This window comes from Grus americana, chromosome 1 (genome assembly GCF_028858705.1).
Source record: "Grus americana isolate bGruAme1 chromosome 1, bGruAme1.mat, whole genome shotgun sequence".
Classification (NCBI taxonomy): Eukaryota; Metazoa; Chordata; class Aves; order Gruiformes; family Gruidae; genus Grus; species Grus americana.
Genome location: NC_072852.1, coordinates 158,475,543 through 158,594,661, shown reverse-complemented (window position 1 = coordinate 158,594,661; position 119,119 = coordinate 158,475,543). Strand labels below are relative to the sequence as shown.

Genomic DNA, 119,119 nt, shown 5'->3' with positions numbered 1-119,119 from the left:
GCAGGCACGTTCCCGCTGTCATATTTATTGCATTTGTCATCGGGGGTTAAGGTAGTTCAGACTGGTGCTGCTGTTAAAGTTCTGTCCGAAGCTTTGGTGCTGGGACTGATGCTGAACGTAGTTTATTTTTTAAATCAAATCAGAGGGACTGGCTTATTCTATATTGTGTCTCTTGCATAAGCAACTAAAAAGGATGGCAGCTGTAGGGGCAGGGTTAGAACTTATTTACAAATCATGTAGGTATGGCTTTGTTTCTTGTTTGTAAGTGATACAGGAACCAACACTGATACTCTGAAATGTAGCTGCTGTTGACATATATTTACTATATAATTTCTATAAATGCTTCTTGTGCTACAGCCTATGTCCAAGCATTTCTTGTTTAACATTGAAAATGAGTGTTGCCTGGAGGTATAGCCCCATGGAATTAAAATTTCTCCAAACTTCTGTGAATAGGCAGGCTGGGGGGAGTACAGCAGCTCAGTTCTATGTGTGAAAGGGTGATTTTCAGTTATTAATGCAACATCCGATTCCACAAAGCTGTGTGTGCTGGTTTTGGCTGGAATCGAGGTAATTGTCTTCAGAGTAGCTAGTACAGGGCCGTGTTTTGGATTTGTGCTGAAAACAGTGTTGGTAGCACAGGGATGCTGGAACAAGAAGGGAGGAGTCGTCTTTTGTTTTACTACTTTGTTAACAGCAAGGAGGTAATAAATGGTCAGGTTTACACTGTCCCGTGGGGAGCTGTGCTACTGACTATTTTCCTAAAAGCTAACGGGAAATGAAGAAAATAGTGCGGTGACAATAACGTAGAATTATTCAAGATAGTGAAAACAAAAATAAGCTGGGGAGTTCCAAAAGGATCCCTGACACGTTATGAGAGGTGATAATATGATAAATGAAATTTGGTGCTGACAAGTACAATATAATACGCAGGGACAGCCTCTCACTCGGTATCACCTAGGAAAGAGATCTTAGTGGCACCAGAGACAGCTATTTAAAAATACCTTTGCAAACCATAGCAGTAATCAAAAACATAAAGGCACTGTTGCGTTTTTATAAGAAGAAAAAAAAACCCAAACCCAAAACAATGAGAAATGAACATTGTTTTTCCACTGTAGGAATTCAGAGCTTGTCTCACACGTTCAGTGTGTGACTCAAGTCTTTGATTAAAACGTTCAGGGGCTCGGGGGTCCTGGGTGGCCTGATGAATGACTGGTGAAGAATGGCAGACTCCCAGTTCTAGAGCAGATTCGCCTCATCCTTATCGCTGGAGGCATCTGCTGGACTTTTCTGGATGTGGAAAGCGTGTTTGCATTCTCCAAATCACAGGGACTCCTTAGCTGCTGTAAGCAGCCGGCTAAATGTCTACAGCATGGTGTTGACAGGGCCTGTGCTGTTTGCTGAAGTACAAACAACTGCAAGGTGAAATTTGTTCCAGGTTAGCATCTTCAGTGTTTGGGGTTCTTTTTTTCCTATTCCTATGGCTGTGGGATGAATCCCCAGCTTAAAGTCACTAATACCCAAAGGTAATACTGGTGGCCCGCCTGATTAGCGGCAGCTGAAGGTGTAGAGCAACACAAAATATGACCCTCAAACCAAACCTGCTGTTTTCATTGTTTTTAGCATGAGAAATCCTTTCTGCATGGTTCAGGCCTTCTTTTGCTCACCTAGCTGAGCAGACTCAGGGATGACGACTCAACCACCTCCCTGGACAGCCTGTTCCAATGCTTGACAAGAGCATTCTTTTTTTTTTTTTCTTTAATTGATTTCATGTTGTGTGTTAAGTTAATCAGGCTTAACCTTATTTCCATGTACAATGTGATGACACGCAGCTCAAGGGAGCACAGCAGAGTGTTGCCAGATAAGTAATTATTTAAAATTGTGCTACCACGTAAGGGATCTTCACATTCAGGAGTATGGAAGAATGAAGAAATGCTCCAAGATTTTATGCTGGGAAGAGGGGGATGCTGCGCCCACCTTGCCAGCAGCTCCTGACTGCCGTTAGCCGCGTGTCGTGTATTTAATGCCTGCTCCATCCTCCCCTGGCCGTGCAAGCGCTGCAGCTCCGTAGCAGAGCTGTCGGAGAAACCAGTGCTGCGTCGCTGGGGCTCACTGCAAGAACCAAGATGGTGAGGAACAGGGCTATAAATTGAGTGTTTATTTCCATCATCTAACCGTCCTCTGTGACTTAAGCTGCTCTGAATTAGGCTAAAGAGCCCTGTCTATGTGAGAACAGATGTGTTCCGTACTCTGTGTCCATGCGAGTGATCTGTTGAGCAAGGGCTCTGCCTCGCATTGCAGGAAAAGCAAGGGGACAGATGAGTCAAAATTTGGCTTTGGGAGGAGTGTTATTTAAGCACATGCTGTGTAATACCAGAAGTAACAGGGGGTTTTTCCTAGTAATTTCTATGTTGTTGAGGTTTTTGTCCAGCTTCTGTATGTGTCTCCTACACATACAGAAAACGTTAGGGCAAAGGCCCCTTACATAAATGCACACAGGTCATTCAGATTCCATGCACTTTGCATGAGGGGTACAACTGCAGAGGGGGGGGAAGAGGGAGGCACAACATCTGGCACAGCTGGATGAAAAAGTGCGTTTGACTGCGTGAAGTCATGGGTGAACCAGATCCTTTGCCCTCGTATTCACATCCTGACAGCAGAGGTGATACAACACACCGGTGGGTTTTTTTGCAGCTGATTAACTCCTGTTTCGCTAGAAAGCCACATGCTTCTGCTCCCCTCAGCAATGAGTTTTGGGGATGTCTTCAAGCCTTCCATAGTTAATTTTTCTAAATCTGAATCTGTTTGCCTTCAAGGGATTTAGTTTGAATTTCCTCGTTAATCTTAGTTCTCCTCGGTGTTTGGACAGCACTGTTTTTAACAGGGACAGGTCTTTCCCTTGGTGCCACCTCTTTCTCATCTGCTTATTCACCTCGCCTCTTTGGAGATCCGCTGCTCCGTGGGGAAAGGGGTTATTAAAGCTGAACTTTCATCTGAACTCTCTCAAAGCTTGGGAAGAATTTTACCTCTTCGCTAAGCAGCCCGCTGCCCTGCCGCGGGTGTTGTCTTACCTCCCCTGGTCCCTCTGCCATTTCTCAGCCAGTTGCTCAGAGAAGGACTCGATGCCATCTGCTATTTTTTCCTTATGGCAAGGAAAAAGATCTTGAACTAATTCCACAGGGCTTTTTATAGAGCAAAGACTGTGATGGTCTTAATGTACCAAGCTGGAAATTTTACAGCAGGGCTGCCTTTACTCGATCTGTTTGGGGCTGGTTACTATACACACAAATCAGGGACCAACTTTAAGCGCCCGTGTTAAGGATGAGCACGGTGCTCTCAGTGCCACAGCTTTGGTCAACTGCAGTTACCACCATACACAGGTAGAACTGGCAGGGCTTTTTTAACAGACTTTTTTTTTTTTTTTCTTGGGGGACACTTAGCTATCCCCCCTGCTGTAATAATATTTGCCTAGGATTAAATTCTGCTGAAGGCAGGGAGAGTTTTGTTGTAAGAGATGATTAAATGGCTGAATAACAAGAACGCAGGATCTGATTAATGGCATCCCATTAAGAAGAGTCTCCTTGCTTCTCTTCCACTTGTGAAAAATCTGGTGTTTCTCTAGAAAGAAGATAAAAATGGACTTAGTCATTTCAAATGAATGACTAATGGAGTGGCTCACACCACATTTACAACTAAGCAATTAGTTTTGCAACGGAAATTATTTAGAAATTAGTCTTTGCAGACTATTATCAGAAGTAACTTGACCGTATTAAAAAGCATCGTATGGAAGAGCCTCTCTTGACTTGGCAGCCAGCTTTTCTCCCCCTTTTCCCCCTTCTTTTCTTTCTTTTGTTTTTTCACTTTCCATTTATAGAATGAGTTTGGGTGCAAAAGGGATAGTTTAAAGCCTCCAGTTTCACTTGGATTTAATCAACATCTCCGTGCTGCAGTATGCAATATGTTTGAAAGCTCAGCAGGCTTGTCTATAGCAAGAACTGCAGAATTTAATCCTGAGTCACTACTCATATTTATTTTTAAAAAACATCTACTAAGCTCCTACATCTATCATCGCATCTTTGTAACTGCTTTGCAGAGCTATAAATGGGCTGTAAATTCAGTACCAACTTACCTGCTGTACCTAGCTGTGCACCTGCTTCACAGGCAAACTTGTGCTGGCTGTCTCTTAAGTAGGAATAGGCTGCTGACTTTGCTCTCTAAAAGGATTGCAGTCTGGATATTTAAGAAACAGCTTTCTTCCCCTAACAATCAGAAGTCACCATGAAGCCCCTCCTAGCTCACTAAAGCTGGCAATGTACCTGTCGTGATTTCTTTAGAACACCAAAACCAGTTCCTGGGTTTGGTCTGCAGAAGCACAAACCTGGCTGTGCTGCCTTTGGGGGGTATAAAGCAAAGTTTGACTGTTTGAAGGGAGAGGTTTTGGCATTTTTTGTTTTTTATTAGAGGGACACGTGAATCTTGGCATGTTTCCTCAGCTTCACTTACCGTATCGGTGTGTTTTGTGGAGGTGAGAGGCGAGAAGTCCCAGGAGCTCGGCTCCAGGGAGGTAGTCGGTCTTGGCAAACCTTTTGTTGTCCTGCTGCCTCTGCAGTCATGCAGTGTGCGTGTAATATGTTAGGAATGGCCCAGAGAAAGCAGAATTACGTTATCTGGAAAGTACCAGTAATACTTAAAGCTATGAAAGATTTGCCTGGCAGCTTTTGTAAGGCTTTCAGAAAAGATATTTTGGGATGACTATTACAGCATGGTTAAAAGTATTTCCTGCCAGCACCACCAAAAAGACAAGGGGTCGCTTCGTGCGTTTTAAGGCAGTGATGGACCCCACAAATCCTCCACTGGCCGCACCCCTCCGAGGATGTGGTCCCAGCCGGAGAGCCGGGCTGTGTCAGTATTTGAGCCTACTTGGGCAAAAAAAGACAATTACTTTTAAAAGTTGTTTACAGACCATGGTTGCAGCATTGCAGCACAGACCGAAGCTCAGAGGAGGGGTGGCCGAGCTCTGCAGGAAATGATCATCAAGTGAAATGTGTGTCACGAGTAACAGTATCCCGCCACAGAGCACGGGCTAATCCAGCACTACTGCCGTAGCAATCCCGGGCAATTACAACTGGTGTTATAAACCTGGTTTTGTGTCACTTATCCTCTCCTCTGCCCCTGAGCTCCAACCTGCCTGTCCGCCAGCTTCTCGTCGTTGGCAGGCGCTCTGCCTTTCTGCTGCCACGGGCTTGGGGGGCGCAGAGTGATGCTCACGCCCACGTGAATGGAGGTGACCGGCTCTCGTGTCACTGCTCTGAGTGATACGTCTCTGCGGGGAAATTATTATTCACGTATTTCCACACGAACACTGTGCCATTGTACGTTGTGTGGATGCTTTTATGTTATTTCTCCTTCTGGTCAAATACTGAAATGTATTGCTAAGATTGCAAGGAGCTCTCTCCAGCTGTTTGCTCTGGAAAGAGTTATTGTGGATGCTACATAGTAAATGCTTTCCTATGCAGTTACCCATGCACGGGTTATGAAATTCAATTAGAAGAGTGATAGACTTATTTTGGTTTTAATTATCACCCGTTCTGCAATGCAGCTCTTGCAAAGAAAGCGGTTAATGGTAGTGCCATGTGAGCTGAGCGGTTTTTCCCTGCAACAACTACCAGCTACAAAGACTTTGAAAATAAGCAAATAAGAACTGAGCTTTGCAGTATTAGATTTGTCTACAATATCAAGTCTTCTTTAGCCCACATCCTTGCTCTAACATTTCAGAGACTCCAGACAGTCACCTCGGTTCAGTCGGTAGCAGCTCAATCTTCAGCAAAGTCTGTCTTAAACAGGATCTAGCCAAAAGGAAGACACGGGAGCAGAGACAAGAAACATTGTCTACTCTGAACGAGACTTCTTGTACTTAATATGGCTCAACTTTTTGCAAAACGGGTAATTGTAACTCGCATAACTCTGTGTGGTAACACTGGCTGTTAAATACATTATTTCTGTAATATCAATTACTGTGGGTGTATCCAGTGCCTGTGTGAGTTAGGGCAGCTGTACCCTCCTAGACCGCAGTCTCCTACTGTTCCCATGCCAAGCGAGACGTTTGTAGGCGTCTGGGACATCGCTGATTTATCGCTCGGATTTGAACACGGTCGGTGCTGGACCCTACACGTCCCCATCGGCAAAGCTCCTCCATTGCTGGAAGCCGAGGCTGCCTCCTGCATCTGCAGGTTTCGGGAGGCGGCGAGCAGCCTGGTGTGTCCGCCCGTAGCTGATGGACGTTAATTCTCACCCAGCTGTTGGCCCTCCTGCCGTGCGCCCGCGGAGGTATCTATTGCAAAGGCGCTTACGGCATTCTTTATTTTTTTTTTTTCAGTCCTTGCTGACCAGATCCTGTGCTGTCACGCAGGCACTGGGGAGGACGCGAGGGTGTTCACAGCTTGCTGATTCTGTGCCAGGTTTGCAGGTTGGTGACAGGAGTCGCTGTTTGTGTCCCCTCCCCGCGGCAGGGCCTGTCTTCAGGCATTCCTTGGTAACTCAGTGGCTGGAGGAACTGGGTGCTCTTCAGAGACCAGCCCCACTGGCCTCCGGGCAAGGCATGGTGCTCTCGCTTCTTACACCTGTGTTTAGGTGCCACCAACAAACAAATTCAATGTATTAACGCTGTGAGCAGACTCATCCCGCTGGAAGTCCAGTGCATACTGAAGATGGGTAGTTGGGTGTTGGAGAGAGCTGGGAGCCCCAGGGGATGAGGATGGTCCGGGCTCGTGCCTGGGGCTCTGGAAGCATCTGTACCCTTACGCCATCCGTGTGTAAACCCTTCTCTCCCCATCTCCTTTCTACAACCTGAAGGGGAAAGGGAGCCCTTTACAAGTATCTCACTATAGCTATAAAAAGTTTCTGAAACACCAAATGAAGGATTTTTTTATTATTATTTATTTTCTAAGGGAGTTGCTACTACTTTCTCCCCCAGCCAGTGGTAACTGTGAACTGGTTCAACCGAATCAAGTACCAGGCAAAAGACAATTTACTGTCCCAGAAAGCATGCGCACATGCAGGGTATTTCTGTGCTTTTAGTCTCTGGGTTTGCACTAAAACTGTTCTTTTTTTAAAAAAATATGCTTCTGAATTTTCATGCCAGGGAATCCCTTGGCTTATAGATGGTGAGTTGAGCTTGAAAGCTGACTAAGGGGGAGCAGAATTTATCCCCTCAAGTTATCTGATTATTTTAGTGAGAGAGAAGATAAGTTTGCATTTATCCGCAAATACAAAAATGCTCTGGATGTTTACTGTTAATTGAAAGCTTCCATTTTTGAAACAGCTGGGATGGGGTTTGTGGATCTCAAATAACAGGTTGACCCAAGCCCGTCTGAGTTCGGGTGTCGTCTTTGCTCCCCTGCATCGCGCCCATGGCTGTGTCTGGAGCTGACAATGGAAACCTTTCATCATCTTGGCACCCAGGTTTCCTTTTATCCCTGCTACTCCTCGCCTGACACGAAAGGGCAACGTGGCATTAGGGGTTTGTTGGAAAGGAGTTTGTTATCCTTACACCTGCTCGCTGAGATAAAATAAGAGATGGGAACGACATGAATTGCTGTCTCACCACGGAAAGACATGCTCACAAGCAAGAGTATCTAAGAGTAGTTACATGCAAAGACAATTCTGTGTATACGCCAAATGAATCTCTTGACTCAAAAAGTCAGAGAAGACACCCTAAACAAATACATTAGGACATTCACTCGCTCCTCCTGTGCCTGGGGATTATCCCCATTAATTTCTTTAGTTTAGCCCCCTCTTTCATGGCTCCATTGCCTGTAAGATTCCTCTTGCTGTCTGCTGTCCTTACGCCTTTACTACTGTGCACAGAGGTGAAAGTTTGTTCTCACCCAAAAAGGCGGCAGACAAAGCCTGCGTACTCCAATGACAGAGTCTGAATAATTCAGATAAAATTTCAGTGCACATGGTGCCACTCTGCAAAGTCTATGCTGACACCAAAAATGAATTTCAAACCACTGAATATTGAAGTAAAATTCACAAATCTCTTCTGCAGATATGGGGTTGGCAGTAAAAATACAAAAAACCTAGCAATGCAGCTCTAACTAATAAGAAAGTGCTGGGAGATCTGTGATTGGTGCTGTTAGCGTCAGAGGGCACAGCTCGCATTATTTTGCTAGGGTCACCAGGTCAGAGAACTGTAGGGTAAAAAATGGGAATTTCAGCGTCAGCCTCCAATACACTTTTCAAGCCAGAAAGCAGTACGTAGCACAAAGTCATCGTGGCGTGAATCAGTGCTGCCCTTGCAAGCCGGCAGTGAAGCTGCCACGGCCAGCAGACGTGACAAAAGTCTTGTGAACAACATCAGTGCAGACTTTGGCTCACCCCTTCCCAGAGAGGTCAGAGCACCCCTGGCACTGACCATACTGACAGCGTCCTCCCGGACATCTTCAAGACGCTATGGGCAGGATGTGGTGGCCTAAATACAGGTGCCCAAAGCCCTCTGAGATACCTCCGTGTGTCCACAGTAATTGCATGGGGCTGATGGAGAAGACCCTCACCCTCCTGCAGCAGCAGCTGGAGTCCAGGTAGGGTACCCAGGATTGTAGTAGACACCTGTATTTAGGCCACTTAATCCTGCTGGGGAGAGGAGATTCGATTCCAGGTGAGAGCACCTCAATACAGGCATCGACATGGGAGTTCAGTTCACTCCTATCCACAGAGAGATATTCTGTATAATTGATGAATCTAGAACTAATCAGTCTGTCTAAAAACAGGATTCAGTTGCCTAAAAGCAGGTGTCTAATGCTATTTTAGGTGGTGTGGAGTATCCCGGTTGGCATCCTGTTGCTGCACCAAAAAGAACATGGGCTTTCTCCGTCTTGTGTCATGTCTGCCAGCCCTATGCAGGTGTCTCATCTGCCCCGGAGTATCAAATGGCGCGAGGAGCCACCGTTAAGGGAACTGAAGACCATCCTTGCTGGTAGGGCATCTGAATCATCCTCCAGGCTCCTTTGACTGCATCAACCAGATCTCTGATGGCTATAGTAGGAGCCAAGATAGTAAATTCTAAGAGAAGATGTAAGCCTGACTCCCCACAATAAATACCTTACTGACAAAATCAGAAGACTTGGACCACTGAAAGCCCCTTTTTACCCGCAGTTCAATGATTTATGGGTGTAACTGTCTCTGTATCACCCTTCTCTTACCTCCCAAAAGAGCAGTCCAGCTCACAGGCTGATGGTTACTTTGAAGTCAGTTTTTCACAGTCCCTCCTGTTGTAGCGGTGCCTACCCCTGGCGTGAAGAGGCTTGAGCATCCCCTATTGCCAACGGAAGGGTGCCACAGCCCGCGTTCAACCAGGCAGTCGGCAGCAAAGTATGATGTAAGGTGTGGGGTAGACTTAAACTTAGGTTTTCCACTTGCAAGGTGAAATAGAAGGGAAAGTGTCCCTTTGGGAAATCCACGCAGTCTCGTGCTTGGACAACAGCGCTTGGATTTGACTAATTGTAACTATGGCCAGCAGCTAACGAGATGGAGATTTTACCATGGAAACGGAGCTTCAGGGTAGATTTCACCAGAGCCAAGCGGCAGCTTAGGGTGGAATTCACGGGATATACATTTTGGATTTAGCTGCCCAAGTGGGGCTTATGATTGCCATTTATGATTTAGATTTTTTCTGTCTGTGTCAACCCTTGGGAGAGATAACAGATAAAATGGGATGGAAAGTATGTCCTCTCAGTCAGTAAGTTGAAAAGGATTCTCTTCCCAATGGCAAAACATTCTCTTTCCTCCAATCTTCTCTTCTTGGAGAAGATACCTAGGTAAACTTAAAAAGATTTGAGCGCTACAGAAAAATCAGCATAATAAATATAATTGTCTTTAATTTTGACTACTAGCTAGTAGCTGTACTTGTCATCCATGTAATAGTCTAAGCATCATGTAGCATAATTTCCTAAGAAGTCTCAGGAAATTGAGTTGCAATTGCTTGTAGAAGGCCATTCTTCCAGCCCAAGGCAGGAGCGGCTACACCTAAACCATTCCAGGCAGATGTTTGTTTGCTCTTCAAGACCACCAGAGACGCAGTCTTCATTTTACTGAGGTCTGCAAGGAGCAGCGGATCGCAGATGCAGGGCCTGGGTGCAAGGGTGCGAGCAGGCTTGCACAGTTTGTTTTTGTACAGCCTCTGGTTGAAGCTCCAGGTCAGATCATCACTCAGCCGTAGCAATTAAGGACATTCCAAACCCCATTAAATCCAATAAGATTAAATTGAAAAATCTATGTAAGCACTTTGCTGAATGACAACTGCAAATGTGTTTGAGCGTGAGCTGGGATTACTTGCCACCTTACCCTATCACTTGGTGCCTTGCTAGACTGAGATTTACATGGCAAGAAGTCGCTCCAACCCCTTATGAACCAACAAGCTTCACAGGGAACAGTAAGTGCTAAATGTCCCGAGTTAAACTGTGCTGCTTAGCGAGACTACAGGGAAAACTCTCATTTAAACAGAACAAATAGCATAGGTAGACAGATACACTCCCCCCCCTGCTAAATTTCAAAGCTATTTCTGAACTGAAAAGTGTGTATTTCACCCACTGGTGCAGACATCTATGCTGACAGGCGACCACATGGAAGGAAACTTTGCTTTGGCATGTTTGTTGTTGGGTTGTTTGGGTTTTTTTTTTTCCAAGCTGCATCAGTCTGAAGACCGGACAAGAATGTATTCACTCCTCAAACCTGGAATGAGCTATATCCAGCAAAGTTTTATAGACTCAGAATTATCTCCAGCATCTGTGCAGGAAACATGAGAAAGGACATTCTCTCTCTGTGGCTTAAGATGTTGCTAATGAGGGTAAGGTTGCCTCCACTCCCCCTTGTCAGCTCCCCTGTGTGTGCACGCTCAAGCTATTCCATCACTCCAAGCCCTCCCCTTCAACACCGAACTGCTCGGGGCTCTTTTCTAAAGGCCTCATCTAACGAGTCTCATGTGCTCTAGTACACTTGAAAATCCAAGAAGCCTTGGCTAAGAGCATTCTCTACGGCATCTGCCACTCTTCTTCTGTAGAAAGCCATATCTCTGGTTTGTGCGTTGTCTGACGAGAAAAACATTTCTCTGCTGCTCAACTGATGGGAGGATTTGGGACCAGTTTAATCATTGCTTTAGTTCTTGACGATAAAATGCGTCTTCAAAAAGCAGTGCTGGTGTGACTATTTCGAGTATTGTAGCACAGCTCTTTTCAGTCAGCTGCTAACTGGGACAGCAATAACCAAAGCCACTGGAGTCAGCTGGAAGTAGCCAAAGCAGCATGAAATCCCTTGAAAAAGAAAATAGTGCTTTCAATTTTATTAAATGATTGACAAAACAAACATAGCCTCAGTTGAGGGGGACAATTTCTGCAAATGTACTACTTAATTGCAGTGTTTTAAAGGTTTACTTCTGCACTTTTAATTTAACATCTGGCTGTGCCACTCTCAATAGAAGACGACCCGCTTCTACGCTTAGAAGCTCTTTTAATAAGGATTTTTGATTTGTTGGTTTTAAATTACAGCTCACAAAACGTCAACACTCTTACCTGCTAGTGAGAAATATGTAATAAACAACAGAGCAAAAACCATGCATACAGCTAAGCTTGTTGTGTGTAATATTTATCTTTTTGTGTAAATTCACCAGTGAGTAATAGTGACCTAGCATTGAGGAGAATGCCTCCCCAATGTTTACTAATCGCTCTTCCTAACAGTAACAGATATCCTGCATGGTCCACCAAATTGTAAGTCAATCTTCAGGTTCAGTGCAAGGCAATATCCTGAAAGAAAAATGACTTTGGCAGTTTGTGATCAGCAACTTGAATTACAGCCTTGGTACTCTGAGCATCGCACCGTTTCATTTAAGAAGCATGACCACATGTTTGCAAAGGGAGGAATGGTTTTTTATTTCATTGCAGAAGCCGAGTTAGAAATCATAAAGATAGCATGATGGCAACAGCCTGCCTCATCCAGAGGAGGAAAAATCAGAAACTAACTGTGAAGTATAAGAGGGAAATAATGATATAAAATATACGTATAATGTTTTATATAATAGATATAATACTAATTATAACATTGGGCTGATGATTGTTTAAGGAGAGAGCTCCTGTGCTTGTTCCATTGCTCCGATCTCTGAATATAAATGCGATATTAATTTCTCTCCATTGTGAGTACCAATTCTTAATAATTTATGGGAAACTTTTAAACAACTGGTGTCCCCCATCTCCAGAAAGGTCCCTTTGATGTAACTTGGGCTCTGCAGCATTGCTGAAAGGTGGGACAGGAGAGAAGAAAAAGACTTGCCTCGCTTTGCCTCCCTGTTGGTGATATGAAGGACGAGGCTATGACCCTGCTGCCAGAGCTGACCTGGGCTGAGCACGTGGGGTTATAAATCAGGAAAAAGCATTTAGGAAATCCTTCCTCCGTCACCCCTCGGCAAGGTTGGGCAGAGGGACACCTGGACGGGGTTTGAGCCAGCCAACACAAACCTGGTGAGGTGTGCCAGGTGAGGAGCTGCCCGAGCGCAGAAGGGGGAGAGGTCAGCTTTCCTGGTCCTGGTCTCCCGCCATGACACCTAGAGCCAGACAAGATATTTCTGACTTGCTGTCTTCAAGGCCTAATTAGCTCAGGCTTAGTTTCAAATGAGCCATGAGACCCTCCTGAGTCAAGCATCACGATGCCCATCACTCGATCCTAGGTCTGACCTACTCAACCCTCCAAGGGGACAGCCTGCACGGGCACCTGAGCTGGTTCCCAGCAGGTCGAGGGGCTCTCCAGGAGTTGGGCCGCCAGCAAGCCAGGGCTCACGGGGAGCTTGGCAGCGTAGCGCCCACCTGCTCGCCCACCTCCACGTCAAGCAGCAGGCCCCTCCATGCAGCCAGATGGTGGCTATCGGCCACTGCAAGCACGGAGGCTCCAACCTGCCAAGAGTCCTGCAGCTGACTCGTTTAAATCAATTAAACGGAGTACTCGTGTACAGGCAACGAAGCCTGTGGGTTTTCAGTGCTTGTCCTCTGCAGGCGTGCTGCAGCTGCCCCTTCTCCAGCTGGATTCAGGCGTATCTGGATCCGGTGCATTCACATTGTACATGGACAGCAATAGAGATAGTGAGAAGCCATCTCTCTTGCACATTTTTTTTCCCCATCCTCCTGCCTACCCTGCTGTGTTTCCAGGACACTCCTCATTTCTTGGCTAGAAAAGTCCACTGGCACAGTTTTACAGGAGCACAAACTCCTTTCACAGAAATAGGAGCTTTTCTAATCTTGTCCTCGCCCTGCTTTAAAGACATTTAAAATGCATTTAGCCCTCTCACCAGGTGCATAATTGTGGTTATTACAGCATTTCTAGTTTAAGAGGACAGTGAGTAACTCAGGCTGTCTTTTCTGCTGGGCTGCTGGACCATGGAGAGAAGCAGTCATACCACCTCAGCCAAGCACCAGGACTATGGATTCCCTATGGAAAGGGAACTGTGGTTCCCTGATGGAAAGCCATGACTAAGAACTAGTCAAAATGTAATTTAAACACACCTAAGAAGTGCCCAAGTGCACTACTTACTGCATCTACTATGTAACATGGCCTCAGCAGACCAGGGACCCTGGCCCTGCCAAGCTAGGTACCTAAGCAATCGCAGTATTTATTTCCACCTTTCCACTGTCAGTTACTTTCTCTTACTGACTCAAGTAGCACTGAGTTTTCCAGAGGGGGGAACCGTGTCTGTTTGCCTGTAAAGCACTCAGCATAGTGATCTTTCCATGGCCTGGTGTCCTTTCATCCCACACAGTTGCAGATGTCCAATCTGGACAGGTATTTCACCTCCTCCTTCAGACACAGGGAAGGAGAATAGGGAGGTGATGAATCTTTGAATTACGGACTTTAATATACACGCCCTGTGATATCTCTGATTCAAAGCCACCTAGTGCAATGGGACACGTTTGTGCTGGAATGGAAACACAATCCTGTTAGAATAAAGTCCACTATACAAACTAGGGCTCCTAATTCACTAAGCCAGCACCCCAAATTCTAATTTGATAAAGTTCACAGTGGCACAGAGGTGGCCTATCACCCAGGCATGGGTAGCTCTAAGCATCAAGTAATGCATGGCATGCTCAAGTTATGGATGTGCTTAAGAGCTTATGTTTGACCTCGGTCCCCAGCAGCAAAGTCCTTTGGATCTGATGTGGATGTGATGTAGCTGTAAGCAATGCTTTCTTCAGATAAATATGGCCTGGAAAGCAGCTCTTTAATAAGATGCATTTAGGGGTTTTCATATTTAAGATTACTTATTTTAAAAGAAAGAGCCTGGAAGTGTTTGTTTATTTCTGTCAGCAGGTGCAACTCTTCACAAGTAATTATTCTGCTATCCTGGAGCTTCCAGCCTCCCTTGGCAACTTTTCCTAAAATCCTTTCACTTTACTGTATAGAAGGATCCTGAAAGTGTTGGGAATAATCTGTTCCCTAATTTCAGTACATTTAGGATGTATAACCCTCCTGGAATAGCCCTGCTATGCCGGTCAATGCTCCTGACTATGCATACACCTAAGAGAAATTAAGTTTACGTTGAAATATGTGTGTATCCACATGTGTGTACAGGAACTCTACGCGTATACACGCATACATACATTTCTTTAAAAAAAGACCGCACAAAACCTTTGGCATCCACCTATTTAAAAACACACGGTGAGCTTTCTGAACCCAGGTGAGCACGTCTCACTTCCAGCACCCCCGAACACATCTGGATCTTTAACTCTGCAGCTGGATCCCTTCGGCACCAGCAAATAGACTGAAGCTGGACACCTGACACGGCCAGGCACCGTCAGGCCAGCGGTCCCCTCATTCTGCTCCCCACACCTCTGAGGAAAGAGGAAATACCCTGGCATGGTCCTTCCCCGGGAAAGTGAAACCTGAAGTCAGAAGCACGCGTTACAGCCCTGCCATTGCCTCAACTACCGACCCGCCGGGATGGTGCCAGAGCGTTGCCTCTGATATCTGTCATAGTGTCAGAGGTGTTAGCATACAATTACAGGAAAAAATGAGCTCTGTGACTAAGGGAAAAACTGGTGCTGCCTTTCCATTGTCCTGGGAAATTTTCATTGCTGGGAGAGGGGGGGGGTTTGTCAAGTATGAAATAAATAAAATCACTGTGAGATGTGCTTGCATTAAATTGAAAACAAGGGGTTCTTTTAATGTGTAGATATTTTTCTAAAGTACAAGGGACATTATACGCAGACAGATTTTGCTAATGTATGAGAATGGGGAAATTAAACTGCTTAGCACTATCAAAACCTAAAGTTATCTTGATCAACGTCTGACACTATGTGTCAGAAATGCAATTTACTTCATTTTTATTCTGTTCATTTTATATGTCCATTGGCATGGTTTTTTATGCTTGCTGTTTTCAGGGTCCGTGGCGAGCTGCCGTGTGGGTTAAAAAGGCTGATGCAAAGAACGGCACCAGACATTACCCTCTGCGCATCAGTATTCAGGATCCCCCTGCCTCTCTGGGATTAGGTTACTGGTGAGCAACAAGGCCTTCATGGTCAAAAATACCGTGGGGACAGTCCACTTCCCAACTTTCCATAATAAGCAGCAATGAAATAAAGTCTGCAACGTGGGCATAGCTCTCTTCGCTCCCTCACACAGCTTTGGGGCGTCTCTGCCTCGGCGAGCAGCGGTTCCTTCCCTCGCTGCAGGAGGAACTGGGAGATGCTCTGTCTCGAGAGCGTCCCGTGTGCCATGCAAGGGTGACGGAGGCCGTGCTGTCCCTTTGCAGCTACAGCGAGGAGACAGAGAAGTGCCGCTTGTGGGGTCAGGCTGCTGCCTCTGCTCCCTCCTGCTTCTGTCACCCCATGGGTGCAGAAAACAGAGCGGGCAGGAAACTAACCCTACAGCGGCAAAACAGGGAATAATTTTCTCTAGCTTTTTGCCCATTCAGTTCCCTGAATGCAGCAAGACTTTCTGCAGGAGCATCGCGAAGCAACTCACTGAAGGTTGATACAGGAGAGAGGGGGAGGAGGGCCTGGCAGACATTGACAGGGGAAGGAGCGAAGTTAAAGGGAGTATAACCTCGCGTGTCCACCTTCCAATGGGACGTGGACATCTTGTCTCAGAGCAGGGGCTGAACCACATGCTTCTGACTTCTGACAGTCAGGAGAAAATGGAAAGACGACAACCCTTCAAAGACTTGCTTCAGCAGCTCACCCCCAGGAGGGTGCAGGCAGAGCATCCTCTCTCCAGTGACTGAAACGAAGACACAACCAGCCATCACCTCTTCCCCCACAGCCCATCCCGGGGGCGTCTAGGCACACCAGGGCTGCCTCCTGCCACCAAGAAGTTTGTCACCTCTCCTGATCGACTGGTAACGGCACGTTGGCCTGATGAGGACAAGATGGTGGTGCTCACTTGCCCAGAAAAGGAGAGTCCATCCAGGGAACAGGAGCTGTGGGGCACAATTCAGTCGGGCTTTTGCAGGTTGCTCTCCGGTGCCTGGGGGAGGACACCTGGGCATAGCCGTGATGGAGGTCACCTCACGCTTTTGGCAAGCTCTGCCACAACCACTCCCAGCACTGCTTTCCTTACCCTTCCTGCAGGCACCCAGCAATTTATTGATCATATTCTGGCATCACTTCGAAGCCTACCATTCTGCTAGGCCATGCAGCCTGAAATTACTGTTTGGGACATGGTGACAGTAGGGTGGGGGGCTCCTCCAGAGCCAGACCTTGCAAGCAGATTGGTAAGAGGGTCCTGAGAAGAGCTTTGTGCTACACCCAGACCACTCCTGTCTCAAATATGGCCTCAGACACAGTTTTGTATCAGCAGAGCGATGCTACCGACCTAGAAGTGGTTTTGACAAGCTTATCTGAAATGAGGGCACTCCAGACATACCTCAGGATGTTTTCACAGCACTGCTGCTCTTTCCCTTCTGGCAGGTGTTTTGATGGGGATTTCTGCCATCCGGGGAATATCTGAAGAGGAATTATCTCAAAGGAGCAGCTGACTGGCAAGGGATCCAGCCGCCCTCAAAGCTGTCATGTGAGATTTTTCACAGGATGCCAGAGAGGGCACCGAAATCAGCAAGATCACAGATTTTCCAGGCATGGATTCCCAGTCACCCTACCTGTAACTATTAACACAAGCATTACTTCACAGTAAACGAACTCTACCCGCTCCCCTTGCAGAGACGTGGCACAAGGCTCCTGCAACATGTAATACTATTTAAGTTCTCAAAATAGGGCTTTAACGAGGCTTAAATGCTGAGTTTGTGCTACACCTTCCAGAGGGAAGTTCACTTTACCCTGCAGGCCAAATATTCATAAACTTGAAAGCAACTCTGGTAGAAGTTAAAAAAAAAAGTGCTGTTTTACATGTACATGAGTATATCTGCATATTTTTGTGGGTATTTCCATGTGCTGGTATCTGAAAATGAACCCCATGAAGTTTCTGGCCAAAGATTAAATGGCATAAATATAAACATGAGAAGAGCTGGGATTTTTTTCTGCTATATTTTATTGTGTCTGCAATAAGCACAACATTAGCCCTGCAAATGAAGAATGGGAAGCTCCACGACTGTGAAAGTAGCAAGTCTCCTTCTGTAACCACAGTACCCTGGGCAGAAAGCATTACCGATGATCCCTGTGGTCCCTTGAGGCTCTAACCAGTCCTCACGGCTTGAAAAATCCTTTTATCAATTGCTTGCAGGTTAGTCAAAAGACCTGCTGTCATATAAATGGTGTAATAAACGTATATGTATCTTCCAAAGATGCAGTCTTATTTTTACAGCTGCTTTGGGACTGGGAAAAGTAAAGTGGGAAATGGAAGACCTTTTTTATTAATATTTCTGTCATCCTCTTCCCTTGCTCTCCTCAGCAGTTTCTCACCATCTCTAAGGTGCAGAAGGAGGAAGCCTACGCTTATTACGCTCCTGCAGTTCTGACAGGAACTCAGTCGGCTCCAGGAGGACCACGTACTCCAGCACACAGAGCCAGCAATAGGCCATCCATCTGGATGAACACCTAAGTTGCAACATGTATTAGCTTTACCAGCATGGCTACTGCTTTGGTGGCTTCCGTGCTCCTGCTGCTGAACCAATATCTCGAGGTATGTGCAGGTACAAGCGTAGGCCATGCTGCCTGCAGTTAGTACAAGAGACTGTTAGCACAAGTAACACATGACTAAACCTTCCTCAAGTTGATAACAAAAAAAAAAAAAAAAAAGCAATGGCCACTGGAAGATTTAAGGCTCCCTAAGAAGAACAGGAAGAAAGAAAGAAGGAAAGCTGAGGAGAGTGTCCTTGGAAAGGTAAAGAAAGGGATGTAACTACTGGAGGAGAAAAAACAACACTTGATGAATTTGAGATTATTATCAGCCTCAAACAATAAACTAGAAAACTTGTAAAAGGTGGCCAGAGCAAGAACCCATAAACACAGGACCTTAAAGGAGTACATCTTCATGAAACCATGAAGTGTCTGTCTTCAGGTTCCCTGGAGTCTCTGGATGTTTGGCCAGGGGCTGGTGATGAGACCTCTCGCAAGCTCTGCAAGTCACCACTCGGTTTCACACAGTTACACGAGTATCCAGTAGAGCTGGCTGTCAGAAGAGACACTCGGCTGCTGTTTGACTGCCAGCTATCCAGTTTCACCTCCTTGGTAACAAACTACTTTGGCCCATCAGTTTCCTTGGGACGTATCTGAGGGATGACTATGTGACATTTCTGACCACTCTGCTACCCTGAAATGTGGAGGTGGGTCTGCAAGAGTCAAAGAATGGTAGAGTTGTAGAAACCAAACTCTCCTCTACAATCCTCCACTGAACAAAGCCAGAAAGAGGACAAGAGAGAAGGACAGACTGAGGTCAGTCCAGGAAAAAGAAGGCCCCAAAATGGCATGTGACATCCTCCAACATCTTCTTGATGGATTCACATGTAGTTACCTGAGAGCCCTGCTCGGTCTCCAGTCAGCACAATCTGCTCAGGCCAAGCCACTTGGGGTGCCCACAAACTGCCAGTCTGCAGAAAATTTGCCTGTCCTGTGAAAAGAAAGGAGAAATGTTCTTGGCAGTAGTTGAATAAACAGTATGAAACTGTAAGTGGAGTTCAGTATTAATTATTATGAGACAGTATTCAGTATTACACAGGCAAGCCCCGGGACTGGGACTTTGCACATAAATACTTTGTCATATGAACATTAAAATAAACATGCACTAACCTGCACGGCGTGAGCAAATAGAAAACAAGAAATTTGTTTCAGAAGAAGGTATGTGGTTGGTTGCACACTTCCCCTAGGCAGGGGGTGAGAGGACAAACATTTGATGCTAATGATATTCTTTAAGTATAAGCTGACTGGGAACGAGAGGGCTGAAGGGACTAAACAGCTTGTCTGCTGTGTTTGTACTGGCAGAGCCTCTTCCTTCCCCCGTTTGGGGCTGTGTCAATGCAAACACAATGACTGCTGACATAATGTGGTCTTAAAAGTTCTCAACAGCTACCACAGCAAATGTCATAGGATGTTGCACTGGCAGGGACAGGACTAGATGACACAGCTGGCTTCCGATTCTCTGATTTGTATACTCCTAGGAAAATGCCCTGCGCTTACAAGGTATTAACTGCAGTGACATCAAAGCATCTACTGAGATACATTTCTGCTGCATCTCCTTCTGTGGGATCCCTCTAATATATATTGAAAGAAAGATTTTAAGAATTTTAATAGATTGATGCAGTAATGCAAAATTGATGCAAAACCATTATTTTCTACCAAGTCTTATTTGACAAATCAACTGACCAATCTCACCAATCAACTGAACTGACCTCCTTCTTTGCTAATACAAATTCAGACCTGACTTCTGGTTTAGACAGGGTACAGACCACATGAGGGCCTATAACCTCAGCCCAGCATTTAGACAAGGCCAAGAGCTCAAAGCGAACTGAGCATCCAAGAGGATGACAAGTTAATAAACACAGTTGGCTACCTAAGGCTGATTTGGCCACTGTACAACAATGGGGTAAATCTGATCTTGATCCAAACTGAGGGCTGATGTATCTCCCTTAATCTGGAAGTGATTCATTTTCTTAAGGGTCAAAATTCTAAACTCACTGCCCAGAAACCCTCCAGTTATTCTGTCTGGGAAAAAAACCCAACCAACCAGCAATCCATAAAACCAAACCAAAAAAACCCACCCCAAAACCCACAGGGAGCAAATATTCCCTTTGGAGCATGTAAAATTGGAGGACTGAAAGCAGCAATTAAACCACAAAACAAATAGCACCATAAATTCCGTCCTGCAGATGATCTTTCCCTAGGTCTCCTTTTCACCACCCCTTTCATTAGCTCTGCCCCTGTCCATCATGCTATAAAGCCCAAGGCCAAAACCTCGCCGCGTGCCCCAGTGCAAGCTGGCATAGGCGCAGTGCAGTTTGCCAAGCCTGCCTCCTTCTGACTTTATCACCAACTCGCCTCTTGACTCCAGGGACGGTGTGCCTGATGTCATTGCTCAGACATCCTCAGCCTGATTTGCTGCCATTGGCAAAGACCTATGAATTCCCCATGGAAACAAGTCCTCCAACTTCTGAGTATAATGTTACTATCCTTAGAGTTTTCCCAGAAGGCTAAAGTGCAATGAGCTTCTTTTTTTTCTGCTGTTTTTCAGCTAATGGGATTAATTGCAGAATGGACATGTGAGAGACCTCTGATCTTAGATCCAGTCTCCAAAGGAAATGATTGGGCTTCGCTTGTTGAAGTAACCAGGCGATCAAGGCAAGGCTCCATGTCCCAAAGTTCAAAGGTTAAAACTGGGATGACCAGTCCCACATAAATAAAAGTCGTGTGATGCTACAGGACCTTTGAAGTACTCACTGTGGATGAAGTCCTGTGCTTCACCTTTCTCCTAAACTTATTCGTGTCATATAACCTATTGATTTACAAATGCTGAGGAAAAGAAGTGCCAAACATGTCTGGGGCTAAAAGCTGTCATGTGGACTCCAGTAATTTGTTGCCCCTGTAGCATCTTGCAGAAGATTTTTCCACTTGGCACTAACCAAAGACTGGGTTGTAAAAGGAAAGCAGATTTTGTGATGTGGAACTCATAACTTCAAGTGGAGGTCAGGATACCTCACATGGTTAACTTCATATAGCAAGAAGCTCAGAGAAGGTCAGGAGACATTTAATGGTGTATCAGAGAAGCTCTTATGAGGCTCAGCTTTATTTAAAATCTGGATTTTAATGAGCCACATGTACAATGTAAATGTTATTACCTGCACCATTCCCAGATCTTCTCTTCCAGCCTATCAAAGTCTTTGCAATGGCTGTAAGAGCCATTCCTGTGCAATTTTATAACAGCTTTGATCCATTAATTTCAGCTGAGTTCCAGCTGACTGACCTCAGCATGAGAAAAAAAAAAAAAGCATAGTGTGACCAGGTCTTTCAGACTTACTCAAAGAGCATTCTTCATTTGGTCAACATATGTTGTGGTTTAACCCCAGCCAGCAGCTCAGCCCCACGCATCTGCTCCCTCACTCCCCCCTGGTTGGATGGGGGAGGGAACTGGAAAGGTAGAAGGGGGAAAACCTGTGGGCTGAGATAAAGGCAGTTTAATAGGGAAAGCAAAAGCCGCACACGCAGGCAAAGCAAAACAAGGAATTCATTCTCCGCCTCCCATGGGCAGGCAGGGGTTCAGCCATCTCCAGGAAAGCAGGGCTCCATCATGTGCAACGGTTGCTTGGGAAGACAAATGCCATCACTCCGAACATCCCCCTCTTCTTTCTTCTTTCCCCAGCTTTATATGCTGAGCATGACATCATATGGTATGGAATATCCCTTTGGTCAGTTGGGGTCAGCTGTCCCGGCTGTGTCCCCTCCCAACTCTTTGTGCACCCCCAGCCTCCTCGCTGGTGGGGTGGTGTGAGGAGCAGAAAAGGCCTTGGCTCTGTGTAAGCACTGCTCAGCAGTAACGAAAACATCCCTGAGTTATCAACACTGTTTTCAGCACAAATCCAAAACATAGCCCCATAGTAACAACTCTGAAGAAACTCTATCCCAGCCAAAACCAGTACAATATATAATAATCAATTTTCTATGCATCTCTTTCATAAATTTGCAACCAAAACTACAGAGCACAAACAGGTGGGGTAGAGATCACGGACACCATACTAAACCATTGCTTTTCAGGTAGCTGTAAAAGACGGAAAGCACACTTGTAAGAACTGAGGTGACAGCACAGTTGATCGGGATTGGAAGCTCCTGAACAACATTGTTTCTGGCTGACCTTTCCTAGGGAGGGAGATTGCAGAAAAGAGAGTGAATGTAGGACAGCTGAGAGGGAAACAATATAGGATACAGAAGGTAGGGAGCTTCTGCTCAGTTGAGACAGTATGGATACAAGGACTCAGGGAAATGGTAAGGGAAAGGCTTTTCAGCTAGTGATGCGGCTGGGAAAACAGGGGGGCTGTAAGGCAGGACATCGTCTCTCTACAGTTAATTTCTCCTGTGCTCAGAAGAGCAGGTCTTGTAAAGAAAGATTCACGCCAAAGATACTTGACTCCAAGACAAGTATCATCTCTCCAGATAGGCTCAGATTGGTTTTAGATAAGGCACTAAATGCAAGGCTTCAAGAATACACACTTGCTTGGATTACCAAGTGCAGCAAGATGCAAACTCCTGAAAGCACTGATGAATGGAGCACATGCACTGATGATGTCACTAGGTTGCTGAGCATTGAGCGTAGCTTTGCATGACACCAGAAGGACTTAAAGTAGCCAGCAATAGCCATGTAAACATTTCCCCACCTAAGACTCATGGAGCACAGTTAAGCGATGCCTGAACTGTCCTTTGGGCACGCCGTGAGCTAGAAGACATCTCTAAGCAGTACCAGGACTTTCACAGATTTTGCTGGGCCATAGCCACATCTGTCAATCAGTTTTTAGATATTTACAGATTTGTTTCCTTGCTTGCTAACACTTTTAGAGAGTGTGTGTGTATGTTTATATTCAAAAGTATACAGTTGGTAGCAAACCAGATCCTGTTATATATGGCAATTTATGACAATGTGCAAGTTAAAAGAAGAAAATAAGGAGAAGCCAATAATTAAACCTTTCAGTTTAACTTCAGTTCCTAGGCACTATTAAAGCAAATACAGTCTTCAGTACACTGAAATCTTCTGAAAGACAAACAGTGTCCAGAATGGATTCGCTAAGTTGTGTCAAACCAAACTATTTTTCCTCCTACACCCAGTGTAGCAGATTTTGTGAACAACAGATGTTGACTTTAATAAACTTTGCCACTGCTTCTTTTTATCAGAGAACCATAATATTAAACTTCCAACAGCACACATGCAAAGCCAGAAAACACTTCTCAGTGACATAATATTCTATTGAAACAGAAGAGTAAATCAAGGAGAGTTCCATGCGCTCCTTTCTGCAACTCACTATGTTTAGAAATATCTTGGATCACAGAGTAGATAATGTACTTCTTAAATGTACAGGTAATGTGAGGCTGAGAGGGATTGCTGGAATGCTTTGGAGAACGGGGCTAGGAGGCAAACGTCTCCATAAATGAAAGAAATGACCTGGAGGAATGATCACTGAAGAAAGTATGACAGACATCTGCAGAGCCTCAGGGTTACTCTGCAGTCACCCATGCTCTGACAATTTCTGGATAAACAAAGGGCTTCATCTTCTAATTTACATGAATCTGTGTGAGTTAAAGCTAAAGAGAGGCGCAATGTAATTTTCTGCATCTTAGAAGGAATCAATTTCTTAATGGAAGTGAAAATGGCCTAGGAGCTTGCAACAAGATGCAAAATGTACCAAGTTCTCATATTTAGAGGCTGTAACACAGTGTTTGTAATTATAAATAGCAATAATCTCCAGATAAGTAACTCACTTGGATGACTGATGACACTACTGCAGAGGGCATCAGTTTTTTGGACTGAGAATCAAATGTTAAGGAGTCTCAGATCTTAACACAATGTTCAGAATAAAGGTAATGCTAGCAGCGGCAATAACATTCTTTACCATCCCTAACCATGCTGATCTTCTGAAGAAGCAACAGATAGAAACAGAGTGAAACTTCAGAGTGAAAACATACATGGAATTGAGTTCAGCATTCAGAGATTGTACAAACATGCCAAAGCTATTAATTCTTCCTTTGCGGCAGTGGGAGCAGAAAGGTTTGTTCCACTGGATCCTGGCCAGGTTAGTTCACCATCAGCCAAGGGGAGAGAATAGCCAGAGCGACCTCCTGCCAGCAGTCCCCAGTGCAGTCCCAGCATGCGAATGAATTGTAACAGCTGCCACTGCAGAACAAAGCGGTTGCATTTATCAAGAACAATGAAGGAATACAAAATCCCTAACAAAGACCCTGAGAAATGCATAGCATCCAAATGTTGCCATCCAGAAGTACGAGTTATGATGACACCTTCCTTAATTAAAGTAAGGACCTTCCATTTAGCACCACAATTACAAAGCCAGAAATGTTCCCAAAGAGTCTCGTGCAGTTCAACAGGGAAAGTTTTTATGCAATGCATATTTGTTACCTGACGTTATCCACACTCACAGAGTTTGTGACCAACATAACACTACAAAAAACACCAGTCCCCTGTACATGTCATAGTTTCACAAAAATCAGTATCTAACAAATATGCATTACAGTAAGCATGTTACTGATATATCACGGTATGAATGGGCTAATTAGTGACGAATGGACGCAACGAGAAAGCTGAGATCACATGAAAAACTAGAATAATAAAACAATTACATTGTTATCAATGTCAAATGAACAAATTGTCTAATGAACAAATTGCCTAATAAATACATTTTATCAGTATGAAGTACAGAATTACCACTAATACAAATGGTTTCAGTTTGGTTTGGGTAATTCACCTTCTGACTAGCCTAAGGTCCCAAGGGACGTTAGAGCCAAGACAGTTTCTGACCTCACTGGTGGGCAATATCCACATCTGCAGAATGTGAGCATCTCGCTTGCTCTTTCATCCTTCCCAGAGAAAGTCATCCAATGCAAACAGCTGAGTCCTCCAGCCCATCACAAAAAAATGGGGACTTAGGCATGCCACGCTAAAATCCTGTATTTTTCTGTACGTTATAGTGGTTCTGCTTATCATCTGCTCGTCATTTCCTCCTCCACAGAGGACCTCAAAATCTTTTCAGACCCTCAAGAACTATGATACAGTAGTTAAAATTAGTCAGTGTTATGGATATCACTACTTTTTAACTCAAGAAATAATACTGGCTAATCAAACAACAGTTTGCTGATCACTTTCAGAAAATTAGTAAAGGTGCTCTTGATACCTGTACAGACAGCACATGCATGTGTTGCTGTGCATCCGCATCCTCAGGAAAAGAAAAAATTAAGGAACTTGGCCAAAAGTTAAGTTTCTAATTCAGAGTGAGAGTTGAACTTTTTAAACATCTCTAGCCTAAAACAAACAAAATATCTGGATGATCTTTTATTAAGAAGTTTGAGAAAAGAAAAAAATGGTCTGTTTCTGATCCCCACATGCCCCTCAGCCTTTAGTTATTTCGCACTGAAATACAGAAAAAAAAAATTATTTTACAGTTTTAGAATTATTTTTATACATTCTTCTAAACAAATCTATTCCGACACAAGATTAGTAGGAAAGGTCATCTCTGTTGTTCCTACTGCGTATAAATCTAAGTCGCTGGTATGAAAAGCTGTATTTATAATCCAAGGAAAAGAATCCAAGGGATTGTCTGATGCGCTACTGAAAGTTAACAGGTCCCAAGTTTAGATTGGGGATAATGTCATTCTTTGATAAACAGCCACAGTTTCTTCAAACCCAGCTGTCTTTGGCATATCAAATCTGTCAGAGGTGTTTACAGTAGTGTATAGGTTATTATAACACACAACATATATTCTCATTGAGACATGCCAAATCACATACCTTTCACAATTTTCATACTTGATGACAAATTTAGATTATTATGCACCATATATTGTTTTCATAATAAACTTCTATTTCCAGGAGTGATGTCAGATTAAAGTTATAAAATGATACCATGCATCTAAGAAACCATGTTTTCTTAGATGTTTAATTAAAAATATTAATTCAGAAGCTCAGAAAAGATTTATAATCAGCATTTTCAAAGGTGGGAGCTTAGACTCTTAATTCATATTTAAGCATGTAAAAAAAAGCATTATGATTTTCAATGACTGCTGGCAGTGAATACTTCTGGATTTCAGAAGAGTTACTCAGCACACTTGAAAATCAATCAGAATCTACTTAAATGTCCCCCTAAAACCACAGAAACCTGATTTTGAGTAGCTAGGTGTAAGAGCTGCCTTATGTTGCAAAATTAAAAAGCAATTCCTTCACATTTAAATTAACAGATTTCATTACATAGCCAGATATTCATAAAAAGAGAATTTATCCATCATAAAATATATAGCCATGAGTTGGAATCTAATATACCTATCTAAATTTCCTAGCCTTTGACATATTAGCAATACTTGGGCCACTATAAAGGACCCTTATATTCCAGAAGGAACGCTATCGCAGAAAAAGTGTGGCAAAAATAGACTAGTCCAACCCTATTCCCATGGACCAGAAGATTAAAGAATGAGAGTCTCTCCTTCCTCCGCACATTCACATGTTCATTTGCATTGCTCAGGACTTTACCGGGTATTAGCTAGCCTACCTCAAATGCTGTGCTTATGCAGACAAGAGTTTTAAGTATTGAAATGAGATTTGGGCTAAGAAATTGAACAGAGAAAATAGGAAGTAAACTGGTAGCAGCTTGCTGTATGCAGAAAGCATAAGAAAATAGTTTTCCAGTGTAAGGGGTTACACCTGGATGGATTTAATATGATACATGTTCTACAAGGCCTGCTCTGGAAACAGCATGTGAATAACCAAAAGCAGGAGAAATACAGCAGGTGGACTGAAAAGGGAGGAAAAATAGAGAGAATGCAAAAATCAGACCAAGAAAGATGCAAACCAACACCAAAAATATAAACTATACCAGAGCACGTAAGCATCCATTAAGTACAGGAAAGAAAGCAATGAAGAAAATAAAACCCCAGGAAATTAATACAAAGATTTCCTTAACTCTCCTTCTTTCTCGCATTCCTTTGTTCTAAATTGAGGTTGAAGTTTAGGTTGAAACTGTAACTGCTTCAGGATTAACAAATCTTCTCAGTCCCCTTTTACTAAAGGCTTAATTGGTGTTAAGTAATAATTGGAATACTGTGATCTCTACCCAAGATAAATTAACCTGGCATTATTCTGAAGCATTTTTCTTTCCCTTGCTCTGCTGGGCTCCCCGAACGTGAGCTATGGCTCAAGGAGCCGCTACCTCAACACCGTCTGCAGTTCAGCTCCCAGTGAAAGGCGTACAACTCACGCAGGCTGCGCTGGTGCCTTTCACTCAGCTTTATGCTTCTGCATCTCACTTTAGCTTGACATTTTTTAGGCAAGGTAACCTAAAAGCTCCGTCTTTTTCAGCTTGATTACTTCTGTCAATCAGTAATTGACAGTTTCAGCTGATCTCCTCCACTTCTATCCTTAACACTTACATTTTACGATAATAACGCCCAGGCCAGCAAACTGCCTGTGAGATTGGCAGTGCTCGGACTTAAGGGGTGGTCACTGATAGCAGCTACATTGAGCTGCCCTGCCGGGTTCACTTCTCAGAGAGACGGAATATTTGGATCCCAGCATTTGACAACATCCAGACAGCTGAATAATGGTGAGAAACTTGGAGCAGAAGCCAGAGCACGCTTATTTTCCAGCAGGTGAACATGTGGAAAAAGAAAGTTCCACTTGGTGATGGCATCTTCCATCAACTAATATAAAATCCTAATTTACATGAGTTTTATACACTGATAATGGAAGAAAATATGTTCTCTGACTAAATACCTTGCCAAACAGGATTGTTTACATATCTGTGAAATACCCAATATATAAATACCGCAAGCATTGTTGTAGAATATTGGTGCTGTCTTCTCTCACACAGTTTAAAGCTGTGTTTCGAACACACTGTTGAACACACTAGTATTTTTATTGTACAATAAAGCCCAGCCCAGGGGACAGCTGTATGTTGGTACAGAAAACACGAGCCATGCAGTCAGCCTCTCCTGTTTGTGACCACCACGCAGACCCAGCGTGCCGACAGCTGCCATAAAAATCGCCTGATGTCACTCTGGACACCCAACTCATAGCAAAGACCGTATCTCTACTTCTTGAAGTCGGTGAGAATCTTATTTTCAAGCAATCGCTACACAATCATCTTTAATTCTTCTGAATTATCACTAGCATTCTGTATTTTCCACGTGTGGATGAGTAAAAATGATGGCAAGCAACATGAACTCTCCAAACCACATAACTGACCTAAATTCAGCAACTAAATAACCATCGTTGTTTAAATTCTCCCTCTAGTCACTACAATATTAAAATATGCTTCTTCTCGACGGACCAAGAGTTTTTAAAAAACACAGCTACTGGTGGCTGACGCCCACAGACGTGCACTCAACCCCATAACCTGGTCATTCAGCCGCTGCCGACCCCCCCAGGCACCGAGCGCTGCCGGCCGCGAAACAAGAGCCCCCGTTTCTCTCCAGGCCTAGTCCGGGGACGCCTCCTCCCGCCGCCTCCCCACACGCCTCAACCCAGTCCCCGTTCAAAATTCCCTCCAGCGCAGCCCCCGCCTGCAGCCAACACCTGCTGCTGCTGCTGCTGCTGGTGCCCCCGGCCAGGCCGGCAGCGCACCCCGCCACGTAGCTGCCGCCAGCCTCCCCCTCCGCCATTATCCCCCTCCACAGCACTCGCGCGGGCCGGCTACCTAGCCCCGCCCCGAAGGGTGAGGGGCGGGGCCTTGCACACCTGTGGGCCAATCAAGCACCGCGCCAGCCCCCCCTCCCCCGGTGAAGCTCTCTCGAGGGCAGGGCGGTAATAGAGAGAAGGGTTGTCATTCGCGTGACGTCACGGGCGCGGGGCCGGGAGCGGTATGAGCGGGCCAGCAGAGGTATGGCCGCCGTCGTCATCACTCCTCCCGGCGCGGGGCCCGCCGGGGGAGAGCTGAAATCAGCTGCCCCTTCACCCGTGGGGGAGGCCGGCGGTTAAGGGCGTCTCACAGGTCGAGAGGAGCGCTGCTCTCCTCGGCCGCAGCCTGGCGAGGGGTTCGTGAGGCCCTGAGCCCTTGGGGAGCCCCGCGGCTCGGCCGGCCCCGGGCTGCTCTGGGGAGGCCGCGCTCCTTGGTCTGGCCCGGTAGCTGCGGCTGACGGCGGAGCGGCCGCCTGTGGGGGACCGTGTGCCTGTTTTGCCGTCCGATACGTTCAGTCCTGCAGCCTGCGGCAACTGCCGTTCCTTTCTGAGGAGCCTCCAGAGCTGGGGAAGGGGGGTGGGTGTGCTGCCGCCTCGGCCTTCCCGGGAGAGGTGTAAACGCGGCTGTAGGCCACCTGAGCCCTGCTTTCAGAAGCTGCAGCACGTACAGGGGCACATGTGCTGTCCGGTCCCCTGTCGTTCAGCTCAACACCAGCTGGTCCGGCGTCTCATTCAGCTCCTCCGGATGTCTGTCGCGACCGGAGGCCCTCTGCCAGCCTGAAGCTGGCTTTGTCCGAACCTCTGCTGTCTCTCTTCTGTCCTTGGGGAAGGTTCAGTCTTGGCCTGTATGCAGGCTGCCGCTCCGCTGAGTGGTTACTGCTGACTGACTTGGAAACCTTCCCTGGGCTGTGTCTTCTTGTCTTATACTTCTGTGCTTTAGGCTGCTGTTTGGAGAGTGCCTTGCTTGTCTTTAGAATGTGAATTATACAAATACATGAAATATGTATCTTGTGACATCTGCCATCAGTTATTATTGAACACTTAATGGAAAAAGTAATTCCTGTGGTGTTTTCCTTATAGTCGTGTGTAATGTCTAAAACTGGTGTATTCAAATCCATTTTTTGTAATACTCTGTTTTGGTCTTTTCCCTGTGTAATGAAGCTTGTGCACGGAGCTACAGGATTAAATAGTTGCTGCCAGCATGGAGTTCTCTTAATCCTATATACTCCATATGGCTTTACAGACCCAAAGGAATTTAGTTGTAATAAATATTTAGGGGCTTCTGTAATTATTAAATAATGTCTGTGAGACATGGGAGATAAAAGTACTTTTTCTGCTGTATGAAACTGTAATTATGGAAGAGTTCATATTTCCCTTTTATTTTTGGGTCTTACAGAAGAGCTATTTTTCTTACTGTGGAAGACTTAATATTCAAGTCAGTTATGGCAGTTAGCTCTTGAATAGCTAGGTAGAGATATATAGAGAACGTGTTTCAGATTATGCCTTGAAGCATCCTTTGAAGTTAGGAATGCTTCATTTTCTAATGGAGAAAATAAGGAGTTGAGTGATAAGGTGACTTGCCCATTATTGCATGGAAAATCTTTGAGCCAGAAGTAGAGTTACTCATTTAGTACTCTTGAAGAGAAGGAATAAAGGTGGACTTACAATTTTGGTTTCTTTCTTAATTTGATTTTTCTTCATCATAATGTGTAGACTGGGAACATGCTTTTTTTTTTTTCTTCTTTTTAATTACATTAGCTTTTGTTTCATTTCTAGGTTAAAGTGAAAATACCTTTTGGAAACAAATACCTTGATGCTATCTTTTCTGTCCCAGAGAAGAAATCAACATATGGAGTGATTCTTACCCATGGAGCTGGAGGAGATATGAATTTCCCTCACTTAATGTCTTTGGCAGCCTATCTTGCATCCCATGGAGTTCTGTGCCTACGGTTTACTTGTAAAGGCCTTAACATTGCTTATAGGACTAAGGCCTTCAAAACAGTTGTGGTAAGAAGTGACCAAATTCTGCCAAAGCTTAGATCCATGGGTGTTGCCTTCTGGGTTTTTTGGAGTATGACCAGACATTAGTCAAGCAACAGTGGGAAAATTAGAAGTGACGGTTAGCTAAATGGAGCACTGTCTGTGAACAGAAACAGCAGGAGCAAGTTTTGTATGGGCAATAGCTGGAACAGCTCCAGCAAGTGTGTGGGTTTGAGTTCAGGGAGAGAAAGAAAAGCTTGAGAAAAGGATGTAAGAAAGCAAGAGTGTTTTGTGGGAAAACTTAGAGCTTGAAAAAATGAAAGTATGTAGCATGGAAACCAGAGGTAGGTGTTCTGGGAGGGCGTGGTGAAGGGAGAGGGATTAAGGGACACAGCTTTGGGAGCAGTTTTGACAGGAAAGAAGCTGACCTGGGAATTGTGTTGGGTCTCTGAGTGTTGGCAGCTGGGAGAACAAGACTTTGGGAAAAGAGTAGGGGACTCTGGGTCGCAGAAAGAGTTGAAGCAAAAGAGATTGGGAGTAGCATATGAGCACCTTGGAACCTAAATAATCTTTGATTTCAAAATCAGTTTAAACTGTTATATGCATGTGCTTATCTCTTTCTGCTGCTGCTATGTTATTTAAGATGTTCTTATGTACCTAAGTTTTGTTACAATGAGCAAATTTTTGTTATAATAGCATCAGCTTAGAGTATCTTCCTGCTCTGGATTGCATAGGAAAGAGTGGAAATTTTCTTCTGATTATCTAGCTACTTTTACTGGGGCATGGGAAGGTAGCTTGAGTGCTTTGCATTGAGCATCAGACATTTTTATTGGGGAATTAAGTCTAGTTCTTAAGGAATTAATTTGTATGATGTCTTTGTGATTATTTGTATATTAATTTGATGTTAGACTTTGCTAGCTTTAATGTGAATCTGTTCTCCATTCTTTTTTGAAGAAACATAATGTTGTTAGCGAGTTTATATTAATATGCTGCTGTGTGAAGGTAATTTAAAGGCCTCTGCTAAGATAGTATCTGATTAGTTATCTCCTAAAACCTGAAACAATTGTTGCTGAATTTTATCTTTTCTGTCAGACATAACTGATTGTGTCTTAAACTTTTTGTTAGAAATACATGACCTCAGTGAAGGGCATTTTTGTTAATTTATTTTGCATTTTGATGGGCTAAGAGCGTGCATGCAGTCTGTTACTATAACTAAGTTGATGCACAGTCATCATTTATGTTTTGGTAACTTGATACGACATCTGATATTTTAGACTTATTGAGAGCTAATGTGAAGTTGCTTATGTTTATTCTATTATTGCTGCAAAATGTTATGAAATCATTTGTGTGAAAAAACAAGACAGGAATTTCTGTGTATCTGTTTGTTGTTTAATCTGCAGTGCTGAAAGAGCTTCCCATTTTGTATTTAGTAGCTAAAATCCCCAGCCTCTCAGCTGTCTTAATTCTGAGTTGTAATATTTATCTTATTTCTTTAGGAATTCTTAAAGCTTTCTGATGATTATAAACTTTCCGGCGTCTTCCTTGCAGGTATTGCTTTAGTGTCTATAATTTTCTCTCTTGTACTGCTTCTCACCATAGCAATCTGCAATTACTCCATTTTTGAAGTCTGTCCCACTTTGGTAAGAAGTGAATGAACAGATGCAGGTGACAGGTTTCAGTTTGAGGCGGGCACTAAAATCTTGCTAACTTGGGAACAAGCTCCCTTTAGTCAGTATTGCCTAGGGAGAGCGATTCAGCTGTCTGCTGGGAGAACCTCCTTTACAAAGAGATTACAAATGTTCTCTAATCCTCATTAATTGATTAGAAGTTCATTGGGTGCCAAGCCCACTTATAGATCTGCGTTTGGGGTGTTGTAACCAGGAGCTGAAAGCTCCCAGCCCTGTAGCCGGTCGCTGTGCAGGGCGGGTGTGCAGCTGGCTGTCTTGCAGCACTGCTTTTCCGGTCGCAAATGGCAATGTCCAGCCTGCATCTTTCACTGCCTTCTCTTGATAGCGTGGCTGTCTAGACCTGTTCGCCCTCCTCGTGATGCCACAGATCTCACTCCAGAAGGAGGAGGGAAAGAACAATAGATCATGTTTTTCAGATACGTTGGGAGAAAATTCCCTTGTTGCTTGGAAGTCACAGGGCATGAGTTCTCTGATAATCCATGTGTACTTTTTAACTGTGGGTCTTGAAGAATTCCAGTTACTGGTAAATGGAAAACCATTTTGCCAAAGCAGGTTTTGGTAGATAAAACCTCGTGGCAGATAGAATATCAGTTATATTATGTGAAAAAGGGAAGTAGGTGGGTGTGATTAGGAATAACTTCATACGGGAAACCCTGAATGGTCTCTGACTAAGTGAAACCAAATCTGCGCTGGTGCAACTTAATCCCACTGGAATCAGCCACTTTAACACTCAATTACAGAGCATTGTCAGCTCATATGCATCCTCTTTGAGGAGATATTTTGATACCCCTGTGCTGTTACTGATGGACCTTGCGCTACAAGTTCACACTTTATTTTTTTTCCCCCCTTCTACTTTTACTTTTAGGCTGAAGTTTGAGGTATGCATAAACACTTGCTGGATTTGTTTTGGGAGTAAGGCACAGAAAACTTTGTTTTTAATTTGAGCAAATTAAGGTTACGTGAGAAAAATGAAAGATTTTTCTCGTGTAAAAATACACGATATGAGATAATAGCGTTGCTATCTGGAATTTCAAGGGTCTGGAGCAAAGGACCTGTCCCTCTCCCTGTCCCCTGGATGGGCTGTTGTTCCTTCCAGTATTGCAAAAGATCCCTCTCCATTTATGTTTTTTTAATTGTTCCCCCCTTCTTTTTCAAATGAGGATGCAAAACCATAATGTAACTAGTCAAGTATTTTAGCAGAAAATGTTGAAATTAGAATTAATATTTTTCAAGGAGTAGATGAATAGAAGCATCCCTAGCATCTTGTACTACTGGTATGCTGAAATACACTTAGTTGGATTGTTTTTAGGAGTTGTGTACTCAAACAGAATGTAGATGAGGTAACAGCAGATATGCTTTTTTTCCTTTATTTTAACATGGGAGAAAGGCCGTTCCATGGGCTCACGTGCCGCTGCCTCTGTGATACGTCATCTTAGCCAGGAGGATGATGATGAAGACTTTGTTCAAGGTCTAGTATGTTTATCTTACCCATTGCATCGACCAAAACTTCAGTCCAAGCTCCGGGATGAAGATTTATTATTCATCAGGTGTCCAGTGCTGTTTGTCTCAGGATCAGCAGATGAGATGTGTGAAAAAGTGAGTAAATCCTTGTAAAGCCTGCTATGAAGGGGCAGTAGGGAGGAATAGGAATGAGCCTGAGTGATGTCTATACTGGTATACACAGCTGTGACTTCGATTAACAGCTTTCTCTAAATATACGTACCTTCTGAAGGAGGCCTTGGGTAGGAAAGGTCATTGGCCATAAGGAAACCTGGGGGTGCTTTTTTTTTTTGCTGCTTAAAACTTCTGGATCGTACTTGATCATCCACTTTAGCACACTCATCTTTGGGCCACTAATATACTGCTAATTTGAACTTTTTGTCTTTTTGGTAGGATAAGATTGTACAAATTAGAAGTGGCCTATGGAAGGAGCGATTTATTTGCTATCCTGTTTTAACCATTTCAGGTTACAAAACGTAAACACCGTGCTACCAATACACATTCATCGTGTTTTCATGACAAATTCTCGCAAAGCAGTTCTACCCACAAGTCAGACTTCGGTGGTAGAAAGCGTTATTTGTTAAAGAGGAGGTGCGCAGAGATCAAGAATATAGTGTTTTTCTGCCTTGTTTTCTTGCAAATAGGTGCCTGTTCTTGAACAGTTCAGCTTGAATTTGGAACTGTGTGCAATTGGCATTTTCCATGCTTGGACATAGTTTCTAAGGAGTCATAATGCTTTTGTGAGGAGCTGTCACCAAAATAAGTCAGGTTAGCAGCCAGCAGATCCTTGGAGTGCCGTTTTAGTGGGGAAATCTTAAGATTTTCTGAGCTGGTTCTTACATGGGTTTGCTGAGAAAGTTGAACAGAGTCAAAGCCAGTCTCTAGGGAATTATATCGCTACTGTGCCACTTGAGACAAATCTGATGTAAGAAGTTTTGTCATTTTATTGCTAGTACTACCCTCTGGCAGTAAAAGTGGATTCCTTCGTCCTTCACTTCATGGGGAAGGAGCCTGCACAGGGTTGCGACCTTTACAGTTTTTTGAGTTTTAATTTTCTTCTATTCTGTGTTTGAGTGAGGGCTAACCTTTGAGTTACTTCTGTTACTGAACACAGTATCATCACATCTTTTCTGTCAACATTTTTTTAATGTGCAGGCAGATCCATTTTGTTTTTAAGAATTGTCTGTGATGTGTCGCACAAGCAAAGCGAGAGACATCTATGAGTTGCACGTTTGTAGCAGCTGATTCTCTAACTTTTTTCATTCTTTTTTCCATAGCAACTGCTAGAAGGTGTGGCAAGCAAAATGAAAGCCCCTAAAAAAATCCATTGGATTGATAAAGCAAACCACGGGATGGTAGTCAAAGGACGAACAACGGATGATGTCATGGAAGAAATAAATGCACAAGTTTTGTCTTGGCTTAGAGAGAATATTGAACTGGAGCACAAATGATTTGCAGTATTTAAGCAGTGTCTTTGTTTAGCTTTTTGTAAATGCAGCAAATGAGTTTGTTATTTCTGAGAGATGTATTTTTTAAAACAGATGTTTTCAGAGGTCTAAGTGTAAATGGAAATAAAACATTTTTGTGTGAATGAAAAAATAAAGTTTTCAAAGGAAAGAAAATTTCCCAAATATTTCATACTGTGGCAGCATTGTTTTCTGTGTTTCTATGCAAATAACTGTATACAATGCTCAGTGCTCTGCATTAACAAGTAGATGCTTTTGACTGATACTTGAAGTAAAGTATCTGGAAAGAAATCTATTTTGACAGCAAATATTTAGATGCGTTTCATTTCCGAGTGTATTACTGATGCTATACTTGTTTGAAATTAAAACCTACTGCTTTGTAGAACTCTGTGAGCTGGGCAGCGTGGGCTGTATGGCTCCGTCCTCGTGCTGTATCCTGCCACTCTAGTGTGATTCAAAACCTGTGACGCAGGTAGAGAATCCCTCCTTGTGTACAACGTCACTACTCTAAGGAGCCAGGTTCGGGGCCTGTGTGGGGAGGAGGAGGTAACACAGGCAAAGAATGCGGGTCAGTTTTGAGAAGTCACCTTCCAGCAACTTCCCTTGCGTAAGGACTGGTCACGGAGGCCCGTTGGGGAGATGGGCAGGGAAGACTATTAAATAAAAACGGACAAAAGACAAATCATGTTTGTACAGGTGGAGGAGCTCCTGGAGGAGGTAGCAGTTATGCTGTGTTGCATAAGGGTGCTGTCAGTCAGGAGGGCTCTGAAGAGGCAGTGGGGGTCTGCACCTTCTTACCCATTAGCAGAAGGAACTCCAGTCTTCAGCTGAGCTCTGACATTGCAGAGTAGACGAAAAACTGTGTGTGCTTGTGGCTGCAGCCTTCCCCGTTGTGGGCTGTGAGCAACCTGTTGGTATAACCACAGGTCATAGTGATGTGTTAATTGCTTTCAGCCAAGTCATCAGCAAGTACCAGCTGAATGATGACCCCAGGATGAAATGGCTGCCTGTCCTGAGAGAAGCATTTTGGTGTTGTCTCCTGTGATGGCGGCCTCAATTCCACGGCCAAGAGTTCCCCAAAACCTGCTCCAGTCATTCAGCATCTTAAGGCTGCTGCAGTGCGGCCTGTTGAATGTGAACAGGCAGCTTCAGCTGGAGGTTGTTTTTGGGGGTAGCTGTTGTGTGTGACGCGGCAGAGCTGCTTAAATGTGTGCCTGGCCAGCCCTGGTGAGCCGAGAGGATTTCTATGATGTTTTGGCCAGGTGCCTTTGTTTTGGTGCTGTACTGTATACAAAAAAAAAAAATCTATTCAAGACTGTAGGTTAGTATAATTAAAGTGCAAAATATTGCTTACCACATGATCAAACAGACCATTCCTTTGTTTGGCTTTTACTGTAGTAAAAATAATAGGCAGGTGAAAGTTAAAAATGTTAATGGGATACAATATTCTTCTGTTGTTTCTCACAAGATGCCACAAGACTGATTTCCCAGCAGTAATGTTAAATGAGCATAGCACACACCTAAATGTTTGTGAAGAAAATAGCTATATGGATTTCAAATTGGCTGTGTTACAGGAGAAATCCTCACTTAGGACTGGAAACGTATGTGCTAACTTTGGAATTTGATGAATTTAGACTTGACTTTAAGATGATGTTGATATGCTCAAAAGTAACAGTTGAATTACTTAGTATCAGCTTAAGGCAGATATTTTAAAAATAGACTAGACTTGAAATAGTCACTGTAGTCACTGCTCAGTGCTACTGAATTCTTTTCATGTTGCCAAAGAGACTTGAGTTTCACAGACAAAGCATCTGTGAAAAATTGTATGGAACTTTAAACTTTTATCTAACATTACTAAAGTGTCCAATAGCACTGTGCTTTTCCTTCAGGTTAAAAAGATACATTATAAATCCCATGCCACTGTCTTTGAGAATACTGATTCTCCCAGAAGGAATAAAGTTATGGTTTGAAAAAGATGATGGATAGCTGCATGGGATGGGGGGGTTGATTTACGATTCTTATCTGCCCTTTTTTGCATAACACACTTGTGAGTAGACTCAGCAGAATGAGTAAAAAAGTACTTGTATTTCCAAGGTATTTCAGGACAGTAACACATGACTGATACAAACATGGTTTTTATTAAAAAAAATTATAAAAATGTATTTGAACAAAGTTCTGCAACCACTGCATGATAAAAACGGGTTGCTTGGTTGTCTTCCATATGTAGAGCATGATACAGTAAACTTCATAATATCCACTGACATTACCCATTGCCATTTTAATGCAACTTTTTCTTCTTTCCTTAAGACGACAGTCTGAATGTAGGTAAATATTCAAAAAATTATTTTCTTTCTTCCTTTCTGTCAGAGTTCATCTTTGGCCTGTAGTCAAGAAAGAAGAAACATTTTTCAGTTAATTGGAAACTCAATTTTCAACTGCCTAGGCCTGCAAATACATTAAGAAATGTTTCTGAGTTCGACAGGCGTTAATGGTCTGGTAACTGATACTACAGGCTACTGAGCAGCGGCTGATCCAATTTGGTCAAATAAGAACCGGAGACATCCGGCACTTTACGTTTACGGCTGCGTGTACCGTACCTTTTTTCTGTGGCAAGTACATGGAAAAAGGTCATCATCAGGCTGCTGCACCTTCTCCATCCCCTCTCTGATTTTTGGCTCGCTCACTTGCAAACTGGCGTATTCCTAGTTTTAGAAAAAGGAAAGTTTCGTTAATTCATAAACTTGTTAGATTGTATATCTGGTTGTAAATACTGCATCAACTCAGCGGAGTAATTCTGTAAAAACTCGAGCTGCACAATCTGTTACTCCATACAGTGTCACAGACAGGGTAAGCAGATACATGACAGCAGACAGGAGCCCCGTCGGGTGCCTCACTGGAGTTTCGATACCTCGGTGCTAATGCACAGATATTTTCAGCTGTGGTTCACAGGGTGTACGTCTGATGTGGAATTCTTTGATCATTGTGGGCAACGTATTCTTGCAGATTAGACCAAGATTTATGGGATCCCATGGCTCCTCTCAAACCGCCAGCGTAGTCTTAAGGGGTTTCGTAGGAAGTAACTGCATGCAGTGTTTGTAAACCAACTGAAATTCTTAATTGCTGCTGCTGCTGGCTTTGTGGCTTCAAGTACTGGACTGGCCAATTTCCAGCAACTCTGTTGCCCTGAATTCTTTCTGTGGGATTTCTACTTTTTGTGGTACTAGCTGTTAAAAATATACTAACCTGGAAGAGTTTGAAATAGTAACAAAAAATGTGATCTCCCATGAGATTGTTTCTTGCAAATTCTTGTCCAGATTTTGCAATATTTTTTGCCTGTCAAAGAAAATAAAAAGTTGTGGGTTTTTTAAATTAAAAAAAAAAAGTAGTTATTTCAGTATTGATTCTGGAGTTAAGTATAGTGTTGACAGTTTAGGATAACTTCTTTATTGTTATTTAAGCTTTCTTAATTTTAAAAGTAAAGCATTCTTATGAAAATACTCTTAATTTTTCCAAAGTTCAATATAATGTCAAATTAAGGGCAATATTAGGTATTTTTTAAAAAGTGTTTTTCTTATTTGTAGAGTCGATGATTTTTAAGTCCTTCTAATAGATTTTTTTCGTTTTAAAGAAATACACTTTGCTCTCTCTACTTCGTCTAGAACCATTGCCGAGTCCTTCTAAATCTGTATTTACCTCTTCATCGTGCTCTTTTGCCCACTGGAGTTTTTCTAGTAGATCACTCAGGTCACTTTTAAACGGAATATAATGTTTCCATGGCTGCAGCTCATTATAAAAATGCTCATAGTAGATGGAGTCTTGCTTTAGCACCACACTGTTTCCTGCTAGTAGATAAGGCAATCTGTATGCTGCCACTGTGCCATCAATATTAATTTGATATTTATACTGGAAAGAAAATGACCGTAAGTTATTAACGAATGGGAGATCCAAGTAGCTTTGTTAGGTTGTACTATTCTGAGGGCACCAGTGTGACTGACTTGCCGATACTGAGAAATGTAGGACTGGCTAGGCAAGCGTCAGTGTTTAAGTAGCTTTTAGTATTTAGTTTGGAATTCATCACAGTGCAGGGTACACAGAGATGCCCTCTTCATCAATTAAGTTCTCCGGAAATTCTTAGACGCTCATCCTCGGATGTGAGGGTAGATGTGCCACTTCATCCACCGATTTTCCCACTATGTTAGTTATGTTAGTAGTCCTGATCGCTGAATCAGGAAAAAGAAATAAAAAGTAACTTGGAGTTATATAGATTACACAAGGTTCTACAGAACCTTTAGATGTAAATAAAACATTATCGTCCTCAGCGTAAGAGCTACATAGCAGTTCATCCCACTGGAGGGATGCCTATTCATGCTTGTTACTGGTGTTGCGCTGAAAAACTAAGAATCACTTTATTACCGATAATATATATGAAGTTATTTGATAATTTGAAACACCAAGAACTTAGTTCTATGAAAAATGGTTAGTGGCTTACCTTAAAAAAATCAAAAAATGAAATGTGCTTAACAATGGGGCCATAGAGGCTTTCATCATGTTTAAAAAAAAAAAAGTTTGTGAAAGCAGCATCTATGATCTCTGGGTATTTTCTGCTCAGTTTTACAAGTTCAAGCCTCTCTTTGCGGCTGTCACGTCCTCTCCAGAATGCTGTGGTATTCTTGTCTTCCCATGATGGGCCAGTATTTGCTTGAACTGACATCATATCCAGACTGACTCTGGAGGAGAAAGAAGTGATTTAGTAGTGAAGCCTACTGGAAATTTTTTTAAGTGCAATTACTTAAAAGAGTTTACAGTACCAGTAAGCAAATCCCAAGGATGAAGGTAAGTCATGAGGACACCCATGTATGTATTGTATCAGTATTTTTGCAGCGATAAAAATAGATAAGGAATGTCAAGTTCCCAGGCCTGTGGCAAGACAGCATCAGTTCAACATAGCGTGTAGAAGGAATACCTGTCAGCTGTCGTGGAAAAGAGTGGCTAAAAGTGGATATAGTTGCCAGACAGATGAAGGCGATATGGGGTAATGCAATAGCAGATAATGGTGATGAGGCAGTCATGATAGTCCAAAGCCAGGTTTTTATGTAACTAGTTAAGTCAACATATTTCACTTCTTTTGCTAAATTAAAACACATAAAATGGGTATGTGTGTGTGTGTGTGTGTGAAACAAAGCAAACAAACGAAATACCTACCCTCGAAACATTCCCTCTAAGTGCTGTTTTCAGTGACTTGACCATGTTTAGATTACTTCTGATTTTTGAAATAAAACAGTGAAGTATTTTAATAAATGTCATATAAATGTTATATAATACATAACTTGGTTAATTCTAAGTTATTGATCACACAATTAGTGCCTACCTATAGGGTGCCAATATCTCATGAATAAACAAAGAATATACCAGTTAATACACTGTTAATACAAGTATCTTTTTGGAAGATCATTCACTGTGAATTTTGTGAAAATTTTAAGCAATTTCTTACCGTCCCATAGTTTCCAAAACTGAGTCTGTTAAGTCATATGTTGGCATGACAATGTCTTTTGACTCACTGGACCCACACCATGAGAAGATGGGGTGCAGGTTCTGTGGGGATTTCTTTTTCTCCAGAGGCCAGTCCCCCAAATTAACAAAAAATTCTACATCTGGCATTTTCACCTAAAGAGAAGCAAAGTAGGTGCAAATACATTTTAATAGAAAGCAATATTCTTCTGCTGGCGTCTCGCATTTTGAGAACAACCTCGCTAAGGCAAAAAATAGCCAGGTCTCTAATATACTCAATATACCTGTAACAAATAGTTTAGAAACACGTTAGAAGTACTCAGACCACAGAGTAAAGCCTACAAGATAATTTTTTAATTTTTTTTTAAGATTTGTAGAAAGTCACATAAATTCTCTTTTTTTTTTTAAGGGATAGGAACATCCCAGTTCAGAGGATGGTTTCTTGTTATACTTTACATGACTGGCACCACAATCTTTGTACCAAGCTAACACTGGAATCCAGTAAGCGATCATGTAGTTCCAAGGGAAGTTGAACCACCTTGTTGATTGTATGGAAAATCGCTGTTGGGTGGTACATTAGTGTTCTGTCTCATCGGTGAACTGGTTTGCCCTGTGTCTGCACGACGGCTCAATCCAACAGAAGAGAAGTAACAGAAATGAACAGCCATGATGGAAAGACCACGTTTAGTCAGCACCAGGGTTAATTATTAAGGATAATATCTTCAATTATTTAAAAGAGTTGGTAGTATGGAACCATATCTGAAATCACTGTCGCAGCCAAAGAGCAAGCAAAATACTGCTGGTGGCCAAGAAACATTATAACAACAGGAGAGGGGCATAATTTTGCTGCTATATGAAACTTTGATGGACCCCCATCTTGAGCGCTGTGCATGGTTCTGGCATTTGAAGCAAGAGAAGGTGCAACGAAAGGCAGCTACTACGATAGGGATGGACCGGCTGCCTTGTGAGGCGAAACTGAAAGTGGTGGGACACTTCAAATGGGAGAGCAGAAGGCTGAGGGCAACACGTGGTTGAATTTATAGAACCCTGAAGGCATGGATAATGCCAGTGCAGAACTGATGCTGTATCTGTTCTTAGTTCACCCCCTTCATGACGTTAATCTCTGCTACATCCTCAGTTGCCTCTTTCAAAGCAAAAGACTCCTAGTCAAATTATCTTACTATTATTGCTATGTCGTTCTTTTTGAGAACGTGAAATGAGAACTGCACAGTTTTCACAAGAGAGGCATGTCACAGGTTTTATACTGTGACATAATCTTTTTTTCTTTTGTTTTTGCCTCCCTCCTTAAGTCTTAACTGGTTATTTGACTATTACAAACATCTGATTATTATACCAGCATTTTTTGAATGTATGATTATGTGTGATTAGAAACATTTTGTTCAAGTGTTATCATCAACTATCTTAATATCTATATGAGAAAATACCTTCTCTGAAGAAAGAACAATTCTGAATGTTAATAATTCTCAGAATATACACATACATGTAAAAATAAAGTTGACACATTTTGCTGACTCCTCATCGTATATATACACTGAAACATTTCTCTTCTCAAATCCCTTTACTCTTCAGATCAGAATGGCTGGTCACAGACTTAACATTTCAGGATTTTTCTGTGGTGCTGAAACCTATTTCGAAGTTTCTAATTTAATGTATCTTTATAGACAGAGATAGAAATTAATAATTTATCAAACACCCCCCTAAGTGGTTTAAGATGTTTTTCTCTAACTTGATGACACAGGAAAACCTTTGGCAGAGACATCCAGAAATTCTAAAGATGGAGACCCAAAGCAGTATTTTTTTGCCTTCAGAAAAGGTTTTATTGCATACCTTCATTACAAAGGCTACACATACTAATCTTAAGCACTAAACTTTATTAATACAGTGCCATCTAATGGTTATGATGGACATAGAAAAGTTACAAATTATATTTCATCTACATCCTTAATGACAGAATCATTCAACAGGTTGAATCTTCTTCTCCAACCCAATAGATCTGTTATCTTTCAGTGACATCGTAATAGAAATTCCTACAGTATTTAATGGGGATGAGACAATTCGTGTTTTGTGGATCTGTAAACAGTTTCTGGTTTTGGAGTTAGCAAATCTTTTCCAACATTTAGCCTAAATACCTTTGATGCTATTTAATTCTATTATTTCTTGTCCAACACTACTGACACCGAGAACAGCTTACTTCCATCTTCCACAGAGCAACCTTTTAGATAATTAGAGGAAAAGCTACATCCGCGTCTTTCCTTAGACACTGTTAAATGAAACAATTCCCACTTAAATGAATCTTCATTTGTATGTCTAGTCATTCTTACCACTTTCCTGTGCAATGTCAGTAATTTAACCTTTCTTGAAGCATGACACCCAAAGGCAGACGCAGTAGCATAACTGATCCATTACTAATCCTGAGTATAGTGGAAAGGTTACTTTCCTTTTCTTCAATGTGTTTATTCTGTTAATGTGTGTGTTTAGCTTTTCGCAACAGCATGCCACTGTTGACTCATGTTAAATTTGTGATACTGTAACCTTCACACTTTTCTGCAGAAAATAACCACGCACTCCCTATTTTAAATTGGTGCCACAACTTTATGATTTATCCAGCCCTTTGTCCAGTATCCTGCCCTTGTCACTTTATTTTATCCATTTTTCCATACAATTTCTCTTACTTGTTAAGACTATTTTTAATTATGATGCTGTACCGTGAGGTGCTTGCAGGTTTTTTCATTTTTATCTCAAAATTGAATAAGCATATTCTCTAGTCCATCATTAAGTCAAAATATAACTAAGTTATTAAATGGGGACTGAACCTAGGACAAATCTCTGAAGAACACATTTGTGACACCTTTCACCTCCCTGGAAACATTGGCAACTATTAGTTAAGTAAGGCTTTCCAAGCAGATTACAGTCATTTCTTCTAGGCAAAGTTTTCCTATCTTGTTTATGAGAAACTTGTGAGCCTTACCATCAAAAGCCTAACTAAAATTAAGATACTTGGCATCCATATAGGAAGCCTATTACCTTGTTATAGAAAGAAATTATATAGGTATGACTTGATTTTTTGATGATAAATCCATGTTGTTTCATACCAATTACCTTATGTTTCGGCTGCTTATAAATAATGTGTTTATTTTTTATTAGGTTTTTAAGGATTTTTTTTTTAGGGGAACAACTCCAAACTTCAGTAGCTCCTCTCTCTTCTTTCTCTCTTTTGTAAGAGACAAAAGTGCTTTGTCTTTTTACAGTCAAAAATAGATATTAAATTGGATATCTTTGTATTTCTCTTACTACTTTCCTTACATAATAGTCACATACTTGTGTGTGCTGAAACTGCAGCCCTGGTCTATTCTGTCACTATGTACACAATGTCAGTTTTTTCCCAAAGTTTCCCTAGGAAAGAGTCTGCATGGTGCTTTTTGCTTGTTCAGCAAGGGAGTTTCCCCACATACCACCTGTTGGGCTTTTGGTGCTCTTTCTCAACTCTTCCTGTCCTGTTTTCAACATATGGAATTTAATAGAGAATGATATATATTCCCTATGTTGGCATTTTTTCAGTCATCCTGTAAAATGTACTAGCAGAGACAGAATTTTCTATTAGATGCTACAGGATGATTTATTTACTCTATAGAAAAAAACCCCAAAACACAAAAAAACAACCCCACGCTCTGTCCAAATCTATCAAACTCTCCTACAAAAGCCTGCTATTCAATTAACATTTGTAATACTCCATACACTGATCAGACAGCATTCTAGAACATGCCAACTTCAAACAAGGAAAATCCATCTAACCTTTCCATTATTAATCGAAGAACAGGAAGAGCTTTTTAACAGAAATAGCAACAAATATGCTAAGTACATTTGTTAAGCCCAAGCTTCTATAAATTACAACATATAGAATAAAATGACTGTACAGATGTACTCACTTTTCTTGTCAAAGAAAGCAGGATGGCATCCATGAAAATTCTGAAGCCAACATGTTCCCCATACGTCTTGATATAAACCTGAAAATAAACAAAGGTTTTATTGGTTGTTTTTTTTTCTTCATTTCAGAGAACGGCTGGCACAATTTAGAGCTCTTTTAATCACTTAGTAAGTAACTAGTCAGACAGCTTGTGTGACTGTATAGATTTATGAATCAGCTGGGAAGTTTTAGAAATCTCATCTAACTCATCACAGAAACAAACTGGTTACTTGTTTCTCTTGTGTTCCATTGTTCTCATTTCCGTATGAAACTCTACTGAAGTCAGTACAGTTTTGTTAAAAAGAACTGTAGCTCTGATCCTCTGTGGACCTAAAAGTGGCATTTCTTTACCTTGGAATTCTGCACAATGTAATTTATTGATGCACATTGAATTAGATGATCGTGATACTCCACAGCAGTATTACTCAGACAACAGGAAACTGAATTAGCAGTTAGGAGACTTGGGTCTGTGCCCAGTACTTGTATTGATTGCTTGGAAAGTAATTTGCCTTCACTGTGCTTCAGCTGTAACATGGACAAAATGTGCTTTACAAAGTAGGATAGGTATTATTGAGCTCATATACAAACTGCAAAGTATTCAAGGATAGAGAAGAAAGCAAAGGAAGTTTCTTAAAGAACAGACAACAAGAAGCCTTTCAGCTGGGAACAGCCAAGCAGCCTAGTTGTATGACCTGCCACCAAGTCCCCATATGGACTTCACATCAACCCATTCCGTACCTCGTTATCTTTGATGGTGTAATGACACAAACTCTGTCTTTGTCCAAACCTCTGTGGAATTTCTTTTGCAATCTTATCTGGATCGACAATGGGAAAATTTGCTAGGTCTCTTTGAATCTGTGGAATGATTTGAGGGCAGTTCATCTCTTCCAGCCATGCACTGCTGTCCTCCTGAGGGCAGTCACAGTTTTCATGGTAAACAGGACCTATTAGGAACACAATTATTAATTTCTTTTCAGTAAGTCATACTATTGAGCTGTTGAGATCAGAAAAGATGGTCAGGCACTGAGCATTTATTCCTCAGGGCCAAACCTTCAGCAACTCTAAATGGACACGCTTGAACTTTTTTTTGACTCCAATGGAGTCCTGCCTCGCTACATCAGCTTCTGTGTGAGCCCCTACATGTATTTGCTAGGCAACGGCTTCACAGCATTTGATTCTTTTCACTATTTCAAATAGTACATGCAGGACAGCTATAATGAATCCATAATTCAAATGGGATTTGATAGTCCAGAGAAGGACTGAGGTCCTGCAGAATCCTATGCTAATCCTAGAAGACAGTCTGGGACACAGTTTGTGAGAAAAAGCCACAATAGGAAAACTGTGCGTAGTTCTGCTTCTTACCTTTTAAAATATACGGAGACTTAGCAATGTGTTTATCTCCAGTTTTGACTTCTATCTTCAGGTTTTTGTAGCTTGCGTACATCCTGTACCTCACAAGGAAGGAACCATCTTTCCTGTCTAATACTTGCACACCAACCCGAGTGAACTGTTCATCAGGAGCAGTGATCTTCACCTGGAACGCATTTTCACCTGGTGATGAAGTGAACCTACCCAGAGAATAAGTGGGAGCTTAATAAAAAAAGGAAACACACAACAGCTTTCTTAGTCTGATCCATTCCTTTTCAAGCTGACAGATTTCCAGTGACTTCACTGGGCTGTGCTAGGTCTTTATGATCACATCCTAATGTTCAGAAGCAAGGCATGATTTTTCCAAAGAGAATTTTGTTAGGCTACCTAAAACATCTCATGCTGTTAGAAGCACTAGGTATCAAGAAGTTCCACTCAGATACTCATGAACAGACCTACAAAATTATTTTGTGCCCTACGTGTTGAACAGTGTTGGAAATACAGCCTTTGATTATATGGGAACAGAGCACCTTTAAAAATCCAGCATAGCTCTTGGTTAGTAGTAGCTCAAGTGTAAAGTGATGGGAAGATAGAGAGTATGAAGATAAATGAATCTTGGTGGATGTATCTTGATGTCCTTTCCTGTATAGGACAGGACAAGGGGCAATGGTTTTAAACTGAAAGACGGAAGATTTAGATTGCACATAAGGAAGAAATTCTTCAGTATGAGGGTGGTGAGGCACTGGAACAGGTTTCCCAGAGAAGCTGTGGATGCCCCCTCCCTGGAAATGTTCAAGGCCAGGTTGGATGGGGCTTTGGGCAACCTGGTCTAGTAGAGGGTATAGACATCAGACTAGATGACCTTTAAAAGTCTCTTCTAACCCAAACCGTTCTATGATTCTATTAAAAAAAAATACTAGAACAAGCTTCACTTTAGCAGCTGAATAAGTCATTTTATTTACAGAAGCAAAATGTTTCCAGCTTGCTTTATTTTCTAGGTATTATTTAAGGAAGTAAAGAATGAAGTTAAACTTCTTAATCATTATGGTAGCTCATACAGGGGAAAAAAAAGCATATGACAAATGTCAGTGTCTTTGTAGGGAAAAAACATTATAGTGGGATCAGGTAATTCAATGTGTACTCAAGACATTTTGATAAAATTCACCATACATCAATCATAGAAAAATCTCAAAAAACCCCAAATAATTTGAAAAATCATGAAGTTATCACATAACATAGATGTATTAACAAAGTTGGCACAGTCAAAATGGCGCATATGCCAATTTTCTCCCACCTCTTTAAACACAGTCCCAAATATTTAGGGAGAGCTTGGGATAGAGAGAGAGGTGGTGGGAGTAGCTGGACTAACAGCTTACAGCCCAGAAGCCTGGTCACCTTTCCTGAAACTTGTCCAGACATACCAGAGAGCTGCCAGTTCAACTAAATTCAGGAAATATTTACTGACCAAGATAAGCTGAACTGGCAGCTTCCAGACTTGCATGTGCCAGGGTGCATCTAATCTGGACAACCTGGATGGAGCACTATGAGCTTCTATCTAGCTTGTAGGATCAGGGTTTCGTTCTTGTATAAACGGAAAGACGTGTTTTCCAAAAACTAAGTTTACCTATTTCATTCCGATTAAGTTTACGTAATGGCCTACAGAGTCATTCTTAAATGGTGTCATTCTTAAATGGTGCTACTGATCTTGTGCCTACGTGTTTAGGAGAAATACTGATGTTCCTAACAGTGGAAACAAGCAGGATACCTGAGCAGGTACATCATAAATTAAATACATTATTTATTGTTAAGGTTTTGACACAGCGGACTAAATCATAAATTGTTGGCTGGACCAATACGCATGTTTTGCTGTTGAACGTTTTCATCGTCTTTTCTTTGCTCATCTCATCCCCTGGGGCAGTTATTTCAAATACTAATTGGCTTTTTCTAAGTGATATTCAGAAAAAGTCAGGTAGCAAGCCTTCAGCACCAGCAGTTTCCCCTTTTGCAAGAAAATCCCACGTAAACTTCTGCTTAAAAGGTGAAAGTGGTTCCGTCAGGACACAGGCTTAGCAAAGTCAGCCCTGCGGAGGATGGGGCACGTAGCCGTGCTGGCACTGCTGCGGCTCAAGGCAGGCGGCAGGACGCTTCGCTCCCTCACGAGAAATCCAGCAATTACGATTCGGACCCAGGGCTCGCAAATATTTCAGCGGCTGCCCAAGGCGGGTGAAGCCGCACACCCCCGCACCCGCGGCGGGGAGGTGATGCCCGGGCAAGGGCGCGTAGAAAGCTCTGCCGGCTCCCCGCCTGAACCCGCTTCACCCTCCCGACCGGGCGGGGACAGCTGGGCTGGGAACGACCCCCGCGGGGCGACAGCGTGACTTTTTAACCGATCCCTCGGATTTTTTTCTGCCCACAACAGAAGTCTCCCTGAAAAGCAGCCGCCGCCACGCTTACCTCTGCCCTTCGGCGTCCACGGCCTGCACGTAAAAATAGCGAGCGGGGAGGGCTGCCTCCGCCCGCAGCCCGGGCCCCCATACCGCGCTGCGCTCGGCGCTCAGCCGGCCGCCCTCGCCCGCGGCGGCGCCCGCCGCAACGGCTCCCAGGACAACGCAGAGCGGCCACAGGCCACGCATTTACACCGCTTCCCCTGACGGAGAAACACCGCCGGGGCGCGGGAGGGAGCACAGCCGGGACCTTCCTCCTTCCCTCACCGCGGCACCGGGGAGTCCTGCCCTCGGCGCGGCTGCATGGGGCGGGGGGGCGTGAGGGGAGACCGCGGGACCGCTACCGCCGTGCCCCTGCGCGCGGCTGCCAGCTCGGCTCCTCAGAGCACCATCCCCGCGGCGCCGGAGGGGAGGAGCGGGGCGGGGCGATCGTACGCCACACCCACCTGCTTCCGCGGGGGCGGGGCAGCAGCGCCGCACTTCCCGCGCGGACCGGAGTGGCACGTAACGTAACGTGCCGTGCCGTACCGTAACGGCGCTGCTGGGAGGTGTAGTCCGGTTCGGCGAGGCGGCGATTGACGGCCCGCCCCGGGTTAGCGCAGAGCTGCCTCAGCCCCCGAGCGGCCCGCCGGCTTGCTGGGACCCGCCGCCGGGATTACCTCAGGGGAAGGGGACCGAGGAGAGCTGGCTCTGCCCGGTCTCCGACTTACGTGTTTCAGTATCCTAGTGTCGCTGTTTTCTCCGTGTCATGAGCTGAAGTGTGCCGCCCCGGTTTGTTCCGTTTCCATAACGTTAGGGTGAAAAATAAAGAGTTTACAGTCGGGAAAATAGGTTTTCAAAATTGTGCCCAGAGCATCAGAAGCAAGTGCGATGCATCCGGATGCTCACGTCACTGTCGGGCACCTCACCAGTCTGCTGCCACCATTCCACAGCCCTTTGTCTGTCAAATGATCCAACCTCAGGTTTAATGGGCAGATAAAAAGCATTAAAAAAAGAGCCACAATGTTTATTGAAGCATCGCGAACCAGAAATATGCTGATTTTAATCCTAATAAATATTTCAGCGTCCCCATATTTCAACATTCACTCCTGAAACTCAAAAATTCCTAGGTTATCAAAAAGCAAGCAAGCCAAAGGTGGTTTAAGTTGGACAAATGGCCACGATGCGTGTCTTCCTAAAGAGAGCTTTTCTAGTAAGTTTGGCTGTTATGTTCTGCTTTTCTGAATGATTTTACATATATACATAAAATCTTGGAAATTTGAAACTGGTTTCTTGAAACTGGTCATGGTTAATAGCACTGGACTCTGAAAAGTGGTGTGACTTCTTTTGCATAGAAGAGCAAACACAGAAAGCAAGCATGAAATCTGACACTATTCCTAAGTACATATGCACGCACACAGACCCAAATGCTTTTCTTTGTCCCTTAGCTACGGAAACCTCTCCAAAATTAAGGCTTCTTCATGGGAGAACTTCAATCCCAAAAGATACTTTCAATTTTGCTCTTTATTGCTTTTCTCTTGTTCAGGCAAACAATAAGGAAAATTGAACCTCATCGTCAAGGAGTCATGAATTTTGAAGAGATCTTGTATATTGCATTTTTAAATACTGCAAATAGATTTATAGAAAAAGAACACACACACAAAAAAACAAACGAGAAAACTGCAAGCTGAGAAAGGACCACTTGGATCAATGAACAGACTCTTTTCCGACGAGCAACTTAATCACAAAATGCCTTAAAAAATCATTGAGCTCCAACTTTCAAACACATAGTTTTCACCTCCTGCTCTTCCCATCGGCATGATTCTTCAGGACAGTCAGCAGTTAGAAAACTTGCAATTTCCAGTCTAAAAATTCATGCAGGCCCTATTTTATACCCATGACCCTTTAGCTCCTCTCACTTCCCCATCTCTCTTGATGTATTTTACAGGCTGAAATCACACTTTTTCTCAGCTTATGTTTTGCTGTATGAGACAAGCCAGTCTCCTTTAGTGGAAGAGAATTTTAAAGATGTTTTTACTTAAAAAGACATTTCATAGCTATAGAATTCACAGAACGTCCTTCCTAGTAGAGTGACATTGGCACGTTAAAAAAAGCACACCAGCGATGAAGGTGACACACTTCTATGCTCCTGCCATTCTCTGCTCCAGCTTTTCTTCCCCCACCGAAGCACAGCTCAGCGAATCTGCGTACAGATCTGGCACTATTTGTCAGCACCCAAACAAGTTGTAAAATACATCATGCAACCTAATTTTAGTCCTGGCTGGCAAAGCCAACGCTGCTGCTATCCTAATGCCTATAATTTGGCTCAGAGAAAAATGCTTTGGAGGGAGAATTGTTTAATTATTTCAAAGGCTGTTGGCTGATGAAGGCTCAACCGGCTTCCAGCTGGCAAAGGCATAAGGGATGCTCTCCATTACGAGAGGCAGGTTGCCTCAGGATGAAGCCACATCAAATTCTCAATCTGATCTAGGTCTTACTCATGCCCAGGAGATGGCAAACTTAGCTGTGCCCACAATTGCTAGAGGACTTTTTCAACTTTGCTCTACCTAACCACTGAAAACACTTGAAGAACTCTAACATTTGAGGAGAGATTTGATTATTCTTTCCATCGTTTGCAGCACCTCTCACAGAAACTACGGCTGGGAGCAGGGGCTCTGTGGGCTGAGGGCACCATGCTGTAAGCACGAGCACTGAATCTTCTGTCAGCAGGACACCATATAACTTTTTGATCTTTGTTTTTTATTTTAAATTTTCTAACTACTTTGTTACAAAATCAATCATTTAAGATCTTAAATATTCAGATTTATGAATAAATACATTTTAAATAATTATGGCAGTACCAGAAGTGCTCCACTCACATCTTCAGCGTCATTCTGTTTGCTCATGTTGAAAATGTGCCAACTGCAGTGGAGATGGGAAATACCGTCAGCAGTTCGAGACACAGCTACCTGAAATAATCTTTTGTTCCTTTATACAGGTTTTCAGAAGCATTTTTGTTACACGCATTCTTAGTGCGGGCAGAGGGAAACAAAAGGTGTGTATGGATGTCCCTCGTTCCCCAAGAGGAACCCCACACTCACGTTCACGCTCCTACACCTACCCTACCCTGAAGATGTAGCCACGTTAGAAGCGCCACGCCAAACCTGAGCCAAGCCTGGCCGAGAGCCGAGCCCAGCCTAACCGACTTTAGCCTAAGGGCAGCTGAGACGAGCACGGCCGGGCACCCTGCTGCCCTCGGAGCACCGGGCAGAGAAGGGCGGCCCCCGGCCTCACCACCAGCCCGTACCTGTGCTGGGCCGTGCGGCCGCGCTCCCCTGCGCCACGACCCGCAGCCCGGGGGCAGGAAGGCGCCGAGGCCGGACGGGCCCGTTCGGGGAAGGCAGGCGCACAGGGCCCAGGTACGCAGGAGCGCCCGCCTGCGAAGGGGCTGCGGCGAGGGCAGGGCATGACCCCGAGCCTGCCCAGGTAGGAGCTGCCGTGGTGGGATGTGCCGGAGCTGGGCAGCTTCCCTCAGCACCTCCAACGCTTTGGGCGGCCGTCAGCGTCGTGGGTAATTTGTATCGGGACTTTCTGCACCCACGCACCCGTTAGCCAACGCAGCTTCGCTTTTTCAAGCGCACTTGGGGCTGCGTGCCCCCAGCGGGCACGGACCGGCAGGTAAAGCCACGTGTCTTCGCGCTCCCCTTCCCCCGGGCAGCTCTCCCACTCGCTTTCCCGCTGACATCTTGCCTTTCCCGAATCCCCGTGCGACACCCGGAGCCTCACCTCGGCGGGCAGGTGAGAGCTCTTCCCCGCCCCGGTCAGGCCAGGGAGGAGCGCAGCCGCCAGCCGGGGTGCGCACGGCCGCTAGCCCAGCCCGGCCGAGGCCGCACAGAGGGAGCCGCCTCCCCCCGTCGCCATCCCCGAGCTGCTCCTCCTTCCCCCGCCCGGCCGCCCGCGGGGCAGCGGCGGATGAGACCATGAGGGCGCAGACAGGGGGGGCACGGCCAAAAGAGGTGCCTCTCACAGCGCCGAGGCGCAGTCACGGCCCAGCCGGGAGACGGGCGGCCGGTTCCTGTGAGAGACCGTGAGGGCCCGCACAGGCAGCGAGGCCGCCGCCACCGCCGGGCAGCCCCGCGCCTCCCCCCCGGCCGGCTGCGGGAGTTGGTGCCGGCCGGCAGCGGCGGCGCTGAGGAGGCGGGGGGACGCGAGGGCGCAGGTGAGCCCGCGGCGCGGCACCCTTCCCCCCGCGCGCCGTGTCTGCTTCCGGCGCGCTCGCGTCCCCGCTCCGCCGCGGCCGGGGGAGGCGACGCAGGCGGGCGTCGCGCCGCGCAGGTAACGGGCCGGGAACGCGGGCCGCGCCGCCGGGCAGCCGCCCTTCCCCTCTTCTCCCCACCGCTGCGGCACCGCCGGGCGCCCCCGCACCGCCGGCCCTCGCAGGCGCTGAGGAAGGGAGTGGGCCTACCCTCCCGGCGGGCCCCGGGCCCCGCTGCCGCCGAGCCGCGGCCCGTTCCCCCAAACCGGGGCTGTTCACTCTGGAACCGACTGGCGGCGGCACGGGGGGCGGGGCCGCAGGGCCGCGCCGAGGCCCCGATTGGCGGCGCCCCAGCCTTCCCGCCCCTCCCCGGTGCTGAGGCCGGGTGTCCCCCGCCCCGTGGGGGAGCTGTGCCGGGGCCCCCGTGGGGGAGCCCCCGCGGCGCTGGTCAGAGCGGGTCCTGCCGGGGCTGCTGGGCAGAATCGGGGCTGGGCGCCGCTTGGCTGCGTCCATTGCAGGCGCTGCCGAGTAGGTGCATGTTTTTTGATGTTTCCTTGTTGTCTTTCACCTAAAGCCCTGCCGCGTCTGGTTGCAGGACCCGCTCCTGGCAGAGGAAGACTCCTGCGCTGTTCATTCAGTTCAGTGACCAGAAGTCGGTGTGGCAGGAGTCTGCTCTCGAGTGAAACTCCTGCCTGCCAGGTTCCCCACGTGTGGCATGTGTCCTTGCACCGCAAATGTGCAAACTGCCGATGTGATGGATAACACATACTATCAATTTGCTTTTTAAAAAAGATCATTAAAAGCAAGCAAGCCAGCCTTCTAAATTTGTTTTTGGTAATTCTTAGCTACTATAAGTAAAGCCTGATGTTTTTCTTTCTCACATCTTGAAGAATAGGAGGCGTGTAAAAATAAAAGGGAACGCTTAACAGCCATACAAGGAAAGCCGTGAAACAGATTGAGGGTAGCATGGTCAATTTACAATCTACAGAGGTAACAGTTACTGTAACTTTCTGAAAGCTTGAACTTCGCTGGCAGCAAAAGTATGCAGGATTCTTCAGAATCAAGTGACTTTAAGCTGCTGTTTCTGTGATTTATTAATTTGTATAAATTATTTTGTACTCCACGCATGAAAGGTATGCTGACTATAAGGAACAGAAGTCGTCGACCACAAATACATAAATGTAGGAAGCTTTTTTTAAAATTTTTTTTATTCATGTGCTGGTTTACAAGTGTAACTAAGCATGATGTCTTCATTATGGTATTGCTATGGTGTATGCTGTAGGCATCTCACAAGTAATAAGTACTGTTTGTAGAATTCTAGAGATGCTTTGGAAAAGACACAGTATATGTTGTGATGTATCTTGAAAGGTATTTCAGCTTTTATTGGATACAAGTTCAAAGATAAGCTTTGTGTGTGTTGTGTGTTGATTGAGGCACCTGTAGTAACTTCTCCTTTTCTTTCAGGTACCTCGTCAATACTTTGCAGAGGCAATGGAGGAAATGATACAAACTCTATTTTAATTACAACATAAAGAAAAAATATTCAGAGCTGTACAATACTCTTTCAGTATCATTCAATGCCTAACATTTCAGAAGATGAAAAGGAGAATGGTTCTGGAAATAATGGAAACACTGAAAACAAACCTGGGAAAGAATCCCCAGAAGCTTCTCTTCATGATCCGGTGAAGCCATGCTGCATGTCAGACGCCTCCGCTGCGTCCCTGGTGTCTAGGGGAGATGGGCATTATCCATGGGGATGTCCTGTGACTCATACACGAGAGAAATTTTATACCATCTGCTCAGACTATGCTTTTTTAAACAGAGTAACATCTATTTGTAAAAGCCCAAGTGCTTCAGTTAGTGCCTGCCTGTCAGGCAGTGCTGCCTTAAACGCTGGAAATAACACACCTAGCTTACTTGGCATTCAAACTGGTGCTTCAGAGATAATCTACAGTGAAGATGCTAACTTGGAAAGCTTGCCTGGCAATCTTGGAAAGCTTCCTCTGGCATGGGAAATTGACAAATCGGAGTTCAATGGCGTGACCACAAATCTGAAGAACAAAGCAGGTGAGGTGATGAGGATTTGATGGTGTGATAGGAAAAGGCTTCACGTTTGCAACTTGTTTGCGGAGAGGGCTGGTCAGCATGTGTATCTCTTGAGGAAGTGCTATAGAAGAGCCTGTACACCATTTCAAACAATTTGCTCATCCTGAAAGTAGATAGTGACGTAGGAGTGAAAGTCAAGTCTACCTGCCTGGGGAAGTGGCTCTAAAACAAGGCTGACTTCTATTTAACTGTGTGTGGGGTTTTTTGGGGTATTGTTTGTGGTGACTTTTGGTTTGTTTGGGTTTTTGGGGTTTTTTCCCCCTTGGGTTTTTGGGGTGTGTTTTCTTTTTTTCCCTTTTAGTAGCATTGTGCAGTGATTACTTTCACCTGTTAAGTACAGGTTTGTCGCAGAAATGTTTCAGGGTACTTCAGACACGTATTTTGAAATTAAAGACATGGTTTATTTATAACAAGAAGTAAATGCAATCATTACAGTTATTTAGGAAAACAATTGGTTTCTGTAACTATATATATCGATTTGTTATATGTATGCAGTGTTAGGGAGCCCTTTTCTGTAAAACAGGCTGCTTTGCTGCCTCCTATGTCCTTTCTCTGCCTAGTCACAATTTGCAACTGTGAATCAAGCACTTGCATACGCGCTTGGTTTTCTTTGTCCTGTAATCCCTCTTCTTCTCTAGGGCTGGCTGTAGATTTTTTCCTTAATGGGTTGGCTAGCTAGTCAAGTTCCTGTTTTGTCTATTAGTGTGAAACTGGTTTAGCAAAACTTAAATATGGTTAGCAAATTGTCATTGCCTTTTCATGTGTACATGCAGTGTCTTTAAAAATAAGAAACAAATGATATAATCTTATCGGATGGTAAGTTTTGCTAAAATAGATGTGGATATGATGGCTTCAAAATGGAATGAAAATATTCCTGCTGTTGCACATGGCCCAACTCTTCATTTTCCACTGTCTCAGTGGCTTACAAAAAGGAAAAGACCTTGAGGGTATATTATTCTCACTGGATTTGCATGTAAATTTTCATCAGATAGTGTAGCTGGTTGCAGAGGTTGGCTATGAAAATCAAGTGTTTCATTATATTTCCCTGTGCATTTAATGTTAGGAGATGAAGCTCATGTTGGTCTGAGAGTCTGTTTCTGGAATGGCAGATTTAATGCATTAGAATAATCGGATTGACTGCTCTCTCTAAACAGTTGGGCAGGGCATCGTTAATTCTGTTCAGAAAAACACGATGTTGTTTACAGAGCTAATGGCAGCTTTACAAACCTGTTGACAATCTTGATTATGCATTTGAGCTTTTTCCTTCAATTAATGTTTAGTCTCAGTTTGCACTTACTGTCACAACCAGCGGCTCTATTTGAGGTGCATGCTGTTACTAAAAATATTTAAGAACAAAGATACAAAGGCATTCAGTTGTTTCTGAAATCTGTTTTGCAGGCAACATGAAGAAACAAGCGACAAAGAAAAAATCCCTAGACAAAAAAAGCAGACAACACCGGGACTGTCCTCAGCGTTCTGCTCTTGAAGACGTGAAGGAGAGGAAAGTGTTGGACCTCCGGAGATGGTAGTATTTATGAATTGTATTTAAGATTATCCCCATACAGTTTGTTGGTAAACACTGTTGCAGATTATCTGATTTCAAACTTCTTCATACTTTTTTTTTAATTAGAAATGGTGATATGTTAAGCATATATAAACTAAATCTCATGCTTTCTACAAGAGAATGAGAGCTTCCCTCCCATCTGTGGAAATTCTAAAACCATTTTTTATTTCTAAACATTTTTTCTTTCAATAAGGAGAAAATTTATGTGGGTATTCATTGCTAAAAAAAGATATATGCAAGTTCATTAGCGTGGTCAGGCCAAAAGTATCTGTCCTGGTTTTTGGCGAGTATAGAGGTAATTTTCACAAGAAGCTGGGAGGGGTCACAGCCAGGACAGGTGACTCAAACTAGCCAAGGGGGTATTCCATACCATGACATCATGCTCAGTATGTAACGGGGGAGTGGCTGTTTGGGGGACAGGCTGGGCATTGGGCTCCTGGCAGTGAGCAAATAGCATCGTGTATTACCTGCTTTGTATATTCTTTTATTAGTATTGTTGTCGTTATTTTCTTCTTCCTTTGCTGTGCCAATAAACTGTCTGTTGTCCCAACCCATGAGTTTTACGTTTTTCCTTCTGATTCTCCTCCCCGTCCCACCAGGGAAGACAGGAGTGAGCGAGTGGCCGTGTGGTGCTCAGCTGCTGGCTGGGGCTAAACCAGGACAGTAACCTTGAATATAGTACTAATATGTCTTCTGATTTTTCTTTTTACTGGGAAATACTTGATCAGAATTTGTCAGTTCTATACAACCTATATCATATGAATAGAGTTCACTAAATTCACTTAATTTAATGAATCTGACTAGTTCTTACTGTATATCTATGACATCAGAAAGTTAGAGTTAGCCTAGGGAATCTGTGACCTGGAATGACATTCATTAGTAAAATGGTAGAGATGCAGCTTACTACAAGTCCATGTGTTAGAAGAGACTGATCAAACTGTATATTATATTAGTACAGAATCATGTTTTCCTACAGGATCATTTGTACAGAACTGCCAAGGGGCTGTTAGAAATTTGACTGATTTGCATGAAATAGAGTGATAATATCTGACAAACTTAAAGAAATTGGTTAACATATTGGCTCAATTTTTTTTCTCTAAAGAATGCAGTCCCTTTTTTTTATTTTTTTAAATACAGGCAAAAACCCATTTGCTATAACATGGCACTTCAGTGGCATCGCACACAGAAAGTAGTTCAGGTTGTTCTGTAACTAAATCAAGAATGCTTACTAATGTGTTTGGGTTTTTGTTTTAGGTATTGTGTTAGCCGACCTCAATACAAGACTTCCTGTGGAATTTCATCCTTAGTGTCTTGCTGGAATTTCTTATATAGTACACTGGGAGCTGGAAGGTAAGTCATACATAGACTGCTTTGACTCTGGAGTGTCTAAAACATACTGTTAATTACTTTATTAAATAATACTTTTTTTTTTTTTTCAGCTTACCACCAATTACTCAAGAAGAAGCTTTGCATATACTGGGCTTTCAGCCCCCATTTGAGGAGATTAGGTTTGGTCCCTTCACTGGAAATACTACTTTAATGAGGTATGACTGGTTCTTTTTGATACAGCTAGATTTTTAACGTATGCAAAAATAACATAAAACTAAGAGACTGAACCTTTAAAAATACAGTAGTAGTTCATTTACTAAAAAAAAAAAAAAAAAGTGGCTGACACAAGTTAATCCTCTTAAGTTTTAGAATAATGAAGCATACCTGGGTACTCTGACAGTGCCCAAAGAAACCTTTCAGAGTTTTAGCCATTTTGTATAGTGCGATGTTGCTACACAGATCAGGTGAACACAAAATTCTATTTGATTTTTGGTTCAGTTTGTTTAATGGTTGTATAATACTCTAATGAATCCAGTCTCCTGGTTAGGAATGTTTTTCTTTGCCCTTATTTTCCTCTTTTTGAAAATGAATGTTAAATGCTTGTTACTGTCACTGAAACAGCCTGAAAAGGCAATTGATACACTAGTAGCTTTATGTAAAAATTAATTTAAGAATTGAAAATGAGATAGTGAGTGCTGCACCTTTGCTGCAATGGAGCTGTTCAGGAGGAGGGGAAAAAAAAAAAGAAAAGATGGGACTGGAGTCACAGAAGACTTGGACTTTCAAATTCTGTTTCACTTCTGTGTTGTTTCCTGATCTTGATGAGTTGGATCTAAAATCTTTGTCCTTTTTTTGTGTTTTGTTTTATTAAACTCATAAGGCATTTTAGGATTAAAGAGGGCCAAGAGCATATTGTACTTGAGCATTGAACATCTTGACGGTGTTTGGTGTGTTACCCTTCTGTGAGATTAAAAAATTTTGCAGTGTTCTTGCCTGTTTCATAAGTTGCATTTGATCTAGTTAGTATTTTTTGAAGGCAATATGTAAGGTTTGGCACAGAATGTGGGTGCTGGATTTGAAAATGTGGCAGCAGTCTGTTCTGTAGTGATAGCATTGAAGAGTGTCACGAAAACTTCCTTCTCTGCCTTAGGAGACTTGGATCCAAATTTTGTATCTCTTTAGGAGTACGTCAGGGTATAGCAACCCTTATAGACCAAGCTGATAAAATGTTCTGCCTCTTTGTGTCAACAGTCTATACAGCCAAAAGTTAAACTTGGAATTCTCCTTCCTTTTCCCCTGTAAGTGCCCTAAGTGCTGCAGAAAAGTTACTCCTATAAGAGCTTTTTTTTTTTTTTGCCTGGTCAAAGAATTTTTAAGTACTTGGCAGACTGGAAAACAGGAGGGCTGAGAGCCAAACCCATCACCCAACATGGCTTTGTGATTGAGGTGTTATCTTCAGAGATGTGAATTTGAATCTTCTAATGCAGAAAAACAAATATATGAGACAAAATCTTTGCAGACCTGTCCTCACTTACTGCTGTGAGGAGTTGCAGTATGAGACCTTTGTAATACTTGGGCATTGTGAAGCTTATGTGATAGAAGCCCGACATGATATGCAGAAAGTCTCACTTGAAGGGTCCTGCCTTCTGATGAAGATTACCTTCACGCAGCTTACAAATCATGGTTGAAGCTTGGCACTTCAGAGTTTGTGTGTTTTTCTAAAGGCTGGGTAACTGAACGTTAGAGGTGACTGGACTGAACATAATAGGACCAAAGTTTCAAATCTGTTCCTTTGGTTATTATGTATCTATGTCAGGTCTGGAAAAGCAAGATGGAGGAAAACGCTTTGAGTATTTATTTCTCTCTCTAGGATATGTTAATTTTTGTATTAGGGTACCATGATCATCTACAATCTATATACTAATGTGGTAGCACACAGACTTTTTTCTAAACTGTGAAGCAGAGGAAAAGTGGGAGGAAAGGCAATTGTATTTAATAACTCTTGAGTTACTACAATCTTTAAGCTTATTGTTTCAGATGGTTTAGGCAAATAAATGATCACTTCCATATCAAGGGATGCTCATATGTTCTGTATAAACCTCATGGGAAGAACAAGACAGCTGGAGAAACTGGTACGTAGCTAATCCTAAAGCATTCATCTTACAGTGTATAAACTGAAAAATCCTGCAATGTGTAGCATTTGACAGGATGTATTCTGTAAGTAGTACTTCCAGTTTGAGATAAGCTATCAAATAGTGCCAAGTTGCCTGATTTTTCTGGTTTTACTTTTTCTTTTATTTTGCTAAAACTTTAATTTGTCATTTTATTTATATAAAATATATTCTGTGCTATACATTCTGCTAACACAGAACTGGAATTTGAAGGTATCCAGGAGGACACTGCACTTCCAGTTCTGTGTTGGTGTCCTGGAAGATGTGTTTGCTGTAATACCCTGGGGGAGCAGCATGTTTTTATTGCAGCGTTTTAGAAATCTGTGTTGTATAAAAACTTATAATGTACTGCACAAAAGTATTAATGTCTTTAATAACAATGTTTTGTACTTTTAAAAATGCAATTTTGAAGTTAGTGAACTCATCTGTTCTGCCTGACTTTAGCTAACATCTGTCTCCAAAAGTTAGGTGATTATTCTCAATTAGTTTATGAAGCTGCGTTTTTATGTTGACTTTTAAGTGTGCTACCTAAAGAAAAATTATACTTTCATATACAGTTTATTAGCCTTTGGCATAGTCCGGGTAATTATCTTCTAACTGGAAGGTTCTTTAAAGGATAAAACCATGCTGAAATGTTTTGGGGGAGATCATTAAAGTGGGAAGCCCCTTTTTGTTCATGGTATCCTATTTGAGAATTCTTTCATGTTTCAGTGCCTTTTCTAGTCTTTTCCTGAAACTGAGCACTGCAGTCATGTTACAAAATATTATATGCCCGAGTGTGGGAGGTGTTCCTGAGACTAAGAAGCTCATGATAGCAAAATGTTTGAAAGCTTTCAGGAGTTTCAGCAGTATCATTGACACATGCTATGTCTGACTTGGGGCAGTGGGACTGCATTGTGTTGCAGTATGTATTTCCTAGACGAAGAGATACTGTTTGTTCTTTTTTCTTTTTGCAGAACAAGTAATTTTTAATATGACTTTGATATAAATACAATGCATACTTTACATTGCAATTCCCTAGTACAGACTAGTGACATGCGGCAGATGTTATTTTTTTGTACCAGGCAGGAAATTAAATACTAAAAAGTTTGAAATCAAAGCTGTATTTTGTGCATGCCTGTCAGGTCATGTCCTCTAATTTAAAAAGCAGTGTAACTATTGTACGTTACCAATTAGGTCTTTCTTGCTGAATACATTATGCAGGATCCAAAGCGCTCTGGACTGTAACCTGATGTTTCCTTGTAGCTGCAGGGGCCCTGGCAAAGCTAACACGTGGACTGAAAGATGAATCGATGGCCTACATCTACCATTGCCAAAACCATTATTTTTGCCCAATTGGATTTGAAGCAACCCCAGTAAAAGCTAGTAAAGCGTACAGGTAAGACATTGTGTTTGTGCTTATTTTAGTGGAGGAAACGTACAGAAAAATTTACTGCAAGTTGATACCATTTTGCTCCCTAAATAACACGAGCCTAAGAAGATAATCCTTGACAAAATTAGCAGATACCAATAGCGAAGAGTGCTAAATGATGAGAAGAGTAGGTCACTGGTGTAAGGTGAGCCTCAGTCTTGCACTTTGCTTACCAAACAGTTTACCTTTGGCTCTGTTGAAGATGTAGAGTTATATCGAGGAATGGAGAATGCTTGCTGTACTTACAGAGTTCAAAATGGTAATTGTGTGGAGGTAATAAAGCGTAGTCATCTGAATCTTATTTGTTCCCAGTGTGAGTCTGACCATAGGGTAATGAAAGCTTTTAGTATATGAACAAAAGAATATAGAAGCTTTTTATTAAGACTGGATTCACTGACATGCCACGTGAGTGAGAAGAGTGTGGAAACTATGCCCCAGATAGAAGTCCAGTACGTCAGTCTGCTTAAGTTTACCAAAAGGTTAATGGCTTACTTGATCAGTTACTAAGAATCTGCACTGGAAGAATAAAGTAAAAAAAACCATAAATTGTTTACTAGATCAAAAATGCAGTTTGAGAAATAATATGGTCCAGTGTGTGGAAATTTAACATGCCTTATACCTAGTTTGAATTTATATCATTTAGTAATGAGCAAGAACAACAATTTCAATACTTTACCCATGGTTTCAATGGATTCTCAGTCACTAATGATGCTATTTTTAAGTCAATATTAGATTTTCTTCCTAACAACAGATCTCTTCTAACAATGTAACATGAAGTAATGAGTTCAAGGAGCTTTTATAGCCTTATTTTAGGCTGGAGGTGAGACCAGAAGAGCATCCTGTTCTCTTCATATCTTCTAATGTCTTACTGGGAAAAAATACATTTAGATTCCAGATGCACTGTCAACAGATTCTGCAGCAGTTCTTATTTAGCTGTTTTTGCATTCTGATTACAAAGGAAAGCTTTTCTTTAAAAATCAAGCTAAGAAACATTTAAGTTTCAAAATAAATGGGTAGATAGGTTGCTAGGCTGAGCTTAGGAGACAGTTCTTAGGTCACCCACAGACTTCCTGTATGATCTTAGGTTGCTGGATTTGGACTCGGGAGACCTGGGTTCAGTTCCCAGTTCAACCACAGACTTCCAGTGTGACTTTAGGTAAGTCAATTAATCTATCCTGTGTCTTGGTTTCCCATCTGTACAATGATGGCATAGATTGTTATTTTACAGGGAATTTTTTAGAAGTAAAGAAATTATTGCAAGCATAAGGCCATATGCTGCCTAATACCCTAGGCAGAGAAATCTCAGGTTTTGTCACAGTTGAAAGTGAAGTAGTTTTTCACGGGATAATTATATACAGGAAGTCACAGAACAATCCTCTGTGTCTCATCAGTCGGCCCTGATGTCAAAAATTTTCCCTGAGAAGGTTACTCTAGGCTTTGAGTTTCTTGGAAGTTGCTCACAAACTTGAGCAAGTATCAGTTGAGAGTTTTGGTTTTTAATATGTGGTATTGGATGCTTAGGAGGAAGCAAAGTTACCGGTTGTTTCCATGCAGGTTATCGTACAGCTGTTAGTAACAACTGTCAGCTGGGCTATAGTTTAAAAATAGTGGAAGGGGCTCTTTCATGACTTAGACATCACAGGTAGGGAGGAAGATGTGTTCCACCTTCGTGTGGCTTTCCACAACTCTTATTTCCATTGTTATGTATATATTTATATTTGTACCGTATACTAGACTGCCTTTCATCCAAGTAACACTATTTTTTATGAAGATCTGTCTTTTTCCTTAATAATAAGCAATAGCTTCTATCTTGCTTCCAGGCCTTGGGAGACAAAAAGTTTCCCTGTATGCAATTGCAAACACTACTTATAGGAAGGGAGCTGGTTTTTAATTTGGCCGAGGGAACAATTTTGAATGTTAGAAAAGCCTAAAAAGAACAGTAGAATGTTAATCTCTCTTTTTCTTTCTAGTATGCACAATAAGTCTTACTAGGATTGTATCTTCTGTTGAACAGAGCTCGTGTCTTGCAGCAAGAAGTAGAATATTGGATCTTAATTGGAGAGCCGAGCAGAAAACATCCAACAATACACTGTAAAAGGTATGTTACTTAGTAAGAGTTTTAAACAATGTATTTTCTTTCAAAACAAATTGTATTTCTCTACTAAGGGTCACCAAGTGACTTTACAGTATATTCATTCAAAACCTTATAGTTCTAACAGAAACAGGTGCTTTAGTGAGAAACAACATGTCTTGACCTCAAGGCTGGCTCTGCAGTTTTATATCACGTGGCAGGACGTATGTGGGCTGCTGAAAGCCAAAGCCTGTTTCTCTTGTTTGAGTGTGACACAGCTCACATTAGTCAGGAAGAAAAGACACCTCAGCGCTCTGCAGTCGTGCCAGTTGCTATTTACATTCTGTAGGAACCCTGCAGGAGTTTATGCTGCAGTTGAGGATGTACACAGGCTGTGTCTGGGGTGGGCATAGGATATTATGCTGCTACCAGGATCTCCTAGCTCAGGCACAGGTATATCCTGTACTCTCTTGCATTAGTAGCTTATCTATGCATTAAAACAATATGTTTATGATGAGGTCTGGCTCATAGGAAGTTGTTGTCTAAACTAGACGGATTAGGAGAGCTAGAGGGCACTGTGTAGAAATTTCATTGATGAGTTATATTTATCGTTATAAATTAATAGAACAGCTTTCTCAGCTTTACTTGACATGCTAGTTCATAATGCCTAATATTAAATTCTGAAATGAGAGAACAGTGCAAAAGAATAGTATTTCTCAAGAAACCAATTCTGCGGCCAAAACGTAAGTTTTAGCAATTACCTTCTCTGCCACCCCCCGAGTTAATTATGGAGTGATTTTTCTTGATACATTAACAAAAGAGCCATGGGAAAAAAAAATCACACCTCTACTTTGTTTCCTCTTCTTTATTCTCTATTTTGAAAAATTGTTTGAAAGTGCTTATCTGATGGTTTCATAGCCAGTGAGATCTATCCCAGTACCTAAACCCCAGATACCTCTTTTTTTGTTTTCTTAGTGATATGACTATGTCAATAACTGTAACTAGCTGGATATTTTGGACTAATGAGATTAAGTGCAACAAAATAAAAATAATATTATGTATGTGGTTGCTGCGCTGAGAAATGGCATACTATATGTCCCACTGACAGAATTTTGTCCTGTGGTATACGAGCTACAAATGGCACAGGAAAAGGTTTCTGAATATAGAACACAAACCTTTGTAATACTGTTTTTGATTGTGGAGACATTTTTCTTCCTTCTACAGTCCCAATGAGAGCTAGCAGAAAGTTCTGTGCTTAAGGTAGGAGGGCAAAAGGTTGGGATAGAAATCGATATTCTGAACATAGAGGGTGGTGTTGGAGAGAAGCAGGTAATTAGACATTGAAAGAACTGAAAAGGTGATGTGTGGGTTTAAAGAGGCCTGGAATATGGGGATATTTGTTTCAGCTGGGCTGGAAGGAGCTATGAAACTCCAAAGAGCTGTGTGAATGGGGAACGACTGAATTGTGAGTTTGCTACAGATGGGAATTAAATAGAATGGAGGAGTGAGTTATGGTGAGAGCTGTCTGGTAAAAACAGATTTAGTGGGTGAGAAAAACAGACAAGGTTTTGAACAAAATAATATAAAATGTAAGAGAGGTTTAAATAGAGTAAAAGCTAATGTTTCTTCTTGCTTTAACTGTACTTTGCTTCTTCCTTTCACAAACTGATGAATTGTTAAGGGTAAGCAACGCAACTAATGACTCATGGTGCTCTTACTCGCTTCGGAAGCTGTTTCCCAAGAGCAGAACTAATCACTGTGAATGCTTGGAGTAAAAGTGACACTTTTATATCTAGCTTGATGTCTCTAATACTGAGGCTGTTCTATCTTTACACATTCATTTATCTTTAAATCACTGGTAAGACTATTTAAAGCTGCAGATCTGTATTTGCATGCATATGTACAGGAGTCTTAGTGGTGCTGAGGTTTAATGTTAGCTGAGTAGTAATAACCTTATTCTGTAGGTGGGCAGATATTGTCACTGACTTAAACACCCAAAATCCAGAATACCTAGATATTCGACACCTAGAGAGAGGATTGCAGCATCGAAAAACAAAGAAGGTAAGGTAAACTTACTAAGATGGGAGGAAATTCATGGTAGATTTTTGGCAAACTTATTTGTACTTCAACAGTGTAAGGTAACTTTACTGTAAGAAATTTGTAATAAAGTATTGTTGAAGACAAAAGTCAAATGTGGGTACTTACATACCAGAGTAATTTGTATTTACTTGCAGCACAAGATACAATAGAGCAGTATCCTGCATACGCTAGGGTGAACCAGGATACCTGCGTATACAATGTATTTCACCACAATATTTAACCTTGTTGGCTTAAGATGTAGCTGTGGCAAGTATAGAAATACTCTACGGACAAGTTACAGACAGATGCTTTTGGTGCATGACCTTATAGCTACATGTAAGCAGGAAAGAAAGTACAGTTGAGTAGAATCAAACATAAAAGAATGCATATGTCTCTTGTGCGGACTTATTGTCAGTGCATATAGCTTTCTTTCCTACAGATAGGGCTGTATCTTGTGGGTGGGGGATGTATTTTTGATTTGCACATTGAAAGTCTATAAGAAATAATAGGCTGAAGAGATGATTTCAAATGTGGAGACCCTGTGGAAGGCTGTGTCAGCAAGGTGAGAAGGTACCAGAAGAGATAATTTGTGTGAAAGTGGCCGGAGAGTTAAAAAAAAAAAAAAAAAAAAAAAAGACTAGCCGAATATAAGTTATGCTAACCCATGAAAGATAAAAAGGATAACTTAAAAAGATGAGAAAGAAGGCAGTGATTGAATCTGGGAAGCAATTAAAATTGATTGAGCAGAGTTGTTTGTGGATGTGGTTTTGTGGAGGGGTTTTTGTTTGATTGTATGTTTTGTTGGTTTGGTGGGGGGGGGGTTTGTGGGTTTTTGTTTTTTAATGAATTCTGTTACCTGCCAAGATGTTCATTTAAAGTATCTATGTATGTTACAAATGCGCCTGTGTGCACTTAATGAAGAACCTTTTTACTTTGATTAGGTTGGAGGAAATCTTCATTGCATCATTGCCTTTCAGAGACTTAACTGGCAAAGATTTGGTCCTTGGAATTTTCCATTTGGAAACGTTAGACAGGATAAACAATCCCAGACACAAGGACAAGGAATTTCCAAATCAGAGAGTGAAGACAATATCTCTAAGAAACAACATGGACGACTGGGTCGATCCTTCAGTGCTGGCTTTCATCAAGAATCTACGTGGAAGAAATCTAATCTTCGTGAGAGGAGGAACAGTGGGTATCAGAGTTACAATGACTATGATGGAAATGATTAAAATTAACTTTAGATAATAGAGTTGATATATTAAAGTTAGTTTTAATCAAGACATATTAGGGATTATTAGTCCTAGAATACATATGAATAGAAATTATGGTATAAGATACAGCTTCATAATTAAATAAATCTGATACGGTTGCAATGGATGAGATCTGATGTATAAACTGACAGATAAGCACAGATTATTGTACTTTTGCAATCAAAAGTAAATATGACAGCAAAATCAATCATTTCTTTTGAAATAATTGTACTATGTCCTGATCCACGAAAACAAAAGAGCTGATTGAAATTAGTCAATGTAATAAACAGACTTCGTTGAAAATACTTAGTATTGAAAAGCATGACAATTTATTATATGACATATGACTTTATAAAAAGGGTTATTCTGCAAATGGTCTAAGGATAAAAGTAAACATTGCCTTCCTTTTTAACACTGCATTTTATTAAGGCTGCCCATATCCAGTGAAAAGGAAAAAAAAATCACATAGGTTAGAAAACCTTGTCAGATTTGCAAAGTGAATGTACATTCTTTAGTTAGTTCCTATTAGACTGCTGTCAATCAGATGATCATATTTTGTCAAGCAGGTCTCAGTTTCTTTTCCCTTAGCTGGATGCCTGTTTTAGACTGAGAGGAACCGCCTGTGGCAGGGAAAGTTCAAGGACAGACCTTATTGCTTTTGCTCTTCGGGTACAGCGGCTGAATTCTTATCATGGAGCCTTTTGAGAGCATGGACTCACTTAATACAAGCTTGTGAAATTCAGTATTAAAAAGCTGCATTTACCATTAGCCAAATGAGCCACATGAACACTGCATTCTGTTGGAAGTTCTTTTCCTTATTCAGTCTTAAAACCTCTGTCATTTTTCTGCTGCTCTTTTAATTTTGTATGAGGGAGATGCAAGTGCCGAAAACTGCTGGCAGCCCTGATGATATTAAATACCTCTTGGCCAGCAAACAATTAAAGCTTTTTTAAGGTATCCATGTGCAGTTTTTTTCTTTTTTTTTTTTCTTTTTCCCTCTAATTTGAAATGTATCCAGTTGTTTGCCCAAACACATCTCAACAGTTGTAACTTCTGCGTACAAATGTTCATACCTGCTCAAGGATTAATTTTTTGACATAAAAAAATGATTTGTCATGAAATGCAGGGGTTTTGTAGGTAGCTGCTTTTGTTAACCAAAAATGGGAGACTTTTAGACTTTTGTTCATTCAATAAAATTCGTTTTCTATTTTGTTGTTTGCTTTTCATTTGTTTTGGGAATGGTGACCCTATGTTTAGTGAAGATTTTCAGGAAAGCAGGTAAATGAAGGATCAGAATTGCAACCCCTCCTTAGCAAAGTACTCCTGGAGGTAGAATCTCTGCTCATAAGACTGTGCAGCCTCTGTGACTTAACGTCTAATATTTAACTTGCCACGTTCTGCAGGCTGATGACTGAACAAAACCCATAGGTTTTGAAAATGTAAGTATTTTCCAGATGAACTATTTTCAGACGTTATTTTTGCAAGCTGGATTTGGGCTGAGAACTTAAATCTCTTTAGAATACTTGAGCTGAGTTCTTTAGGGTATTTCAGGCTTAAATGAGTCCTAGAAGTGTCTATTTAAGTTTTGCCCAATAATAATAGTTGCACTGAGGAACAGGGACTAGCTTCTCTGATATTAGCCTGCTGCAATTCTTAAATAGCTGTGTTGCGATGGACTTTTTTTTACAGTCAGTTTTGTTCTTATTTTGGAGACTGTCACACTTCGTCACAGAAGTAGGTGGCATCTTTAATTCTTCCAGCATTAGCAACAGAAGGAAGATGGGTGTGCAGGGACCTAGCAAAGGCTGCCTGCAGCTCTCCCTGGGGCTCCCCTGGTGCGAGAAGCGGGGTGCCGTGAGGGGCGCTGGGGAAGTGGTGGGAGGGCAGTGGGGAGAGCGCAGGCTGCAGGGAAAGCCGTGCTTAGGGGTCGGTGCCATCTCTGCCGTTTGGCGTCCGTCTGGCTCATTTTCTGACAAGTCGGCTGACTGTTGCCAAAGAGAAAGAAACTAAGTGTGGATTTTTTTTTTCTCCTTTTTGAGACGTTGTTTTCCGTACCTCACGTCCGGGCAGGCGAGGACCCGGCGGGCAGCTACCGGCCTTTCCGCTGTGGCCCGCCCGCCTCAGGCGACAGTGCGCCGCGGGGGTCCCTCCGCCTGGGATGTCCCACAGGCGGCTACGGCCGCGGGGGTCCCTCGGAGAGGGTAGGGGGACCCGCACGCCCATGGCAGCTGGAGCCAGACGTGAGGCGTGTGAGGGGCAACCGGGGCGGAGAAGCAGCTCCTAGCCGCGCAGACACCTGCAACCGCCATAGCGCCCGGCTCCGCCCCGCCGACTGCACTTCCCGGCAGGCAGCGGGGCAGCGCGAGGGAGGCGCATGCGCACGCTGGGCGGGGAGTCCGCGGGGCCGGAGTGGGGGTTCTGAGGGGCTTCTCCGCCTGAGGCGGCCGGTCTCCGCCCCCGCGCTGGGCTCCGGCCCCCGGGCTCCCACCCGCTCCGAGCCCGCTGCCGCAGGTGAGCCCTGCTCCGACGGGTACCTCGCCTTCCCCTGCCCCGCCCCGCCGCGGCCTGGCGGCCTTCCTCTCCCCTGCCCTCTCTCCGGCCGAGCCCCCCGTGCCTCCCCCGGTCGGCGCCGCCCCGCGGAGCGCCTCGGTGTGTCCCCGGGGTGGGGGGCTGTTGGCGGGGACCGTGGCGCTCTCTGCAGAGAGGAAAGCCGAGGCTCCTATACCTGCCTGATGGCCGGCTGGCGAGCAGCTGTAACGCTGCGCTTAACCGGATTTTTAAAAGTTTTTTTACGTACCGAAAGCCGAGGGCATCGTCTGGAACAGGCCCGAGCGGCTGCCGGGGCGGCGGGGCGTCCTCCCCAGCCCAGCCCGTCCCGTCCCGTTATGTCCGTTTGCAGTGATGCTGCGTGCTCACTAATAAAGCACGGGTGTATTGTATAACCATCGGTTTATTTGGTTTTTTTTGTTCCTCGTATATTTTTCTCTCTCAAAGTGTCTGAGAAGGGACAATGGGAGTTCAAGGACTTTGGAAGCTGCTTGAATGCGCTGGGAGACCTATAAACCCAGAGACGTTAGAAGGAAAAATTCTTGCTGTTGGTATCCTTTAAAAGTAAAGATAAGGAACCAAATTTGTAAAGGAGATTATTTTAACTATTTCACTTATTTCTACATGATCTATTATCTTTAGCTTTTTTAAAATTTTATTTTAAATCCTGATAATATTTTGATACATAGTTTTTATACTTTACAATGCGTGGAATGCCAAGACTTTTTTAATAGGTTCCTTACACAAATGCTGGGCTATAGGATTTTGTGCTTCATAAATAAATGTGCTGCTTTCAGTAGGACTACAAGATTTAAAAGTTTTAAATACTTTTGCATCAACTTTCCCATCATACTTGGTTAAATGCTTGAAAGGTGTGGAAAGAAGTTACCCTTCACGTATGTGTAAAAATAACTGGGGAGGTACTACTTGCTGCACTGTTGTTTCAACCCTGCTTTTTGTCCAGGGCAATAGGGGCAAGAAATTATTATTCTCCAAAGTTCACAAGTATTTGGATAACATTAGCTTTGATAAGCCAAGCCTGGAACAGTGGGCAAAAGCCACTTAGTCAAATATTTGCATTTTCTAGAAACTATTAGTACGGTATATGTGTAAGATAGCACGTTTTTTCCTCTTAATGTTTCTTTAAGATATCAGTATTTGGTTGAACCAAGCAATAAAGGGAGCCAGAGATCGTGGTGGTAATTCCATACAAAATGCTCACCTCCTCACTCTGTTTCATCGACTCTGCAAGTTACTCTTTTTCCGAATTCGGCCTGTCTTTGTTTTTGATGGAGAGGCACCTCTTCTGAAGAGACAAACCTTGGTAAGTACCTTTGCTGAGTCATTGCAATGCAAAATAGGATATATGTCTGCTGATGTTAAGTAGTCATTTTCAATTTCCTTCTTATTCTGCTTGTGATCCTGAGCCATGAGGATGAAGAGCTTGAAGTGCACTGCTGTGCGGGTGTTCTCTGCAATCAGTCCCAGCCTTGGTTAGCTGTTGGAGCATGCAGCAGCTCCCTTTTGATATATTCAGGTTTGATTTGCATAGAAACCAGATTGCAGAGAGGTAGATGATGGTGTAAACTTGAGTCTTGCTGCAGAACAGGCCTGAACACAACTGAACAAGCATTTGTACCCAGGAGCTGAAAACTATTCCTGAGGAAACCGACAGAGAGAGATTTAGAGGATCTGAAGGCTGTGTCCCCATTGACGTAGGATGAGTTAGGAGCTGCTTATAGACTCAGCATACAGAATTATAGCAGTAATTCACTGGATATATATCGTCAGCATCCAGCAAAATCTCATTGGTGTTAATCTTATTTTCACAGGCTAAGCGAAGACAAAGGAAGGAAGTCGCCATCAGTGATTCCAGGAAAACTACAGAGAAACTCTTGAAAACATTTTTGAAGAGACAAGTTATCAAAACTGCGCTTACTGGCAAAAGGCAAGAATAAAAATTATTTTTCCCTTGTTTATAAGTGGCAGGTAAGTTTTTATGTAGCTATTAATTACTGATGTGGGGGTTTTTTTCGTTTTCTTTCCCTAAGCAATGAAGCTTTGCCCAGTATTACACAAGTTCGAAGAGAAGAAATTGACGATATATATGTATTGCCTTCTTTAGAGCATGAAGAAAAGAACAGGTAGGTAGAATTAAGAAAAATAGCTGAAATGGTTATAATAAACTCAGATAAAAGTGTAAAACACATTTTTTGATGCTGCTGAAAGGCCTTTGACCCATGAGACTCCATAATATATAAAGTATATTTCTTTATATTTCAGTTTCTTTTTGGAGAGTTTGGTTTATAGCTCTGGATGCAGAAGCCTTGTAGTTATTTATGGGAAAGTAACAGAAGAAACTTTCAGCCTGCAGTTTAAATTTCTATACTGGATTCATGTTTAAGGATGAAAGTGCTACCTCAATCTCTGTGGCCATATCTATACGACTACATGGAATTGATGGTTCAAGCTTGGGTAGCTGGTGTGTGGCAGCTTGATTACGGTTTGCATCGCCTCATTCAGTAGTGTAGACATGTTCAGCAGAATTAGGCTTTGTGTATGTACTTGTCAAACTTGTAGCATCTTAAATACTACTAAGTGGGAATGTGGAGCTATCCATTAGATTACTATTTGCACATCTTGTAGATACTTTTTTGTACTTTAAATGCTGACCAAATAAGAATCAGGTAATTGTTTAAACAGTAAGAGTTGTCTCCATCTAGTTTTAACTGAGGTAAGTCTGCCTCCTTGATTTCTGTTCAGATCTTTGTGACTTGTATATGTATTTATAGGTGTATTTGTATGTACATGTGTATATATATGTGTGTACTTGAGGTTGTGTGTGAATTTTTGTACTTATTGGTGAAGGGATGACTAATGTCCTTTTGCTTAAAACAGGAACTTTATTTTCCTAGGTAAATATTTACATGGGGTTTTTTTCTCTTTATGATTTTAGCTCAGAGGAGGAAGATGAAAAAGAATGGGAAGTGAGAATGACCCAAAAACAGATGTTGCAGGTAAGTGCATCCTAATTGCCCTGTTACTGTGAACAGTCCTCTCATTCAGGTGCTATGCTTAAAAGACAAACAAAAAAAGTGTTTGGAAGTATAGGTCTTACTGTAGCATTACTTATCAAGCAAACAAGTTAATTTTAAGTACTATGTGAATTCCTACTAATGAGGAAATACAAATATAATTTTCTCCACTAGCATACAGCAGAATAGGAATTTCTTATGGTATCTTTTTTTTTTTCTTTTGACTACTTTCTCTGGACATGTGGAGAATAAATTGGTTTTTGTAGTGATATAAGTGAAATGTATGCATTTGTGCACATGTGTACACATATAAGACAGCATATTTAACAAAATTCCCATGTTTCTCCAAATATGAATTGACATTGAAGCACTTCACTCCTTGAGTTTTCACTGATAAATTCTGTATTCCCTTCTGATGTGCTGATCTCATGGGAAGAAGAGAAAAGAAATACAGAAAGAAGAAGGCATAAGTAATAATAAAATTATCTCTCTTTTCATCAAAGTTAAAAAAAAAGAAAAAACAAAAAAAACCCTCTTGGAAATACTGTTTGAAGTAGTTTGCATTCAGAAGGAGAACCTCTTTGGAAGGATAAAATCAGACTAGCTGAGGCTATAGGACCTGATTCTGTGATTTATAGTAAGTACCATTTTGTAAAAAGAATAAACCCAAATTTCTCTGTATAGTGTACATCAGTAATTATGTACTTTATTAGGTAGTAGTTACCTTTTTTTTTTCTTAACTTTTTTCTTCACAGTATAGGAAGTAGCAACAAAGGTTTTGCACGGGTGTTTTTTGTTGTTTGGAATGATGTTCTAAATATTTTATTGTTCTTGCTGTGCTGTAATATTAAATACATGTTTATGTTGTTTTCCATTTTTATAGGAAGAGTTATGTGAAAATCCTCATTCTGTAGATATTGAATCAGAAGATTTCCACAAGCTGCCTCCAGAAATAAAACATGAGATCTTGACTGATATGAAAGAATTTACAAAACGAAAAAGAACATTATTTGAAGCAATGCCAGAGGTAATTTTTATTTTAGTTTTCAAGCCATCAGAGTGGAGCTATTGCCATTAATGCAGGTGAAGACTACATAAGAGTATCACATCTGGAAAGCTTTGCCCCCAGGCCTATTTAATAAGAGATGTTATGTTGAGGGGGAAAAAACCCAATGAGATAATAACTCTTAACAGAGCCTTCCCATGTGTCTATTCAGAGCCCTACCTCTTGATTTCCACTAGAACTGGCAGAGCTAATTCAGTTTGGCAAGAATGGAAAAAATCATGCTGCGTCTCATGCCTCATCAGCATTACACCCAAGATTTCAATTGCAAGACATACTGCTGGCATGGATACACCAGGCAGAATGAACGCAGCTTTGATTGCAAACCCTCAGGTTGCTGGGGGAGCTGGCAGCTGGGAAAAGGCTTTGGCAGCTTAGGCAGACGTGTTACTGAAGCCATTCGGAGACAGTCTGTAGTGCCACTTCTACAACAGCTTTTCAGAGCACAGTTACATTTTTAAAGTGCAATGTATGTCAGATCAAATGATAGCTTGTGGCCAAGTGTAAGCTAAAAACCATCATCTTAGAACAGAATTCACATGTGGATGGTTTTAATTGCAGTGTTTTTGAGATGGGGACCAGCTCTGTTAGCCAGCGAAGTTTTGTGGGTCACATCGAGTTCTTGTTGTGTTTAGCCAGTGTTCAGAACTACTTAATGGTACCTTTTAGAATTGTTGTGTGTTACTGGGCTGGTGTTGCTGTCACTTGGGAGTGCAGCAGTCAGTAAAATGTTACCTGCTTAAAGGAAACTCTTAAAAGGCTCTCCAGAGAGTGGTAAATGAACTTGCTTAAAAGATGCAGCTGGTGGCATTTTATTTAAATTGACTTGGGGTTTTTTTGTTGTTTTGTGGTTTGTTTTGTTTTTGTTTTTTTTTTTAAGGGGTCTGATGACTTTTCCCAGTACCAGCTGAGGGGTTTGCTTAAGAAAAGCAGCCTCAATCGGTGCATAGAAAATGTACAAAAAGAATTGAATCAACAGCACTCGGGTGAAATCCAAACACAATATGAAAATGAAGGTGGTTTTGTGAAAGAAGTGGAATCTAGGAAGGTAGTCTCTGAAGATACTTCTCACTATATCCTAATAAAGGGTATGTCAGGTCTTAATTTTGTAAAACCTCTTGTTTGGTGTGTGCAGTCTGCAGCTCTCAGTTTTCAGAAAAACCTGAGTATTGCTTAGAGGTGCATGTAGCCAATATTTGTGTGAAATGTTCATTACTGTTAGACATAATTAACTGTGATCTGTAAACGTGTAGAAAAATGATTTATTTATTTAATGATGTTCATTATGTAAAATGGAATGTTAATATAAAGATGTCTTTTTATCAAAAAAACCTCACCAGTCAACAGAAAACTTTCTTTCAGGTATTCAAGCAAAAGAAGCTACAGGTAGAGACGTGGAAACTACTGCAGGACCCTCATCAAAAATGCTTGAGTTTACTAAATTGAATAAAAGCAATGAATCTCCTGCTAATGCAAAACTAGTTGCATCTGACAAGTTGCAGACAGAGAAAGATAATGTGGCGACAGCACCACCCTCTCCTCGGACTTTGCTTGCTATCCAGGCAGCTATGGTAGAAAGCAGCTCAGAAGAAGAACTGGGTGAAGAAGATACAGGACAATTGAACGTGAACCAATCTGTAACAGAGGAAGGCAGTGTGTCTCCAAGAACATTGCAGGCAATTCAGCAAGCTCTGAGTGGTGATGATATAAAGGAGGATGTTGTTACTGTTAGAACTGATAGCATGCTACCAGAAAGATCAGAAGTGAAGGATTTACTGCTTAGTAGCTCAGATGAGGAAGATCAGATTCCTGAAGTTAAGGAGGGAAATAAAATACCTACATCTACAATTCATTCATCAAACCAAGTGATTATGCAAGACTCTGAATATGAACAAAAGAGTCAGGAGTTGGAAACAAATCATATTGCATCCAAGGACACCAATATATCCAGAGCTGAAAATAATTCTTGTATTGACAGTACTAGAAAAGGCAAAGATGATGTAGACAAAGAAGAAAATGGTTCCAAAATAGACTTAAATTCTGTGGGAGATAAGGATATAAACTTGTGCACGAAGAAGCCAAGCCGTTCTCCTGTACAAACTAGTGTAGGGGCTTTGATTCATGCTGAAACAATAGACCTTTCTAAAAATGAGGAAAACTTGAAACTTTCTGAAAATACAGAGGAAATAATTTCACAAACAGAAGAGAATGTATCTGAGGTACAAAAGGATGTTAGATTTTTTCCAGAAGCAAAAGGTCCTGAGGAGGAAAGAGAAGGGTTATCTCAGTCTGAAGACAGTGATTCTGACGGTATGTGCTTTTTAATTGTGTAAAAATATAAGAAAATAGGACCTTATTGTATTTGTAGTCACTTGAAGTTAATCTTTTCTCCTAGTAAGAAATGCTTTAAAATACATCTATTCCTGCGTATGTAAGAGAGGAAGAAAATCTGAGCTGTGTTTTTCCCTTTGGTGTTGTGTTTTATCATTGAAACCTGAGTGTAGAACACGGAGAATCAAGAAGGCATGCTGGTTTGTACATTGAACTTAACTGGTGTATTAATGGTGAACCACTTGGTTTCTGTAATTTCACAATCTTTATATCTATTTGCTGCATATAGGAAAAAAAAAGTAATCACTGCCCAAGTTAAAAACACGTACAAATACTTCTTTTTAAACAAGCAGCAGGAAGTTGAAATTTTCATTTGCCTTTAATAGGAAGCTTTATTGAAGTGGATACTGAAATCAATAATGAGGCTGAGTTTGCTACTAAATATGATGAAAAACTGGATGATGAAGCAGCACTTCCAAAAGTGGAGACAGACAAACATGATATTGTCACACAGGACTTGCTGAAAGAGTCTGATGAAGTGCAGTTGGCAAATGATCAGAATGTTGCAAGGGAAGATGATGGTAAAGATGCAGTGGATGAGTGGCAAGACGTCAGTTTGGTAACTCCTTGTTATTTGTTCTGAGCTAGTAATGAAGTGCTCTGCCCCCAGGTAGTTTTTAAGGAAAACTATTGGACAGATGCTTACTGTTTCGTTGCTTTCTCATATATGTATCTAATTCTGTGGGAGGTGATTTTTCTTTAAAGTTGGTGGTTAACCATAATCTTTCTGAAATCAGAGGGAAACTAAGGTTTTAGCACTCTGATGAATAGGTCTATCTTTGGTCTTATAATTTACTGCATTAGAGAAGCTATGACAACTTCCATGTGTGAATTAATAGAACACATAATACTAGAATAATTATCGTTGAAGACTTAGTGCTTTACTTAACTAAGTGTACCTGAATTATTGAAATAATGAAAATCTTGGTTTATTTTTCAGGAGGAACTAGAAGAATTAGAAAATGACCTTTCTGCTGAGCAGAGCATGCTTCAGGCTCAAAAACAGCAGCAGGAACGTGTTGCTTCTTCTGTAACAGGACAGATGTTCTTGGAAAGCCAGGTAGTATTTGTTGAATCATTTTGATTTGATATAGCATGATGTGGTCCACCCCTCCACTCAGTCAGACATTTTCTCAAAAGCTGTTAGTAATTTTGCTTAATTATAGGTCAACTTTTTTCCTCTTAGGATCTTGTTTTCTTCAGTCTGCTTGATTTAAAATATTCAAAGTATTGAGATAGTCTTGAATTCCAACTTTAAAAATAACTGTTATAGCATTATAAAATAATAAAAAAATTATAAATAAATCAACAGTTTTTAAGCACCAACTTTTTAAAGTTGGACCAGTTTGATCTTTGCCTGCTGCTGTGCAAGGTGCAAATTGGGCAAAAAAAAATAAGGAAGTTAGATTCAGGAGTATGAAATTGATGTAATCTGGGTGTTGGGTAAATTGTGATTTTCGCTTAGGGATTAAAAGATAAAAGCTTACAAGAAATCCACGTGGCAACTCAGGTTTATACCCGATAACTACTGAACTAACTGATTTTAAAGAATCTCACCAGTAATACCTGCATAAGCCTGTAACTGCTGTTTCAGTATTAGTGTTTAAAGGTTAATGCAGTCTATTGCAAGGACTACTTGCAATACAATGTGGTGAGGTTAACATATCCATAATACAGTAGAAAAGTGATAGTATCTATGATGTAATAAAGTTATTCTAACAAATTAATTCTGAGAAACATATAAATGCTTTTATTTTCTTTGCATAAAAGTGATAATTTTGTCTTACAATGATTGAAGTTTCTGTTTTCTTTGTTAAATATTTGCTCATACTTGTTTCTTCAGATGATTTTTTTTCTTTAAAGGCCAGTTGATTGTGCTTTTGTAATATTGTGTACCATATAATGGTAGATGCACCATTATAGTTGTAAGTCTTTTGTCCTTGTGCTTTTGCTCTTTATCACAATAAAAGTTTTGAGACTGACTTTGTCAGGGCAGAAAAGCCAGCTGCAGTGAGGAAAAAAAAAAGTGTGTGTATGTGCAGATATATGCATACATATCAAATATATATTTAATAAACTTTACACCTCAGGTTTTGCAGTGATTATTACATCCAACTTGGGAGCAGGAGAGTAAATGGAAAGCATAGTTGCTGGAGATGATGTAATCCAGAATTGTGTAACTAACACAAGCCTGTAAACCTAGTGTGTGTGGGATATTTAACTGAGGGTAAATAATGTATTCCATAAAAGCAAATTGTATAAAAGGCATCAAAATACATGGATATCAAAACACCATCCAAAGGATGATTAGTCTGCCCGGTTTCCTGCTTGATATTAATGTTTCTCATATACTGTCATATTATTTTCTGACCTAAGGTGTAATAACTGATTTTATTTTTTTTTTTAATTTTTAAAATTTATTTAACCTATATCTTTCTTTCATGGAGCCCACATAATTGTAATGCATGGACTTTTCTCCATGTTATGTAAAGCACAATACTTAGTATGCTTGTGTAATTAAGACGGCAGATTCTTAAACTGCATAGTAATAGTGTGATCAAGTAGTGCTTGACTTACATGGCACTATCTGCCTGAGATGAGTAAGTGGGATTTTCCCCTTGACTTAACTGTGCCTGGCACTCTTTAGCGGAAACTTAAGATTTGCTATGAAATATTAAATACCTCACAAGTGTGAATCTAGCAGTTCTGAGTCAAGCAGAAGTATAATAAAGTTCCTTCTTCAGAAGAAATACTAACAGTTTTCTCTCCATCCTACAGGAGCTTCTCCGTCTGTTTGGCATTCCATATATTGAAGCTCCGATGGAGGCAGAGGCACAGTGTGCTATACTGGACCTCACTGATCAGACCTCTGGGACAATCACTGATGATAGTGATGTTTGGTTATTTGGTGCACGACACGTTTATAAAAATTTCTTTAGTCAAAACAAATATGTGGAATATTATCAGTATGTTGATGTTCAAAACCAGCTAGGTAAGCCTCGGGTATTGATTTGTTAAATAGTCTTTAATAAGACAGCACTACTATGTATCTTTTTGAAGTTGTATTTTCTACAGAATTTTGTTTGTCTGTTATTACAATGCCTGCTATTTGGAGAGTCCCTGAAGACATTCAGTTGGGTTACTGGTTTTACTGCCAGGTGACCTCCCTGAATTTGCAGACACTCTGCACACAGAGTTACTGTGATGATCACTGAGGCTGGAGGTGTGAACTGTGGTATCAGTTTCTGGGTAAATGTCAGCATGACTTTTCTGACGTGGTGGCAAAATTATATTCTGATGTCATCAGATTTATAGTCTTCTGGAAATGGAAGTTAATTTTGGACATACTGACACATAATGTATTAGAAGAGGATCTGACATATTTATATGCCCTGTAAAAGGTTTTTCATTTAGTTAATACTGACAGCTTTTTTTTCTTTCATATTGGTCTTGTACCAGTCTAATGAAATTGTTGCTAATTATGTTGAACTACTGAACTTGTGTCATGTAGTGTATTACGGAGCCAATTTTAACTTTTTCTTATGACTTATTTAAGCAAGGCTTTTAAAATTGGTCTTGACGTTTTCAAAGTTGAGAGAGGCTATAGACTTTGAAATAATATTTTAATGTCTTCAGCATGTAAAATTTCACAACATTTTTATGTGGTGAAAAATATGTCTTTGGTTTCTTCTCTCAGCAAATTGAATGAAATATTTTTTCCCTCTACTTACACCTACTTAGGTGCTACTATAGCTTCCTTGGAAAGGACTGCTGTAAAAGCACATGTGTGATTTTTAGCAGTTGTTAATGTAATAAGCCAGAGCTTTTATTTATTGAGGAAAAGTAGTCACCATCAGTCTTCACGTAACATTCCTCTGCGGTCTTCTATGCCTTTTCCATGCGTTGCGCAATTCTTGTTTCTTGACAGTCGATGGATGTCCTGACCAGCATGCTGATAGTCTTGCTTTGTGTGCTTAGAGACACATCCCTCCTTTTCTCCACTGATTTTTTTTTTTTTTTTTTTTAAAATCCTGAAGCTTGTCACTGAAAATCAATCTGGTTGCCTCATATCTTACAGCAAACCAAGCAGAAGTAGTCAACTGAGTTCTTCCTTCTTTCTGGCTGTTTCATGGGCTCTTTTTTTCTACTTAGTAACTCCACTAGTACAGAGCAAAAGGCTTCCAGTTTGGGAACACTTTAAAGAAGCAGAGGCATTGATATTCTGGACTGGAATTCAAATGGAATGTTTTTATTTCTGATTCGAGGGTTGTTAAATTCAGGTCAGCATTAGATAAGAACAAGACAGTAACTGGAGAAATATATGTGAAATAATACCTCTCAGCTCTTAGAAAACCAGAATTTCATAACGGTATTTACATTGTAACATTTTAATTTTGGCAAGATGTATTTGCCAAGTTAGCGCAACTACTGGTGCTTGAGCTAGCAGTATCGTATTGACACTGCTCCAAAATATAATTTAGCAAATTCTGATATTGAATATAAATGTAATCTTACAGAGTTAATGCCTTTGTGTTCCCTTTGGTTTTTTTTGTCTTTCAGATAATGTATTATTTTTTAATTTGTACGAGAACAGATGCTGAATCCACTGGGTTTATTTGGTTTATGCGCCTTCTTTTACAGGGTTGGATCGAAGCAAGCTGATTAATTTGGCATACTTGCTTGGAAGTGACTACACAGAGGGCATCCCAAATGTCGGCTTTGTAACAGCAATGGAGATTTTAAATGAATTTCCTGGGCATGGCTTGGAACCTCTCTTAAAATTCGCGTATGCTTTGTCGTATTTTGGGTTTTTTATCTCTCTGTAATATGAATATTAGTGAATATACTTTTCTGCTATTAAGCATACAACAAAACATGTGATCATCATTGACCATCATCAAGGAGACTAAGTGAACTGTAAAATATGTGGCTTTGTTATCTCACTGTTTGAAATAGCAGGTAAATAAGGTGACATGTTGATACATCAATTACAGTGAGACTAATGAAGACAATAGAACAGCTGTAGAACTGTGCGACTGCCTCTGAGTTCATTGCAGAGCTGGATCCCTAGTGGAGTGGAGGTTGTTTCTCCCTGAGTTTGTGAGGAAGTGCTGTAGCTTACTCATAGAGAAAAAGAGACTTGATGACTTGATGAGTGAGGAGTGGATGACCTGGAGAGAGACAGACAGGTAGGCTGTGGGGAACAACAAGATTTGAAGAGGGTCGAGCCAGTTATATCAGTAATGGTGAGGATGGTTTGGTTTTGTTTGTTTTTTTTAACCAAAAAAACTCCAAAAATGATCATTATGTGTGGAACATCCTTCCCAAGTGAGGCTGAATTTAGGGACATCTGGCAGCTTATGGGGAATCCAGGTGATGTTTGCTACTGTGGCTGTGTTTACTGTATATGTTTTGTCTTTTTTATATTCAGATTGTATGTTCCTTTGGCCATTTTTATTTGGATATTTCCTGCCTCATCTCATGTAGTAACTAAAGTAGGGAGACTCATTAAGGCTATTGAAATTAGCATGGTGGCTCTTGATATTCCAAATTATATTTTATGGTGGCAAATGAATACTTTCCCCTTTTTCAGTGAGTGGTGGAATGAGGCGCAGAAGAGTAAGAAATTAAGACCTAATCCACATGATACCAAGGTGAAGAAGAAGCTGCGGGAGCTGCAGCTTTCTTCAGGTTTCCCAAATCCAGCAGTGGCAGAAGCATACCTGAAGCCTGTGGTGGATGAGACAAGGGGTTCGTTCACCTGGGGGAAGCCTGACGTAGAGCTGATCAGAGAATATCCTTTTACTGTGTGTCAGGACTTGTTAGATAAAGTACTTGAATTCAAGTTCATAAAGTTTGTAAATGAGTCAGTAATGGTGTGTCAAATTCTTAACATCTCATTGGTGTGAGGTGCCCCCCGCCCCATCTGCGCATGCCATCCTACAATGATACCAGCTCTGGAATGGAAGGGAATGCAGCTGTGCATGTGTGGCATTCAGGGCTGCTCTGCCCTCCTGGGAGAGCGGGCTGCTTCACTTTGCATGCAAAGAGAGTCTCGTAGCTGGACTGACTGGTTTGCTCTGATGTTTCCGTGACTCTGCTGTGCCTGTTTCTAGACTGAGAGCTGGATTGTTTGCACACTCCTGATGTATGTTTCCCAAATAAGTTTCGAAACCTAGTCAGAAATGGTGATTCAGTCTGCGCTTTATTCCTATTCGCCACATTTCTTGCAATAATGTCTATTTGTTGCATCTGTTACAGCTAGAGCTGCAGTGATTTGTTGAAAAGTAGATGGCAATGCATGCAGAGCTAATAGTGTTTTAAACATTAAATGAAACTTCCAGTGTGTGCAAATGTAAAAATGTTTACTTACAGGTATTTTGTCTTATGGAAGTACCATATAGCCAAAATGAGTTCTGTCTTCACTGAGACGTGCTTTTGGAAATGTTGATATTAGAGAAAAAGTTCTGTAACTGAGAGAGATGTAACAGCATGATTAAGATATGTGGCGTAATGCTGGAACCATCCACATAAGTCAGCTGTAATAACTTGGAGTATTTTCTCTGGTTTTGTAGAAAAAGCTTTGAAGTTGAGTAACTTTCCTCCAGACATTGTTTATTTGAGGAATTTTCATTTTATGTGTTTACAAAATAGTAGTAGTAGCCATTTTGTAAAGTTCCTTAACTTTCTGCACATTCTGTCAGGATCACTTTGGCTGGACTAGGACAAAGATAGATGAAATCCTTTTGCCTGTGATGAAACAGCTGAACTTGCAGCAGGTAAAGTATAAAATTATGTGCAGTTTAAGGGTAACTGGAAAATTGTATGAGAAACATTTTAAAATGAGCAGCAAGGTTTTAATCTAAAATAAATTACTCAGAAACTGGGATTTGGCTGTTTTTTTAATCATATATATATTTTTAAAAGTCATTAAACTTCTCTAGACTTCATTTCCATATGATTTGGGTGTGCTGTGAGGCACTCTACATAATTTCAATTGTTGGTTTCACATTTTGTTATCTATCAAGCACCTATCTCAAGTGCAGGTTGCTCTTTGTTCTGGATGTGGCTGAAACTACAGGCACCTCAAGCACCTTTAGTACTTTCGAAAGAAGAGCATGCTGTCTCTAAAAATTATTTATAAACATGCCCCTGAGATTTTGATGAAGTGAGTCTGACCATTTGGTACCATCCATATCCTTTGAAGAGGAGTGCAGACTGAACTGTTGAGCAAATGCTCATTAATAATATTACTCTAATTTCCAAATAAATGTTCTGTCAACTTTAATAAAACTTAGAAGTGAATGGTGGTGCGTGCTGTTATACTGTGAAAGTCAGTGGTAAAGCTGATCACCTAAGGTCAGATTCTTTTTTCCTTTTGCCATAAGCAAGATAGAAATGTAGTCTAAACCAGTGTTCTAGGTTCTCTCTGTCACTCAAAGGAGCAAAAGGTACCAAAACCCGTAGTTAAATCTATATACTTTCAGGATGGCTATGGAAGTGTCTGTATCTCTTAAATAATTTTAGGGACAATATAGAGGACTAGCTTAGTCTATACAGCAAGCCTAGCTGTGGTTGAGTAACACAGACCCGTTTTGTGTGACTGCTTGGTCAGTCTTCTACTCTTGAATCTTTATACTGTGTTACATTGAACTTGAGTCAAATGACCATGTTATGTTGCAGTAGCATATGCAAATATAAAGTGCGCTTAACATTTGCTTAGTAAACATGTTGTTTTAACAGCTTGAAGCTGAGGATGTGTTTGTAAGGATGTACTGAAGAGCGCTACAGAGATTCTCTGCGTTAGGGTTGAAAATAGCAACATATGTCTAATCATCGGCCTCACAATGTTTATAAAATTTCACTGGAGTTTGCTTATTTAGTTTCTGTAAAGGTTCATGTTGCATAATTTATAATAAAGTATAGGTATTACTATAATGCATCTTATTGTTCACATCTATTTGCATGCATATTAATTTCATTATTCCTTTACCCTGCTTTAATTTGGGGTGCTTTACAGTATAGCTGAGATAACAGCTGAATTCCCATCACAAAAAAAACCTAAAGGTGTTTCTCTGTTTTATTTTTGATAGACTCAGCTTCGAATTGATTCATTCTTCAGACTAGCACAGCATGAAAAACTAGCTATTAAAAGTCAGAGACTGCGCAGAGCTGTGACTTGTCTGAAGAGAAAGGAAAAAGAAGAAGCCGATCAAATTCGGGAGGCTACTGCTATTATGGAGATTGAACTTAAACAACATGAGGAAAGGAAAGGGGAAGGTGCTGCAGGCTGCGCAAACCGTCAAGCTGTGGCAACAGAAGTCCAAAGTGGAAAGAGAAGAAAACATTCAGATTGCGGAAAAGAACATTTATATGGAGGTGGTTTTGTTGGGAATTTGCATCTTTCGGAAACTTCTAGTGACTCCTCAGTAGAGGAATCAGAAAGCAGAGATTTAGGCAAGAGCAAAAGGAGGAAAAATGTCTCTGCAGTGGAGACAGCAGACCATAAAGAGAAAAAAGGGTGCAGTAGCTCAAGTGGTGAGGATGAAGAACTGGGAAACATAGTCATGGTGACCGCCAAACCTGTGTTTGAGGGCAGGAAAAAGAAATCGCAGAGTAAGAGAGGAATAAAAAAGAAAAAGTCTTAAACAAAAAAAGTCTTAAAGAGAGACTCTGTATGTGTGGTTTTATGACTTAAGCTTTGTAAATATTCTAATGAATTTTTGATTAAAATAAATTATATCTATTTGTCATGTATTTGTCATGCATTTTGTGTCCAGAATAGGAGGGATTTTAAACAATGAAAAAAATTAAGTTTAGTACACTTACTCATAAAGATCTAGACTGGACTTGGTATCGGTTTTCTGTTTTGAGATTTTACTGTTTTGAGATTTTTAAAATTGAGCCAAAACATGATGTCCATTCATTTGCATTCTAACTGAGGTGAGAGCTGTTACAATCACATTCAAACTGTTACTTCCTTAACTTCACACTTAAATGAATGTCCACGTCTCGGCAGGGATAGAGTTAATTTTCTTCCTTGCAGCTGATATAGTGCTGTGTTTTGGATTTGGTATAATGTTGATAACACACTGCTGTTTTTAGTTGTTGCCAAGCAGCCGAGGGCTTTTCAGCTTCTCATATTGCCCTGCCAACGAGAAGGCGGGGGGCACCCAAGAAGCTGGGAGGGAGCACAGCCAGGGCAGCTGACCCCAAATGATAAAAGGAATATTCCATACCATATGATGTCATGCTCAGTATATAACTGGGGGTTGACTGGGAGGCTTGGTGGCTTGGGAATTAGCTGAGCATTGGCTTTGTGTGGTGAGAAATTGTACTGTTCATCACTTGTTTTGTATATTCTTTTATCATTATTATCTTCCTTTTCTGTCCTATTAAACTGTCTTTATCTTAACCCGTGAGTCTTCATTTTTTTCCCCCTTTTCAATTCTCCCCCACCCCACTGGGCAGGTGGGAGTGAGCAAAGGGCTGTGTGGTTGTTTTAGCTGCCGGACGGCTTAAACCATAACAGTCATTTAGGTACCCATTGTGGGGCACGAAGGGTTGAGATAACGACAGATTTGACCTGAGCATGTTAAGACAAATTTGTTGTAAGTGTTCATTTTATTAGTTTAATGGTTGCTGGTCACAATGTTGTATTACTTGTTCGCATGGTTGTGTCATGTTAAGTTCTTAGTTGCGTTATGTATTCCCTACAGTGCCATTTATCACCTCTGGGAGCTGGATCAGAATGTTCCTTTCGCTGCACTGTGTACTATTTGCTTACGATAAGATTATTGGCCATGAGAATGATGTGGTCTGTGTCTTCAGCATTGCTGTCACTTCTGTACCTCGGGCACTATCTCCTGGGAATTATTAATAATTACACTCTCTACCTTTTTTCTGTGGAGAACCAATCTATGGGGGAGATGGGGGAACACTCTCACCTTCCCTTTCTCCTTCAGGCTGGTTACACCAGGTGTTGAGAATCTTGAATACCCTTGGGCTGTTCAGAGCAGCGTGTTCCTATTGCTAGGTCTGCTGAATGTGTTTCAGGTTGTGTTTGGAGTTCAGTAATTATTTAAAAATATGACCCAGAGCTTTGCCCTGAGGCTGGATAGTTAAGAGTGGCAGGGTGTGTGGGGTAGCATGGGCAAATGCCTAGGGTGGTGGGCACCTCCAGTGTTTTGGAACTTTACCCCTGAACAAGTGCAGAACCCTTAGTAGAATATTTGGAAAAACTATGCTGTCACCCTGGCAATTCCAGAGATTCACAGATTGGTAGGGATGGGAAGAGACCTCTGGAGATCATCTAGTCCGAGCCCCCTGCTAGAGCAGGTTGCACAGGATTGTGTCCAGGTGGGTTTTGAATATCTCCAGAGAAGGAGACTCCACAACCTCTCTGGGCAGCCTGTTCCAATGCTCGGTCACCCTCAAAGAAAAGTTTTTCCTCATGTTCAGATGGAACTTCCTGTGTTCTAGTTTGTGCCCTGTGTTCGGTTTTGTGTGGCAAGGTTTTGGTAGCGGGAGGGGCTACAGGGGTGACTTCTGTGAGAAGTTGCTAGAAGCTTCCCCTGTGTCTGATAGAGCCAATGCCAGCCGGCTCCAAGATGGATCCGCCCCTGGCCAGGGCCAAGCCAATCAGCGCCTCTGTGATAACATATTTAAGAAGGAAAACAAAAGAGTTAAAAAAAAGCTTTTGCAACCGGAGAGAGGAGTGAGAAGATGTAAGAAACTCTGCAGACACCAAGGTCAGTGAGGAAGGAGGGAGAGGAGGCGCTCCAGACACCAGAGCAAAGATCCCCCTGCAGCCCGTGGTGAAAACCATGGTGAAGCAGGCTGTTCCCTGCAGCCCATGGAGGAGGGATGAGGGGGTGTAGAGATTCCACCTGCAGCCCGTGGAGGAACCCATGCTGGAGCAGGTGGAGGCACCTGAAGGAGGCTGTGGCCCGTGGGAAGCCCACGCTGGAGCAAGTTCCAGGCCGGACTGGTGGACCCGTGAAGAGGGGAGCCCACGCCAGGGCACGTTTGCTGGCAGGACTTGTGACCCTGTGGGAGGGACCCCACGCTGGAGCAGTCTGCTCCTGAAGGTCTGCACCCCATGGGAGAGACCCCACGCTGGAGCAGTCTGCTCCTGAAGGTCTGCACCCTGTGGGAGAGACCACGCTGGAGCAGTTCGTGAAGGACTGTAGCCCGTGGGAGAGACTCCATGTTGGAGCAGGGGAATGTTGAGAGGAGTCCTCCCCCTGAGGACAAAGAAGCGGCAGAGACAATGTGTGCTGAACTGACCGCAACCCCCATTCCCTGCCCCCTTGTGCCGCTGAGGGGGGAGGAGGTTGAAGCCGGGAGCGAAGTTGAGCCTGAGAAGATGGGAGGGGTGGGGGGAGGTGTTTTAAGACTTGATTGTCTTTTCTCATTGCTCTACTCTCTTTTGCTTAGTAATAAATTAGATGAATCTCCTCTCTACATTCAGTCTGTTTTGCTCCTGATGGTAATTAGTGAGTGATCTCCCCCTGTCCTTATCTCGACCCAAGCCTTTTGTTAGACTTCTCCTCTCCCATCCCGCTGGGGGAGGGGTGAGTGAGCGGCCACGTGGCACCCAGCTGCCGGCTGGGCTTAAACCACGACATGCCCGTTGCCCCTTGTCCTGTCACTGGGCACCACTGAGAAGAGTCTGGCCCCATCCTTATGACATCCACCCTTCAGATATTTGTAAATATTGATAAGATCCCCTCTCAGTCTTCTCTGGGGAGCCCAGAACTGGACACAATATTCCAGATGTGGCCTCACCAGGGCAGAGTAGAGGGGGAGGATAACCTCCCTCGACCTGCTGGCCACACTCTTAATGCACCCCAGGACACCATTGGCCGCCTTGGCCACAGGGGCATGTTGCTGGCTCATGGAGAGAGCTTGCTGTCCACCAGGACTCCCAGGTCCTTCTTCACAGTGCTGCTTCCCAGCAGGTCAACCTCTAACCTGTACTGGTGCTTGGGGTTGTTATTCCCTAGATTCAGGACCCTACACTTGCTCTTACTGAATTTCAAATGGTTCCTCTTCACCCAACTCTCTGGTCTGTCAAGACCTCTCTGAATGACAGTGCAGCCTTCTGGTTTGTTGGCCACTCCTCCCAGTTTTGTATCATCAGCAAATTTGGGGTGTGTACACTCTGTCTCCTTGTCCAGGTCACTGATGAATATGCTGAATAAGACTGGGCCAAGCACTGACCCTTGGGGCATACCATTAGATACAGGCCTCCAACTAGACTCTGCACCACTTATCACAACCCAAATTGTTGCAAAGTACTGGGGCCTGGCCCATGGCTACCAAGCTCTGTTCAACACTGTTCAGTACCCTCAAGGGGAAGAAAAGGTCTCTGGATCTGATGATGATGACAGGCACTGTGGCCACTCCAATCCCAGTCACAGGCACTGTGGCTGAACCAAAAAAACAACCTGCGCCAGTATCAGTCACCGTCCCTATGCAGAAGAAGAAACACACAAAAAAATCAGTTCGCTTAGTAAGGCATGATGATGGACCAGGACCATCACGAGAAAAGGAAGAGGAGAAGAAACCAGAAGTAATCACCCGATCCCTGTCCCTGAGTGAGCTGTGAGGTATGCAAAAAGATTTCAACCGCCATCCAGGTGAGCACATTGTTACCTGGCTGCTCCAATGCTGGGATAATGGGGCCAGTAGCCTGGAATTAGAGGGTAGGGAGACCAAGCAGCTGGGATCCCTGTCTAGGGAAGGGGATATTGACAAGGCAATTGGGAAAAAGACAAAAGCTCTCAGCCTCTGGAGGTGACTCCTGTCGGGCATGAGGGAAAGGTATCCCTTCAGTGAAGATGTTGTATGTAACCCACCATGGAATGAGGTATCCAGTACCTGAGGGAATTAGCCATGCAGGAGATGGGTTATTATGACCCGTACAATGCGCAGTTACCCACAGATCCTGATGAAATCCAATGCATGCAACCCATGTGGCGGAAGCTTGTGCGGAGTGCACCATCGTTGTATGCCAACTCACTGGCAGTAATGGACTGGGAAGGCGAAGAGGCAGCAATAGTGGATAAATTGGCTGGCCGACTCTGGCAATGTAAAGAAAGTCTCTCTTCCTCCCTTGTCTTGGCTGTGAAGAAACTGGTCCAGCAAGTCAAAGAGGATATGTCCTACTCCCCACCTGTACGGACCAGTATCTCAGCTGTTAGCAGTAAGTGTTCCTCTGTTCAGGAGAGAGGATATAGTGGGTACACACCATGGGGCACCCTGTGGTTTTACCTGTGTGACCATGGAGAGGACATGAAGAAGTGGGATGGAAAACCTACCTCGACCTTAGAGGCGGGACTGTGTAAGTTGCAAGGAAAACCAATCACAATAGAGGATTCTTCCAGGAAAAACGCAGCTCCAGTTTCCAGCAAGCAGTTCCCCAGACTGAGTGGAAGGCCTGATCGCACTTATGATCCTCTTGAAGGGACTTCTAAGTCACTTTTACAAGAAGTGAGTAACAAATATGATGAGCAGGATTAGAGGGGCCCTGCCTCCAGCCAGGTGGAGGAGAAGGACAAGTGGCTTTACTGGACTGTGTGGATCTGATGGCCTGGCATGTCAGATCCACAGAGTACAAGGCTCTAGTGGACACTGGTGCAGAGTGTACTCTAATGCCATCGAGCCATGAAGAGGCAGAACCCATCTGTACTTCTGGAGGGACAGGGGGTTCCCAACAGCTAACTGTACTGGCAGCCAAAGTGAGTCTAACTGGGAAGGACTGGGAAAAGCACCCCATTGTGACTGGCCCAGAAGCTCCATGCATCCTGGGCATAGACTACCTCAGGAGATGGTATTTCAAGGACCCAAAAGGGTACTGGTGCGCTTTTCGCACAGCTGCCTTGGAGATGGTGGACCTGGTGACCACATGGACTATCTGCTCAGCCTGGTGGCAGAATTACTTGAAGAAGTGGAGAGGTTAAGGAGCATCAGAGAGGCTGAGAGAGAGATAGACTGGTGGAGCCAAGCTCTGCTCTCCCTGAGACAGAAACAGGGACACCTAACAGACCAAAGCCAAAGTAAAGGGGACCCTGTATCCTCCCCTTGCCAGGCAGAAGGCAGCAGGCTCAAAGAGGGGAGTGAATGGAAACAAGTCCATGCTCAGCGTGGCAGGCAAACCTTCTCCTCCTCACCCACCTTGCCTTCCCATGTACCCCTGTGCAACAGGTACAAGGCTCTGGCTGTGGAAGGCCACTCGAGCGAGGATATGGATGACAGTCAAGCTACTCCAGAGGTAGCACCTAGGCCCAAAAGGCCCACACCTTGGGTCATGACCACCCCAACAAAGAAGAAAAGGAGAGTTATAGTCGTAGGGGACTCCCTTCTGAAGGGTATAGAGGGCCCGATATGCAGGGCAGACCCTCCTCTCAGAGAAGTCTGCTGCCTCCCCAGGGCCCGTGTCAAGGATATCGCTAGGAAACTCCCCAGCCTGGTACACACCTCTGACTACTACCCACTGCTGCTCCTCCATGTGTGTGGGGATGAAGCAGAGACACGTACCACGAAAGCGATCAAAAGGGACTTCAGGCTCTTAGGACAGTCACTGAAGGATTCGGGGGCGCAGGTAATATTCTCCTCCCTCCTTCCAGTTGAGGGCAGCAATGGTGGGTGGAACAGGTGGACACAGTCCATAAATGCATGGCTCCATGGCTGGTGTCAACGCCACAACTTTGGGTTCTTTGACAATGGGATGGCCTACATGGCACCAGGCCTGATGAACCCTGATGGGATTCATCTCTCTCAACGGGGGAAGAGGATCTTTGCCCAGGAACTAGCGGGGTTCATCTACAGAGCTTTAAACTAGGCTCGAAGGAGGAGGGGGATAACATCAGGCTTGCCAGCGACATGTTGTGGGATGATGTGCCCAGGTTGGAGGGATGGGGTGCTGGTGAGGGCCCTCGGCCTACTGCTCAGAGACGTGCTGCATGCACTACAGCACGCTCGAAGCCTAGAGGAGATGAGCCAGGGGCTCTGGATGCAACAGGAACCAACAGGGTAACACTGGGAAGATACATCAAAAGAATTCCAGCCACCGCAGCCAATAAGTCAGCCACATCGGGAGCACAACTGAAATGCCTCTACGCGAACACACGGAGCACGGAGAATAAACAAAAGGAGCTGGAGATGTGTGTGTGCCTGCAAGGCTATGACCTGATTGGCATTACAGAGACGTGGTGGGATAGCTCCTAATGACTGGAGTGTTGGGATGGTAGGGTACAGGCTCTTTGGGAAGGACAGGCAGGGCAGGCAAGGAGGGGGCATTGCCCTGTACATCAATGACCAGCTGGAGTGCATGGAGCTCCACCTGGGGATGGATGAGGAGCCAACTGAGAGCCTATGGGTCAGGATTAAAGGGAGGGCTGGAGCAGGGGACATCATAGCAGGGGTCTGCTACAGGCCACCTGACCAGGGAGACCGAGCAGATGAAGCCCTCTATAGGCAGATAGGAGCAGCCTCACGCTCACAAGCCCTGGTCCTCATGGGGGATTGGGACTTCAACCACCCCGACATCTGTCAGAGGGACAACGCAGCTGAGCGCAAGCAATCCAGGAAGTTCCTGGAATGTGTCCATGACAACTTTCTCCTCCAAGTGATAGAGGAGCCCACGAGGAGAGGTGCCATGCTGGACCTTATTCTCACCAACAAGGAGGGCCTGGTGGGGAATGTGAAGCTCAAGGGCAGCCTTGGCTGCAGTGACCACGAAATGGTGGAATTCAGGATCCTCAGGGCAGTGAGGAGGGTGCGCAGCAAGCTCACTACCCTGGACTTCAGGAGAGCACACTTTGGCCTCTTCAGGGATCTGCTTGGTAGAATACCATGGGACAAAGCCCTGGAAGGAAGAGGGGCCCAAGACAGCTGGCTAATATTCACCTCCTCCAAGCTCAGGAGCTATGCATCCCAACAAAGAGGAAGTCAAGCAAATCCACCAAGAGGCCCCCATGGATGAACAAGGAGCTCCTGGGCAAAGTCAAACAAAAAAAGGAAGCCTACAGAGGGTGGAAGCAAGGGCAGGTAGCCTGGGAGGAATACAGAGAAACTGTCTGAGCAGCCAGGGATTAGGTTAGGAAAGCCAAAGCCCTGAGAGCAATTAGTCTGGCCAGGGATGTCAAGGACAACAAGAAAAGCTTCTATAGGTATGTTAGTGATAAAAGGAGGATGAGAGAAAATGTGGGTCCCCTCCGGAATGAAATGGGTGACCTGGTTACCCAGGATATGGAGAAGGCTGAGGTACTCAACAACTTCTTTGCCTCAGTCTTCACTGGCAAATGCTTGAGCCACACTGCCCAGGTCACAGAAGGCAGGGACTGGGAGAATGCAGAACCGCCCACTGCAGGAGAAGATCAGGTTCAAGAATATCTGAGGAACCTGAAGGTGCAAAAGTCCATGGGACCTGATGAGATGCATCCGCGGGTCTTGAAGGAACTGGTGGATGAAGTGGCCAGGCCACTTGCCATCATATTTGAGAAGTCCTGGCAGTCTGGCGAAGTTCCCGCTGACTGGAAGAGAGGAAACATAATCCCCGTTTTTAAGAAGGGTAAAAAGGAAGACCCAGGGAACTACAGGCCGGTGAGTCTCACCTCTGTGCCTGGCAAGATTATGGAGCAGACCCTCCTGGAGACTATGCTCAGGCACATGGAAAATAAGGAGGTGATTGGTGACAGCCAACACGGCTTCACTAGGGGCAAATCGTGCCTGACAAACTTGGTGGCCTTCTATGATGGGGTTACAGTGTTGGTGGACAAGGGAAGGGCAACTGACATCATCTACCTGGACTTGTGCAAGGCATTTGACACTGTCCCGCATGACATCCTTTTATCTAATTTGGAGAGACATGGATTTGATGGATGGACCACTTGGTGGATAAGGAATTGGCTGGATGGTCGCAGTCAAAGAGTTGTGGTCAATGGCTCAATGTCCAAGTGGAGAACGGTGACGAGTGCTGTTCCTCAGGGGTCGGTACTGGGACCGGCGCTGTTCAACATCTTTGTTGGCGACACGGACAGTGGGATCGAGTGCACCCTCAGCAAGTTTGCCGACACCAAGCTGTGTGGTGTGGTCAACACGCTGGAGGGAAGGGATGCCATCCAGAGGGACCTTGACAGGCTGGAGAGGTGGGCCTGTGCAAACCACATGAAGTTCAAAAAGGCCAAGTGCAAGGTCCTGCACATGGGTAGATGCAATCCCAAGCACAACTATAGGCTGGGTGGAGAATGGATTGAGAGCAGTCCTGAGGAGAAGGACTTGGGGGTATTGATTGATAAGAAGCTCAACATGAGCCAGCAGTGTGCGCTTGCAGCCCAGAAAGCCAACCGTGTCCTGGGCTGCATCAAAAGAAGTGTGACCAGCAGGTCAAGGGAGGTGATTCTGCCCCTCTACTCAGCTCTCATGAGACCCCACCTGGAGTACTGCGTCCAGCTCTGGGGGCCCCAGCACAGGAGAGACATGGAGCTGTTGGAGCGAGTCCAGAGGAGGGCCACAAAGCTGATCGGAGGGCTGGAGCACCTCTCCTATGAGGACAGGCTGAGAGAGTTGGGGTTGTTCAGCCTGGAGAAGAGAAGGCTCCGGGGAGACCTTATAGCAGCCTTCCAGTACCCGAAGGGGCCTACAGGAAAGCTGGAGAGGGACTGTTGATCAGGGAGTGTAGTGACAGGACAAGGGGGAATGGGTTTAAGCTGAAGGAGGGTTGATTTAGATTAGATGTTAGAAAGAAATTCTTTACTGTGAGGGTGGTGAGGCACTGGAACAGGTTGCCCAGAGAAGCTGTGGATGTCCCCTCCCTGGAAGTGTTCAAGGCCAGGTTGGATGGGGCTTTGGGCAACGTGGTCTAGTGGAGGGTGTCCCTGCCCATGGCAGGGGGGTTGGAACTAGATGATCTTTTGAGGTCCCTTGCAACCCAAACCATTCTATGATATGATTCTGTGAAACAGCTGCCTACCGTGCCCAGTCTCTCGGAGGACCCTTCTGTTGTGGGGTTGCTCAGGGTCGAAGAACAGCAGGTGCCAATCGCTACCACAACTGTGCACTGGTGGCAATATCACTCCAGCCGAGACTCCCTGGTTCCCACCCATAAGCTGATTATCAACTGGAGAGTCAAGGAGTGATCAGCAGAACCTGCTCACCCTTTAACTGTCCCACATGGCCAGTGCGGAAGTCCAATGGAGAGTGGAGGTTGACGGTAGACTATTGTGGTCTGAATAAAGTCACGCGACTGCTGGACATGCTGGAACTTCAAGACGAACTGGAGTCAAAGGCAGCCAAGTGGTATGCCACAACTGATACTGCGAATGCATTTTTCTTGATCCCTTTGGCAGTGGAGTGCAGGCCACAGTTTGTTTTCACTTGAAGGGGTGTTGAGTACACCAGCAATAGACTGCCCCAGGAGTGGAAACACAGCCCCACCATTTGCCATGGGCTGATCCAGACTGCACTGGAACAGAGTGAAGCTCCAGAGCCAGTCACTGGTATATTGATGACATCATTGTGTGGGGCAACACAGCAGAAGAAGTTTCTGAGAAAGAGAAGAAAGTAGTTCAAATCCTCTTGAAAGACGGTTTTGCCATAAAACGAAGTAAGGTCAAGGGACCTGCACAGGAGATCCAGTTTTTAGGAATTAAATGGCAAGATGGGTGTTGTCAGATCCCAATGGATGTGATCAACAAAATGATAGCTATGTCTCGACCAACTAGCAAAAGGAAACACAGGCTTTCTTAGGTGTTGTGGTTTTCTGGAGAATGCATATTCCAAATTATAGTCTGATTGTAAGCCCTCTTTATCAAGTGACTCGGAAGAAGAACGATTTCAAATGAGGCCCAGAGCAACAACAAGCCTTTGAACAAATTAAACAAGAAATTGTCCATGCAGTAGCCTTTGGGCCAGTCCAGACAGGACCAGAAGTAAAAAATGTGCTCTACACCACAGACCATGAGCATGGACTGCGACAGAAACATCAGCTACGAGCTCTGGATGCAGCATATAACAATCCAACATCACACACCCTCTTCCCTGCCCTGAGAGGCTGTTATGACAGATGGAGCCTGAAGTGATAGACTAAAGGAACTCCAGGGACGTTTTGTGGACATCTATGAACATTTTACAGACATTTCACAGGGGTGGTCTATTGACTAAGGGAATGATGTCTGTGTGCATATATCAAAACCAGGAAAAGTGGTGCTGATTAATTGCAATGTATTGGAAAGTGTGGGACCTGGGCATGACATGGATGATATAGAATAAGGGGTGTATACTGTCCTTGTTTCAGCAGGGATAGAGTTCATTTTCTTCCTAGCAGCTGGTATAGCACTGTGTTTTGGATTTAGGATGAGAATAATGTTGATAACACACTGATGTTTTCAGTTGTTGCCAAGCAGCCAAGGGATTTTCAGCTTCTCATATTGCCCTGCCCACGAGAAGGTGGGGGACACCCAAGAAGCTGGGAGGGGACACAGCCAGGGCAGCTGACCCAAACTGGCCAAGGTGATATTTATAGAATCATAGAATCATAGAACCATAGAATGGTTTGGGTTGGAAGGGATCTTAAAGACCATCTAGTTCCAACCCCCCTGCCATGGGCAGGGACACCCTCCACTAGACCACGTTGCCCAAAGCCCCATCCAACCTGGCCTTGAACACTTCCAGGGAGGGGACATCCACAGCTTCTCTGGGCAACCTGTTCCAGTGCCTCACCACCCTCACAGTAAAGAATTTCTTCCTAATATCTAACCTAAATCGACCCTCCTTCAGCTTAAACCCATTCCCCCTTGTCCTGTCACTACACTCCCTGATAAACAGTCCCTCTCCAGCTTTCCTGTAGGCCCCTTCAGGTACTGGAAGGCTGCTATAAGGTCTCCCCGGAGCCTTCTCTTCTCCAGGCTGAACAACCCCAACTCTCTCAGCCTGTCCTCATATGGGAAGTGCTCCAACGCCCTGATCATCTTTGTGGCCCTCTCTGGACCATAGGATGTCATGCTTGGTATATAACTGGGGGATGGCCAAGAGGCAATGTGGCTCAGGAACTAGCTGAGCAGCAGCTTTGGGTGGTGAGAAATTGTGATATCACTTGTTTTGTATATTCTATTATTGTTGTTGTTGTTATTATTATGTTCCTTTTCTGCCCTATTGAACTGTCTTTGTCTCGACCCATGAGTTTTACTTTTTTTTTCCCCTTTTTGATTCTCTTCCCCATCCCACTGGGCAGAGGGAGAGAGCAAAGGGCTGTTTGGTTGTTTTAGCTGCTGGCCAGGTTAAACCACGACAATGAAATTTTGAAAACTACTTGGATTTTTTCTAGGTGTTGTGAGAAGAAAACGTAGTTATATTAGTTTTGTTTTCCTCATTCCCTTCACTAAGCCTTTCTTGAAAGTTTTGTGCTCAAAGTAATGTTGCTTATTGAATCACTTGTGAGACAATGTAAGCCCTCATAAAATCTGATGGAAATCTTACAGTACAGTAAGTCCTTATATAATCTGATGTGCAGTAATTGTTTGTCCTGAATGTAGATCTCATTCTTCTAGATTTGGAGTTACGTGACCGTGTCCAAAGACAGAATTTGTTTGCAAAAGTGATGTTCAAAGATACCCACTGGTTGCAGCACTCATGTCGGATTAATCTGTGAGAGAAACAATGCGTTAGGCTCAGATTTCCTCTCCACCCCAACTGTCTCTCTGAATGATTATAGAATTTATTTATAGCTCCAATGGATTAAAACAGAAAAGCACTGAATGCTGCCAGTTGTACTTACATGGGTTCTTACATTACATTTTAGTCCTCCTTGCTGCTTTTGTCTTCTCATTTAATATTTCTACTTCATTTCTCATTGTTTCATTGTTTGAAAGTCGAAGTCCATACAATTAAGTTTCGTATGAAGTGTTAGCCTCCTCTGGAAGGATGAAGGGCTGAGGTGAACTGGGTAGGATTTGGTCCTTACAGTTGCAGAGAGTCTCATACTTCATGTACAGTGTTTACTGGGCAAAACCCATACATTTTGATATTATTTTTGTGAAAGATTATCATAATTTAAGCAAATTCTCAGCCTGAACAGCCAGTTTACAGCAGTGTTTTGTAAATCACTCATTAGTATTACCGAATTTTGCTTTAAAAATATAGATCAGGTCTTGGTGATTTGTTTGATAGTTTCTAAATGTAGAAGAGCTCCTATTAATTTCTTCTACCAAGTATGGTAAAGTACAGAGACCTTCAGTTCTCTATAGGGCTTGTTTAGTATTCTTGTACAATAATTTGGTATGTTTCAATGGCGCCTAGAAACCCCAGTTGAGGTTGAAATCTAATTTTGCTAAAAACCAGGTAAAGGAAGAGACAGTTCCTGTCCTGAATTGATTACAGTCTAAGTAAGAGAATTCTTAAAGATACCCATATTTGTTCCCACGGCAGTAAGCGGTTGTGATATGTTGAGCCAATGTACATCTTGTACATACAAAAGAGGAGTGGTATGTGTATATTTATGCGTGTTGACAGCTGTCTCATGGGGTAAAGTGGGCCAGGATTTGGGGGTGTGTGCACCTTGTTACAGTTCCGCCTTCCAACGTGAGCACGCATTTATACACCCCTGCCCTTCAGTAAATTGCCCTCTGTAGCTGGAAGACCCCTTTGACTCTGAAGAATGACTTTTTTGCTCTTCGGTTACTTTTTAGTAACAGTGAATGATTACTAACACTTTGCCACTATCTTATTTTTGTAATAAGTACTCCAAAGTTGGTTAGTTTATTGGTTGGAGCTCCCTTGACGGGGTGCCTTGTGCTGTTACGAAATCTGCTCCCTTACGTAAGGGCCGCCGTGCGTGATGCCCACTTTGTGTTCATGCTGCAGCTGTCGGGATTTATTACTGCTTCTGGTGTGGGGATGTTGGCAACGCGTGACACACGCTTGAGAGCACACTCCTGCCTGGGACAGCCTGGCAGGGGAACGACCGGGCAGACAAGGACTGTTCTGTTTGAGCACCGTCTTTGGAAAGCTGCAAGAGATTCAGGTAACGTGGACTGAAACACGGCGGATGCCAGTGGTATTTCACTTCTCTGTGTCTTATGCTCTAAATTCTTCTGAATCATTTACTTTAAACAGTGTAACTCAGCAACTGAGCTGTTTTGCCCTGTTTAGTTGCTTGTGGTACTCCTGAATTTGTATGTTACAGTCAGAGAGGTTGTTGTGTAGTTCAGTGTACCTCAAAGGATATTTTTAGAAGGAAAAGAAAAAAAAAGTAGAGGACCACTAACTACAAAGGTTTTGCCTTTTAGGGTCATTTATAGTGCAACATTGCTTGTCCTTCAGAATGCAAAGGGACTGATTATTAACCTGTTATTTTTATCTTCTAATGGGAAGAAAATTTGTCTTTTTTTATACTTATGAAGTAGATGACAAGGTGATGGATGTGGATAACATTTACTTCTTAATGCTTAATGTCCCAGTAGTTTCTAATGCTACTTGTTATTCTGAAGATGCATACGAAGACTTTGAATCCCATAGAATCTCTTTTCTGTTCCCCGTGTAATGATGTTATTATTGCTAAGTTCACGGATAGACATAAATATAATAGCAATATTTTTGTTCTCTGTGTTATGGTAATGTGTCGAAGCCCCCTAAGTTATTTTTCACCTTCAAATAGGTTAATGGCTGCTGTCACTGTGGTAGTAAAGTTGAACGTTAAACCTATGTGTCTTGTAGGGTGAAGTCAAGAGAGTATGGTGCTTCCTCTCTAGCAAGACAGGGCTGTTCTATACTGTCCTCTTTCGTCTGAAGTTTTGGGCGGAAAACCTGCCTAAGGCTTTGCACTGTGAGGAAGTTTTCTCGATATTGAGCGTACGTTTGTATTTTGATTGCTTTTTTTTTTTTTTTACTAGATATAGTCCTTCACCCATTGCCTTATTTAATTGCATCCCTATTGTGTAGATATCTGTAGATTATTAACTGTGTGCTGCCCGTAACCATTCCTACAAAAATCAGTCAAATTTCCATATAACAGTCCAAAGGCTTTAAAAATTATCAGAGCACTGATTTATTTTTTCTTTTCTGTGAACTCAGTGTTTTTCTGAACGTAAAATATCAAGAATTGGAGACTATTGGTTGTCTGTCTGCTTTTCTGCAGACAGCTGAAAATTATATTGTCCTCTGCCACATTTTCCTATTACTTTTTTCTCCTGAGTCTGCATGTTCTGTATCTGATTATATAGGCACATACACATTCTGTTCTGCATGTTGTCTATAGAACCTGCTTTCTACTTATTCTCATGTGCAACTTGTACTAATAGGTTGTTTCCTTCCCTTCCAAGCCAATTAATTCAAACAAGATTAGATCCTTTCGGTGCAATTTTTCTTCACTTTCAGACATTTGCTGCTACTTTTCATTTCAGTTGTTTATAAGCCTACCAACCCTGATTTGAATTGATTCTAATTTTAAAATTTCATAAGATTGTTTTAAACCTTTACCAAAGCTTGCTTTTTTTTTTTTTTTTTTTTTTTTTAAATCTACTTGGTTTTTCCCCTCTTTGAGAGAACAGTTAAAGTAATTTTCTGCTTCTGGTTCTTTTATGCTTTGAATGTTGATATTTATGTGTCCACATGTCTTTATTATCAATAGAAGTAAATTATAGCATAATACATGTAAAATAATTTTAATTTTTTTGTGAAGTGTTATGTGGGGGAAAAGAAATAAAGCCATTTTATTCAGGCAGGCTTGTTTTTCTCTTTCCAGGTTTTGTGGCATAGTATGGATTTGACATCATCACAACGTAATCATCTACAAAATGAACTGATAAAAGAATTGGAAAGACAAGAAGGTAAAATGTTTCTTATTTCACTGTATTTTCTTGCTGCACTTAGGAATATTGTTACATATAAGGAACAAGGTGTCTTGCTGACAATGAGCTATCTTCTCATTCACATTTCTGAAGAATTGTGTTTATGGCACTTGTACAGAAAATACAACAGATAGCGCTGTTGTAGTATTCTAGCTATGCAGTATCTGCTATGCTGGCATACTCCGGCCTCAGCAGGTTCCTACCAGTGCCTGGCATCTCGCCTGCGGCTGGTTCCAGGGAATGAAGTCGTGACTACAATCTAGCTAATCAGGAGAGGTTTGTTTGCAGGGTGTCAATTAGGGAAAATTGGTTATTACAAGCTTGGTTTCTGTCTAGACAGCCTCAAATCTAATCTTCAAATACCTTCAGGGGCTGCTGGCAGCTTTTTCTCTTCAGCAAGCTCATGGCTGCACATCTTTCAAGATCGTAAAGCATCATGAGTAATCTCCCTTTTAGGGGTCATCAGGAGGATACATGGTTTTAGGGCAAATGCGTGTGTTGTTTTGGGATGGGGGTCTAGATATGTTCTACAGCTGAATGCAAAAGAAGGAGGTTTTTTTTAAATTATTTTATTTTTCATAATATCTTTGTTTAAAATCTCAGTTGAGTCTTGGTCTATGTAGAGCCAGGCTTTTGGGCTTGTGCTTTTTCGAGAGATCTCAGCGTCCAGGTTTGCTTTGCTGCCTGTTCAGCAAGGCAAGGTGGAGCTTTGGGCATGACTTCAATACTTAAAACTAATTATTTGCTTACTGAAACTAATATTTGTTATTTTGCTTTTGAATACTTCCTTTAAAGTACTCCAAATTGACAACCTTCTCTGGAAAGCTGTAATTGCACAAGAAGATGGCTTATAGGGATTGGTATAGATTGCTGTGGCACAAAGCATTGTTCAAGTGCCTTAATCTGGAGATTTTCTTTAATGCAATTTCTTTTGTAATTCTAACTTGAACAAAGAGCTCAAGTTGATCCTATGCAATGAAGTATGATTATTGAGGGAAAAAATATCTAGAAGTATAAATATTAAAGATAGAATTACCAGAGACTGAAATACTGATGACTGTCATTAGTGAGGGCTATAGGTAAAGTTGCACAGGCATTTCTATGCTTCTGCAAGCTTGGTGCTCTAATATGATACTCTCTTCATGCAAGATTAAGGGCAGGGAGGAGTGAGTCTGCATGTAACTTTTTTAGCTTTTGAATTATGAAAATAAATTGAGTTGTTGGGCATTAGGTCAATGTATGGAAAATTAGTCAGTAGGGAAGAATCTTTAGATCAAATGCAGAAATATATTCCACTTAGCTAAGAGAATAACTGTGTTGATAGCAATAGCAGGTGGTTCTCTATCATGTCTAGAAACACTAGTTTAAGAGGATGAGGAGAGATGAGTGGAAAATGGGATATCTTTACAGTCTCATCTGACACCAGGCTTTGGCATTTTAAATTCCATGCCAGGTTCTGGAGGTGAATGGTGCTGAACCTGCTGCACGGAGACTTACCTGCTTGGTCACCCTGTGCCTTCCTTGTTCTCATCCTTTTCCTCTATCACCTTTCCCATTCCCATTTCATTAACTTCACCTACCCAGTCTCAATCCCTGTTTCTCGGGGTTCTTATTCTAGTCCAGTTTCTCTGCAAGTTCCAGTCCGAGCTCTTTATATTTGGTGCCTTCCCCTTTCCTTTTTAATTGGCTTGGCACAAGTTCTCCAGGTTAAAACTCCTATTGTTCGTGATTCCCATTACTACTGGTCTCAGCTTACAGGTAGGTCTGCACCCAGTCTGATCTTTCCTCTTGTGTCTTTATCCAATCATTTCTCCATCACACTTGCATCATTAGATATCTCTTTTCCTTCTTGTCTGTGCTGGTTTTGGCTGGGATAGAGTTAATTTTCTTCATAGTAGCTAGTACGGGGCTATGTTTTGGATTTGTGCTGAAAACAGTGTTGATAACACAGGGATGTTTTCGTTACTGCTGAGCACTGCTTACACAGAGCCAAGGCCTTTTCTGCTCCTCACACCACCCCACCAGCGAGGAGGCTGGGGGTGCACAAAGAGTTGGGAGGGGACACAGCCGGGACAGCTGACCCCAACTGACCAAAGGGATATCCCATACCATATGATGTCATGCTCAGCATATAAAGCTGGGGAAAGAAGAAAGAAGAGGGGGATGTTCGGAGTGATGGCATTTGTCTTCCCAAGCAACAGTTGCACATGATGGATCCCTGCTTTCCTGGAGATGGCTGAACCCCTGCCTGCCCATGGGAAGTGGGGAATGAATTCCTTGTTTTGCTTTGCTTGTGCGTGTGGCTTTTGCTTTCCCTATTAAACTATCTTTGTCTCAACCCATGAGTTTTCTCACTTTTACCCTTCCAATTCTCTCCCCCATCCCACCGGAGAGAAGTGAGTGAGTGACTGGCTGTGTGGGGCTTAGTTCCTGGCTGGAATTAAATCTCAACATTTTCATGATTTCTCTTGATCCTTAGCTTTAACTCTCATTGGCTAAACTTTTCTGAGATTAGATTCTACCACTCCAATCTTCATTTCTTGGGATACTAAATTACTTTACTACAGTTGCATTGTTTAAATTCACTCCAGAATACTTTTATCTCTGAGACAAAAGGAGGAGAGCAAATTTGCAAGACCTACTTGTCCTTGATACTCCATCGTCTCACTTCACTTGGCCAGTGCTCAGTTTTTAATCCATAAATATCTGAGAAAATGCTGACCTGGTGACCTTCACATATCTCCCAGCATTTTAGAAGGGACACACTCCTTCTACTCACCCTGTTCAACAGATGTCCTAATTGATGGTGATTCCTGCCATCATTTCAAGTCTCTGAGTGGAGTCCAGAAAGGTGCCTTAAATGGGACATAGTTGGAATGGAGGCAAGTGAGAAGCAGCCTAACTCTGTAACTTAGAAGTTAAGATACTCAGCTGGGCAGAGGGAGTGACTTAGTGTCTCATTCCTATTTCCTGGGTAACTTCTAAAGACACCTCTTACCTTTCTCACTCCCTTCCCCACTGACACTCTTCCACTGACTTCAAAGATCTATAAAATGTGAAAAACATTCTGGGACCAGAGCACGGAGCCCAAGTCTGCCTCTTCGCAACTGAGGCCCAATTCCTAGCTGGGCTTTTCCTTGCTTGTTGTCCTTCTAATGTGATTCTTGCAATCCTGCTTTCCTGATGGTCCTGTCTGGTGGTGATGGAGGGGAGGGGAAGCACGTGGTTCTGTAGGGCAGCTGGAACACACCCCTCAGGTGAACAAGTTGTGAATTTGAATCCTTCTGAGGAGGATCCAGCACCCAGTTCCTCCATTTTCTGAGTGCTTAAATTGCTCAACCATTCTTTATATGCTGGATTTTGCAATTAACAGTGCTGGTTAAAGAATGAGCCTATTTATACTATATACAAATGACACTTTTGCTATATCTTCCCACCACCTGCCTCCCCTTCTTTCATCTTCCTCTTTTTTGTCTCTTAGCTTTGAATTATCCTTTTATCTTTAAAAAAACCCAACAAAACAACATCCTAACAACCTCTTCCATTACTGCTTATCTCAAAAGCATTAAAAAACCCTGCAAACTCATGGAAGTCACACCGTTACCTTTTTTTTTTCTTTCTGCACTGCAGGATTGACCTGAAATATCAGAACTCAGATTCTACTCCTCTTAGGCAACAAACTATCTCTAAACCAAACCAACCAACCAAAAAAAGAATTGAGTATTACCCAATTAAGGAGTGAGTAGAGCTAAACTGCACCTTCACAACAAATGAGAACAGTCTAAAAATACCTCTTCTCTGACTTTACCTCTTGGCTCTCATGAAGTAAGTTATCTATGAGCTCTTTTGTTTGAAAGTGACAGCATTCGAATACTATAATAAACATCAGATGTACTAATTTGAATTCACATTTCTCTGTTCCTTTTCTCTCCCTACAATAAGCAGACCTGTTTTTGCTGAAGACATTACTAAACTCAAATGAAAACTTCATGTGTGTGGATAGAACAGAAGTTGGAGGCAACACTCAAATAATCAAAGCTTGTGTTAGCTCTGTAGAGAAGTCCGTAACATATCTTTCCCTCTCAGCCATGTGCCTTTCCCTGTTTTCATATCTTTATCCTTTGCAGTAGCTGTATTTTAACAATAAAGTAGATATTTCTCAACTGCCACATGAGAAAGGTGGTGTGTTTGCATGGATTGGTGTTGTTAGATTACTTTCAGTCCTTTCCTCAAAGAAATATTTTAGAAGTCCAGGATTATTGGTAGAGGAAAATTGGCAGGCATTTTGTTGAGTCCCTTCTGTTCCGCTGGCTGTGGTACCTGGCATGTTGCTACAAGGCAGTAAGAGTTTTCAGTGGCACGAAGCCCTCTTGACCCGGGCAAGGTAAGAGATGTGAAAGGTTAGACTGACTAGACAATGGCTTACAGAGTCTAAATTACTCATCCAGAGTCTTCCTGTGCATCAGGAAATTGGCTGTCAGCCTTTTATAATGTACATTAGACCATCTAATTTAAGAACACAGTCTGCTTTTGTAGTCAAAGCGAAATAATTTAGTTATCTTTAGAGATTAAATAGCTGCTGAGCCTAGACCTGAAGATGTTTTCAATGACAGGCAAACATGATGAAGTAGAAGGGAAGTACTTGGCACATTTGAATTCATTATATGTTCATGACATTACCTGACTAGGTGCTTCTATTTTCAGCCTTCTAATGGTTTTGGATGACCCGTGACTTGAATAGGGCTGGGATATCAGTGGTGTGAATTGCAAATTGAAAATGTGCCTCTCAAGCCTGGGTAAATACACAGACTGGTTATTGTGAGCATACCCCTCTCCTGTTCTTGTCTCCTCGTGCTCTGAGCTAAGTGCATCTTGTCTCTTGGCTGAGAAGAGGCTGCTCGTGGGTGGCAGTTTTGTATTTCTGCATTTCAAAGTATAAAGTTTCAAGCATTATATTACTCTGACGTAGTATCTCAGATTAATCAATATAATATACCTTGTCATTGCCATCACTTCAGCGGGTTGAGCTTGTAATGAATGTACTGGAATGCCTACACTCAGTTACGTGATCATTTGTAGGTAGGAATGAAGTAAGGAAAAATTAACTGTGTGGTTTAGGTAAGTACTGGAGCAGTACTTTGCTTTATATTCTTAGAAAGGTGTAGGTTACATCTGACTTCTGGAAGGTCAAGGGCATGATCAGATTTCCCTCCTAACCCCTTCCTTTAAGGGCCCTTAGGCTGGAATGAAATGGAATGGAATGAAATAGGAATAAATGAAAATAAATAAACATACTCAAGTGATACCACCTGGAACTTGGGGTGATTCTGTGATTCAGGATTGTGTATGTTTCCATGGAGCCATCTGTAATGCTTGCAAGACCAGGGCTCTGATCTTGAGACGGCAGTATCTCAGTAAAAATTGTGAGACTCCAGAGTCCCTTAGAATTGGGACCTAATGTAGTTTTGGGGTAAAATACTTCTAAGCCATTGGAAATACCCAGATGGATTCACAGGGCTACCTTCTGATGATTCCTATTAGTGTAGTGATGTAACTCTTCTCCAATCACCTCTTACAGTCACAGAACTGGTTGCAGATCTGTTCCCTTACTGACCTTTCTGCAGGTATCTTCTTGACGTTGAGATATATAGATAGATATTTTTATGTATATTAAAAATATAAAGTATATTATATATATAATGTGTATATTATATATGTAACGTTCATCTTGAATCTTTACTTTGGATGACTCCAGTTCCATGTGTTCAGAGTGGGAGATCTGAAGAGGCTTGTCTATTGTGAATTCTTGGATGGAATTTCTCTCATGCATTACTCAATCAGTAATGTCAGCACAGGTAGTCCTCCTGTGTTCATCAAACTCAGAGGTAATTGGTGAGAAGTCTTAGATGAACCATGTATGTCCTCACAGATGTTAATACATGGTTCTTAAAATATTTGTAAGTACAAGTCTAAATGGTAAATTTTAAATCTAAGCTCTACAGGTGAGAGTATACTGCTTCTGAAGAAGGGAGAATAAGTTGCAGTGGGGCTGAACTTTGTCAGGTCAAGTTCATGCTGAAGGCTTGGATTTCATTCCTTTTGCCAGTTGGAGAAGATCCATCAAAGCAGGAGAGAAGCAGAAGGCGGCTGGGTCTTATTTCCTTATCACCTTGGGCTGTGACACCATTTGACCTCAAGAGATTAAGTAGGGTCAAGCCAGCACTTGAAAGAGACTAATCTGTTATTTTTTTCCCCTGTAGGTTGTTTTGATGAATCATTGGGTGAAACTGTTTTTTCTGAATTAATACTGTCCTAATCCATTAGCAAAGTACTTGGAGGATGTTTGCTTACTCTGTGTGCTATTTGTGAATGAGTCTGAAAATAGAGATATTGACTGCTAGTATATTCTTCACAGCTTCTGTGTGGAAGGGTTATTTTACATCCCTTTTTAGCCACATTTTAATTCACGTATCTAGACAGTGGTATCAATATTTTTTAAATAATTTTAATTCAGCCCCCTTGTCTTTGCTGCTTTTCCTGCATTGTAAGTGCTGTTTAACAGTGCCTGCCTCTGTTCCCTTTTTATTCAGTGGAGAATGCATTAATGTAGGAAGTGTCATTAGTTATGCAGTGAGAGATTTAACATATACTATTAATTGATGGAAGATACCCAACTGAATTTTAAGGTTATCATTTCCTGATGGAGCTGTATACTCCCAAGCATGATTTTATGTGACAATTGGTGTAAATGCAATAGCTGATCATGCAGCATTTTTCTAAACAGGTACTATTTCTACTCATTCCAAGGAAAAAGTGTGCAGGTAAAGACAGCCTAAAGCCCAGTTGTGCAATTTGCTTCATTGTTAAAGAAAAAGATGCTGCAGTTTGCAGTTTGTTTCATTCTGACCTGGTCTATCTCCTGTTATTTTCCTTCTGCCTTCCCTTCCCCACTTGAAGGACTTATCCAACTCTGTTTCAGCAGAATTCACGTCATCTTCTTTCTTTAGATTTTTGTTCTACTATAAAAAATTTCATTTGACATTTGAATGTGTCAGCAAAATCCTCTGGTTCCCTACACAAGATTTTCCAGCTTCATGCACGTTTCTTTAACTAACCTGTCACTAACTTCACAATTCCAGTCTTCCACATGATTTAGTATGTCTCTTTGGAAACCTGTGTTTGCATTTTGTAATAATGATGATTGCTTTGCCTTTGAGAATCGTGTTTATGCTGTTTTCTTAATGATATGGTTGATATAGTGCAAGATGTGTCATCAGTATATGACTTTCTCCCTCAGTCTTGATATTAACTTAGAATCAAGGGAGTTCATAGAACATGCTCCAAAGACATTAGACTTTTATCATAAACAATACTTTACCTGAAATATTTCAAAGAATGCTATAAGAAATTATCCTATTAGGCAGAAAGTCTTAAGAAACTTAAAGACATTCAAATTCTATTTCAAGAAGAATTTGGGACATCTATTGATAGGAACTTCTTTGTGAACACAAGTTAAAGATGAAAGGAGTGCTATCTGTCTCACTAACAAAAATTATCTTAATTTCTATATGTTACCTGAACAGGATCAGACTGTCTCATCTTGATGTAAATAAGGTTCCAGCACCTGAAACTCCAGTGGTTTCTCTGTATACATGCTTATGCAAAGGGATGAATAGGCTGAAGAAAGTCATTCTATGGTTATACCACTTCCATGCCTTTCCAAATCACAGAAGAGGAGTGAGGGCAAATCTACCTGATCAAACCCAGGCAAATTAAGAAGGGAGGAACCAGTTCTAGCAGACCTTTGAGTTCTAACAGTTTGGTATGGGTGCTTGGTATTGCTATACTATTGCTGGAAATGCCCATTATGCACCTCCATTCTCACAAGAATCGGTAGCCAGGTCAGTCAAGCCTCCTCTTCCCTTGTCTGACCCTATTCTACTGATGAGGCAGCTCTCGTTATCTTGAAATGTCATTAAAATAATTAAAATCCATTCACTGAGTCATAATTCCAAGAAGTTACGTTCCTGAACAAGAGAATGAAGACTAACACAGAGATAAACACTTCCAGCAGAATAACTCCCTATCAGCTTTTTACATCTGTTATCAAGAGACTAGTGTTTGGTCAAAGTAGCAGCAGAACTTTCTCAATGTTTGCAGGTATTGAAAGACTTAATCTCACTTGGATTTTGCTTACTCTGATAACAGTTTTCTTGTTGCTTAAAAGATTGCCTGCTAGTTTATTATTTTTCTGACTGCTCTGAAGGCAGTTACAGAAAAATTAACTTCTTTTTGTGCAGTTCCACAAGAAGTTTAGTTATTCTGAAAGCTATAAAGCAAAAAATAGAAGAGTGCCTTTTGCAATATGAAGGGAGATTTGTATGTAAGTAAGCAAATCTGACTAAAAGTCTACACTCCTTATTTTGTCAGCATTCTTTGTCAGAATCATTAGCTTACTGGTCCTATAAAATTTCTCATTAGAGTTTTGAAGCCTGTCTACCATATGTCTGTGATGAAACAAATACTCTTCTTGATTCGCCACAATAGTAAGATATTCTAAGGGGAAGGCAAAAATATAAAAAAAAAAGTAAACTTCTCTGGATAACCTATCTGTGGGATTATCAGAGGCATAAGATGGCTAAAGATTTAAGTGGTGTTATTAATCAGCAGATTTGGGATGCTTTTTTCAGGGTAGTGACAATTTTAGGTAGAGAGCAGTGGTCTACAAACTCTATTAATGTAGGTGCTATGCAAGTCTTGTGTAGAAAGATTGCTGGTCATGTAAGAAATACGTGGGAAATATTTATTGAGCAGAAGAGGGGTAAGCTGTAATGCTGCTAAATTTTTATAGATCTTTTGGCAGAAGCTTTAGAAGTTAAGACTTAATAAGTTAAGGCTTCTCAACAAAACTGGACCAAAAATAGATGTCAAGGCAGGAAGAATCAAGAAAAATGGTTGTAACTGGGAGGTAATGGAGGGAATAGCTTTTTACTTCCACAGCTAGTACTGATTGCAGAACAAGATCAGACTGCTATAAGCAATCAGAAGATTAAGAGCAGGCTATAGCTGGTATGCCTGGAAATGGGATGATATATTAAATATACTTACGATATTTATAATAAGACAGCTTCATATTAATTCTTTCATAAGAAAAGATTAATTTTGCCCTGGAACAGCATTTCTCTGGCACTTGACTCATGTTTGTGCGGAGTTCCCCGCTTGCAGGCACAATGACGCATGTGTTTTCTCTCAACTTAACATTAGAGGCTTGCAGAAGAGGTAATGGGCTGCCACATACTACTTATTTCCTAACATCTTAAAATACCATGGTTTCAATGTTAAGGTTATTTTATTTGTTATCTTTATAAAATTATACTGCTTACATTTCTTTCCAGTTGTACACGCATTACGTTATTTTTAATTCTGCTGTGTCCCATGATTAGTATTTTTCCCCCCAATCAGTTCTTGGAGTACCATGGGTTGGTTGTTTTTTTTTTGTTGTTGGGGTAGGTTTGTGGGTTTTTTTAACTTCCGGATTATGTCTTAGTATCAACATACTAAGATTGAACATGAACATTTTTGCTTTTTCTTCCTTGTGCTTGTTGCTATTTTCTAGTTTCATCTGATGCTTAAAGTAAGTTGAGTTACAAGCTTAAAGCACTGGCTAATCAACCTGAGCATCCTCCTGATGTGTTTTTGTTTGGTATCATCTCCTTCTTTGTTCACACCTGCTTTTGTTCCTTGGTAATTCTATCACAAGAAAAGGAGAGACTTTGTCAATAGATTATGGCAATAAAATTACTAAAGCATATGGCAGAGCAAATGACAACACTTGAGACCATCATGTCTTGTGACTGCAGTGATTTGAGGGGGAAGAAAACATGAAGAATCTTCGGCAGACCACTGTGTTCTATGCTGATGAGAAAGCAAGTGTTTTAATTTTCAATAGTCATTGAGGCTGCACTTTCTATGCTATGTAATCCTGATCTTGATATCTGTGATTTTGATGGTAATTGCAGGCTTGATACAGAAACTCTGCTTTGGACAGGATGGTAACCCAGATATCTAAATCTCTGGTGTGCTTTCTAGGAGGTGTCACTTGTAAACATGTTTTGCTTTAGCTAGTTTGCCAAGAGATCATAGTTGGCTGTGAAAGCAAATTTTCTGTGAAAACTTGGAATGATTCTAGACTTTGCTAAGAATATGCTCTGGACAGCTTCACTTAAATGTTTTTTTTGTAACATTGTGGTGCAGCTTTATGTGATGAAGGCAAAACTGAAACTGGCTGGGTATTCAGCTAAAAAAGAATGAATCCTCTCCTGTTAGAAGAGTTATCCGGGATTATGTTAGCTATCATAAATATCCTTTGCTTAGCAACAGGGATGGCATTCAGGATATCAAGCCAACTGGAAAGAATCCCTCTGACAGGGCTCTGTTGGGGCGGGTGGATAAGCTTTCCTCACAACACTAGTGCTTTCGCTCCTGTCTGTCGTAATTTGTGTTGCTAGGATCTGTTTCACAAGTTTTGTGACAGACTTATAAATGATACTGTGGCTCCTTTTGTTTACTGTCAAAAAGAAACATAATGTGGGGAAAGTGAACAGTAAAAGGATATGGAAAATAATAAAAAATCCGGGCACATAAGACCGTGACTGTCTATACTAGGGCAATTGTTCTTGAAGTGAAAAAGAAGTTAAAAAATTTCCTTTGGATTGCTGAAATGGAAAGCAATATATGGTAACATTCCACTTCTTTACTTTTTATGAACTTGGCTTCTTCAGCAAAACAGGAAAGAAATTATTTAGTCATAAACTGAAAACTTCAATTAGAATTCAGGAGACTTCCCATGTATCGTGCTAACCATTAATGGTGAAATGTATTTTTATTCACAGATGCAGTTCACATTCTTGCCTCTAAATCAGATTTTCAATATAAATTGGTAGTTGCATTATCAGTCCACTCAGCTTGTTTGACCTTTTGTACTTTTGCTTCCAGGGGAAAAAGAAGATGAACGGATAGTTGCAGAAATCATGAGAAGGCGGTTTTTTCCTGCTCTTATAACTCATAAGGCCTGGGAAGGCTTTCACTTTGCTGGCCATGAGATAAGAATAACAGAAGCCACTGACTGTTACGGGGCGGTCGTCTGGCCATCGGTACAATATTTATGCAGCTTTTTTTTTTTTTTTTTTTAGTTTTGGAATCTCCTAACACTTTTAATTTGTTTTGCATGTTTTGCATTTGTTTTGTTGTATGTTGTAAACCCAAGGAAAACATTCTGTGCTTCTCTGTCTCCATTCTGCAAATCCCCAACTTGAATTCAGCCTGGTTTCATATGAATTCCTGGTTCTCAAAGCTTAAATGGTATCTCGTTTATGCCCCTATCACACAAGATCTCGTGTCCTCTCCTCACCTACCAGTAACTTTTGATCCTATTGGCCAATTACAAGTATATTTTGGAGGAATTATGTCAGTCTTATGATGATTACACTTCTGTACATTTTATAAATACGGATGGCTACGTAGTAGGCAGATCCAGGTTGCAGAAACAGCTGTGATACAAGCTCACAAGGTAGTAGCACTCATAGAAGGTACTCAAACTACTCACGTGAGAAACAAATTTACCTTGTAAATATGAAGATGTGGGAAAAGGTTCAGCTGGAGCTTTGAGTTTCTTAAACAGCCAGAAATCTAGTGGGAGAGAACTCTTGTCCTTGGCTCTTGATATAAGAACCATCCACATGCCCACCATACAAAGAACCTTCTTCAAGGTTTTGAATCTGTGCAATGCAGCTAACTGACTGTTTTGCAATAATTAAGATTGAAAGAAACCACTGCGGTCAGGGAGGTGCCACGATGCACCATTGACACTCGCGGCATTCAGAGAACGTCTCTGAAAGAACCATCTCCAGGAGCCCCTATAGGAGGGAGAGGACTAAAACCCAAGAGGCTCCATTTCTGTCCCAACAGTATCATCCTCCTAGGATTGTACTGTTTTAAAGACATACGGCCATAGTTAGGCTGAGGATAGTTAGCGTACTCTGCTGTTTTGAACTCCAAACAATTTTCCTTGTCTTAGCAGACCTGGACAAGTCATTTACATGATATCTCTTGGTGACCTCAGTGCATGTCTTCGAGGAAAGGTTGGCTGACTGCCAATTATTCTCACGAAATCATGGGCTATACTGAAAAGCATATTTTTTTCTGGAAGGGTTTGGCCAGTTTTGCTGTGGAACGCAGGCAACCCTTCTGTCTGTGTGTCTTCATGTTCTCCCTTCCTGTTTCATCCAGCAGTATTTGTATGCTTCTGAAAAACATCAGTCAAATTTGTCAAGAGGGCAGAAACTTTAAGGAAAATAAAGTTCCTGCATGTTTCATGGAAAGGAAGCCAGATTTCAAAGCTTCCCTAATTTAACCCACAGAAATTTTGATCCTGGCAGCCAGTTTCTACAACAGAATATGGCAAAACTCTGACAGAAGAAATTATAGGAATATATAGAACTAACAGGAAATCTTAATATTATGTGTTTTTAAATGTCAGTCAAACATCAGACACAATCTTTAGGAACCTGGCTTTAATTAGTCCTGGTGCTCACAGACCTATTTCTGTTTGATTATGAGATATATTAAGTTCGCATAAAAGACCCTACTCTTTTTGCTCTGAATTAAGAGGTAGAGAACAAAAACTTTGTTTGAATTTCTAGCATGTCAACATTAGGTCAATGGTCCTCCTGTTCCTTTCCTTCTACTTCTTAATTGCTTAAAAGCTAAACTAAGTGTAATTTTGCTGTGCCAGACTAAGCCACTAATAATTGCTTTTCCAAATGGTCATCTATATTTCAAGAAGAATTGACAACCATTGTACGTATTTGTCAATGGAGACTATATAATTATCAAAGTCTGGGAAAAAATGTGGGAGACAAGCTGGGAATTGTCTTTTCCAGAGAAATAAAATTAGCAATTTCTATTTCAACAGTGAATTAAAACTCACTGGTCAGTATGACATGGGACAGAAAAGCTGAAGAAACTTCTTAATCACAATTTATAAATGCAGATACAAGGAATCTGTTGTAGAGGGTTCTTTTTGGCTTTGTTTGCTATAAAAGTTTGCTAAGCTTAACAAGGTAAGCACGTAGAAACTGAAAACGAACTGGAAGAAAAGGGGAAAATCTATTGTTCCCTTTTGAATCATTACGGTAATTAATTATTGTTAGAAATAATTAACTATTGGAAGAGCTTAACAAGGGTTGTTGTGGATTTTCTCTCACAAGCAGTCCTTATATCAAGATGTCTTTGTGAAGGACACTTTTTAACTCAACCAGAAGTAAGTGCAGTTATAAGCAGGACTTGCTGACTGGAATTTTATAGCTCATGTTATGCAGCGTGACAGATTAGATAATTGCAGTTGTTCCTTCTGGCTGTAATGCTTTGCAAGCCTATATTGAGGCATGTCGTGGCATTTATTTTGTCAGCCTATAGAGCTCAAAGATCATAGTGAGCTGTGATACTTTAGGGACAGCGCTTGAATGAATATTGCTTATTTGAACAGACATGAATTTTTGAACAGACAATAATTTTTTGCATGCTTTTAAATGACAATGCATATTTAGCGAAGGGATTAATTTCATTTATTCAGTATATTCGTGGATTCCCTCCCTTACAGGCCCTTGTTCTGTGTTATTTTTTGGAAACTAATTCTAAACAATACAATTTGGTTGACAAAAATGTGATTGAAATTGGAGCTGGAACTGGGTTGGTCTCCATAGTAGCCAGTTTGCTGGGTGAGTACGTGCCATTGCTCTTATGCTCTTGGAAACATCTCTCAGATGAATACTGGAGGACAAAGGAAGTTGCTCAGTTCTTCTAAAAGACTGTTGTTCGAAAGCTTCCAAGAGCAAGAAAAAGTGAATTCCAAAAAGCTTGTTTGGAAACCTGCTCTATTATTTTTTTCTGTAAAGCTGTGAGTGTATTGATGCAATAAAGGAGGTCCCAGTAGATGGTGTTGTCATTAACAGTGTTAAACAGGGGACCGGAATAAGAAACTAGTGGCCTCACAGGATGTCAGTGGCAACCAGATGAAGCGAGATGTAGGTATGACCAATGCATCACTGTCCATTGAACAAATAGCTCTTGGATGCCAGGTCATTTTCTTTCCATTGATGTTCAGCTTTTTCTTTCAGCAACTGATCAGCAACTTGATTTTTGTGCTAGAGACACTGTTGTGTTTTTTCTCATGGTAGCCTATTCTTCCTCAAGAGTAATCCAGATCAATGACTTCTGCATTTTAACAGAATTTTAGCTTTCTGCAGTCTGAGAAAGCTTCTTCCTATGTGAAAAGGAAAGAACCTTTAGGCAATGCCTAAATCTCATGCTGACTTCTTGGAGTCAGTAACTGGTATTCTTCAATCCGCAGTCACTCACTGCACTTTTAACCAATATGATATCAAGATGCAGTAAGTATCTGATTTCTCCCCACCCATCCCCAGCTGCACTGAGATGGCAATCTACAGAGTAGAACTACTGGGAACCAAATATTTATTTTAAACACAACGGCTAAGAGCTATTGGTAGTATTTACATTGTTCTGCTCCCCTCAGTGAGAGCTATCTGGTAAAATCAGTTCCTTGTGCAGTCGACTTTGTGAATGGGCTTTTACTGAAGTCTTGAGGTATATTCAAAACTTAGGTTTGTTTTCTCCCTGTCACAGGTGCACTTGTCACTGCCACTGATTTGCCAGAACTGCTGGGAAACCTTCAGCACAACGTTCTCCAAAATACAAAGCTGAAATGCAAGCACCAGCCTTGTGTTAAGGAATTGTCTTGGGGAATTGATCTGGAAAAGAACTTTCCTAGGTCTTCCTGCCACTTCGACTACATTATGGCTGCTGATGTAGTTTATCACCATCCCTTCCTGGATGAACTCCTCCTAACTTTTGATCACTTATGCAAGAATGACACTGTTATTCTGTGGGCTATGAAATTTACGTTGGACAAAGAGAACCAATTTGTGGGCAAATTTCAGACACTGTTTGACTTAGACGTGATTTCTAATTTCCCCAGTTTGAACATAACCTTGTATAAGGCAATGAGGAAAGGCAGGATGAAAGCCAGACCTTCCAAACTGACAGTCTGAAAGAGAGATACATGGAGGTGACACTTTCAGCTGTTCTGCAGCTCATTCTTTTTTTGACAACTTCCATGTTAGTAGTGGCTAACACCTGCATGGATGACATTTTTAGAGATAGCTAAAACACAACATCACATTCCTGGTGCATCCCTAACAAATTCCTAAACTCAATTTGCCGATGGTTTTATACACAGAAGAAATTGACTTTTATGTGGTAAGATGACAATAACTTTCATAAGTCTTACCATTATTGTTATGGGACATGTAATGAATATGTCCAATAGCTTTCAATTGCAGCTTTGAACGGTGTCTTAGAAGATCAACCAATCATTTAAAACTTAAGACTATGATAAATCTTTGTATTTAAAAGTTATAGCGTTAAATCTGATCTTTCCCCATTCTCACTATTGTGTGAATCCTTCCTTTGAATAGACTTCATAGGACATTAAATTAGCTGAAGAAAAATCCTCACCATGGAAATATACTGTCATAGTAAAGGGACAGAATATATTCATTACTCTTTGATTTAACGATTATACTTTCTTCCTCTTCCATTGTTTTTATTTAGATTCAGGGATTCTTCAACAGACAGCCGCACACATGAGGCAAGAGGGAGTTAAATGTTTTGTTGCTTGAGCAAAGGTCTTGAATAAGAAGAGTACAGCTTATCACCAACTGCCCTTTGCAAAGACCTTAAATTCTTGGAGATCTGCCCCTCCAAAAATAGAAGGTTATCTGGACCTCAGGGAACAACAATGGAAAAACCATGGTAGCCATCAAGAGAGGAGTTTTGCCCTGCTGGCTGGTGGTGACTGGAGGTAGAAAAGTAAAGCAGCCTGACATGGTGTGGCTGAGGCATGGGCAGGCTTAGATTTTTTTTTTTTATATGGGCGAACAAAATACTTTTCTCCTACCCACTCAGTACTGCGTGTTCCTGTTTTCAGTGGTCAGATTAATGTGCCTGAAAGCCCATCAGAGAACTGTCTTTTGGGAACAGTAATAAAATGATTCTTTGGACACCCCAAATTTTCTGATTTTGTTTACAATTGAGTATGAGAGACCTTCAAGTCCCTTGTGAGCTAGAAGAGAAGCAAACTCAGCTCATGTGCTAATGACCACGCAGAGCAGGCAATTGCTCTAGTAAAATTGAGGGCTCAGGGGGCTGTCGGTCTTTATCTTTTTAGCACCTCTTTGTACTCCCTCCAGGAATTTTTTATGTGTTGTCAAATTTGAGCATTTTTTTTTATGTTGACTTCCAGAACATACTAGTGTTGGTATCTTTTTTTTTTTTTTTTTTGACAGATGCTTGTTACTGATTTACTTTGCTGCCTGGCACAAGTGTGGGGCAGAACTATGATAAATGACTGGTGTAACTGGAATGTACTTTTACTCCCAGCCAAACATCTGGTTTTCTGGGACAAAGGTTCCCAGCGTTAGAGATGAAGTGGTGCAGAGAGCAGAGTGTGAGCTGCCAAGCTTTTCCAGTGATCCCATGTGTGAAAGGAGGTAGTGAAGAGAATACTGGGGGAGGATAGATAAGGATGTGGCAGGGGGGATCTGGAGGTGGAGGGAGGACTACAGAGAAAAGGTAGCTGTAGGGAGAAAGTGAGATGGAGAAAGAGAACATGTGGCAACAGTGAGACTGACTTCAAAAAGGTTTAGGAACCACAGTACAAGGGTAGACCATCTTTCTTGCTACTGACTGTAAGGGGGGGGCATCCTTGATGAGCCATGGAGGATGACTCTGCGGTAATACTAGAGCAATCAGTATGTCTCAGGCCAGGGCAGCAAAATGAGACAGAAGGAAGCCAAGTACATTGACGGTACTTGCTGGCTGTCCTGCTGGGACGTCATGTGTGAGATTTTGCCTTGGAGGTTATTAATGGAAATCTTCCAATCCTCATCAGTTAGTTTCCTGTGACAAGGTTTGTAGGTAGAGGTAGCATCTTTTATTGGATCAACCAGTATAGCTAGAAAATTAGACAATACTAGCTGGTATAGGGTATTACCTCTACTTACAGATGTTACAATTATGTCCTTAGATCATTAGAGCTGTAGAAAGACACAACTGCAGGATGGCAATATGTTTTTTTTTTCCACAGTTTGTGTAACAGAAATAGTTCTGTTTAAGAGAATACAGAAACAAATGTGGATCTCTGCCATTTCTAGATTTCCTCTCCCCACTTCCTTCCTCCTAACTCACTTGCAACCATCAAATCCACTGCAGTTGAAACTATAATCCTTGCATCCCAAAGGGCATCTCTGTTTACAAATGTGTCATGGATAAATGGATTGGCACTGTAATTAATGAGTAACAGCAAAAATATCTTGGGAACTCCAAAGTGATGAAGGCTAAAGAGGAAAAGGAAGACTGCAGCAAAGTAGTTAAGTGCAATCACTTTTAAATAGCTGTTCTACTGATTAACCCTCCTATTTGGGCCACAGGCTGTCCCCTGCTGAGCTCCTGCTGAAGCCAACAGGAGGCTTGTGTGTAGAATAGATTCAGGATTGGGCCCTTTAGGCCCAACAGTTTATTAATATTTACTGTAATGTAACATTGGTCCTCTTTCTCACAAGTCTGTCGAGCACCGCTGTGTGAAGCTTCCTGGGAAAGCTTTAGTGGCTGGCTGCTCCATTGTACAGCCCCCTTTTGTCCTCTGGTATGATGGGCGGGTTATTAGCCATGACCAACGGAGGGTGGAGGTTGTACGTGGCATTTGCTCTTTGAGAACAAATCTCATGTGAATGTCAAGTGTTACTGACTCCTAAAGTCAGTGATAATTTTAATAGTCACTTATTCTTTGTTCTAATATTTCAAATAAAGAATCATGTTGTCATTAGCAACAGTCATTATGTTGCTAATGCACATGGCATTTGCATCTGTAGTTTGTGAAATGCAGAGCGAAAAAAAGGTCAGTTAAATTTGTGGGTGAAAGAGCTCCACCTACGAGGAATGCTGGAGAGACTGCCTAAGTTGGTAGGTTTTACAGTGTCTTATAGTCTTATGGTAATGATAATAATTGAAGAGATAAATTGGGATGTATGATACGGGTTCAATCAATTCCTTGGATTTTCCATATTCTAACCCAAGAACAATACATTTAAGCAACTTGACAGTATGTGTTAGATTTTCCACAAAAAAATACACTTTTCAAATGCTAATGTTTTCAGGAAGGGTTCTTTTTGTATAAAGTATATATAAAATCTTTACAGTGATGTACTTTGCTGCTTATTATATAACTTCTCCACCAAGGTCTTTTACAAATCGTTGCCTTTTCTCCGTCAACATTAAAGCAGCAAACACTTTCCAGATTATACGGTTTCCATGTCGTCATATTGAGTTCTTTGCTCTGTCTTGTTGAATTGTGATGTTGCAGCTCTGAGTGATTGTGTTCCATTTGCATTATTAAACCCACCAATTTGGGCTTTTGCCTTCTATAACAGCTGTAAGAAAAAGCTGTAGCTGCTGCACATTTAGAAAAAAGCATTCAAATGACAGTACAGATCTACTGTACAAACCCCATTTTCATTTAGGAGCACTAATGGAGACCCAGCCTAAGAAATACAACCACCAAGAAATACTCAAATAACTACCCGTGGCACAAATGGCAGTTGACTGATGAGCAACTTATATTAGTTATTACACAAGCACTAGTCAGTGTTAGGTGAACAAAGAAGACTAGCTGCTACATGCGTCCTCCTTAATGGTGATTGGTATTAAAGATCTGTTGAGTATGTGAGTACATGCGACACAATCATCTGAAGAAATACTACATTTGCCAAACCACAGAGGATCTTGAAATCTGAATGGGGTTAGAAGGCCCAGATTTGGTTAACACCCTTTCAACTCTGGAGACCTGAAAGGTGTGGGATTTTTGCCGGCTCACAGCCACTGATACTGCACTGGTAACCATAAGGTGATCTCCGATAAATTCAGGAAGGAAGGGAGAGAGGGAAGGAGAAAAGGAAGGTGCTGTAAAGGTGTTATTGCTCCATGGATGTACTTCAGAAAATTATATGTTCATTCTTATAATAACTATTTGATGTCAGGGAAATATTTTGCCACAGGTATAAAGCAAAGAGGGAACTGAGCTAAATGTCAAGTGATTTAACCTCAGTCACAGTGGAGAGTCCAGTACAAAAGTTCTTTCATAG

At 42.2% G+C, this 119,119-nt stretch overlaps 5 protein-coding genes and 1 long non-coding RNA gene across 13 annotated transcripts; 4 read left to right on the top strand and 2 right to left on the bottom strand.

The window, feature by feature from the left end:
* Positions 1–17,531: 17,531 nt before the first annotated feature.
* On the bottom strand, positions 17,532–28,625 carry LOC129201590 (uncharacterized). Its single transcript, XR_008575444.1, has 3 exons — positions 21,436–28,625; positions 18,940–19,035; positions 17,532–18,757 (listed from the first exon to the last, which is right to left on the bottom strand). It is a non-coding gene; the product is annotated as an uncharacterized LOC129201590 (long non-coding RNA).
* Positions 28,626–28,908: 283 nt separating this feature from the next.
* Positions 28,909–35,722, top strand: TEX30 (testis expressed 30). The gene is made up of 5 exons (XM_054812919.1): positions 28,909–28,999; positions 30,574–30,804; positions 32,274–32,325; positions 33,853–34,061; positions 35,243–35,722. Exons 1-5 carry the CDS (start codon positions 28,982–28,984, stop codon positions 35,414–35,416), a joined length of 684 nt encoding a protein of 227 aa, XP_054668894.1. The 5' UTR covers positions 28,909–28,981; the 3' UTR covers positions 35,417–35,722.
* A 1,828-nt stretch (positions 35,723–37,550) lies between these two features.
* On the bottom strand, positions 37,551–52,630 carry POGLUT2 (protein O-glucosyltransferase 2). Of its 2 annotated transcripts, none has more exons than XM_054813705.1 (10): positions 52,502–52,630; positions 46,287–46,492; positions 45,663–45,868; positions 44,887–44,964; positions 40,923–41,095; positions 39,921–40,158; positions 39,125–39,334; positions 38,675–38,764; positions 38,029–38,133; positions 37,551–37,812 (listed from the first exon to the last, which is right to left on the bottom strand). In XM_054813705.1, the coding sequence occupies exons 2-10, from the start codon at positions 46,366–46,368 to the stop codon at positions 37,795–37,797; spliced, it is 1,200 nt and encodes a 399-aa protein (XP_054669680.1). In that variant the 5' UTR covers positions 46,369–46,492; positions 52,502–52,630; the 3' UTR covers positions 37,551–37,794. The 2 variants fall into 2 exon arrangements, with proteins under 2 accessions (XP_054669680.1, XP_054669672.1); XM_054813697.1 differs by lacking the exon at positions 52,502–52,630 and adding an exon at positions 48,747–49,234.
* BIVM (basic, immunoglobulin-like variable motif containing) lies at positions 51,861–68,161 on the top strand. Of its 7 annotated transcripts, none has more exons than XM_054813653.1 (12): positions 52,923–53,050; positions 53,566–53,804; positions 54,435–55,037; positions 56,475–56,601; positions 57,895–57,990; positions 58,080–58,184; positions 60,007–60,101; positions 61,386–61,518; positions 62,636–62,707; positions 63,566–63,649; positions 65,587–65,683; positions 66,643–68,161. In XM_054813653.1, the coding sequence occupies exons 3-12, from the start codon at positions 54,548–54,550 to the stop codon at positions 66,931–66,933; spliced, it is 1,590 nt and encodes a 529-aa protein (XP_054669628.1). In that variant the 5' UTR covers positions 52,923–53,050; positions 53,566–53,804; positions 54,435–54,547; the 3' UTR covers positions 66,934–68,161. The 7 variants fall into 7 exon arrangements, with proteins under 7 accessions (XP_054669637.1, XP_054669620.1, XP_054669657.1 ...); XM_054813638.1 differs by having other exon boundaries at positions 53,566–54,151; XM_054813662.1 differs by lacking the exons at positions 52,923–53,050; positions 53,566–53,804 and adding an exon at positions 51,861–52,393.
* Positions 68,162–69,325: 1,164 nt separating this feature from the next.
* ERCC5 (ERCC excision repair 5, endonuclease) lies at positions 69,326–85,390 on the top strand. Its single transcript, XM_054813623.1, has 16 exons — positions 69,326–69,465; positions 69,949–70,052; positions 70,650–70,825; positions 71,334–71,449; positions 71,553–71,645; positions 72,458–72,518; positions 73,420–73,563; positions 74,480–74,687; positions 74,962–75,909; positions 76,317–76,549; positions 76,931–77,050; positions 78,769–78,982; positions 80,632–80,776; positions 81,584–81,786; positions 82,687–82,769; positions 84,084–85,390. Exons 2-16 carry the CDS (start codon positions 69,965–69,967, stop codon positions 84,636–84,638), a joined length of 3,387 nt encoding a protein of 1,128 aa, XP_054669598.1. The 5' UTR covers positions 69,326–69,465; positions 69,949–69,964; the 3' UTR covers positions 84,639–85,390.
* A 3,500-nt stretch (positions 85,391–88,890) lies between these two features.
* LOC129204750 (protein-lysine methyltransferase METTL21E-like) lies at positions 88,891–115,990 on the top strand. The gene is given in 7 exon segments (XM_054821318.1): positions 88,891–89,200; positions 96,531–96,642; positions 98,710–98,818; positions 99,737–99,821; positions 110,838–110,995; positions 113,503–113,620; positions 114,546–115,990. Coding segments are annotated over 7 exon segments (1,317 nt in total). The 3' UTR covers positions 114,971–115,990.
* Positions 115,991–119,119: the final 3,129 nt, after the last annotated feature.

Coding starts and splice junctions, on each gene's coding strand:
- TEX30 (XM_054812919.1), top strand. Junction 32,326..33,852: donor TTCCGGCGTCTTCCTTGCAG/GTATTGCTTTAG, acceptor CATGGGAGAAAG/GCCGTTCCATGGGCTCACGT. Junction 34,062..35,242: donor CAGATGAGATGTGTGAAAAA/GTGAGTAAATCC, acceptor TTTTTTCCATAG/CAACTGCTAGAAGGTGTGGC.
- POGLUT2 (XM_054813697.1), bottom strand. CDS start 48,925: ATGCGTGGCCTGTGGCCGCTCTGCGTTGTCCTGGGAGCCGTTGCGGCG. Junction 46,493..48,746: donor GTGGACGCCGAAGGGCAGAG/GTAAGCGTGGCG, acceptor TTCTCTGGGTAG/GTTCACTTCATCACCAGGTG. Junction 41,096..44,886: donor TGCTTTCTTTGACAAGAAAA/GTGAGTACATCT, acceptor GCTTCTCTTTAG/GTGAAAATGCCAGATGTAGA.
- BIVM (XM_054813662.1), top strand. CDS start 54,548: ATGCCTAACATTTCAGAAGATGAAAAGGAGAATGGTTCTGGAAATAAT. Junction 57,991..58,079: donor AGTACACTGGGAGCTGGAAG/GTAAGTCATACA, acceptor TTTTTTTTTCAG/CTTACCACCAATTACTCAAG. Junction 60,102..61,385: donor CAAGACAGCTGGAGAAACTG/GTACGTAGCTAA, acceptor GTTTCCTTGTAG/CTGCAGGGGCCCTGGCAAAG.
- ERCC5 (XM_054813623.1), top strand. CDS start 69,965: ATGGGAGTTCAAGGACTTTGGAAGCTGCTTGAATGCGCTGGGAGACCT. Junction 73,564..74,479: donor TATTTGAAGCAATGCCAGAG/GTAATTTTTATT, acceptor TTTTTTTTTAAG/GGGTCTGATGACTTTTCCCA. Junction 80,777..81,583: donor GAACCTCTCTTAAAATTCGC/GTATGCTTTGTC, acceptor CCCCTTTTTCAG/TGAGTGGTGGAATGAGGCGC.